Source organism: Contarinia nasturtii, unplaced genomic scaffold (assembly GCF_009176525.2).
Source record: "Contarinia nasturtii isolate CC-2019 unplaced genomic scaffold, AAFC_CNas_1.1 Cnas_scaffold_810, whole genome shotgun sequence".
Classification (NCBI taxonomy): Eukaryota; Metazoa; Arthropoda; class Insecta; order Diptera; family Cecidomyiidae; genus Contarinia; species Contarinia nasturtii.
The window spans coordinates 33,117-135,137 of NW_022198157.1; the positions used below are offsets into that span (position 1 = coordinate 33,117).

Below are 102,021 nucleotides of genomic sequence, written 5' to 3' on the forward strand. Positions count from 1 at the left end.
TTTAGTTTGTGTTTTGCTCTATGTTTTCCATATTGGCTGTGTGTTTCACTCTTTATCTCCGTGTTTCGATTGTTCTTGAATATACATTGCCAAAACTAATATCCCGTAACAAGCATTTGGGTGAAATTCAACAACCAAATCCAGCGCATTTACACCGATGAACTTGCTCCTCCACCTAAAAGCCATATATATTTTGTAGTGTGCAACCATCAAACCCATATCAAATTGTCAACGAATTTTCAATGAGTGTAAAACATATGGAACATAGTATTCGTATCACTCCTAGTTTCACTCAAAATGCCATAAACGATGCAGATCAAATGTGAGCAAATAACAAAATAAGTTTTATGTCATTTAAATTTTGGAACAAATGAAACCCTAAGGGTTCGGAACTTTAAAAAAAAAACATCAAATAAATACAGTTTTGTATGAATTTCGTATATAGCGACAAATATTAGAAATATTCGTGATTATCGTAGTTTTTTGTAATTATACAGCAACGATTTGAAACACACAGACAACCCAAAATAAAATTAATAATCATGTTATCATTGCATAAAAACAATTTTCAGGCTAAAAATTTATATTTCTTTAACAAAAAAAATAATTTAGGTGAAGAACTTCAAAAGTGTGTAATTAATATTCTTATAGTAAAAAATTTTGATTTTACAAATGACGTTCCACTAAATGACATGCACCATTTGCCGCCATTTTGCGTATTTACGATAATCAGGTATAGTGATTTTATTCACGAATATTCACAGAAAGTAAAGTTATTGTTCACTCTACTCACAATGGACCAATATTCGTGAATATGCATGGTTTTTCACGAAAAGAAAATACTTCCGAGCCCCTAGATGAAACCAAAATTTCAACAAACTTCAAATATCACTTCGCTTATTATTATTTTTGCAAAAACTTCAGTTATTTGTCGAAAAAATGTGGAATGTTACTACTTTTTCTCCCCCCTTCCAAACGAACTTATTAAGGATGCAAAAATGTTAAGAATGATTTCGCAAAAATGTTTGTTCTTGTTTCGATTTTTATTATAATAAATTCTTGACATAGAAGAAATTATTTTTATAAATGTTATTCGGATTAATTTGGAATGTGGTAACCGGAGTAAATGAAGGTGCAACGGATATTCTTCGTAAATGATATGCCAAAATTGGGTCAAAATTACTTATGGTGTATTTTTCCCAGACATTGACCGTGAAACTTGTCATTTGAACATTCAAACACAACGACATTTACAACATTCAGTCTGTGAACTCTTTTGGTGACAGTTTTACATCAAAAACAAAAAAAAAAGTGTGCTGTGATTTTCAATTGAGTACATATAGATTTGAGATGTATTTTAAAATACAATTTCGTTTTCAATTTAATAAGTATTATAATTATAAATGAGTTTAAAATCTAAGTTAAACAAGTGAAAAGTATTGAATTTGATGAAAAATGTACGTTCTTCTTGTTCTGCTTACGGCACCGCGTTCATATTGTATTGTACCCGAAGCATACATTTATGGACTTTACTTTTATATTAAACTTTATTCTGTTTAGTTCGCCAAAAGATAGAGTGAGGACGTTAGTATGACAGATTTCATATAAAAAAGCTACTGTATTAGAGATCTTTGTCACACTGAATCGTTTCTGTTCAGACTGATTTATTTCAGTTTAGAATTGACACGATCCGCAGATGGTTTAAATTCTTTCAAGCTGCGCTGATGAGCCGTAAACGGCGAAATCGGTCATTTCTGTTCAGTTGTGATATTTCAAGATTTTGATTTTTTCTAATTGTTTCAAGTGTAAAGTGTGTTTGATTTTCGATTGCATTGTTTACAACAACTTCATCGTTGAAAAGTAACGGCTTATCCGTAGTAAAGAAACATAATGTTTCAAAAAACCTAATTTAATTTTATTTACTGAATGATGATTTCGACAACGATGGCGGAGAAATCGTGGAAGATAGTACTTTAAATGAAGAAAGCGTGAATGATGAAGACGGAATCGATGGAGATGATGTCAATTCAAATGATGCATCTATTCAAAACCCAAATGAACAGGAAAATTTGGATGAAAACAATGCAAGTGCATCGGTAGTCTACCGCAAAAATATTTCTTTTCAACATGACTAAAAAACACAACCGCACAACCTAAGCCGCCCGTTTCTGGTAGATAAATACGTAATGGATACAACTTATATTAACCAGAATCTTTAAAATAAATGCTCTTTTAAAAAAAACGCTAATTTTTTATAAATTTATTTGCGCTTCCAGTAAAATACTCAATAAATGCAGAAATGGAAAACGTATGAATATCATATGTAAAGACGGAAAATGTCTTTTATTGAAATATTTGTAGTGACAATAAATTTTTAAAGAGCAATTGTGGTGTGTTTTGCAAACGCATTTTCTCATCATAATTCTGCTAAATGTTCATTACCACTATCGACCGCATCATAGTTGGCATTGTAATAATCATCTACGGACACGTATCTTGCGCCACCATAGAAATCAATCAAGACAATAAATTCAATCTGCAATTTACAAAAATAGAAATTGTGTTGTTTTCGCCAATTAACCGATGCTGGATGACGATCGGTAAAGTATTCATCGGCATTGGCATATTCATCACTGTTCTCATTTAATCGTTCAACTTTGCCTGTAAGAATGGCACGTGCACATTTCGGTTCTTGTGTATCAAGACCCGAATTTAAACAGGACAAATCTTGATCTTCCGTAAACATAGCGGTGCATTTATTAACTTGATTTATATCTTTGCCCGTTAAATCCAAATCGGTTAACAAAAAATAAATGTGACCCGTTGATTTTCCAGTTACAGCACTATCGGCAATCGATTTAATGTTCACCATTGGGAAGCCTTGAATTGGTGACACCGTTGATATTGTTCCCATTGATGTCCAATTTGATTTATGAACCAAATAACGTACCATTTTTGCATACTCGGTATAAGGTGGCCGATTCGATAAATTCACTTGACCAACGCACTTCCCAATCAACGTGATTGACACAATTAACACGAACAAATTGAAAATACTTTGATTCGGTATCATTATCTATTCTTTGCTTTTGTTGATGATTTACACGGCGTCTTTTATACAAAATGTATATTCTTCTCTTCTGAAAAATTGTTAAAATTTCGTATTGCGTTTTTTAAAAAAAAATTGTTTAAAATTTTTTTAAAATAAAATATTTTAATTTAATAAAAATTGAAGTATTGTATGAACGTCAACAAATGAACTCAAAATGAATGTGTGAAATTAATTTGAACAAAATATAATCTTGAGTGTTTTGTTTATAATATGGCCAAAAGACATTTTCGTACAATTGAGTTTAAGTGCCTTATACAAAGAGTAGTAACCAGCCGGTGTATATTTGTATGAGATTGGAGACTTTTTTTTGCGAATCTCGCTAATGAGCGCCATCTGATTTTAGTGTGAATTAGATGCAAAAACTGAATTTAATTCTGTAGCATTGAAATGAAAAAGTGAAAAAACAACAACAATAGCACGGCCACACAGAGCTGTACATCTATGCGTGCTGATGCATACATACACATATACGCTTTCTTCATTCTTTCATTCCATTGCTATACGTATCTCACTGGTTAACAGATCTATGTAGCCATGTTACTGTTGTTGTTTTTTTTCTCTTTTTCGATTCAATTCATTGTAACTAAATTGAGTTCAACTATGGAATACAAGATGGCACAGATGAGGGGAATTCGCATTTTGTCTCTTCATAGGCTTAGCCGGTTGGTAGTAACACTTTGCGATGTGCTGCAGATGTGCTGCAACCTAGCAATAATATGCGTTATTCCATATAAACACGCTGTTCTCTTATTTCTTAAGAATTTTTATTTGTACTTGTTCTTATGGAGCTGAACCTGTTAATGTTAGATGGCAGCACCTCTACAGTTTCAATTTCATTTACATTGTCTCTGATATACTGTTCGCACTCGTTGACCCTATATATCATTCGATATCCGTCATAGGTGTTGACAATTTTTTTTAAAGGGATATCAAAATTCCGTAGGGGATCCGCAAGAATTTTTCTGTTCCAAAAACCCTAGGAAATCGCAAAAATTTTAAATGTCGTGCAAAATCCCTAGCTAATGGAAAAAATTTCATCTTATCTATCTTTTTTATGATTCTTATTCACGGGCAATCGAAACATGTTTATTATATTTCGTCACTCTTTATTCTCATTACATTTATTTTTTTTCTGTCAAACACAAATTATTACTACTCTATTTTGCGTTGGTGTCATTCTCTTTGGCAATTTTGACATTGACGTGCACAATAATTATCTTTTTATTCCATTTCTTTATTACATTTTATGAATTTATTACATGATGCCAAAGTACATTCTATCTTTTATATCATTGTTACTCTTCTATACGCTTATCGTATTTTGAACATGTTTTTTATATGTCGAGTTCAAAAAAAAACAAGTAGAAGCTCACTTCGCACATTATAATATTGATTATTTGTGTTTTTTTACCCAAATTGGAGGTGAAATTGACCAAAGTTTCAGCCACTTCCATCGTCGAATTAGAATGAAATTCAGGTGATATTTAACTGTGCGCCAAATTAAATTTATTTTTATTGAATAATATTAGAATATTTGCATATAAATCAACATCAGTATTGATGTTAAAATCATATAAAATTTTCTTTTAATTTTGTGTATGCGTATATTTGTAGCAACACTTTGCAGAATCACAATCAAATGTCATAAAATCAAAATGTACACTATTTCTATCTTCAATAGTGTTGTTCTAATGAGCACATTTCGCAAAATAGCTTTTCGTGATTCGAAGAATTTAAGCATAAGAAATGGAATGCTGTATATTCAGAGAATACAGAAAAAGCAAAGAATTCATCGACATCATGGCATATTTTCGATGCAAGAACTTCAAATGAGAACTTTACTTTTACAAAAATATTTATGAAAAGGCATAAGTGAGAAATTAATGCCGCTGAGACGACAAGAGAAGGGATTATATTGCGATTGTGTAATGTAACACATTTGATCAAATACTCGATGCATTGAGATGAACATAACCTAAGAGAGAAAGCTAAGCCCACAATATAGCTATGAATACTGCTTCCATAAACCTAAATTAATGACATTATCATTCTTCGGTGCTAAGTCCCAGTTTCGTTTATGACAAGTGAACCAAGGGGACATTTTTCAACAAAATGAACAATACATGAGATAACGGAAAATAGTTGTTATTTCTTTACTCCATTGCGTTGATTTGTTTCTATGAAAGTACTACATTCTTTGAAAATTGCCATATGCTTGGAATGGATAAACAATGGATTTTTCTCTTGAGACAATTCATATTTCTCATAAAATGTGTTATATATAGGACCATACATGAGAGTGTGCATGCGAGAGAGAGAGAGATAGAGGGAGAGTGAATGAATAAATGACCGAGTGTGTGTCTGTATGGATCAGCTCCAATTTAGAACATGAATACACTAAAAACTTGCAGCACACTTTGTATTATAATGTAAATTTTCAATTTATTTCAAAAGTTTCGAATATTATGCGGAAGTAATTTCGTTGCGCAGAGAAAATTGAAATTGTTTTTGGTATGTGTATCGTTTGATCGACATTTCAAAATATCTTCATCAAAACTTCAAAATGAAGAGCTGTCCAACAATTAATATCGAATTAAAGTATCCAAAGTGTGTGTAGCTTACCATCATTCAACCGAATTCGTTGTATCTTAAGACGTAATTTTAGCCATAAACCTACTAACCTTTTCTCCAAATGCTTTCCACAAAACTTTTCACCAAATGGATATTTAATTGAGGAAGTATTTGCCTAATGGCATCTTAAAGATTTTTGATGAGAGCATATTATTTTTATTCGCAAGCCTGATGTACGGCTTCCAACTTGGTAGTGTCAACTAACAAAAACCTTGTAAGAACAATGTGATTGTTGGCATATTCTGAAATGACACACAGAGAAACAGAGTTAAAAATAGACGAGTTAAAGTGTGATTGTATAGAAAGTGATAAATCGGTAGTCCATTCTCCAAAAAATGACAACTGACTCTGAATTCATTCACATATTCATATCTGTAGCTTATGTTCGCCACACATAAAAATGTTACGGGGGCGGGAAATAACAGATATAATGCAATGCATTCCATTTTCTATACGTGCACGTAATTATGGAAATATGTATGTATGGCACACTGGTGTTGTCTTCCCCAAAATATCTACCAAACGCTTGGATTTATATATCTTGGCGAGATCGTAAAGAATTGTGTCTCTTCATTCGTCGCAGTTAAATTTATTTCGTATTGAACAAAAGACCGAAACTTTTCTGCCGCTATAAAACATTTGAATGGCATACACATTAGGTTTGATGATCGAAAATACTGTTTCATTTCCGCGAATTTATCATTGAGTGCTTTTTCAACTCTAACATTCGTATACACACATACAAAACACAAACCAACAAAAAAAATCTTTTGTGTGCGAAATATTCATCAGTATGAAAGCCGTTGTGCATACGGAACATATTCCATTCGTTTCACATATTTTGCAGCAAACTAAACGAATATGGTTCAACAATAAAATTGCGCACATTTAGCTATTCACCGGTTTTATATACATTTCGATTTTTCATAGCCTATGGAATCGTCTACTTTATTTGTTGGAGTGCGCGCCAAACAATACAATATTATTAAGTCAGATTGTTTTTTATTTTCGAGATTCTCATTCACTCGTTACACATTTTGGGGAGAGAGGTACAAAACGCATGACAACAACCAAGTCGTATGTACTTACACAACGTAATATGTAATAATAAAAATATAATATATTATTTATCACCCCGGTAAAAACGTATAAATCAAATAAAGTACCTGCTCACATGTTACCCAACCATTTTTCGGTGCAAAAGCAACTTCATCCATAGCCAACATCGCATTTTGTAACCCTTGTGCGAATTGGAAGACCAAATGATATAGAAGAGAAACAAAAATATTGTCTTTCATTTTCATGAACTTAATTTGTGCAGCAAAACACTCGTAACAATTTGCCATGGACAGAGTTTGTTTAACCACTTACATTTTTGCCTACATCCCAATTGATACGAATTTTATTCGATCCGATTTTTTACCGGTTATTACCAGCGGTTGTTACTATATCTATAGCTGTACCAAAGATTCAAGCAAATAAAACTTGTGTCGATTTTATGAAGTGCGGTGTAAATGCTTGCGGCTACTTACCTCTACTGTAAATGTTTCAACTAAAAAATAAACCAGTGCTCGACAAATAAAACCACTTTCCAACCTGTGTGAGTCCATCTATGATGCTACGTATGTGTCCTGTAAGTGCTTGGCTCAATGTCTACTGCTTACCACAGTTACACATCATTAATTCATAGTATTTTGACACAATACAAAAATGCCCAAAGTCGAAATGAAGACTTTGCACAAGTTTTGCATTTCGATTTTCAACCAACCGAAGATTATGTACTTTGCATATTTCATGGTTTTCACAAGCCGGCACCATCCAATTAAACAGATATACCATTTGAATAGAGTCGGATTGTTTGCTCTTTAGATACTGCATGATGAATGAATTGTTCCAACCGATTTATTTACCGAATTTGAACCAGATCTATTGGGGCTTTTGCAGATTTTCACAAATTCATGCGTCATACGATCCATTTTAATTACTATGCCATTTCAGCACATTTTACCACTTCGATTGATTGCCGTACAGAGAGTAACTTACCCAAGAATCTACCACATTTTGATTTACTCACCACCATCCGGCCCTCAGGGGATGTTCCACTTCTATAAATTTCTAGTAAGAAAAAAGCTCACACATTTACTTTGAACATGTTTTTTAGTTTATTATACATTAGATATCATAAATACATCATTCAATTAGCCCGATTCTCTAATCAAACAATATTCCATCCATAAATTGGAGTATTTTTCCAATATCTTTCTTTGAACCTATCGTTTATGTCAATTTTTTTTCAATGTTGACAGAATAAAATGGCTAAATTAGTTAAATAATCCATTGTTCAGAGATTTTATTTGTATAAAAAGAAATCCATTTTCCAATTTTGTTTAAAATGTCGCATTCTGTGACGTTTGACAACTAAAATTTAGTTACAATTATGTTACAGTACAATTTTTATTCTTTGCGCTAAGACAAATGACACAATTATGATTTGCTTTGAATTTTGTTGATTATGAACAATCTTTATATATTGAAACTCACAAAACACCTGTATGTATATACCATCACAATTGCATGTGTGTCGTTTTAAATCTATTCAACACATACTCTTGTATGTACCTGTGTACACCGCTATGCAAGAACAAAATATACGCTCTAGCACAGCAAATACGATTTTGAAAGACTGATTACATTTCGATTTGATGCAATTCAATACGATTTCAGAGGATTTTTGGTTTTCGAAAGAACATTGTATTGCATAATAAAATGTAGGAAGTAACCGATTGAATTTGGAAGAGTTCATCTGTCGACGCTTCAAAGCGATTCCCCTTTGTATTTGATTCCTACAAATCATTTCGCCACAAAATCAAAAGCTGAAAAAATGCAGAAGTATCAGGTATCCAGGCAACATACAAAGTCATTACATAATTTTGCCTAATCGTCTTATACGCGTATAATATAATCTTCTTTTATATTTACACTAGGCTTTCGATCAATACATTCCTTTGATCAGGGTGCTTTCTTTAAATGTTTATGTTTTTTCAATTCAACTAGTTGTTCCATACTGAATTCATTTCATTTTTCAATCGTAATTTTGTCTTGACATTAAATTTTGATTACTAGTAGCAGTAAAATGTTATTAGTGTTGTAAATGACAGTCTAATTAAATGATTTGATGTTTCTATTTTAAATAAACACTTTTATCGTCTAGTTATTTGTAATTACTTGGCTTTACTAAGCGGTTTAATGTGATTTTTTTTGTTTCAATTTTTTTAATTTTTTTTATTCGTTTAGTAAATATGGTACACATTCAATCGGAATCAATAATTTTTTTTCAATTACTGACAAAATGTATCGTCGCATTCAATAAACACGTACATAGTATTTGAATTATCTAGAGCCATTTAACGATATTATCCAATTATTTGTGTTCTAAATCTGTTACATTTCATAATACAATTATTGGTTCAGAGGTTTTGTTGATTTTATTAATCAGCTTTTCGGAATTTTTGCGTGTGTTTTTGGTATTACCAACACACCAATACCCAAAAGCGAAAATTTAATCATTGTTTTTTGTCTCTTACACATATAATTTTATGTTATTTTTATATCCTTCTCCAAATTAACACTTTATTTCCTATTTTTTTTGTAGTTTTAAATATTCATTAAATAAATACTTTATTAATTTGGTACAATTTCCCATAAAATATAAAACAATCTTCACATATTTAAGTTTGAATTTAGTCTGGTTTCACTTGATTGGTATGTTAAGTACAGAATACTGATTTTCGTAGAGATAAAGTGCAAATATAGTTCAAATTGTGCGAGATGATCAGTTTACGAGCCATTTCAATGCTTAATGGAAATTTTCACCGATAACGATGCGATGGTAATGTAACACCGTTCTTATATTGTAAAATATTTGTTTTGGTGAATGTATATGTGTTATTTGTAATATTCATTGGCTTTTCGCTTACGCGTTCCCTTAAAAGCCTTGGTCGATTGCACATATAAATGAATCAAAACGAAACAATACCCATTTAATATATAACAACATTCACGTATCATATTTTGGATTTTTTTTTATTTTATTCGATTTACCTCGAATGTAGGATTGGTTGCTATTTTTTTGTTGTATTTATGTTGCCATTCCAGGCAATTTCATTAATTATTTCGAAATCACTTTGATACAATAATAATTAGTAAGTAATTAGCCAGCAGCTGGTTTGCATGCTTGTTACTAATTACGTTGCATTGTAAAAATCATGAACAACTTTGGAATGTCATGAATTTATTGCGTTCAGTCTCTATTTCCGTCGTATTTCTATCGTAATTCCATTAAATTTCATATCGGCTTTGACTTTTTCATAATTTTCATGCATGTGGTAGGTTTTCACCGAGCAAAAACTCAGTCACGTCTGTGTGTTTACACAGAAACGGTTGCAGGAAATATTGATTTTTTTTACTGTTCTTTTGCGTTTGTTTATTTCGAGCATTTTCTGTATTCAGATATGTCATTATTTTGATGCATTTCCGAACTCAATGTAAATAATCACAAAATGCAATCAAGCATCAATTGATGACGATTTGAAAGCCGAAAATCAATTCAGATTTAATTCAATTTTGTATCCATATGCAAAAGGGGGATAAAAAGGCCACCAATTTTTTTGTTTATTTTCTCTTTCCAATCAAACGAGAATAAAAATAAATCACTTTTAATCAAAAAAATATATCAATCGATTTTTCTTAGCTTATAGAGTTACATGACAAAACTTTTTTTTTGTTTTATTTTCAATTTATTTATGCTAAATTAATAAGCTTTAAATCCAAAATCAACGTCGAAATGAAAATGCTGTGAATATGCATGAGAATAAAATATTTGTTACAAAATCAATAATAATAATTGTTCATGTTGAGAAGAAAGAAGATGAATTTCATTTTAAAAAATGGACAATTGGCCGAAGCATCATAGAAAATTGTCTTGCTGTTGATTGTATCCCGCCGATAGAAAACTAAATGATGGTGATGTTCGTACGACTGATTGTCGTGGTTTACAATTCATGCCGCCATCATTTTCCATAACTTTGGTGACGGGATTCATTTGTAGTGTTGATGTCATTTTCGATGAATTTGTTTTGGTAAAATGTTTGCCACCGCTGTAGTTTGTATTTAGAATGGCCGATGCTGGTGTCAATTCATAAATATTTGTGGTTCGATGTGGATTTGATGGTGTTAGTTTATTTGATGCAATGGCCGTTGCTGTTGTTGTTGGTGATGGTGAATTTAATTTTGCATATGATTTGCTTGTTTTTGTCATGACATTATCGTTATGATAAATTCGTAGGTCGGGCTCTTCGATCGGCGTATGACGTACAAATAGCTGCATATCACTTTCATCATCATCGTCATCTAAATGTTCGCTCAGTCTATCGTCGGTGTATGCGAAAGCATAACGATTGCTGCTTCCACCGCTGCTGATGCTGTTGTTGTTATTATTATTTCCACTATGTGTTTGAATTCGATGGTCCAAGATTGCTGTCGATGTACTGCTACCCGTGCTACTGCTGCTACTGTTCTTTAAACTACTTTGTAAAACTAGTGATTGATGTTGGCCATATGGTAGGAGATCGGGTGGAAGACGTGAGTCTGTGTGATGCCGTTGCATGGTTTGGTATTGATGATGGTGCGATTGTTCATTGGCGGACGCAAACATTTGACGACTCGTCGGTGATCCAATGACACCGCTTGACGTTGACACAATCTGATGCAATCGAACATCTACAAGCGTTTTAAAGATGATGGAAGAAAAAAAAAAACAAAACGGAGAAGGTGAGAGCGAGATAGAGAGGAAATTGCACATGATTAAAACCAATTTAAATTTCCACTTTACTTTTGGATTTTGTGAAATTATTTTATTATATGAATCGTTGCGGCGAAACAGTAGCTCTTATTTTTCTCCAAATAATACTGCAACATAAAGTTTTTTATGAATAGTTTATTTGTTGTATTACAACAAATAAACCGTGTGAAAAAAACTTCATGTTGCAGTATTATTTGGAGAAAAATAAGAGCTACTGTTTCGCCGCAACGATTCATATAAGCTTCTGCAGTATAGAGTACATGTTTGTGTTGAATCACATCGAAAGAGAGAGATGAGAGAGAAAGGAAAGAATGGAACTAGTTTAAATTTTCAATCAACGCCACGAATCTGCATAAGAGTGTGCGGTTTGCATATTTAATTTCTGGTGCGCTTCATGATTCGATTAAAATTTAATTTTCTCACAGCAAATATGTGAAGCTGAAATATGCATGCATGTATTTGTGTGTGTTTGCATCTTTGGAAAATCTGCTGTTGTCTCTTTTTTTCCCTTCTTTCGTTCGCGTGTGTTTGGCTTTTGGGGAAAACTGTTTCTGATTACTTTGCCATGTAAACTATTATGCACCACTTGAATCGATGCAATCTATTGAAGGCTTTGGAACTGATTCGCATGTAAAATTAATTTTGAAAATCGGTTTAATAAGTTACATGTAGCGCTTTCACTTTACTTCACATAATGATCGATTTTATTTTTAAATTTTAATTCACTTCTGCTCGATTGTCGGGTTCGCGGTAATTTCCGACCTATAATTGAAAAACATGAAGTTTTAACCACATAAAGCGAAATTCTATATGAATTATTTTAAATGAGTTCAACCATTTCGGAAGCATAATTATTGAGATTTTGGCGTAAATTAACCACGCTTATTTAAAAATTGAAAGCCAAAATCGCTTGAATCCGATCAAAGTAATTTGATATGGGTTTGTGTTATCTTTAAACCCTTTAATCGCAACAAATCAATTAGTTCCGCGCTGTTAAAATTACTTCAAATGCACTGTACACACTGTGTATATAACATTTTCATGCGCGTACACAAACATGTTGCACTAATTAGGCGGCAATAACAATAAACGCTTTATTTCTATATTTTTCTTTCTTCTGGTTATTTTATATTTTAATAAAATTTTCACTGCCGACGATAAAACAGAACAGAGACTGTTCGATGGTTATAAGCCAATAAAATGGTAATTATTAATGTGTAGCGAACTCATGGATTGAAACTCTTCGTAAAGCTCACATACACATACACGCGGCCTACTTTCTAATTGAATTTTCGACGAAATGAAAATATTTTGTTGCTATCAGCGATAGCATAATTCCAACTGTATCAATAAAAGCTTATTATTATTGGTTTGGTAAATGGAGCGCCACCAATTTAACAATGAATGCCAATTTCACTCAAACCGACCCCAAACGAGTTGTGGTATACACAAAAAGTGCCTCAAAGTAATAGTGGTATCCAATCAAAATTGTGTGTTGATTTTCGTTCGTACATGTACAAAACGAATATTAATTTTGTTTTTCTTTTCACCTTACCTGATGTATCCAATTTTTTCTCCGTTTGACTGATGTGTGATTTAGCTGAATTGTGTGTATCGGCTCGTATTGTGTCCGATTTAATGTTTGTATGATTGAATTCAATCGAAGCGGCAAATTTGTCGATTTCAGTGTCGTTGGTAATTTTGATGCCACCGTTTTTATTTGCTATCACATTGGCATCGGTATCATCGTCAATGCCACTAATAACCATTGTATTGCCCACAATACAGCTTCCGTTCCCAATCATAGTGGCATTATTAAACGAATTCAATTTAATCGCTTGAAAATGTTTTTTACCATTGGTCGCATTGAGCGTACCATCGCCACCAATGCTGATACCATTGATGCCATCATCCAAATCATGTTTAATGAGATTTTTGAATTTGCGACAATAGCAACAGGTAACGATCATAATAACCAAAGAGACAATTAATAGACCCACGGCCATTAAACACAACACAAAAAGCATTTGATTCGTTATAAATAGCATTCCGTTACCGTCACGTCCCACCAACAATTGTATATCGATATCAACTTTGCCGCCAACATTATGTGCGGCACACGTATAGACACCTTCATCGGTGCGACGTGCACCGATGATTGTCAATTCGGATGTGATAATTTCACTTGAATCTTGAGCACTCGACGATTCCGATAGGTTTTTTATGAATATACGCTTTGGATAATTGTTTAGCGCATGTTTATTATACGTCCATGTAATGATAGTGTTTGGTGATGCCTGAATTCGACACGTTATCGTTGCATTTTCACTAAACGAACTAATTGTTGCGTCGCCGATTAATGGATACACAATTTTCGGTTGACATGCAAACGCTTCGAGTGGCACATCAGTCCATAGTGTGCCGCGTAAATTTTCCGGATAATAGCAATCGGTTGGTGGTGTATACAATCGTTGGTCAATTGCAAATCTTCGAAATGGATTCAATTCACATGTACAATTCCATGGATTTTGTTTCAATGACAAACCGGTCAATTTTTCCAAATGTTGAAAGCATTCGCGTCGCAATACGGTCAATTGATTTCCATCCAAATAGATTTGCGTTAGAAGTGGTAAATTTGTAAACGCTTTCGTTTCAATATGCATCAAATGATTATCTTTCAATTCGATTTTATGCAAAAATTTTAAATTACGAAATAGACCGTCCTCTAAACGCTTTAATTTATTATTGTTGAGCATGAGGGCTCGCAATTTAACTAAATTATTGAATACACTACGCGGTAACACCTCTAATAGATTATATGATAGATCCAATTCAATTAAAATTTCTAAACCTTTTAAACTGTCTCGATTGATTTGTTTTAGTGTGGCATTTCGGACAAATAGCTTGTGTAAATTTCGTAAATTGGCCATTGCAAATTCGGATGATACGATTTCCGGTATAAAATTATTGGACAGATCGAGCACTTGTAATTCAACACTCAATACGGTTGGCACCCGTGTCATTGCCGTATTCTTACAATCGGCCGTCTTTTTACCCGAATTCCATTTGCATTTGCATACACTACACTCCGTCAGCCAATCGCTGGTCTGAGCATATGACGGCATCGTCATCAATAACACAGCACATACACTTAAAGTTCGTAGAAATATATTCATTTTGGTAACATTTGCATATGAGCTCGTCTTTCAATTTTTTCCAATAACACACAGAGAGATTTGTTTTATCACCCTTTCTTTTTCCTTAACACTTTGTTTTTCTTCGAAAGTTGTTTTTTATGAAACACCTCACATTTTTGTACATTTTCGTCGTACTTTTGTTTTTGTTTTTGCTTATGTAAATTGTGGGTCTGTAGACGATGATAAAATCGATTCGGTAAACCAGGAACAAGCGTCTCTCTTTCGTTGCCGTTGCAGAATATTTACATAGAACCTGAAATTGAAACAAAAGAATAAATTAGTGCCGATGCCGGAGAACAGGTAAATTATATTTTCGAAAACTATTTTATAGTCAAAGTGTGTCATTGAACACATCGAAACAAAACCCAATATCATTAAATAACATCGAAAAACTTTTGCTACATTTCAAAAGGTGATTGGTTGCTTTGTTGAAAATAAAACAAAAACCAGGACGTATCCGAAAAATAATAAATATTTGGCCTTCAAAAACATAACCCAGTAATCCCAAAATAATCATATATACTTTATTACAATAGACTAATTACGGCTGCTTTCAAGTAAATTTCAGTATCTATAAACGAAATAACAAATTATAATCAATTCAAGTGGATATGATTACAAATTTCTATTTATGCCCGTTCAAATTTATTTGATGGCAATCTCTTATTACACCTCATGTTTAATTCACAACAGTTGTAATCAAAATCAAAACTCCCTCTGATTTGAATGTATTCAAGTAAAAACGATCATATTTATCATTTGGGATAACAATGGAAGGTAGGAAACACTTTTGGTATTTAAGTATATTGAACAGTGTAACTAATAATTACTTTGTCGAGTCATTGTCAATCAAAGTACTTTTGTTGCTATCTTGGTCCCTTGAACAATCAAATTAAATAACAATATAATCCATCGAGAGGGAAAAAAACCATCGACATAAATTCATAGAAACGGAATCGATTCAAACGAAATCATCTATATTAATTCTTAATCGATATTATTAAAATCACTCATTTCGAATCTGATTTCCTACTCATGTTGAATATTGTGTTGTATGTTGGATTTAACGTCAACACGTGACGTTTGTCCATCAAATGTGATAACAGCGATTCATCTCAACCTGATATAAATTGTTACCGATGAAGTATAATGTTTGGTTTCAATTTACTTTCTTGAAATTATTCTCGGATGTGTCGCTGTGAGCGGTCACATCTTCAATGATTCAATTGGGTGCTCCATTCATCGCAGCAATCATCATATCTTTCATGTTTCTGTCTCTCCCATGTAAAATGTCCATATAATTAATCACAGCAAACAAATGGCATCACGTTGTGAATGATTACAAGAACCGAACAAAGGAGAAGCAGATTTCATTGACAGTTTGGTCATGTTATTTATTTTGGTTGTTCATCTTCTTTTCTTTGATAAATAATTGCTCTATCTCTCTACATATACTGTCCATTAGGCCGAAATTCGGTCATCAAATGAGATGATATTAAATTATTATATAGGCAACAGAAGGATATACAAATGTTATATGTTTGTATTGTGACAAGTGGCGTACAGAATATCGGGAAAGTTCTTTTTTCTCCATAATTGTGATTAAATTTGGGGCGATAAATGCTCGTGACATTGAATGAACTCATTCGAAAATAAACATCTTGCAAAGCATCAAAATTTGCCATGTAATTTGATGAACCATATAAAATTCATATTGATGGAAGGTTTTATTATGTAATCAAGGTACGTGCCGGTCCCAAGATAAAACATTGAAATGTTATTTCGAATTTATTCATAAAATCAAGTATTTTATCTATCATTTCTTTTCTTCCCATCTCTACAGCTAACAGCTACGCCATTCTAATGATAACACACATCGAATGGATCCCGGATGGATTCGATCCAAATGGAACGGGAGAGAAAAATGCACAGCACTAGAATAAATATAAAATATAAGCTTTTATTCGTTCGATATTCAAGCGTATTCTAAGCATTCTGTGCGAATCTGTGTCAGTAGTGTGCAATTTGCATAGACATGCCCCAAAAAACACCTACCGCTCAATCATGCTGACTTAAAATGATGAGTCCGATATCCAGCTGTGGTTTGAAATTCATGTTTTGTAAATTATTATTATTTTTTTGCTCATTGAAATGCATCATTTTTCAGTGGCTTTCCAGCATTCGAATTGAAAGGTATATGGTGCACTTTTCTTGAGGTAAATAAGCCGAAGTAATTTTTATTCTACTTTTTCTCATAAATCTCATCTGCTGATTTCGAAAGAATGGACAGAGAGAATTCAATCTGAAATATTGCTTGAGGAAATTGCGTCGATGCCAAAATCATTTCTTTTCTTTCTACAGTTACTTTGTGCTACTTGGGCATGGTTCAATATTTTAAGTGGATTTCTTTTGTATGCTGTACAATCAAGCATTTGAAAAAGAGAAATATCTTTTGCTTTTTTTCCGTTCTTTTTCTCACATTTTATCCGCGTGCCTGCTGCGATTTCAAAGAATTTTCCATGCTTTTGGCGTAGAAAGAGATTCAACGCAAATGAAAAGGTTTCATGGGTCATTTTATATTCATTTTTCAAATGATGATGATGATTATTTGGCCATTTTTACTATATCGATTCTATCGTTCTCTAAATGCCCGTAGCCGTTTGCCCACTTTGTATATCGTCGTCCAATCAATTTACCGATTTCTTTTAAAAAACTGACGTTTTTCATGCAAAACCTCTTTCTACCCCGTTTTTTCCTCTACACCAGTTTTTTTATGGCTTTGCTCAACACACCGGAAATCATCACAACAAAAAAACGAACTTATTTAAATGCTATATGGCATACGTGGATCAAGTTCACTGACGTTTGAAACAAACATAAAATGGAAAAACAAATGGTAAATTGCGCCAAAATAATCTCATCGAGAATTGTGAGAATGCAAATGAACATGATGTGGAAGGGCCACGAAAAAAGAAAATTATGCAAAGGGTGATTGTGATGCTTGTGTGTGTGTGTGCGCGCCATTCGCTCTCATTATGCATTCCATTTGAAGCGGTTCGATTTTTTCTAGCTTCAGGGAACGTGAATACAAATTAAACTTCATTCAATCATTCGAACGAATCGGCTAGATTTTTCTTCATGAAAGTAAAATTGAAGTGAACATTTTCTTTGTATGCGCATCGATTTCAATGATAAAGCCAATGCAAATACCCTTGATGCCAAATGAATTAAGATTGGAAAAAGTACAAGCATTCGTTACATACACAAACACACAAAAGTCTTGAATTGAAGTATGATTAAAGCTCTCCATTTCAATACTGCTAATGGATGTAAAGCAAATTAGTTTGATTCGTAGTGAAAATGCCACAAAAGGATTCAATGAAAACAGTAATCGTCTTCAGTCGATTCACAGCTAAAGCGCGTAATTCCCACTTTGATTCTCATTACAAACATCTCATCGGAGATTCTTTTCTATATGCACAGATGGAATCTCCCTTTGTTTCAACGTGTTTTTTTTTTGTTTCTGCGTTTTTCTTCAACGAATGTTTGCCTTTTGCTTGAACATCTATTGTGTACACGGTTCTTTGTGTGTGTGTGTGAAGGAACGTTCGAAGGGTACTTGAGATGGATTTACGAATTCCACGGTTTGGTTTACATTTTCGAACTCTCGAGACCAATGCAAACAAATCGCGGAAAGTTATTCTCGAATGAACACAAACTAGATAGAATGAACGCAAAAAACAAGAAATAAAAAACAAATCGAAAACGAGGGAATGAGTGAGCATCCCCGAACAAAATGAACAATCAGATGATTCATTTGAGTGGCAGAGCACATCGTTCGTTGATTTATTTGATAATGTGCAGATTTATTTCCTGAAACGGCCACAATGTAAATGGTTTGAAATGCCTGCAGCATAAGAGCAAACAAAGTGCATACTAATCAGATGATGGGGAAACATAAGGCTCGATGCTTATCAAAGACCGCAGACCGGCACTTACAATCAACAATGGCGTACAGTGGGAAGGAATAAAGCATAAAAGTAATCCTTTTTGACAGAATGAACAATATGGCCTTTTGTAAGTGTGTTCACCATAATAGCGATTTGTTTTTGTTCTTTCGTTTTTGAGTCGTTTTTTGTTTGATATAGTGAAATAGAACCGTTTTTCAAACTCAATATTATTAAAATTCGCAAGGCGCTTATTTGTTACACAAGAACAATTTCTGGAATTTTTTTAATGCAAAATAGGAGCAAAAAAATGTTGCGATAGTTCAAATTGCGATGAAGACAGTAGAATAACCACGTGCTCTTGCGTGCGTGTTTCAATACACATTGAAATGGGATAGGTTTGCTTTGCTAATGACGCGACGCTTATATATATGTTTGCGTGCCTCAAACACGACACAATAACGATGGCGTTCAAATATAAAAAATTGCAGTGCACAAAAAAATGTATATAATACACGTCAAAAAGGTTAAAAACACTGGTGTGTGTGTATATGGCTCGTTACCCTTCAAAAACAATGAGCAATATTAATCAGACCATACATCATAGAAGCAACGAACATTCAGTTTTCTTGTCCTCTTTTCCTTACATATGTTTATATTAAACTTGAGCCTACTGACTCTTGACTTCTACCCAACACCATCTTGACTTGGCAGCTATTGTTTTGCTTTTCAATCGGTCTTCATTCACATTGATGTATCTTTTAACGTCATTTCAAATATAAAAATTGTAGACAACAAATCTTTTATTAATTACGTGGCATTTTTGAATGTATATTTTAAAAAAAATTCGAAATTTTTTTTTTTCAATCATCTCATTCAACTCCAAAGTATACCACAATTCAAAAAAAGTGTAGCTCTAAGTTGAAAGAAATATTCATGGGTCAGTATTTCTGTATATTCAACTTGCCGCTAGACTTCACTAACACGGAAACTATTTTTAGCCTCCACGTTTTTATAGTCCTAATCAAGTCTACTCTTCGATATTAATATTCGTTGCATGAACTTCGTTGTGATTCTTATCTATTCGACTCATTTGATTCGTTTATAAAAATTCGTTTCACTGCTAAACATTACCGATTACGTACATTTGTTTGTTTTTCCAATAATTTTTGATTAGTATTTATTATATTTTTGTTGATAAACAGACAAACAAACATCAAGATGTAACAAATTTAATATAAATCACAATGGCAGTGTGCGGAAGATGCTCGACATTTTTTTCCTTCTCTACACGTCACAAGAACTGAGAGATAAATGAAATTGACTGGATTTTTTCTAATATATTTCTTCTGACCTTTGTAGCGACGACGAGGTTATTAGATTCGGTGTTTTGCAATACACCGTTTCTTATTTTCGTTTTATTTTGTGCTTTGTTTTGTATCTCCTGGTTTTGTGTCTCTTTCGAGTTTGTATGCAATTTTTTCTGGTTGTATGAAGATCCAAAAAAAAGATGAACAATACGAAAAAGTTAAAACGAAATGCGAAAGCAAAGCTGAGCGGACAAATATTTTATGTATTGTGTATGGTGTAAGCCACACGATAGTCGACAATGCAAAGTGATTTTTATTTTATTGCCACGTTTTTTTTGGTTTCGTTTATTTTCTTCTTCTTCTCATATTTACTTGATTTCACTTCAAAATCGATTTGAATTATGTGAAAACACCGAGGCGAGTGGCTCATTTTTCACTATAGAAACACGATTCTTTTTCCGCAAACCGATTTTTCTTTTTTTTTCTCATTTTCTCCTGGTTTCGAATGGTTTCCACATTAAATACACACACGAGAAACATTTCGAATACAATACATTCGGGAGAGAAAGATTGTGTACAATCTTGTATGCACAAGACCTTAGTGCCAATCAACTTAGCGTAACTTTTTTTTTGCTCCTTTATTCATTTCATTCTCGTTTTATTTCAATTTTCTTTTGTATCGATAATACGATAGAATTTCTTTGGCTCTCATATATTCAATTTCATATCACATTATCATATACTTTTTTGAGAGCATCGAATGAGGAAGCAACAGAAAGGCAACATTTCGGCTGGTTTTTTTTTCAATATTTCTTTTCTCTCGGTTTTGTTCTTCATTTTATTGAAAATATAAACAGAATATTTAAATGCACAAGCACATACATCATATTTTTCTTTGGTGTTTGCATATTTTTTGCATTATTTAGGGCCATCGTTTTCTCGGTTGTGTTTTTGATTTTGCATATGGAATGATCGCATTCATAAAAGATGAAGGTTGTGTATGCCTCTTGTGCTTTTTCCATTGTTCCGCTTTGAGGAAAATTGAGTAAAATCGGTGGTTCATGTAGATATATTTAAGTGTAAAATTCAGGCTCAGAAACGTTTTACGAAAAGTTAATAATTCCAACGACAACAACAAAAGCTAGAAAAACAAGAAAAAGTGGAGAAAAAACGACTTGATTGCGATATCTCAAATACCACCCTTTTTTGACTTCGTGTTATTATAATCGCATGCGGAAGAAATTCATTTCCATCACAATCGCTTCAACTTAATACCGATTAACCGAAACAATCTCGTTTTTTTTTTTTTTTTTCAGATGCATGAGAGTCTTGACTCGACGTATGCAAATCCAAGGGCACTCGAGAAAAATAAATTGACATATACTAATAACATGGACGACTAAGGGTGTTTTCTGTTCAGTGAAATGCGTTTGAAAGCCATTTGCCATGCGTAACGCTTATCAAAATTTCAAAAAATTTGATTTATTGTTTTGGGAACAAATTCTCCTTTTTTTACGTTATGCACACTGGCCGGAAGATTTTTTCGAAGCGGTGAGGCACCTTTTTTTCGTCAACAGGAAATTCATCCCATTCATGACTTATGATATATGCTTCATGCACTGCTGAATTGATTGAATCATATTCAAATGCAAATTTTCGAATGACCAACATAAGTGGAAAGTGAAAGAGCAAAGTGAAAATTTACATATACTGAAATGTTTATTTGGGATACGAAGAACCATTAACCGAGAATAAATCATAAAATTGAGTGCTTACAGCTTTTCTTTTGAATTTGTCACAGATTTTTTTTCATTCCCAAGAAATCGGGTCGAACCATGGCAATTACGTGCTTCATTTCATTCTGAACTGTAATGCTCTTTAACACAAAAAGCCGACTTATCTCATGGAATTTGTTATCATCAATCTAAGTAAATGGTATTCACACAACAAAATCTCTGTATTCAAGCCCAATTGTGCTGGTATTTTTTTAACAAATAATGAAAATGACCCAGTACACATAATCACTTCAAAAGTTCCGCTTTGCGAGAGAGAAAAAAAGTTACAAATAATTTAATTTATTCGTTGTAGGGAAAAAAGATGCGATGCAAGCATCTGTTTCCCTGGTGACTAAGCAGCAATTCGGTTCGTCTATCTGTATTTGAAGTCATTACGCGAAAACTCTTTTATCGCATTAATATTTGAATATCTTTAATAAATCTGGATGTTTTTTTTTTCTCTCTTTCTATCTCTCAACTAAAGACACTTTAGTTGTATTTCGTTTTCGCTGTGCCATCTTCAAGAGTGCGATATGGAAGCAAATTGTGTAGCTCTGATGCAAGTTAGACACACATCGAAAACGAAATGTGTTGTTGTTGTTGTTGATACTGCTGCCATCATTTGTTCATTGGCCATTAAAAGGTTAAACACTTTCGAAGATATCTTGCAAGTATGACGATGAGCGAGATGAAGAAAGCGGCACACGAATGTGTATAAAATATTGAGATTTGTTGGTTGTTAGTAGCACAGATGTTACTTCCAAAAGGCTCATAATTACAATTATTACTTATAGCTCGTCTTTTTTATGCGTCGAGCGCAAAACTTTTAATAGTAAAATCCAATTTCGCGATTTTACTACCGCCACTCACTCATTCGCGATCAAGTCGTATATTGCGTCGTGTTTTTATGTATACGACGGGTGAAATGTTGCTGAACTCGTGTCTTTCTCTCGCCATGACATTTTATTGGCTTAAAAAAATAATTGCATGTTTACTTTCGTTTTCGTGCGAATTGTAGCTAAATTCTGTATTTTTTTTTCTTGTTGTTGTCATGGGGCGAATCACGCTAGTGAATACTAGAAAAACTAGTAAATCTAGTGCAAAGAATGACATCACAAACGAAGCCAACTTCACAATAACGGCCATATAATTTATATGAAAAACTACTGAGAGCCAACTTCACGCACTAGAAGCTTCTAGTTTTCTAGTGAAATCTTATCAAAAACTAGATTCACTAGAATTTCGTGATTGACCCCATGGTTGTTGTTGTTCGGCAGTAAATGCATGAACGCACGTATACCAAAAATAAATCATCATGGTGTCATGATGTGTGATGTGATGTTCGTTATAAATTAAAGCAGTCACTGTTTAACTCTCTTGTCTCGTTTGTTGTTTATTTGTTTGACGCTGATTAGTGCATGTGTGTAAGCGCCGTCTGCTATGCACCTTTTGTGTGCCATACGTATGTATTTCTCAACATTTTTGGTGTAATAACTTTTAATTAAATTACTTCCAGAGCACTTCAAATGAACATTGGCATCCTTTGCCGGTTGATTGGCTGAATGTGTGCCTTTCAACATGACAAACATCACCCGAAAGTAAAGGTAAAAGAGGTAACCACATTTTGGTAATTTTACAATTCACAGCCAGGTTGGAAGTCGACTCTATTTTATTTAAATAAACAGCCAAACAAATCAACCAACGAATAATACGAATAATGTTTGTTGTGTTGTTTGTTTGTTGCAAATATTTGCTTATACTTCACATTTACCAGTCGATGTGAGCACTTTTCAGTGAGGCATAACAACCGCGTCAGTCATTTTCAGTCCAAATAAAGAGAAAAAAGGGAGTAAACCGAATAAAATTCAATAAAAGTAGACGGCACTGTGTATTATAAAATGACGCCGTCACAACAATGCAGCCAAAAAGCGCTGCTTTTTATGCCGCCTATGCCTCCCTTCGTGTTGTTTACGCGGCTAAAAAGTCTTGACAATTTGTGTATGCGTTCACTAAAAATAGCAATCAAATTGAATTTCACAATGACACAGTAGGCGTGGAGGTGGCAAGAGAACAAGAGAGAGAAACGATTTGCAAATACACGAACAATCGAACATATAAATGGTAACTTGACTCGATGTCACACGAACATGTGGAAAATAGTTTGATTTACATTCGTATATGCTTTTATAATAAAATATCTATTTCGATCAGTAAGTAAACATACACGAATAGAATGGATAGAAGAAAAAACTTTTATACCGTCAATTTGGCATTACCACTCTCGAATCGATGTGTGTACAACTTCAACAGTCTTATCTATGACATGAATCGAATGCGGTAAAAGTAATTAGAACGAAATAACTTGTGTACGCGTTTACCGTGAACAACTCCTACTCATTCGTTTTTTGCCGCTGTTGCCACATCACACACACACACACACTCACAGACATTTTAATGCTTTTGTTGTGGTTATATTTGTTTATTTATTCTGTAAAATAGGCAATTTCATTCTATGTGGTCGTGGTGTTTTCATCAGAATTACACAGCAGATTGCCCTCAGTTAGGTTTTCGATTAACAACACTTTCAACTTGAGCCTATCAAGTGTAACAGAAAATCAATTGGATTAATTCAATTGTTTGTTATCTCTCTTGATGATGGTGCTGGCTGTTGTTGGTTTGTCTCTTTTTTCTCAGCCAAGTGTTTTCTCTGTTTAGCTAGACCAATAAGCTTAATGTTGTATTTAAACCAATTAGAGTCAGTACATCGTTTTTCCATCGGCAACATTGTTCACAGAACAAAAAAAAACTCAATCGATTTCTCTCTGTGTATTTTTCTCTCTCTCTTCACAATTTTTACATTAGTTTACGCAATATATCCCCGATAGGCAGTCGACTACTCAATTCAAGTTTTTCCAACTGTTGGGAGCCAAGAGCTAGCCATAAAGCTTCAACGATACGCATATATTTTTCATTTCTCTTCGTCCTTTCACTTTCGCATAACTGTCAAATCGATTGGATTGTTTTCATACACAAATACACGAACCGAGTAAAATGTCTTTCACTTTCATTCGATGTGGCATAAATGTGCCAATCATAGAAGTTTTTCATTGATTGGCAGTTGCTATAAACCGTCAACCTGATAACAATGATTCCGGTCGGCTTTTATAAATTCCTACTTACTCCGAGTAACTCCGTTCACTCATTCCCCTGCACTTAATGCCATATTTCAAACAAACTTCGCTTATGTCATTTCGCCTCGGTTGTAAGCTTCTAACAAGAAAAATGAACATTTAAATTGATACACTTGAGTGTGTGAGTGCTTCGTTTAGATGTTGTGAATTTTCGACTTGTATTCTGTGTACCCATGCATATATGTATATTTAATGAAAGTGTTCGCCTTCATCAAAGTAATTCAAAATTGTTGTCTTTCGGGCTTCTTTTTATCATTTTGAAATTTAAAGCATCGCGTGCGCGTTCATTCTTTTCATTTCGATGTTGTTCAAGTTGGGTTTTTTGTGTGTGTTTGATACTAAGCAAGGATGTTGCCTCGAAATAAACGAGCAATTGTCAGTTTTAATGGCACAAATGTGAATATTGTAAATGAAATGTAGAACAAATACGTCGCACAAACGGCAAAGACGATAAGCAACGACATGAGTTGTGGAACAAGAAAGAAATATTAATGGCGATAAAATTACGGCTGTCTTTTTGTTTCAAGCTCTCTCTAATTGTCTTTTCATCTGATCGTCGCCAGGAATTAGTGATTTTAATGCAGTTGAAATGGAAACGAAATATTATGCCGAATCAAAAACGTAACGGGGCTGAAGGAGGCATGGCATGCTGAAATGTAAGAACGCTTGTAATTGCGAAAGAATTTACGGCATCCCATTTTAAACATTTTAAAGATGAAACACGGCGATGAAAAAGAAAACTAGAAAATCACTTGGCACAAGAAGTGAATGCAATTATAAGCGTTTGAGCCTCAACACAGACACTCATTTGGCATAGTGAATAAGTGACAGAATGTAGATTAAACCACATGACGCTTTTAATTGAAGAGTCATCAAACTGACAACTATGGAAAATAGAAAACTTAACATAACAAAATATGTGACATTCATCCTTTTGGGCTATACACGCACTGTGTCTCGCCCATCCACATGCCATTTGCAATCGTATTTAATTAGGTCAGAATTACAAGCGAATAGACAACAGTTTTTGACAATGGCGTAAAATTTCAAATTAAAATCATGTTCGATCTGTCAGCAATGACAATGTCAAAATGTAGCAAAAACACACGAAATGCGAAATCATGCGAAAAAACGTGATATGAAATGGAGCCAAAAAAGTAGAGAGAGAGAGAGAGAGAGAGAGAGAGAGAGAGAGAGAGAGAAGAAAAGGAATCCGAAAATTGGCTCATATAAAATGGGCACATTTTCCAGTTCAAATGTTACAGATGTCAAAAGCAGAGCTCATTTGATTGCTTGGAATTTTTTTACCGTAGCATCAACGAATTAATGCTATGATAATTTCACTCATTTACATTTACCATTCCACCCGGGCCAAATGATAATAATATTCGGCTTTCGTTTCCGCATTCAACTGACAATGTTTCACGTAGATTGACACCTCTCCTCGTATAGCCACTCTATGAGTTTAGAAGATTATACTTTTAATACCTGACAACAGAGCAATGAAACGGTGTCACGGATTTTGTAAGGTCGTGACAAAATATTCAACCTTTTCATTGTTCTCAGTCGTTCGCGAAGACATGCTGTTCAAACTATGCCCTACCTGATTGGCATACCTATCACTGAACCATGTGTATGTTTGACGTACGTATGTGGATCTGTACTGTCTCCACGTGTGTATGTAACACAGCAGTTTTGCATATTTCGATAAAAAACAGTTTAAGATAATTTAGGTAAAAAAAATCTGATAATACGTAATTTATACACTATGCTGATTTATTTGCAAACGACTGATTACTGATACTTTTTCGTATTTCGGCGACTGCGAAAAAAATGAATTATTTTCGACGAAAATGCTAACTAATTCATTTGGTTGCTTTGTGAGAATGTTAAAATATTTTGAGAGAAACTTTCAGTTCTCCTGTGAGTTTTATTAGCTCACATCGGTGAATATGTTATTCAGTAAATTGCCGCAACATATTTCGAATTGGATATTTTAAGTTTTTTCGATCTAAAAAAAAGTATTTTCGAAAGAGGTCATTTTGTTCTCCGTTGTGATTCGTGCAGTTTTCCTTTTTTCACCCTGAAAAACAATATTGCGCTTTTTTAGTCCACGAGTGACAACTACATAATGACATGGTGAAATTAAAGTTTAAATTTGTTTTATTTTTTGTTCTGTCACACAGTCCCAAACCGACACATTTCAAACCGCATTCCGTGCGCTGTTTTCATTGCTCAGCAACTATGCACGCTTTTTTCAGCTCATTCGGGCATTTGGAATGGTTAAGATGGAATTTACAACTTGAAATATAATAGAAATACCTACATCAATGGCAATAGAAAATGTTCACGTACAAAATTCGTATTTCGTTAGAGATAAGCCTTTGGCAAAATTCTGGATCAAAGTTTTTGATGTTTGTCGTTTTTAGTATGCCAACGCGAAAATGACTTGAGCTTCCATTCAAAGCTTCTGCGAAACATTAACAGTTTCCATTGGTATGCCAAACCACATTTATGGCATTTTGTATCTGGTTCTATAAATTTCCTTTGCATTATTTCGTGATGTGTCAAAGGAAATATAGCATTCAAGAACAGAGGTCAAAGAGCATTTTTGCTTTATTTGTTGCTTTGTGCCATATTTTCATCGCATTCTTTCTTTATATTCATTTGATGGCTAGAGTAATTGAGGTTAATCATTTTAATTGAGCACGAAAGCTCAGGAAATAAATTTCATTTGGAAAAAATACGGACGATTTTAACGATATGTTTATAATTGCTTTGAGTTAAATATATGATTGTATGAATGATTTAACAGTTTTATGACAGCGCGAATGAACGAATTAAATAGATTTTTTATAGTTTGCAGTGAATATCTCACACTGCAATTATGTTCCATAAGAGATTGTGTAAAATGCAAAACTTTAGCACAGCTAGCGCCACTACGAACAAAAGTCTTTTCACTAGTTGGCAGCAATTTAATATCCAACTACACTAAATCCATCGTGGCGCTAGTTGTGTGACCGTTTGGGAATAATTTCGGTACAGAATATTTATATTTTTGTGTTGGTGCATTGGTAAAAATTTTAAAATTGAATAAAACAGAGTGGGATCTTCACACAAATTTGTTTTGTTAATGACGTATACATATCCAGGAAATATTGGGGATTTAATTCACTTTTTCTGATGGGCAAAGTTGGCAGACATCCGGATTTATATGAATACTTAAATCTCAACGAATTCAGTGGAAATTGTGATTAAAAAAATAATGAATGAGCAAAATCCCAAGTGCAAATATCATTAGCAATTTTAAAATAGTTTACATTTATTTTTCCGCTAGGTAATAGTATGATGACCAAGAGTGAAACCAAATGGCGAACCCAATAAAGTGCTCGAACCAATTTCCGTAAAGCAATTAAAAATGTGTATCAAAAGCTTGCAGTTCTCTTTGAAAAAGCGATTAAAAAAAGAGCGAGAGACTGTTGCGTCAATGTGGTTTATGTTTGCCAAAAGAAGATTTAACTTGTTCGAATATTCAAACCGGATTGACTGACATAAATCACAATTTGAATTCAGCACATTGGAAATTTGTGCCAAACGCGTTGGTTTTCCTTTCCTCTGTGAATTGAGTGTGTTTTTCATATTTGTCATGCTATGCGTTTTGTTTTCATGCTTCCATTTTTCGTTAAATTGCCGGCTTGTTATGAATTTAACGACTGAAACAGTTCATTTTGGATTCGTTTCTGTGTTTGCATTTAGTTTTTATACTCATTTGTTTCATTTCTTGTTATTATTATTATTGAAGTTGTTGTTGTTGTTCACTTGCACGAACTTATAATCGTTTTGAGTGGCACGTATAAAAAAAGGAGGAAACAGCAACAGAAAAAAAATCGTATATTTTTTTGTTATTTGAAAAATTCAAATGAACTCGTTATATAGCTGGTTGAAAAGCCAAAGTTTAATACGTTGTGCGGTCTATTTGTGCCTGCAAGCTGAAAATTGTTTGTTAGTTCTATTGTGTGGACTGCTAAATGCGCTTGCCATTATGGAAGGCGAGCCTTCAATTGTTTTATGGTTGCACTCATTGTTTTGGGGCGCACGTTTGTTTTTAATGGACAACTAGAACGACAACGACTACGATGACGACAACTTCTTTATTTGCCATTTATATTTTTCTCTCGTTCCGCCACAATAAGAAAAACAAAAACGTAAAATAAAACGGGCGCTCTCTTTCTCTATCGCACTGCATATCCTTTTAAAAGTGCCGTTTATGGTGGAAAGTTTGAGATATTATGCAGGCGATAAATTCATTTGGATCAAATAAATAATGGGTCGACCAACTTTGACTTCACCTCCAACAATACGGTTATCGACGTTACGGCGCGCGAAATACTAGCAATAAATCCAAAGTGTGAACGCATAAAATGATGTAAATAAAAATGTGCAATATGAAAGCGGGATAAAAAAAGACGTGGCGACCCCGAAATAAAAAACAAACGTGTGAAACGATCGAAAAAGAAGCAAACACACTCAAGGGCTATTCCAAACAGAACATTTGCCTGTTTGAAAGCGCCGCACCGTTTGCAGACAAAAGCGTTCGTTTATGTTGAGAACGGCGTTGCAGTCATGCAGAGTATATTTGCAGTAAACGGTAGCTATAATATGAAAAAATGAAGAAGAAAAAGGTAAAGAATATACGTCTATGTGTGCATTTGCTAAGCATACAAAAGCGCCTTGTAATAATTGAACTTTTAAAATTTATTTCGATTCTTTGGAAAACACCGTTTGTTCGATGTATGTGCGTTGCAAACATTTATATATACATAATGAATGCCAGAGAATGAACGTGAAATTTTTACTTAAGTACATCCATGTATAAAAATGCAGAGGATTTGCTGCACTTAAACAAAAGTTTCTCGAGACTCCCGTGCATTCTACGGCATTTATTATGTATATATATCTTCGTATTTGAACAGTGAAATATTGGCGGGAATATCAAGGTTTTTAACCTGATTTACTCGTTTTTAGATGCATTTACAGCGGATGAGGAATATGTTGAGACACATATAGTTAAAGAAGAGAGAGAGAGAGAGAGAGAGAGAGAGAGAGAGAGAGAGAGAAGGAGAAACGCATCTTCAAACCGAAGAAAATCCACGGTGGATTTATCCACCTGTCAAACTGCTGCTTTATTGAAAAATCTGTTAAACTTTTCCCACACTACCAGTGGATGGTAATGTTGAACGATTTATAACAAATATTAACGTAAAGAGTAAATTAAATCAATGAAGAATGGAGTGAAGTGACTTGTGATGAAGGTGAAGTGTTTCACTATTTTACAGAGTAAATATTTAATTTTTCCACTCATTTGGTTGTAATTTGTTTGCAAAGAACGCTTTTTTCGACGGAAAAGCAGTGGCAGCACTGAGAAAAAGAAGAAGAAAAAAATATATATCAAACTGTAAAGTCATTAGTTTTGAACATCCTTCACTGCCAGGCCTTTACTTTACATTCAGGTATTTTACTCACGAATACATTCTTCCGAAAAACGTTCCGATCGTGCTGATTTTTAATTACAATGTGGTGGCTCAGCACACCATCACCTGCATGAATAATTGTTGTAGTAAACGAAATAGTGTCTATGGCATACATTGTGCATTTAACGTGATTTCGATTGACTTTGTGTGCGTCTGTGTGCGATGGCTTTCAACAATGAATAATTTTACCACAAAGACGAATTATATTGCGGTATCGAAATACCTATTTATTACATCGATGTTTCTTACAACAAAATTTACCGCAATTCTCGATATCAAGAGAATGCAATTAAATTGAAAATTGCTTTACATTTAATCATGACTCTGGAATTTTCGTCGACCGAAACGAAAATTGAACAATCACCTTCAATGCAGTCATTTTCGACACCCTCCGACACCCGAATGCCAACGAATAAAATAACATTCAAATTTATAAAAGCCAAAGCTTTTTACCCTACACGTCTATATATAAATCAACGATAAAGGATTTCCAATGTTCATTTCTCTTACAATCGATTACATTCAATGCGGGCGAATCCAAAAGCATTCTCCAATTTCAAATATATCTGCTGTTAAAAGCGAATCAACTGACGCAATGGGAATCGAGTGAAAATCATGCTGCTGAAATATAATTTATTTTCGTTGCGCAGCCAAAATGCAAACATGTGCGCTCTATACCCAATGACATGCTTTCTCTCTCACTCTCTGTGTCTGTCTGTCTGTTAGTGTGAGTGAATGAGTGACGATGTTGAAAACGAACAGACTAAAATCAATTCGATTTGCTTGCATGTGAAAATGTGCATGTCTGACTGTCGTAAAACCGTACGAAAATTCCATTTTTCATTGTGCAATATGGAATGGATAAACTGAATAGCAACCAACTTCATACCGGGGGTAAACAAAACAAAATCCAACGAATCAGAAACAAACAACAAAAAGATCGCGAAAGAGAGTGAGAAAGCGCGCACAAATCGAACGTACATTTACTAGAAGTATAGACATGAATGCGAGTGAGAAAAAAAGCCGTTGAACTGAAGGAGCAACTTCCATACATAAATAAGTGGCAGCAGGACGACGTAAACATTATTTTTTTTTGTTCGTATGTATATTTTACACACATTGTATTTGTTATTTTTCCCTCTGTGTGCTGTATCGCTATCTTACTCTGCCGCTTGCTTCCTCACTCGTTCGACATCAGCAACATCGGTTACACCGATTACAAAATAACAACAAAACATGCGGTATTTATCCTTTTGACCTTTTTCATCGTCGGCAACAACAACTATTGCCAAAACACACTCAACTACAACAACTGTATAAGCTAAACAAAAAAAATCGTCACATCAATACAAAAACTCATGCGCTAACTCATTCTTGCACGGTCCCTCAATCTCCCCTTTTTCATCGTCATTGCGACTTTTATGGTCTTCTTCATGGAACTCATTGGCATATAGTTGCGAAAAATTCCTCTATATCAAAATCCCACCGAGAAAAAAAGAGAAGTGAAAGTCATATGCACGTAAAATGCCATTCACAAAATTGGAAATAAAAAAACGAATTACAAATGAAAAAAAAAAAACAAGAATAAAAAATGGCAACACCGCACTACATATACACGTCGATTTGACTAGCTTTTAGGCAAAGAAGACAGTTGGTGAACATACATAAAATGTCAGTAGTTACAAGGTTATATATTTTGTCGCGATCCCTCTCTAACTCTCTCTTCAACCCGTCAAACCCGTCAGTGAACCTAACCCACCGCAATGCACTTATTTTCAAATTTCAGAGTCGGTTGTTCGGCAGACGTTTTTGTGAATGTTGCTAGGCCTTTGTTTGGCAAACCATTGGTTTCTTTTTTATTCGGTTCACACATTCATTCCATCACATTCGTTGGATTGCGTTTGCGACAAATTGCAAATCGTAAAAGCCACATTTCGATTGTTAACAACACACTCTGTCAACGAGAAGAGCATACGATTAGAAAATCTCGGCTCGTGCACAGAGCTCGCAAAAAAAAAACGAACGAGCTGCCTAGAAAAAGCTATTGTGTCCAATAGAGATTTGCACAAAACGAGGCGAACATCAACAAATAGACGCATGAAAAGGAAATTGCGATTACGACTCAAACAGCATACTACAAAAATGCGAGACATACATTTTTTTCGTTCGTTTAAAAATTACGTTGTCAAATTGTCCGCAAAGCATACACTACATATTTTCGCTATTATTGCCCGTCGTTGTTCGTTCTTCGTGAAGCATCATTTTTTCTCTCTCCTGTCACTGTTGCCGTTGTTGACGCTGGGGCAAAACGTTTTAAATCCGTTATTGATGCCAGCATCTAAACCATATGTGCAAACACGCACGGAAAATATTGTCTGTTTACTATTGAGAATAAAGCAGTTGCAGTTCAGTTTCGAGGGCAGAAAGAAAAAAACGCGGCAAAAATTGAAATTTACGACACATAGTTAATTCTTTCATTGTAGCAGATTATGTCGGCAAATCCCAATTTGAAACCGTGATGTGAAAAAAGGAACAATGCCACATTGCCGCATTTACAATTTCAATCGATGTTTTTCATCTACGTAATTGAAAATTGTTCACTTTTCCTTTTGCACTTCCCATTTTCTAAATGGTATGCAGCATCCCAAACACAAAGACAGAAAAAACCTGATATTTTGATATATGTGGTTGATTGAATCTGTTTAAAGTAAATGTTTTGTTTCGAATAAATAAATGGATTGCTTTTCGATGCAAACAGAGAGAATGCTTAAAGTAAATTCCTTAAATAGTAATCATTCACTCTTTGCTCTAGATCGAACATTCGAGATTATATCAGCACTTTGTACTAGTTCTTCTAAGTTATGGAACGAAATAATGTTTCTTTTTTTATCCAGATGGAATAGAATTGTAGGTAGTTGAAGGATGCAGCATGGCATTTTCTAACAACAAAAGTTCAGCAAAACTATTCTAAGTTCCAACTATTTTCAAATTCGAAAATGTTTGTAGGTTGTTTATGTGCACAACAATTATCTACATTCTTTTGCCGTAACCGAAATGACCGGTTCAGCATTTTGTCCGTAACGCATTTGATGAAACCAAATCAAATGTTTGATTATTTTAAACTGAAGAGAAATTTTGGAAAGTAAGTGTAAAGTTCGCAACAGTAAGGCAACAAAAATTCGCTGTTTTAATTTCTAAATGTTCGCCATTGTTTGTCTTTACTTTGTTACTTTCCCTGTTTGTTTGAAATTACGAACGCAATTTCATTAATTTCCTGTGTAAAGTGGGTTAGCAAAAAACTATAGTTCAAAAATGTGCTTCAGCTTCATCGATGTTCCAGCACTATATATGGAATTCGGTTGAAAATTTGTGTATCAATTTTGTAGGTTTAACGGCTGAATACATTTCAAAATAACGAATTCCACATACCAACAGTTTCATTAGGCGCCGCACACATGTGCCAAACATGAATCCATCAAACTCTCATAATAATGAAGAGACGCGTATAGTTACTAGTAATGAAGAGACAACACATCAACCATTCACACATTTACTCTCTTCCGGGGTCCCCTTTTATATTCATGAGCACACATTTTTCTAAAAAAAAAAAACATTTTCAAATCAACGAGGAAAAGTAATGCACTGAGTTAACATATTGCGACAAAGGAATAGAGTGCTAGAAAGAGAGGCTTTAAGTGCAGTAAACAATATATTCAGCTTAGTCTTTCGAGTGTTTTCAATGAAAACAAGTTCCTTCGTAGCATGGAATTGTTGCTTCGTATAAAGGCATCCCAGCAAATAGAGTATTGTCGCCAATGCTTCGACTGAAATTCTTGAAAAATATGTGCCATTGTTATTTTATGCAATTTCTGGTGTTGACAAAAAAAAGCTTTCACATACGAGTTTTATACATCTTAAATCTTGAAGCCTTCACTTCACACATATGACGCAGATTTCAGACCCATCGTGAGTGAACATTGAACAGTGAATGGTACACAGCTTCAATCATGTATATACAATGCAACATATTTATGCCATCATATTTTCTATAAGCATTGTATTCTGTCGTTTTCGTTTTTTCAACTTTTCCCTGTGAATTATTTGATCGAATTACATCTACTGTTCTAGCAGCAGAATATTGAGGCACACCGACGATGCGAAAATGCATGTGCAAAGTTTATTTTCTCTTGAAACTAACTCTAACACATCATTTATCGTATTTATGAATTCCATGCCATTATTATTATAATTTTGGGTTTATTTTGTTTAAGTTGTTTCGTTTTCGCTCCTTATAGTTGAAGCTTAAAAACTTATGTAAAATTGCGGAAGTTGCACCATAAGACTTTCAGTATTCGTTCATTCGATTTTTTTTCGTTCTCTCTCGTTTTGTTAAATTATGGGTGAGATTATGTTTTGGATTAATTTCAATAGACGAGCTCAAACTAATAAAAGTGAAAATGTGCGAAATGATTTAAAACTTTGGTTAACTTCGCTAAAATTCAGCGCTGTTTCAAGCTGTTAAAATGTATTGTATGCAATTTCTGGCATGTAGATGCGGAAAAAAGTAGTCGAAAGTAATTTTTAAATTCGTCGATTATGAGCAATGAGCACGACACTCATATTTGGCGTGATGATACAAACATGTGCCGTGCATGAAAACAACACATTTTCCATCGAATAAACTGCATATGAAGCGGCGCATATACCATATCGCATCAATTCGCTGCAGTTTTGCTTTTCCGATCACGTACCTACACACATACACCCACACAGAGAGACCGAGTACGAACGTGGCAAACATGTTTATGATTAATAATGAATGACAGACATGTCTATGGTTATAAAAGTAAAACTGTTCCATATTTATATTTGAAATTGTACATGAATGACAAAAGTCTAAAATATACAATGAATGGAAAGTGTGCTGAATTCTAATGTCGATTTTCTTTAAGTTCGTGATTTGATTTCTTTCACATTGGGATTTGGTTTGGTCGGGATCTAATTAAACACTGATCAAGTTTACTGACCTCGACGACAAAATCGAGACTCAAACTGCGAAACTAGTACGAGCTACATCGATTTAATGCAATTCAAGATTAAATCTCTTTAAGATTCTTGAAGTATGCACTTTGCCTCAATAATTAGATTGCAACGGAGTACTCTAATCCGAAGGTTCGTGCTAGAAAGACGAATGAAAAATCTCCAACCATCGATTCGAACATATGAGGATTACATAAAGAATCAACTAATTTTTTTAGCCCCTTCACCCACATCTTTCAATCAAAATGTTTCTAGTAAACTCGGTTTGTTAGAATTAAAGTTGAACATGGCCGCAAGTTGTTCGATTCAAGATCGAAAAAACTAGCACAAATAAGCAAAATGTTGAGTCTCGTATCAAATCGATAAAAGCATTCGAACGAATGAACAAGAAAAAAAAATCGAAATTGATACAAATGTTGTAATGATGGTGAAACAAAAGCGACATCCATTCTTCGGGAGTGCACTCGAAAAAGTTCTTGCAAAAATTCACATTCATTTTCTAATGCATGAAGCACCAAGGCAAGAGCGGCGACAGAAGCAAAGCAGAAAAAAATGCAAAACTAGAAAATGGACAAAAATAGCGTTTTTATGTGTGAACTGTGTACCGAAATAATGGTTATTCAACACAAAACCATTGGGAAAAAAATATTCTCCTTGATGGAGGCTAAACGTGAAATGGGAAAGTTGTACACGAAAAAAGTCGAGCGTACATTACTGAAAACTATGCATGAACCAGAAACGGTCCTTTCGTTTCTCTCTCTTTCCCAATGCTCATACAAAGACATACCATTGAATTGTGACAATGCAATGCAATGAAATTGCCGTTGAAGCAAATGTTCACAAGTGAAAGCAACGGAGCGGCAAACGAAACATTCCGAAATGGCCAATGTGAATCCAAATATTTGTTCTCATTTTCGTAACATTTTTCTTTCATTCCATATTGGTGAACGAAAATTGATAGTGAAATCGAAATAGATTTCGATATCAAATGAAATAAAGTGCAAGAAAATATACGGGAACCGAGACAAAAACGATGGCTGAATAGCTTTAGTAATAATAATAATTGAACTGCTGTGTTGAATGAAGTGAATGAATTGAGCGAAAAAGAGTGGCATTGTTGTGACCTAATTTAAATTTTTACGCCGGCAAGAAAGTTGGATAGTGTAGTACTAATGCCACCACTGCAATGTTATAGGTCGTATTAAGTGGATTGCATATCCAATTGTATTCAATGGATTCGAATCGATTCAAACATAATGGCAGTTATAGCAATTGCAAATTGTGTGCACATTTATGTTGGCACGGCCACTTGCTCCTCGAGTCATCGATTCAACGCGCTCCCTTTTCGGATACATCACATTATCGGGAGACAGAGAGAGAGAGGAAGAGAAAAAATGGAAGGGAAAAAGTCAGGACGCAACGATTACAAGGGAACATTTGGAAACCGAAGAGAATGGAAGGAACACCAAAAAGATTGTATCCAGAGATAAAATGGTTGCAATATAATTCTTTGCTTGTTCTTTTCACTGCTGTGTGTGTGTGTGAGAGAGAGAGTGTATGTGAATGTTTCAAAGTGCAGCAAAATGTTATGCAATTCAGAACAGAATCAAGTTAGAGCGATAATTTTTAATGGTGCGATGAGGCCATATGTCGATTTGTCGGTAGTTTTGTGTTGCCACTAGCGTTCGCCTCGCCACTTGCAGCCGTCTTTTCTCGTATGATGTAGCATGATGCAAACGGATAAAAAAACACACAATCATTTTTGCTCTATAAATGAAATCGTACCGAACGAATAAAATTACATGAAAATAGACGACCGCCCTCATCCTGCCACATAGAGCAATAAAATTCAACATATAACATGAATGGATAAATTAGCCCCATGAATATTTCACTATTATTATTTTTTGTTCTTTTTCAACCAAAAAGATTCAAGATAAATCATCGCCAAGCTTATATGCATTACACACACACACTACCGCCATACACGACAAAATATGAATAAACGACACGCAGCACACATCTGGACGGCGACTTTAACCATCTGATGCAATCGTCAGCAAAATTGGATTAGTTTGGTATGCATTCAACACACGGTGAACACTTTATAGCGTATGCATGTACATGTGTACATCAACAATAGATAAAATCCATTGCAATTCGATTGTTTTTCAAGTAAAAATTCCATAGACAAATGTCGAAATATTAGTTATAATGAATAGCGAATATTCCCTATAAAATTGCTGGAGGGATGGCAATGCGAACGAAATGAGCTAACGAGAATAGTCAGGTGTAATTGTGAACATTTTATGCATTGCTAATATTCATTTTCATTTTCGAAGTTGCGTTGATGCTTGATGGTTAACCTGGCTAGGTGATTGCCTGCCGTTTGAGTTTACTATATATATATAGTAAACGTACAGGAATGTTCAATTGTTATTCGGCCGCATATTGTATAAATTGTGCAGAAACGAATACAAGGTTTACTCAATGATTGCGGTTGGGTATGTATTTTTCATGGAAATTGCATTCATTATGGAACTCTCTCTAGCCCCATAAATGCCTGTGCTCCGGCCATAGCAATCAACCTTCGGTCGGTCGAAAACCAACTGAGAATTAAACCAACTAGCAATGTGTTCACGTACAAAACTAGGCTAGCGCAATTTCTCATCAAAAACCATTGCTCATCCGCTATTTATGGATAAACACACGGTACATATACATATACATATGCATGCACACATTATATATGTGTATGTGTTGACTTATCCTGGTCCGTTTGCGGTGCACATATACACGAATAAATTTGAATTCACAATGCCTTCGAACGGCCACTGAATTTATTTAATTCATTTTATGAGAGATCGGTATTACTGTTAGGTATTTGTAACCCGTGCATGTCATTCAGAATGCTGTTTACTAAATTGTTTTAGTCCATTTTCTATGCCATCCTTCTCACACCATGAATTGCAATCAATGCTTGACGATGATCATTCATTGTTTCGGCCAGCAACAATGGCACAACATTCTATCTTACAATGTTTTATTAATCTGTTAGATTAGATTTTCGAAGCAATTTCAATTTCATTTTCATTTTGACGTTTATTTATTTAGACGATTTAACACCAAAAACCCGATTTGGTAACCAAAGGCAGTTTGATAGCCGCACAGTCATAGTTAGTTACATATCCGATATTGACACAACCGAATCCTATCATAAATATTGATATTTCAGGCAAAAGCTAAAAACCATTTTGTAATCTCATTTAGTGAATGCATTTGGTATTTTCATAGATTGAAATTGCAATTTCTACACTTGTGGGTATTATGTTTGATTTCCAAGTGAAATGATTTTCAATCGCATCGCATTAATACGAACCAAAAAGTCTCCCACTCGGTGTTTGTTGCCTGATTTGAATCGAGATTAATTTTCATTCGAATTTATCTATAGATGTTTATCGAAACAATTTGATGACGTAATAAAATTGAATCGGCGCCAGGGTGACGACGATGCACAAGGGGGAATTATTTATAACATCACTTTCCCTATGCACAGCCGACACTTTCGGCGGAGACGAATGACTGTGTGACTCATGTGTGTGTGTATATGTGTGTGTTCATCATGATTCACTGCAGATTTTTTCTTTCTTCCGCTTAATTCAACATGCGTCTACTTCGATTTCCTGCTTCCTTCAGTTTCACCCATCCCAATTCTGTTCACTCGTTCGTTCAATATTATGGCTTAAACTCGATTATTTGAATAATTTCCGCTGATGGTCACAAATTAAATGGATGCTTTGATTTACATTGTAAATTTTACAATTCCAATCACACGAGAAATATTTCTCAATCATTGTATCAATGTATACATTTTCGTGTGATTTTAGTGATGAACGATTTACTTATGGAATCCGTTGGATTCTCTTGTATGATTTTACGAATTTATCCCAATGTTATCCAGTTATCAAAAATTAAACGAATCAATTCAAATAAATTTCAACCAAAGTAGTTACCATAATTCGATATTGGAGTCTGATTTAAATTTCAATGCTATACATAAATAAACTGTAAAATGAAGGAGGTGTACGATTTTTTTTTGTATTGTGGGGAGAAATGGGTAAATCGGTGTTCGAACAATTTTCTCTTCGCATTCAATTCACTGGAAGTAATTTCGAATGCACTTCACAAACGCAATATCAATGTGGCGAACACAAACAAATAATCACACATATAGCGTGAATATACTTCGCAGGAAATCATATATGCCGTGCATTTTTCAATATTCTATTTCAACAGAATACAAATATGAATGCCTTTTAAATGGCATCAATACAAATATGTATATTTTATAACATGCAATAGGAGTGTGTGCACCCTGCATGTTTTCACTTTTGCCATCGTCGCTGAGTAAATCTCATTTGTTCGTTTTGTAATGCAGTTGTATCAATACAGACAATCTAAATTCATTTTTCAAGCGTTATTCGCTTGAACTATATCGATTTGAGCTATTATTGAAATATTGCAACAGCATTACGTTCAACGCTATTTATTTAACATTTTATTATTCATATTTATTCATATTTTGATTGTCATGGTGTTATTATTGGATGGAAACTGTTTGTATAAATTTCATTTAAGCGATCACATTTTGCATTTGAATGAATTTTTCGAAGAAATAATTGCAATGTACCGGCGGTCATATAATTTGTCGCATAAATATTTGAAATCGAATTTCAATGGAAAAGAAAATTAGTCAATAACTGCATAAGTATGTAATAGTATGTAATCAGGAGATCCTCCCCTCGAATTTTTCTATCTAATTATAGTTCGTTTTCAATTATTTAGATTATCGATTTTTTTAATGCAAAAATTATAAACAAACACTTAATAGTATTCAGTGGTGTGCCATTTAATAGTATTGTAGTTAAATAACTGCCGTTCATATTGGCCTATAATTTATGCTTTTAATAGGAAGCTAAACACATAAAAACAATCGATTCATCAAATATTTGTACATATTAAGATAATGACACAATGGAATTCTGATTACAATTTCTACAAGTAGAAATAGAGAGAATGGGAGAGAGAGAGGCAACAACCACAAAACCTCTTGATATTCGAATTGATGTTGTTTGTATCATCAGTAAATTAAATCAGACGCAGTAACCAAAATTGGTAATACTCATGCATCGATAGAGATTTGCAATGAAAATTAATAAGCATCCATGTGTGTAAGTACAAATCTTCACATTCGCATTAATTTATTATAGACGAATGTGAAATTCATGCTGCTTCTAAGCTTTGTACGCTTATATGTATGCCAAAAGTCATTCACAATTGCGAATATAAATGGGATTAATAATATATAATGTGATGTTTATTTTCATTTCTGATATATTTACATATATCGCAATCGAGCGGCATTTTTGATTACAGCATGAGCAAAGAGCACATCATCAGAAATTCCAACGAGGTTTCGATGTGCAAACGAATACATATTGCATAAAAAAAATATTTGCATTTTATTGATGATTGTCTTTCCACCTGTGATGGAAGAATTTTTTTTTTGTTGTTTTTGAATATTTTCCACTCGAACATTCCCAGGCAGTCGATTTACTTTGATTGACTTACAAAACCCCAGAAGAATAGATTTCACATACATTTCATTCTTTTCGTTCGATTATTTGGCATCTTTTGTTTTGTTTCAGTGGCAGTTTCACAATATTCTTGTAACAATAAACATATTGATTTCCTATTTTTATGTGAATGTTACGAATGAACGCCTTCATTTCGTTTTCCTGCAAAATATTTCTATTTGTATTTGCTTTTCTTTTGCCAGGCATCACATACATTTCATATCTGCATTAAGTGGGCACATAAAATGTATCTGAAATGTAACAATTTCTGTCCAATCAACTCAAATACGATATGAGCCATTTTCTTATTCCTTTCTCGTTTGCCTTTGTATCAAACGCTTTGTTGCTGCCATGTGATACTGAAGAATTTCACTTGTTATTAAACTTCATCGTTCGATTTGATCTACATATAAATAGTCTTCTCGTCTTATTGCATTCAACTCCCATCCGTTCGATATCTTTACATACTTTGCGGCAAGGATCGATGTAACGTACCGTATTTGCCATCGAAAGTAAAAGTTTTCCGTGTTGAATTTATTCAAAGTTGTTTTTTGTTCGCTTTTCTTCCCATTTTGTCGCTATGTTTGACGTTGTCGATGAGTATAAGCCATGAATTCGGTGAACAAGCACGAAAGATACATTGGCAATTTTCGTGGTTATATCACCATTGTTTCTGTATTTTTAATGTACATAAATACCATGCGAATATATGCTTGTGCGATGTGCTTGACGCGCTCGTGCTCATACACTATTAGCGCAAATATTTATTCGCTTCAATGTTTTTTTTTGTTGCCATGAGCACCAACAGTAAATGCATGAGTGTGGGTTGTTTGCTAAATGAATATATCGTATTTCGGGGAGCTTTGTTTCGTTGTATACAGAGTTTACCTCTCTATCTCTCTCACTCCCAATCTAATATTTTTGTTTCCTTAACTATTCAGTTCATCAAGTTTTCTCTGCGTCACCGTCGAATATCTTCTGCATTTGTATATCACACACGTGTGTGTGTGTTTCTGTGTGTCTTATTTGGCCCATATGAGTTTAGCTTTTAGCAATTTTTGTCTATTTTTTTTAGCATTCAATTTATTTATTGAGTTTGCGTTTGTATACATATAGGCGAAGCGTTGAACTCGTTTTGTGTCCCCAAAGTGAAGTGAATTGAACTCTGTCTTGGCATGTATACAAATAAAACCACACATCGTATTTGCGAGCACACATAAAGTATATAAATACATTTGAATGAAGCCAATAAAATGGAAGACAAAGAACGGAAATAACAATATAGAGCCGCTCACATGCACGAGAAAATAGTAAGCCATTTGCAACACATTCCCGTAATTTTAATCTCCGTCTCACATTGTATGAAAGTGATAAATTCAATTGTACAATTTGCAATCACGTGAAAAAATAAACAAAATTCACATTTGTATTGGAATTGAGACTGATACAATATCACTAACTTTGTTCTCACTCATTCAATATCGGTGAGCACCTAGGCGAGCAACATGAAGTGACGACAACAGCAATGATCACATATGCAAACACAAAATATACACGCACATCCACATTTTGATCACACTGTGATTCACAATTCGAGTGAAATCAAGTGAAAGGCAATCATAATAATGAAAATGGTTTTTTATTTGTTATTTGTGTGCTCTCTCCCCCCTTATATTTATTTTTATGACCGCGCGTCTCCCTCTGTGGTTTTAATTTTATACGATTTTAACCAGCAACATTCCATTGAAAGAGAGCTTCAATGTGAACAAATGACGCTTTATATTTTGTGATATATGCATTGCATAGTATATATATTTTTATGTATGGTGGCGACAACAGTGCCTCTTTTTGCCTGCATTATAATACGAGTCAAATAACGGATTTTTATTATTTTTATAGCTCAATGAAGAGATCGATGTACACTATGTGCCAAAAAAACGCTTTCCAGATTATTACGAGCTCGAAAAAAAACATATATAATTTCTGAAACTGCTCCTCATTCAATATACTTTATTGGTGGCTTCGCTCGTCGTTCGCTATACTTTTTTATGATTCGTTATTAATACGTCGACTATAAAGCCAAATAAACCGAACACACGTAATGTGGCACATTTCATACGGGATCCATTGGGGAGAACGCGTGAGTACGACACCATTAACCACGGAAAATTTCGACCAAAAAAAACATTCCAATACTGAGAAACATTCCAAAACTGCGGTCAATATGAACATATTTTCAGAAAGCCGCACACATGTTGGACCTAGAGAAAGGTTCATAAAAGAATATTCATCAAATTTGAAACATTCGTAAGTGAGAAATTAGATGGTTTTTTCTAATTTGATGAAAATTTTAAAAAGAATCATTTGTATTATGAACAGGCCATGATTGTTGACAATGAAATTACAACTGCTACGGTAATTTTCAAGTGATTCAGGCAGATAGATGCAGTAAAAAACGACCTTGGCATGTTTTTTTTAGTCAACCATACAGCCATTCATATAAATATTGTTGAATCAATGACACAAAATATCACAAAGTATTTGGCATACTTTTTGAACAGCCCATTGTTTGTATCACAAATCTGAAAGCTTAACGTCTGGTATTTTTTCTTCTCTCGAGTCGAATATTTTCCTTTTGAAGTTGAAAGTGGAAATTCATGCGAATAAAATGTTTGACGAGATTTACCTGCCAACGCTGTCTGAATCACTTGAAACATCCTTTGAAAATGATATGGCATTTTTGGTATGTGAAAAAATTCAAACGGTTTAAAACGAATTACCAAAAAAAACACGAAATTTTTTGTTCTATGCGTAAATTTAGGAAAAGGACGTGTGTCTGCGCGCAAAAAATATATAATAGGCGATTTATAAAAAAGCATGATTTGTATACGCTCGAGTTTTGCAGCCGACGTGTTTTTCTCCATTTCTATCATGCATACGCGTTGTAAGCCTATGTACATCAAGAATAGACCATTAATTAAGGTAAAACGTAATGGTACCCACATTTGCATTTACTATGAATGCATCGTACTCTGATGACATTAACCCAGTGCTTACATTTCATTTTTTGTTATCTTCCAAATTTGAAATGTCCGCATGCACACAAATTTAGACTATTCATATCATAAAAGTGATAGTTGCCGCTTGCGTTTTTCGTTCCTTCTATATAGGTGTATAAGTTTGGTCATAATTGACTATTATATAATCGTAATATATATATGAACACATCGACTTTCAGGTGGTAGATATATTTAAGCATTTCGTGTGGTCTATGTGCTAATTCACGATGAAAAAAGTTACAACGGACACAACGTGCACGGTAAACACCACCGGATACATGTTGACATTTCATCCGAATTAATTTTCTCTCGCGTGCTTTGGACGGGCGTAGACGGCGATGCCACCGAAATGAACAATCGTCGAGAATTCTCATACTGCTGTTAGATAATTAAATAACAAACTCGACGAAAAATTGATACCATCAACTTGCCACTAGTATCACGTGCGACGCACACACTAAACCATCATCATCATTTACAATACATTCTGGCTGAGTAAAAAGCTCTTCGAAACTGACCCAATTTTTCTGCAAGCAAACAGAAAACGAATTTGTGGTGACGGGTTTTTCTTTGGTATCGGGTTACAGTCGGCCCGAATGTGTTTTCATCACATTTGTGTATTTTGGTGCAAAGTATGACAAAGACCGTATTGAACCAATTATCATTTTTCATACGAGTGTAGCTGGCAACATTGTGATGGATTACTTTTCATGTCATCTCAAAACATTGAAAGCAAATTTAATAAAAATAACCGACCAAAAAAAAGCAACAAACGAATACGATGGAAAAAGGGGACATTTGGCTTGAATCCCGCGTGGAATCGGCATATTTTCAAAATGGTTTATAATTCGCACGCTAATAATTTATGAGATCGTACACCTTTCTTGCTTCAATATTCGAATGTTAAATGGTTTCGCGACACTATGATTTCACTTCCGAAAATGTGTGAACCCCACACGGGATTTATTTGCGTAATTCATTTAAACAGAGATTCATGGCTCACTTGATAAATTTCAATTAGTATCTGGCTAGAGAATATTAGCCATTAAACAATTGTGACTGTTAAATACAATATACGTCTTTAAAGATATGAAGAAAATCATTTAACGTATAATGGGTAGTTAACAGCAAACATGGAATTGATTGAATTCCATCAGAAATTCATTTTGTAATGAATATTAGTCTGGTGTGTGTGTGTGTCTGTGATTGATTTGATAATATCTGTTGAGATGCGAATTAATTGAATTTGGTCGGCACTTTCGATGTCACATCAGCAGCATTTCAGTCAAGTCGCAACAGTTGACACAATCAATCTGATAATATTAAATACTCCATCTCTCTGATTGCATACACTATTCTCAATTTACATGAAGTGGCAGAAATGTGAAACAATTGTTAAACATAAACAGTGTCAAGAGCGATAAAGTAAGCATTTGACAAGCAAATTGAACAATAAACTCGACTCCTTTGTATCACAAATTCAACAATACAGCAAACTGTCTGGGGTGGTTGGTTGCTGGAGGCCAAGCTTGCCAAATTTATTCTTACTGCAAAATTTAATTAAAAAACAGACAAATTAAATGCTTTATTATACAGACATTGTACAAATAAATGTGAAAACAGAGATTTCGTTTGCAGAAGGACGAAAAGTATTTTTTCTTCAGACAAAAAAAAAAAAAAACAATGGAATTGTGATGTTGAGTCTGTAAGTTGTTTCGTGCCGCCCTATTTGCAATCGTGCTACTATGGAATGGTCATTTTTCACTTGGAAATTAGCTGAATTCCATTCGAACGGACACACCTCGATTCACAGACACACATATTCCGCTGCACCAAATTGGCTCAATTGTGGTTATTCTGTTGCCATTTATCTGGATGCCTGGCAGTAACACACACACATGTAGAGCAAACCAGTTGAAGTTTGAACGAACGCATTTATCATTAGCATTATGGACACGAAAGGCTCAAAAATGAGTTACGATGTTACGAATCACCAACAATTTTATCACACTGCCTCTGCGTAACTTGTGCTCATACGCATCGTTCTCTATCACTTTGCTCATCGTCTGTTGAGAATGATAAACAAATTTACACATTGTTTCTCTTATGCAAGCGCACTCTCACTCTGCTCTTACATGCACACACACACATTCGCTGGTGCCAAATGAAAGCAAAATAACCAGATCGGAAGCATATACCATATTTTAGTTGGAAGATACACCAAAACACATTGGGATATAGTGTAAATAATTCAAATTAATGGATGGAAACTAAATGAAAATGACAATGCAAACTCGAAGCATTTCATATTGCGTATACGGAGAATGTTTCGAGCATATGGAGTTTTGTAATGGTTCCGGTGTTACGGATTTTGCATGTTCTTCATTCGATGTTGGCATTGTATATGTCCTAAAGTGACTAAGTACATGATTACACAAGATGACAAATACGCAAATAATAACATCATCTCTCTAATCGAATAACACACAATGGAAATATTAATAGTTTTATTATAATTGAATGTGTGTGTGCGATGGAATTATGTACACCAATTGCCCAAACTCAAACAGACGTACAAAATTCTATTTACTTGTCTTTATTTTCCATTTCTCAATTGAAACGATTTTCATTTCAATAAATAATATGATATTTTAATGTAATGCGTAATAGATTTGCGCTTCAATGCGGATATACTATGTATGAGCCAAGATGGATGCGATAGTTTGCACGCTTTAATGACTTCAACTGAATGAGTGCAGCAGCAGCACCAGAAAGTTGGATAATTATCATTTTGGCAGCAAAATTCAATTTGAAATATTCGTTTGGGGCACTTGAGCCAAAAATCGAAATACTTCATTGCAAAACATAAATGAACTGCAATATGGCAAGTCCAAGAATTTTGCGCTTGCAACTGCATAATCTATAGCGATTTGATCAGCATTACGAAATTTATTGAACACTTCAACCGGCTAAACCGAATGTGAGTAAATTTATTTGTACATTGTAACTCGGAAATGGTTCATTATGGAACCGCACTCTCGATTTAAAACCCACGTAATCGAACTTCTCATTGTATATGTGTTTTCAACCTTAATGAACAACCATACACACGAACCTTAAACCGCATGTGCGCCTTTTATCGGAAAAGTTTATTTCAATTACTGTTCTACTTGAGCATTGTTTAGCTGAATGTGCACACACACAACTCATTCAACGTGGCCCGCTTCGCTTTCATTAATCATTAAATTTTCGTGTTTCTAATTAATTATGCATATTGATTATCTAGAGATCATTGTTCTTTATTAAGACAGTCTGAACTGATGATGCCAACTGTAAACACGTAGCATCCAATCGTATACACCTCTATCACATCGCTTTCGGTGCGGGTGAACGAAGCAAAAGCAAATAACTGGGGTGCGCAAATCATTTTTCACATAATATGATGCGAATATAAATGAAAGAGCCGGAGAAACAAACTTAACTCTTAATTACATCAATGGGATTGACGATAGTAGTAGCTTTTATATGAAACCCTATAAAACACCGAATCATTAATCTAATTTCGAAACTAATTTGGAAGTAATCGGAGCGACAAATTACAAGACATTATACAGGTTTCGAATGAAAACCGTGCAACGAATGAAAAAAACGAATACTTTTTTTCCTCATGATTAAATCAATTACGATTTTTTTTTCTCATGAAAAAATCACATCAGCAAATTAGATTCATTAAATGAGCGATTTCAATTTTCGGGTTTTAACAAAATGGCAAAAAAGAGAGCATTATCTTTTTCCACCAGGTTTTTTTTCAGTAGCCACAAAATGAATTCAATTCAAAAATGCTGTTGAATTGCTTTGAAATCATCATCAAACACGTGCATTGAAATAAAATGACATAAAGAGAACGATATAGCTTTACCCTCCTCCGTTTGTGTCGATTTAATGAAAAAAATCGATTTTTAGATTAATGGCCGAAATCGGGAACATTTGAGCCGCCACATGGACCAAGCTCTACCACATTCAGCTGTTACCTTATTTCTTTTCAAGTGTGTGGTTGCTACCGCTATCACCTTATCAATATCGGAACGTTCTAGGCACCTTTTCCTTATCGGCAGCGAAATGGCATTTCGTTTCAATATTCTTTTTTTTTCGCCTAGCCTTATCCGTCGTGTAAAATGCTTTTTCGGGAGTAAAATCTTCTTATTTTTATTTTTATATCGTTTGCTATCATTCGATAGATGAAAAAAAAACATCGAAACGAAAAGAAAGAACATATACGATTTTTACTCCCCTCCCGAGAAACGCCAATGATGATAATCATTTTGGCATTTGTTGTCTACGTTTTGTGTTGAATCGTGCCATTGCGGCAACTATTGGTTGGTGCCGTGCTCATTTTCCAGCTGTTCTTTATTTTTCGCACACATTTTGGGTTTTGTGTTTCTCTCCTTTATGCCAGCATTGCGCTTTTAAAGCCTCACAATATTCATATATAAATTAAGAAAATTTATTGGCACAAAAATCGACCGAAAAATGTTCAGGTGCTGGTTTTTTCTTCTTCGTCTTATTCTTTTTATACATCGGGGATTTCTTTTAGACACGCCGCGCACACACAGACATAAAAACGAAAAGCGAAAATAATAGTATTCTATTTATAGCGCAATGGTTTTTGCCGCGCTTTCATTAAGAAATTCAACAGATACTCAATGATCCGCTGTATTCGTTAAGTACAGTTTTGCGATAGCCATAACGAATTCGAAATATCTCGACCCCAATATAAGTAGCAGTGATTTTAAATCGCATGAGCATAAGAAGTAAATAATGATATAATGTGTTTGCAACCTTTTTTCCCTCTCTTCATATCTCTCTATTTCATGGAAATTCATTGTACAATTTTCATCGTTCAATGCGATCCAATAATTAGAAACATTTTGGCTTATTTATATTGCGCCGGGCGAAAAACAGCTACTTACTTTGATTACATGCTAAGCAAATTACGGTTTATAAGCTTGGGGAAAAGAGCAAACGAAAATTTGCTACACCGCGAAATTCGATTAGAGCGTATCGTTTTATTGCGATTTTTTTCATTTATATTCGAAAATATAATTCTTCGCTTGTAATGAATACTCAAACCCCATCATTTTGCCGATGAGACGAATAATGTAATGCGCTTAAAATTAAGTCAATTCCTGACAAATGGTCAACGTTGCTGTTTCTCTGACACGATCTAAATGTCAATTTGGTGTTTAAAAAACCGCATTGCGTCGAATATCATTGAAAATTTATTAACGAAAAGTGAGAGCAATCAAATACGCTTATAAATCAAATTATCCCATACACATGGAAAAAATACGTTCATTAATAATAATAAACAGTTGCCAGAGCTCGATAATATGGTCAATGCAACCAAATTTTACGCACTAAAGTACATTGCCAAAAACCAGAGTCATCGTTTCCGATAACAGCACCAAACACCTTATACATCATTTGACAGGCGCTTTCGATATCAACGTTTTTTTATAAATGGACATGACACGTGTCAAAGCTGAAGGGACCAGTGTATCATCGCCGGATAGAGGGAGAAAGAGAGAAACGTTAAATGTGTACACACGGGATTTTATCAATTCACATCATAAATTCCTCATTATGTGTTTTTATACACATTGTCGCCTTTGTTTCATGTCGTCGTTTTTTTCTCTCGTCATAGTGCTCTCTTACTCTGAGTATTCATGCGATTGGCACAATAATATCAGCCTTGCTTTATCAACCTTTGGCATCGAATTCATTTTATAAACGCATTCGAACTAATGGTATTTTTTATGAGACATCGACACATTCGAAAAATAACACGCTTTTGATTAGACAGCAAATGATAAAGTGGTCGCAATGTCGATATGAGCATCGGAAATATCAGAAGCCATCATTAAAGCAATGGCAAAATGAAAGCATGATTCAAACCCATCAACTATGATTTCGATCCAGTTTCTTGTGTGGCTATGAATTAAATTCATAAATTCAGAACGGTGTGACAAACTATATCAAAAAGCTTTTGGCACCGTATACATCTAGATAAGCGCATATAAATGATCTGAGCGTCTATGTATAAAATATAACGGTTGTCATCATTGGAATCGAATGATTCGTTCGGAAATTGTGCTCATTTTCAAGCGATAGACCAGATGAATCATTATTTGATTGGGGTGAGAAGCGGTTTTTTTTACCGTATTTTCTCTTTCTCTCTGTCTCATTTTTTTGTGCTACTTGCAAAAGACTTTTGCACCAGGAGAGAGATAGGAATAGATAAAAATGGGGGTTGACAGGTCTCATCTGCTGACATCTTTTACGATGCTCATTTTAATGTGATTTCCATCATTCCATTTCTTTGAGTCTTGTTTTTATGCTTTGCTAAAAGCTTTGGGTTACACATAATGAATGCAAACAGAATAAGACGATTTCAATAGGAAAAGACAAATAAATCGATCTTCAATTCTCACCTGAGACTACAGCAATTGATTACATATTTGAACTATTCGGAAAAAATTTGATTTCGTTGCAAAATGTTTTCAAATAAAACTAAATCAATTCAAGCCCAATAACGCCATTGACCGTCCAAGGTTAGGCACAAACATTTTCATTGGTGAATTAGATAGGTCAATAGTAGTTCTCATGGAATTGATGCTTTGCAAATTGGCTGTAACTGCACGAATCACAACCCAAAATCCATGATATTGAAAGGTTCATGTGGAACATTGTCTATTGCACGAACGTGAGAGTGTAGGTAAATGCGAGTAAAATTTTAGTTTTTCGGTCAATTTCCGTTTTAGGCTACAGTTTCGCACTCTATTTCCCATGCTATTCGCATACTGTAAACCGTAGTAAATCATTTAGAATTGATTTTCGCATTTGCAGCGGCTAGTTGTGCTTCGACACTTTCATACAAATGGCCTTTGAGTGACAAGCTTTCCGTCAATTTGCTCCCTGCTCCCCGCTTCCTATTCTCAATGTGGCCACTGTGTATCGTCACATCGATAAGGCGCATAAAGAATTCGATTCCGTTCATAATTCGTGCTGCTTTATGTGTTTGGCCGATTACAATTTCCCGTTCATATTTCTTTTAGTGTAAACAAGAGATTCGCAACGCTTGGAAAAGGAAATGATAGTCGATGGAGGAAGAAAATAGCTGTAACTATTGATTTTCAGTAACAATTCAATGATCTGTCAAGAATTGCTCGGATATTATTATAATTTCTGTAACATTCCATGCAATATAAAAAAAATAAATTGTATATATTTCATTCATGGTTCTGTATTTCAGTCACAATCATATATTTTTTTATGTAGTTTATATGCGTTATGTAAATGGTTGTTGATGTTATCTTACCGCACAATCATTTGTTATTAAGACGTATATGAATGCTTTTTTATTCGACAACACGATAGAAAAGGTTTCGAAAACAATGGTCTGGAAATGCTCAAAAGGGATAAACCTATGTTGCAAACGGTTTAAATTTTCTAGAAGATTTATTGCTAAAATGCCTAGCAAAAATGGGATTATTTCACGTTCCCTAGGTCTAACCGACTCATTTTCATTCGCATATGTGTTAGTTTATCAAAGTCTATGTGGTTCATGCCATTTCGATATTTTTCGCTTCCAATGGGGTCGTATTTACACAAGAACGGTGCCAGCGATGCTTATCGAATTGTTTGTTTGTATCATTGCTGTTCGAGTGGTAGAATCATTACTCTGATTCGGTTCGGGATGCGTCTTCACAAAAGTACCGAATTTGTGCAATGAACCATATAGAATTGCTATAGTTTTTCGGCGCCGAATCAAAATTTATAGCCAAACTGTTATGCTGCACGATATGTGTATACTACAAATAAACATACAACCATATATTATTATTAAAGTGTATCTAGAAGATAATATCTACTATTTGAGATTAAACCGTGAAAAAAAATGCTGACATGTCTACCAGAATGGCTTTGGTATAAGGCGAGCCGCAACGTATAATTGAACAATGAAGTTCGATTAAGATTTCAACAATGCAGATATAATTTGTTTTCTTTGTTCACGAAATGGAGAGATAATGTTTACGACGCATTTGTTCCGATAGAATCTCATTTTCTGAACGGAATTTCTTTGCACTATTAAATTACACTATATGAAAATACTAAGCGTCACAATTTGACGAATAAATTACTTCAAATCAATGATCGACAGATAAAATAAGGCGTATTGATTTTAATAAATTAACTCTTTTACCAACAATATTTTGGTGAACGTGAATTAATTCACTACGTGAACCCCGCCATACTTTTTATATGCCATGACTTTTTATTCACAAATATTTCCATATGATGTTGTGAATCAATTAGGCCATCAATTATCCTTTAATGTTCTATTCTAATTTTTTTAACATTTTAATAATTTCATAAACGGTAATGCCGAGACGCTACGTAGTACAGGTCATTAGTCGAAAAAGTTAAGCGTATAATTTTGATTAATGATTCTTGATGACGACATATAATCTTTGTCACATAAGTTTAGGCACAAGCGTAACTATCATATAATGATATCGAACTAGATGTGAAGATTTCAAGCAATTCATTTCATTTGTTGCCTTTTCCATACAAAACAATGCTCGGTCTCGGTGCTATTAAAGGCACTCGTACCTATTTTTAGTCGACTGTATCAAGAACTATTGTGTGGCATTTAAAATTGGAATTGCTCACAAACGCCTCACAATGGGAATAATAAATCTGGCATCGAAGAGAGACAGAAGAAGAAGAAAAAACAAATCGAAAAATGTTTGCCGTCATCACAGTATTTCGACAAGGATTGATGTGATTCTGGGGGGGGTTAGTCGTGCATTCATTCGGAAATATTTGCAGGATTTCACCAATGGCAACATGTATGTGGACAGAAATTTCAAAGTTGCACAGCAACGTGACGCCAATACAATTGACGTGATGCAATACCCCCAACACAATTCTCTTTTGTTTGTTTTCCTTTTGTGTTAACAAACCAAATGTGTAAGGCATAAAAATGAATCAAATCATTTCTTCCATTGTTCGTTTCTTCTATTTTTATTGGTTTTGGTTTATATTTTTATTCTTCGATTCAAGTTCAATTTTGGAATTTCAACTTGCTCTCTCTCTCTTTTTCTCTATCTCTTCACGGCATTCGAATTGGAAATTATCGTGGCGTACACTAATTTATGTGCTTGATGTCAATTGTTAAATTGAATAATAGAATTGAATGAAAAATGCTTTGGTTGGCAGTGTGTTTTGTTTATTTTAACGATGGTTCAGCACTGGTGAAAATCGCTATTCAAGACATTCCTTTCACCGTCGTTGGATGTTGAATTTTGTTTTCTTTAGCCATTTTTTTGTCTTCAATGTAACAACAAATCAACAAAAAAACGGTGCACAAATTCATTCTTTTCATTCGATGGCGCTTAATTTTTTTTTCTCCATGCAATGGAATGAAAACCCTCTTTTTGACGAGAAAAATTCTTTCTTTCTCGGCCAAATTCTCTCCCCTTGAAAAATCCCATAACATCCCGACTGTTCCCATGTATATTTCTGTCTCTCCAGTATTGTACTGTCAAAGCTGAAATGCCAGCAAAATTTATGAGAAATATTGAGATAAAATGGATTTCAACAAGAAAGTCATATATATTGCAATATGATGACAATAACAGACATTGAAGAATGACGTTTTTAAAAATGCATATTTTGCATCACGAAAAGTATGTGTTAGATCACTATCATTTTTAAGTTGAAATAAAAATGCATTTCGACGGAATTTTCGCAACTAAAAGTTTGTGAAAGCGAAAAATATAGCAATGTTGCTTCGAATGTAGGCATTGCTTTTTAGTATTTCGTGGAATAAATGCCAAACGTGTGACATATTGACGTTCTGCTTTGTGAATTATTAATTTTTGAACGAACACATTCGACATTCTTTGAATGAATTCCTTTTTATGATGAAAAATATCTCTTCTTTTCTTGGATCTTTTCTAATTATATAGATTTATCATTGAATAATAAATATTTTGCTCGAAGAGATATTTTCTTCACTCCAAAGAATCGTAATCAAAGTTTATAATTACAAAATCGATACCGTTGACGCGACGACTTTTTAAAATATTAAAATGAATTGAGTTTGAAATGAATTTGTAATGAGCACGCGATAAACATGTGATTTATCAAGTTGAAAAAGTCCACGGTTTTTTTTTTCTTATAAAAGAAAACATTATATACAAAATAGACAAGGTAATGGCAAAACATGCGATTCCATCAGTGAAACGTCGAATATGTGTCGATGTAATTGGAGTGAATGAAAGCTGTTCTCAGATTGTTTGGCTTATGGTGAACGAATTTGATTGGCCAATTTGCAAAGTTAATCGAAATTGAGTGGTGCAAGTACAATTTCGATTTGGAAACATATTTAGTTCAGGACATATCAACAACAGAAGATATGAGTAGAGAGAGAACGAATATCGTACATAATTACGATTTTCGTGGTGCCACATTCTTTCATAATAAGAAAAAAACGCGCAAAGTTTTTCTTGGCGCACAAAAATAAACAAGAGAATGAGTGTTGTCTCACTGTGTTGATCACTTCGTGAGTAAAATAGCAAACAAATTAGCAAAGAAAGTTGTTGCAAGGATTTTCCATCGGTGCTCATTCATCCGAATTGAAATCGGGTGTTTCTTCGCTGCTGAGCCCCGTCGAGAGAGAGAGAGAGATCAATTCGAGATTGCGCTCATTGTAACATGTTGTTTGGAAATTATTTAATGAACGAACGAACGATATTAAGCCACTTAAAGCAAAAGTGGATTAAAACTTAATGTTTTAATTGCTGAAAATGCTTGTTAATTTCTTAGGAAAGAACATGTTGACAAGAGTGACAACGAAAGAGAGAACAAGATCGGCAGAGAGGAAGAGAATATCATCATTACGAAACACTGATTTCAACAGCTACGCTTCATTTACATTACCAGAAAGTGACTTGATATTTTTTTGAAGAAGAAAAAAATTGAGTGCCTGCACCAAAATTAAGAAGACGAGTTTTCAAAATGACGAAGGAAAAATGTTATACACGAACACAGTGGAGACGTGATTTATGAACACCAATTTTCAACCATCCATTTACATTCTCAAGCATAATCAATGTGCCTCTTACCTTTTTTTCTCTCTCTCTCTAGTTCTTTCATTCACGAAGCTCAATAAATTTTCGCGTATATCTTGATGTGTGCGCATAAAATGCACACCCACCGCAGTGCATACACGCATTTTAATTGCACTCATCTACCGTACAGAATACGTAATGAGTAATGGTTTGAAATTCATTTTGATTTTCTTTTGCAGTTCCTCAAACGCCCGACAACCGCCACAAAGAGATCGAAACTTATGCACAGAACATGAATGGGAACTCAAATAATATTTCTTGAATATTTGCAAGAATTCACGTATCGCATGGAACAAACATCAACAACTCCATTATGACTACCGGTAGTGCTGCTGCTGCTGCCACTTCGACAAAGTCCACGTGAACGTGAATAATCGAGTTTTGTGTTCTACCTCATTTTCTTGGCTGTTGTTCTTTGAATATGATGCATTGAACACAAACATAAACATAAGTATACATACACACACACAAACACATCCCAACTCTAATAAACACTCTTTGATTAATGATCTAGACTTATAATGGCCGCGAGGATTGTGAGAAGAGCTGCACATAAAACAGCAAACGGAGCATGGCTCAAGTAATTAGATACACACGACGAACCAATTTTTTAAATTGTATGTACCTGTTCTGCTTTTGTCAAGAGTTACAGATAGTGAGTGAGTGAATGACAATATGCGACGAATGAAGAGTGCTTTCGGGCGAGGAAAGTTCAGATCAACGAAACAAAACATAAAAGAATCGAGAAGAGGAAAAGTCAAGAATAACTATGTATCCAAGATGTCGAGTATGTGTGCGCACGTGTGTGTGTATATATATGTTCTGTTCATAGACAAAGCATGAAGTGAAATATTCATTTTGTTAGGGACAGAATGCCACGTACACAAAATATACACCCATTTTAGTGCAGCATGATGACGAACATATTGCGAATTCTTTGCTAATAACCCTTCGTTACACTCGAATCAAATGGAAATTTGCATACAAATTACCGTGTGTTATAAAATCAAACTTTCACTACGTCGAAATACACACACCCTGACCCGAATAGAATTGCGTGATCAAAGCCATCGCGTGCATATTCGATATTTTCGATTCAATTCCCCAAAAACAAGAAAGCATCCAAGTAAATTGCCGATGTTAAGTCCTATCAAATGCACTTAATGGATACCATAAACGAACGATAGTTTGTGTTTCTAACTGGTTTTTGATTCGCATCATTGCTCATTCTAAATGTATACGTTTTGCTTTACATTGTATCGTCTATCGAATCAAAGGTGCTTGTCACATATATTCAATATTCCAGGATTGAATGAATTTCATCGGAAATTCATTGCATCGATACAATGGCATTTCAGCAAAGAAACTTTGTTAATTGATGCCGTCAGTATTTAACAACATTCAGCATTGGGACATTCTAATTTTATTACACATCTTTTGTGCAAAGGCATAAACGATATCGAAGAATAAAAGGGAAAAATCTCCCTGTCTTACAGCAATCACAGCGTTGTTGATTATTTTAAGTATATTGAAGCTTTTGAGAACGTTGTTGCTTTGGTTTCAGATTTTCGTCTTCAAATCCAATTTTGTGGGCAGAGCGTGAAACATGAGCGGCTATTGTGTGCTAATTGAACACTGAAGAAATCAGTCCAAAGTAAGCAGGTGTGCTCGACCGTTGCTCAAATATTTTTTAATTAAATAAATTGCTATCCGATTTTATTCATTGATCCAAATGCCGAGCAGCAGTCAACCTTTCAACGCACCACGAACACACACATTTGTGTTAATAAAGTTTCTTTTGTGGGTTGCGCACCAGCTTGCGTTCATGTTCAAAATATGTCCAAAGAGGTTGAAGCATCTTAAATATTTACTCGAGCAATTATTAATGGTAGTTTTTTTTTCTTTCCTTTCTGCTTATTTGACTGAGTGGGTTTGTGCATTCTCGATTTCAAACTAATTAGTTTAGTTATTTAGAGTGGCAATGCATCGCCACAACAATGTCTCAGATTGCATACCATATATGATATGTCTTGAATAGTTTAGCCTCCGGAGAGAATGGTCCGCTCTCATTTCGACGCAATCAATGTGGTTGATAACAAGAACAACAACATTGGAAAGAATTCCAATTATCTCACTAGAACCCCGAACAGATTTCACGTCATGTACAACATATAATAGTGTTTTGAATTTTGTTTCAATAACCATCGCCCTTAATGGTATCGTTTGGCTAAATAGTGGCTGTCATGATACACAGATGAGTTCGGAGACCGGCGACATCCTATGGTGATTTAACAATACAAAATATTCAATCGATTTTATTATCAATTAAAAATTAATTAGAAAACACTTATGAATGCACGCAATATTTGGCGACGCCATTAATAATTATAGACCCAAAAATTTATGATTCGAAATAACAATCATCGTATTTAATAATAATGGCCATTGTTTGAAGTGTCTTTAAGAGTAATTGAAGCGTCAAAATTGGGGATGCGTTAATGCAAAATGCACAACAATATACGCATTTACCGGACTGAAACACTCCATCCAACAATTGAGAGACGACGGCGACGGCCATAGCCACCAACAGTGTATGGAGTGTTATCGCAGAAATAATTCGATTAAATTCTCATTTGCCCATTTTCATCTCGTTGCTATGCAATCAAAGCAACATTAAATTATTACATAACATTCGATTGTGGTGGCACAGTCATTTAGAATCTTGTTAAATTTAAACCATGTTTGAACATGGTTGCATGTATATATTTGTGAGATGGTTTTGTCGATGTAATACGTCGGATGCCTTGTATCCGTTTTTAAAATGAAGTTTTCGCTCGTAATAGCTTGTCGTTCGTGCCATGAACAAGATAAACTAACACTTTCGATTCGATTTAGCTGCATCAATAGATCAAGTTTTGTGAGAGCTTCTTTTTTAATTGCTTGCGAATTTGGATGTAATCAATGACGAACGCTTAACGAACGGCAACTCCGTTGGATTACACGTCAACTTTGATTTAATCTATTGAACATGGGATTTTGTGTTTGCGTTTCAGCTTATTTTTGCACACAATAGATAAGAAGGTACACAACAACGGCAAGTACGGATATTTGCAACGACGAGAATGAGACGGAACATGTTTCGTATTAGAGTCGAGGTAAATGTATTTATGGTCGCAGTGCAGTTAAATTGTTTGAATTTGATTAGAGTCACGGTCTAAATAAACTTGATGTCGAAAACAAGTATCCATTCATCAGTATCAGTCATGGAATTTTACTCTGTTTGCATCGTTCCATTCGATCGGCTCCAACATGGTTGTTGTCGCGATGATGATATTTATTATTGTTGCCTTTTAATCGATACGTCTGAACGTGTGTGTAATATTATTTACCACGTTTACTTCTTGAAATCGCTTCCACTTCACTACTTCGTATTCAAAAGTTTGTTTCGTTAACTCATCTCACCCCATTTCTCCGGCCAGTCATTCCGAAGACAGACGAGAAACTATGCAGCGTAAAGCAATACAACATTTTCTCCAAGTGATAGTAATTCCTCGATAAAATTTATTCGTTCGTGTAAAAATAAGTCATGCATTTCGATTCGGTAGAGATGGTAGTACATAATATGGCGCTTCTATTACTTGCCTCCGCCGCCGCCATCACCAGTTCAATGCGTATGAACGTGATATTCGTTGATATAATTTCGCTGTGTTTTTGTAAAAGTGAAATGGTGAGCGCGTGAGCGACGAATTTTATTAAAACATAAATTCAACATTGAGTGGCACTTGAATAATAACAATACACCATCAATCATTTAAACGACCCTCTTATGTCGCGCATAGCGTTTTTTATACGTTCGGATGAATCATGCAATCGACAAAGTTTGTTGATGAATATTTGCCGTTTCCTATACACCCCACCCATAATGCTCCCCGTCGTCCAGCCCGTTTTGGAAGCGCCGATGTTATCGAAGAAGTTCCCAAACCATTACAGTCATCACTCTAATACATTACATCAGAAAATATGAGCCTTTGCCGTCCATTGGCACCAATCGCGCTTCAAATTTTTTTTCCTCTTCGGGAAATGAAAGAATGTCGCGAGTGAGTCTATACGAAAAAGTATTTGTTAGTTTTTGTGGTTGTGAGCCATTCATTAATCAGATTATTTGATGTAGTAGCTCAGTGCATGACCAATCATTTTAATAGCTCTCAGCGTAAGATCTAATGACACTTCTTTTTCTATTTCTATCTTTTACACTCCCTTCGCTGATGGCACAAATTGTAACATTATCCGATTATAATATTATGCTGTTCTTGTTTGCCGCCCATTGTGCAACACGGATTTATAATACAATATAATCCAGGTTTTAATTAAAATTAGCCCCAATACATTATTATTTGTTTCGATGTAATAATTTCTTATTAGATAACATCGATATTTTTAGCAGTAAATCACAAATGATCGATGCACTAATTAATGGAATTTGTTGATATTTCTGCTGTGCGGAAATTCAAGTGAAAAAACGACAATGACGGTTGAGCAATGTCGCATCGCAATGACATGGTTTCCGTTGGTTTTGTGAATATTGTCCCATTTACACCAGAAAATGTTTGTGTTGCGCTCTTAATAAACGTGGTTTTGTCGCCAACAATATCGCACTTGATGAAAATAAATGAAATACCTCGAGCAACAGTAACAACCACCAACTAATTGCGTTAGTCGAACAGTTACACGCACTAAATTCCAGCTGTGTGCCACCGAAATGAAATCAAACAAAACCAAAACGCGCATACAATGTCTTTGATTATATCCTGGCTGCCACTCCTGATTTTAAGCCGATGGCTGTGCATTGGTGTGGCAATAAGACAGAGATGGAGAGATAAAGGGATGTATGACGAATCGAAACAGGAAAATGAATCGTATAATAGTGTGTATATGCGAAATAGTCGAATGATCCGTTTGTTTGAATACATCGTTCACGGCATTTGCCTATCAATAATGTTTCCTGTTCACGTACGTGGAAAAAACGATTGCGGCATTTTCGTGCCTGTAGGCCAACAGCATCGGAGAAGTAAGTAAACGAAGCGAAAAGCCGCCATGTAACACATTCGGGAAATATGGATAGATGGAACTTCTTGTTACAAAACAACACACGATACAAAACAATAAACAGAAAATTCATGCAAGCAAAAATGAGATTATGTGTGTAACGAATACATGTTTCGATACCGTTTACGAAGGAAACGGAAACAGTAATTGTGATACAAGTGATCGGAACTATAAATGGCTGACTTGATTGAAGTGTGTACATCTTAGTTAAACTCTCGTTGTTGTTGTTGTTTTTTTTTTTTGCTCGATCTCTATCAACCGTCATTTTATATGGAAACTTCGAAATGAATGAATTTATTTATGAGTCACCAGTTAAATGTTTTATAGGCCTAGTTTCAATTAAAAGACACATCGATTGTGTTACAATATTCCGTCCAGCGTTTACAATACCATGGGAGGCCATGTCGACAGGCAGAACGAACGATAAATTTACGATTCAGCGAATATGGCGACGGCGTCCAATGAACGAACACAACGGAGATAAATGTTCAACGGCGAATGCATGACAGCCCAAGTGTTATGTGACAAAGGATTCAAATACTCATTCATGCCATCGACTCAATTTGCCATACGATTTATGTACGGCAAGTTTTCAGTTTATTGCTTTCGTGAAATGGTTTTATTCCTCTCACTCACTCTCACTCTTACTCCCTTCCTCTATCTTTTTTTTTTTTATTTTATTTTTATACTTTATTTTATTTCGTTTCATTTGGAAAATTGTGGTTTTCTCCTGTTATTTCTCATATCGCTTCTCGAACAATAGTGCCCGACGAAATTCCATGACGAACGACGACGACGACGACGAATTTCAAGATATCGCAACTGCCAAACATTGTCATGCTCATGAAAATTGCATTGTGTGCGCTTTGCGAATCGATATAGCATAGTGCGAAACGGTGTCTTCGTAAGATAAATGACTGCATTTATGTTAGAAAATTCCCAAACAACCGCACTCAATATATAACCGATGCGATGTCGAGACAACCAATAATAAAACCAACCACATACATACAAAAATACACTTTGTATCAGAATATTTTATTTGAAATAAAATATCCGGAATATATTCCACATGCTTAACGGCTCTATTGAGTGTGGCGTCTTCGTCGTTTTAATTAATTAACTTCGAACAATCGCAGCAACGCCTGCGGTTAAATAATATATCGTTGTTCTACATTTAAATCGAACAATAAGTTACTGTATAGATTCGGAAACCACTTTAATTTCGATTGATTTAAATGGTTTGCATTTAGAGGATACTCAAAACCGAGTAATAATTCAATGTAAAACTTGAATCAGTGAATAATTTACTATGAAATTATATTTTGAGAACAATGAATAATTATTGACAATGGTTAATAGATTTGAGACGCATTGACGCCATAATTACATGCTCAATATTCTATGAATATTTTATATCAAATTAAATATAGTTTTCTGTCGACTATTCGAATAAACTTTGGAAGTAAGAGCAAGTGTTTAGATCATTTTTCAACAAAAATAGTTCTAGACTCTTATTGGAAGTTACACAATTAAATCTTCACATTTAATTCGTTTCTGCATTTTGAGACTTCATATTTCACAGTAAAATTGTGCAGTTCATTTAAAAAAAAATGTGCAGCAAATCGGAGATAATTTTTTTTTCGCCTGGAAATGAGTGCCGAACAGAAAAAACATCGCTCCAAGATAAATTGTTCCGCCAAGTTCTGAGTCTTAAATTGAAAAGCACGAGAAAAAGTAGCTTCCGTTGAAAAATGATCTTCATTTTACTCATTTTATAGAGGAACTGAAGTCCCTTAATTGCGTTAACATAATCGTCGTGAAAAGAATTTAATTCGTTTTGGTTTGCAAAAGAAAATCTCATTCGGTTGACATTAATGCCGAGCACATTATATTTCCCGGGTTTTTCTTTTCTTTCTTCTCCGTACCGTGATTTCATTTCTCAAGTCCATTTTCTATAGAAAATTAAGTTTCATCCTTCGTGTAGTTTCATCACAAGTATATTATTTATTTTGAAAATGTGAAATTTGACATACGTGCAAGTGGCACTACATTATGGTATATTTGAACATTTATGCTATGCGGTTACCAACACGGCAGATATATCGACATTAATATTTTATGATAAAATGGAACTCTTCGCCGAAGAGAGCTTTGAAAGCCAGGGGATCGAGAGAATGTGAGCAAATGAAATGAATCAAGCAGCGCCGAGTTCAACAGAATGTGCGTGACATATATGTATATACCTTTGTCAAAGTTTTTTTTTGTCGTCGTAATAATATTGAAACACGCACGGACACATTGCACATATTTCTTTAACCGACACAGATTCCACACATCAAATCGGTATTATTGCCATTGAGCCGGAAGCAAACCAAAAACTGAAAACATAAGCATGTGAAGGGAAAATGTCACTTTTCGTATGTGGAACAACAACGATGTCGACGACGACGCTGACGAAAAAAAAAACGAACAAAAAGCATCATAATCATAAAAATAAAAGTCGTACAACTGTCTTCTGGTAAGATGTATTTTCTTTTCTTCTTTTTTATCTTGAAATGTACAATTTTTCTTCTTCTTTCATTCATCATGCTGGAGATTTGAAGGTTTTTCTTTTTCATTTGTAAAATTTTCTGCTTCTGTTCACCGTATTGTCGTTTTTTTTTGCTACGGGCAGTATTTTCACTTTCCACAGAAAATCTATGATATATTTTTTGTGTATATAGAACTTTTTTTTCGCTCCAACATTGATGTGCGTAGAAAATAAAACCTGACCAATTTACACACACACACACACACAAATAAATATAAAAAGAAGAATACGTCTCGCGTAGAAATTCATTTAGATTTATGTTCGTAGGTGTTTATGCTCTTCACCATATTTGGGTGCTGGCATCTAGACCATTTATGCTCTCATTGCTCTTTGAGTGATTATATTAAATTTGAACGTTGTTTCAAGGTTTCAATGTTTAGCTATTATTAGGCTTACAGTGTATGTGAGTGCTTTACGTTAACGGAAGCTCATATATTTCATGTCGAATGTCCACTGAGTACATAAAAAGTGGTTTAACCAATAATGCTTTTGATTACAATTTATTCCACGAAAGGTATCAGCCTACTTTCTCTCTTCATCTCGATACATACATATTTACACACAGCAAACAAAATTCTATTTTTTTATTCACTTCTATAAATGATGCACGAAATTGGAAATTTATTGCTTCCCCATTTGTTTTCGGTTGAATTTTGTCATCCCAGAAATACTCTACAAAAATAACTTTACTTTCCGGGATTTTTTTTTTGTGAAACAAGCATTCCTTTTGTAAACACAAATGCTTAATCGCTAGCGTGAGTAAATACGTGTAATTTAAGTAATATAAAAATATGTTGATCAGAATTGCAAGCACACAAAATCAATATTTACGCTATGGTAAACTCTAGAAAAGTCAACATTTTTTTGCCACTGATATTTTATTGCCGCAAATGTTTGGTTAACATTACATTATGAAATGTATGTTTAGGCCATTCCAGTGCGGCCCATAAAAAATGATTATAAAAAGAATAATAACCACTAAAATGAAATAATAATGAAAAGAAATGTTCTACGGAGTGAAATGTAAATTAGAAAAACAGAATGGATAGAACGAAGTGTGCAACAGCAACAACAAAAACGTATGATTTTTCTATCTATATAACATTTTTTTTTGTTCACGAAGTGTATTTGTGTTTCACTGTGAACATATTTATGAATACCGTATAGTATAATTTCAGAGTGCATTCAAACTGCACCAGAAGCAAGTGTGATTTTTTTTATTTCAACGATGTAATCAAAAAAAAAAAAAAAAAATCCCCAGTGAAACAACCACGAGTTGGGTTAGTTTTGTGGCTCATGGTGCGACATAGAATGAGCATGATGCTGGTGCAATGTGCACACAACATAAAAAACCATGAATTACTATTCTGTAAAACATTACTATCAAACACCAAATTATTCACGTATATTTTTACAGTATGTTCCACTCACGTAATAAATGTAAAAGTAAACAGCTTTCAATTTCTAACGCGTTTCATTTTCAGGTTGAATATAACAAAACTCCGATGATTCTCATGTATATTAACAAGGGAATATCATTAAAATAATGTAACGCTCCGGTTGTAAGTGCTTAATGAACATTCGAAAATCCTTATCAGAAGTTCAGAAGTCAGAACATCAAATTAACTTTTTGAATTTACGATTATTATTATTTACTTTTAATGACAACCATATCCTGTTTGCAAAAAAAAGAAACATCCGTTCTAAAATAGTGAATACACTCTCTCAATCGATTCGCAATCCTTTTCATAATTAAGGGATTTATTCAAATGGCATGTACAGAAAATTACGCTAAATTTATCAAAAAAAATAAAAATCACTTATTGCTTTCCAGGAGCATTCCTGTTATTTCAAAACAGTAATTATGTATAATTGCTTAACAAGAATCTGTGGCTTTTCATTGATTACCCGAACACAGTAATGTGTTTTCCAATCTATACTTTCTGTTTGCGGTAATTTAATAACTAATGAGAGTTGTTCAACGATTTGTGTTGGTTACATTGTGATACAATGATTGCGTTCAAAATGAGTTGAAGTGAGAAACAATGTATTTTCAACATGATTCTCAACATCAAACACTCGACAAGTTAAAAACTTTAATACTTTACAAGTAAAGTAAGTTTACTTTAACGAACCATTTTATTGTTTTTTTTTTGTCCAATTGCATGAAGGACATAAAGCTTTTAAATCAAAATCATCTGTCATCATCATTTTGAATTGAATTATTATTCCGCGTACATTTTAATTAAATCCTCTATAATTGTAAACCGCTAAATATATGCTAAATTGATTTAATGGATTTGTACCCCACAATGAGTCAGTTTTTTTAACAAATACATAGTTGTGGTTTTATATTGTGGTAATTTTTGAATCTAGCAATTCGTATGGTATTTGCTCTTTAATTGCAATCTAAGCTAAACAGTTTGGTTCCTTCCGCATGTATCAACGCCCCAATTGTCGCCATTTTGAGCGATAGTTTGAAGTTCGACCGCTGTCACTTGCCTCATTGTATTTAATTACATTTTATTTGTTGTCATGTGTTTTCCACGGTTCCTTCCGCAATTGCATGTCAACTTCAATTAAATGGATTACTTTTTGAAAGCACATTTTACGACCCTCTAACATAGATTTTATGAAGGCTTGCATTTATCGATTTTTAATTGTTATACCACACCGAACTTGGCATACCGCTAAGAATTGAGGTGATAATGTTTGTTGCTTTCGAATGGGAGCTGGAAGTATAATTTGAAAATTATTATTCACTCAAACTGTATATGAGTATACCCGCCTTCGAAGTTGCTCTATCACTCAAATGAAGTTGATAAGCATTTAGTTTAACCGAAATTATTGTAACACTGTTCCGAGAAATATAAATTGTTGTGTATTATCTTCGTTTGAAATGAAAATGCTATCTAAAATTTGATCTGAAATCATCAACTCGTTCAATCTATAAATCAACATGGAAATTACTTCAATTTCGAAGCATTTATATTTCTGTTTAAAAGTTGATTTCCATTTTCTCTTTGTCAATTATTCCATGTCAGCCCCAGAACATTCCATCGAATAAGTGTTTTCGGTAGTCACGCTTTTGACGCCGATTTTCTCAGCTGTTATTGACTTATGACTATTCGGTATACACCAGTGGCGGATTATCATACAATTTTTGAAGCAAATGCTGCAGGGCCCCGCGATCCAAAGGGAATTTTTTTTCTTTTGAATAGATAGATTTTTTTTTACAATGGGCCCCCAAAAACTAGTTTGCTGCAGGGCCCACCAAAGTCTTAATCCGCCACTGGTATACACATAGATTTATGATAATCAATTTTGTTTTTTTTCTTCGAACTAAATTATTGCCGGTGTGGTTGTTATGGTGTGTATGCACGTAAGTGTCGCTACCCAGTGCGTGTAAAAGACAACGAGAGAAAAACAATCATAATAATAACAATAAATCGATTGATTCGAAACGTGGTGGAATCAAATAATGAAGAAAAATGGTTTAGTGATAAATAGTACGTAATGTATGTGTATCGAAATAGCGTATAATAATGTGTTACCGAGCTGTGGTTGGACGTCATTTTTCCGCATTATGTTCAAAATATAGCCTGTTGGCTATACACATTTCCATGTAACTCAATCACGAAACTCATCACATAAAAATAGCGAAAAAATGGTTCCGTTCATTTTCTCCCATATTTTGAAAAATTTATGTTCAATTGCGTTACGATAAATTCCATCATATAAGATACATTCAGCACGTATTGTGGTGCGACTAAGAGGTCGACCGACAACATTAAATTTGTATGAGTGAAAAAAAGTTCAAATGAGATTGTTGTTGTCCTCTAATTACAGTTATTATTGAAGAAAACGATTGCATGGAAAAATGAACGTATTATATCTCAATCTCCTCCCAAAATGGATGTATATGCCCTAAAAATCATTCAACACGGACCAACGTTCTCTGTTCTTCAATATTGCAAACAAGTCATTAGTAAGTTAGCAGCGCAAATGAAATTGAATCTCCATAAGTTTATGTGTATATTTGAAATAGTAGCCGAACAAGAAATACAATAGAAGAGCTAACTGGTTCTGTTAAACAAAATGATTTCCAACACGATTAAAATTTTATATACATAGTCCAACTATATTGGTTCATTCTGTCCAAAATCACTTTGATTAATGGTTGTATTTCCAGGATCAAAGCTTTCTCTCTACCCATTAAGTTGATGTTTGTTCTTCGTTTCTAATATGTTCGTGCATGTTTTGTACCCTCATTAACTGGCTTTGTTAATGGCCACAATTAGCAAAAGAAACTTGTTTTCACCAACCCACAAATGTACACATTTCACTCTTAATCAGTGACAAGTACGCTTGTTTTTTTTTTCACGTCAAAAACTGCAAGCTTACTAATGTTTGAATACTAATGCGATTGTAATTTGTGAAAATGTTCGCCGCATTTTTTTAACCAAAGAAAATGAAAGATAAAGAGTGTCAATTGTAAATCGCATATAAAAAGAAAATATGATAACCCCAAAAAATGACATCGACAAAATCGAATTCTATTTGGCACGTAATCGAAAGTCTTCTCAAAAGATCAAAATTCCCCATTATAGACAGAATAAATGCCAGCATAAACAAAACAGTGAAAAAGATTCACAATTATATTTTGAGAAAAACAAAAAAATCGCAATAAATCAGACGAAATTCCATAGATTTATGCTACGCGTTAAAAATCACCTAAATTTGATCAAAAACAAGAGGACGCGCAATTTGGCATCGTTCATCAGAGAATGGTTTTTATTGTCTTTGGAGATTTGTTGCTTCAGATATGTTAGCATACATTTTAAGACGGCTTCTGTTGCTGCTTCTGTTTTTTTCTTCTCAGATGAAGAAAAATCTTCCTTTTTAAACGAACACTCGTTCGCATTTTTCTTTTACCTCGATTCAGAGAGTTGTGAGATGTTGCCGTGAGCCATGTTTAAAAGCATTTGTTCCATTGGTTGGGCTTGCTGATTTAGCCGCTTTAAAGCATTTACACGAACAGGTACAAAATACACATACCAGCATTTGCACCCACACACACACACACTCACAACCAGACTATTGTGGCACGTTTTATTAGAAAAATTCAAAGTTCTGATAAGACAGAAAACGACTGCAAAGGAGCCGGCATGATGACGTATCGCGATACGTGTGTTTTTCATTTTCATCGTTTTTGTTGCGGGCGATTTTTTTCTTTTTCTTTTGTTTCTCACTCTTTTCAACCAAAACTCAGCTCTTTTCGCTTCTTTTTTCTGCTTAATCATCATGAAGTTAACAGGCGTATCTGGCAAAAGCCATACTAAATTGAGAAAGAAAGATAGAGAAAAAATAGCAGCCGAAAGCAAAAGTGACACGAAGCCACTGTCATAAATTAAACTAAATCACTTTGAAAATTCGATTCAGTCTGAAATGAAAGAAAAAGAACAAAAAATACGATGCTTGCAACCGTAATTCGAGAGATGAATAATCCGATTTTGTCTCTGGCGTGTCTTTCATAAATTTTGACTTTTATGGTTGCTTTTTTGTTGTCTGCCATTGCAAACAATTCTTATCGATTTTTTGCTCCACTTTATCTCGCTTCAATTGATCCACGAATTATCCCTTCGAATGAAATTCGGTATATTTAGATCGAAATTTTTAATCGAATATCCGTGTCAATCGAAAAAGGGTATACATTGTTTGAATTATTAACACGTTTTTATTTTCACGTTGTGTATTTAACATTGACTCCAAAATCTAATCAATGTTTGAGCATTGGAATGCATGTCTCATCACGAAAAATGCTTGAAGTTGTTTTCGTTGGGTGTATATGTGGCAACGTTATCGTCATTTTAACATCGTTTTTCGAATTTCTGCATAATAAATTATGCAAAAAGCGGAAAAAATCCAATTCAAAATAACATGCAGTCAAGAGTGGCTGGATGTTGCCAAGCAATTGGAAATGAAAGCAAAATCCGAAAAAAAAAAACACATGCAAAGATGAATAAAATAAAGCCAGTATCAACGTTATCGATCTGGTAACAACTACTGCTCAGTGCATAAGCTTGGTTTTTGCGAGAGAGAGAAAAAGAGAGAGAGAGAGAGAGCGGGAAAATGTTCTTGTTCCGTTCGCTTGACTCCTAAATAAAATATTTAACAGGTCACAACAATTGATTGTAATTTGTCTGCTCGTACAAAGTAGTACTGAGATGTGGATGAATTGAGGCCTATTTGTATTTAATGTTTGCTGGCTTCGCGTGAAGTAGCACAGCGTGCGTGTGTGTGTAAGAGAGAGAGAGAGAAAGCCCTGCGCTTCGTGTATGAACGGTGATAAATTGAACATTTAACCACCAATTTCGAAAATGAATTGCAAAAAAAACGAAGCGAGACGCGTATAATAGCTTTCTTTTTATTGATCCACCAAATCTAATTACATGGATGTTTACTCGTTTTTCACGAGCATTTACTGAATACACACATTTATTTTGCGATAAACGCGACAAATACAAGGTTGTCGGTTTTTTTTATGAAATAAATGGGAGTCAAGATGTGGACGGGGGAAATCACTTTGCCAAGAGCTGGAGAAATTCAATAAATTAAATATTCCGTGTAATTTAAAATGTTGTCTACAGAAATCGCAACGATGTGTCTCTTTCTTTAATGTTTCTGAATGCCATTCGCTTTTTTTTTGCTTTTGTTCGTTTATTCAGCGGGATTTTAATTTTGCAGTCCCTTTGAGGGCTGTTTGTTGAAAAATCAGTGCTTGCAGTATAAAAGAAACAAAAAAACTACACAACGAAAAGTTCAAATGAAGCGAATACGATTCAGGAGACAAATAAACAGATTGATGCTGAAAGCTACAAACAACGGCCGCTCTATAGACATTACAAGACATTTTAATTTTAATTAAAATGCATATTCGTTTTGAGCATATTTTTTCCAGGTATACATATGAAATAAAACAGACAAATAAATTCGGTGATACTTTTCGGATCTTTTTGCATAACACTTTTATTAAAGTTATTCGGAGTGTCGAGTGTCAGTTTTGTGCCAGTGATTTTAAGCACCAACTGCAATAGGCATGAAAAATATACGCATCGCACAATGAACTCAAAATAGAAGCTTTTCGCATCGAAAATGATATCGTAATTATGAACTCAACAAGGTATAGAGCAGTAGGACCAAATGTATTTATGAAAGGTTCGCCATATTTCAATGACATGTAATTTCTTATTTTCGGCGTCGCACATTTCATGTCAGATTAAATAAATAAATAGCTGTCATTTGCATAAAGTGTGTAGAAAAAACCTGGTGGCATAATGTTTGAATTCAATATAAATTAAAGCGGTTGAATAACCGGATCATCATACGCTCACAGTTTTTTTTTTTGTATTCTTTATTCTTCGGTAAACACACTTTTCTCATTCAATGTAAATTTTGTTTACATTATACAACATGAATATAGTTTCTAATTAGGAAAATTGCACCTAAATAGGCCACTCACAAATCCCAATGGATTTTTATAGAATGAATTATATGACATATCAGTGGAAAATATTCGAAGGCCTTTTATCAGGCACACACACAAATCATTTGAAATTGCATATCATTAGGATGAAAACCTAAAATTCACAATACAACGCAGTGTAATAAGGGCAATCGTTATGGGTTAGCTGATAAATGACGCATTCACCGCCATACACATTGCATGGGGTCAGTTTCGAATGACCATCGCAATTTCATTTCGTTCTATATAACATTGGATTTTCATTTAATCTGAGCCTTGTTCACTTTTATGAATATTTATATCATGACCGAAAACGTATGGCAACCTTTCATGCCGCGCAATAATTCGAGACGATAGACAGAGAGAGAGAGAAAAGAAAGATAAAAAAAAATCACTGCTTATATGAATTTATTGAAAGTTGGCGTTTGATTTAATGAGACTAGCCATTTAATAGCATTCATCACTGTATTTACCGAACAATTATTGAGAAAATGAGAAAAGTTATGGCATTCATTTGGTCCAAAAGGAAGTATCAAATCGTTGATTTCATGAGAGATGAGCACAAACTTCGGCTTCAATATTGAACATTTAATTCAAAGAAACTTCAATAAATATTACGTGTCTTCCTTTTTAGTAATCCACTTTTCGCTGAACTGACGCAACCCAAATCGGACAATATCTATTTACAAAAATGACTAGATTTCCAACTCGGCTTATATCAGTAGTGTGCGAGGAGGGTAGGGGGGGGTAAACCCCCCTGTGATATTGGTGAAAAAAAAAATTTCGGCCGAAATTATTCGAATTTGCTAGGGTTTTTCACGAAAAAAGTGAAGAGCAAATTAAAAAAAAAACGATTTTATTGTAATTTCCTAGGGTTGAGAAAATTCTTTAAATTTGCTAGGAATTTTCACGAAAAAAGTGAAAAGCAAAAAAAAAAAACGATTTTATTGTCATTTCCTGAGATTTTTCGCGGAGAAAATTCTTTCGATTTGCTAGGGATTTTCGCCAAAAAAGTGAAGAGCAACAAAAAAAAAAGAAAAATGTTGTTCAAATGAGAGAATTTTTAGTTTTTGAAAAATCACCCCCCCTCCTGTAAAATGTAGCTCGCACATCACTGGTTTATATATTCTCTGTGTTTATTGAATCCAACACGATTTGTTGGAAGCATAAATATATCGGTACAAACTTATTCTTCGCACGCATACAAACAATGAGAGTTTTGTTACAATAGTAATTTTTGTCTGTCACTGTGAGAGTCTCCAAGGAATGGATGAAAAACTTTTTCTCGGAATTGTTGTGCATATACTTCATTTCGGTTTTGGACGATTATGTGTGCGCTGAAGACAATAAAATCAAAAGTTTGCTTCACAACTGATGTTTTGATTCGCGCACATTTTCATTCTCTCGTCCTTGATATAGAGCTGTTTTTATGTATTTTACATTGCTTTGGCACAAACGTTTTGCTTATTTTGTTTGATATACTAACGTAGTATTTCATTTAATGCGTACGCCTTTTCATTTCAAGCAACCATAAAAAAAAATTCCACAACCGAACAAAAGCGACCGTTTGCAAAAGCATAAGAATATTCCGGAAAAGTTTGTGTCAATGGGAGTACAAACAAAGATAAAAAAGACACAGACGAAATGAGAACAATGAATGTGCTTGTGCGTGTGTGCGTGCGCAAATCGTGTGACCACATCAAGTGTATATTTGGTCCTGTTTAAACCACATAGTAAATACGTGTGCCGCGCTGAACAAGAACATTTTAGCTATTGTTCCATGCAACAGCAAAATGTTGACAACATCAAATGGAAATTAATCACGAACATCATTCAATGACGTTTTGCACGTTCTGTCAATATCTTTTTTGTGTGTGTGTTTGTGTGCGCACGTTGTTTTTGATTTGTCAAATAATATTTGCGCGCGAGAGTAGCGAAAATTCAAGAACGTCCTTCGTGGTTTTGACGCCATCAACATTTATCTACGTGAGGGAAAAGGCAGATAAACAAACTTACAATGTAGTCCATTCATCACCACGAGACCAAACTCGTTGCTTTTTATTTTGATTACGTATCATACATTTTATGTATCTCAAGAGCTACGTTTGATGCATGTGTGTGTGTTCTGTCAGCGATGATTAAGCACATGCGATACACAAAGGGTCGAAATGTGAGCAGTTGTGAGTTAATGCAAAATTTTGATTCAGGATACAACGGAAGCGTTCTGTGACGTATGCACATTCGCTCAACATTGGATTCATGTTATTTGTGTACTTTACATTACTTTGCCTCGTTTTCATGTACTTTGGCAATTGCTTTGTTCTCAGTTGATACGTTTGCGCTTTTCGACAAGAAATTTCAATCACAAAATTTCACCCACTTAGTTGTTACCCAGCACAAAAGTTAATTACACATTTCGGTGGCTCATTGTGTCTGAATGTGAAATTTCTTTTCTTTTCGCTTTACACGGAAACAAAGACAAACGTTTCAAAGGTGGATGTATTTTTGTTTGAATTACCTGGCGCGAGCTCAACCTTTGCATTATTCAACTAATTTTCACCAAGATACGTGTGGCATGCAAGTACCCATAGCCATACTCTTGCTCTTATAAGCTCGTAACAGATTAAACAAAGGTATCCGACCAGCCAAGTGCTTTCTGCACGAGATCTAATTGGATTAAATGGAGGTAGAAGAAAAACTCTATTTTCAAATGTAACAATTACGACAAACGTATACTTTTTTTGAATTTCATTTACTACTCGGCTTTTTTTGGCGACGGATTATTTCGTAAAATGCCATAAAAACGAAATGCAACAACGAAATTGTTCAGCAGACTGATAGCAAGACACGATAATAAATCACAAAAACCATGGAGCTAATGTGTTTTATGTACAATTCAAAATTTATACACTGCAAATGCATATACGTTGGAGAAGTTTCACATATGAGCTGGTTATTATCTCAACTTCGAGTTGCAAACAAACGGCTTGCCGTACGAACAACTCTTTTTTAACATTCACATTTGGCTCAATTCATTCCATTTTCATTTATATTTTAGGTACTTCGTGAAACACATTCAATATTTCATTAAAAACCAACTACAAATCCATGTCGGCTGCTATGGAATAGCGTTGGATGGTGTTATCTGCAGCAGTTTTTGCATTCATCATATATTTGTTCGCATCGGTGGTGCTACTACAAAAATATACATAAACCAAAGTTGATTCACTCATATTAAAAAAAAAATAAATGGAAAGAATAAGAAGGAAGATTAAAACAGCGAAAAAAGAGTGAGGATGAGACAAATGAAAAATGATGATGAACCAAAATGATGATTGTGATGAAATTAGAAGTAATTAGAATGGATTGTGCCCAAGTAATGAGTGCACGTGGATTACTCTTTAGTATACTTTTGGGTTAATCAACATCAGGTTGGCAACATGTTCTACGGTGCAACAGGGAAAAGACTTCATTAATACGGGCTACGAAAGGTAAAAGAAAAACCGAATTTTCCAACCGAGGATTATAGTAAAAATCAGCTAAAATGGAGGCTAAAGGGATAAAAAGAATTGAAAAAAAACTGAACAAATCCAGTCATTTGTTTTTAATTTGGTTTGTTTTGACTTCGTGATTAATTTGTGGTAAAATTAATCGATCTCTGTATTAATCCAACGAAGTTTCAGCTAATGCGCGTTTAATTTGAGAAATAAGTTAAGAAAATTGGGATTCAATTTCAAAACAAAATGCGAGGTCATGACAAAGACGCATTTGTTGCGATCATCTTTTTGGGGACTTTTTATTTTTTTTTCTTTGGCCCGACATGTATTTTCCCTGAAGAAAACAAAGTATTTTAAAAGCATTTAGCAAGACGAGTGTTGTTTTCTTTAAACTTTGTATTTGCCTTTCTTCTTAAATCGTCTCATTTTGTGACGTCGTGAAATCCAATTAAGAGAATCACAGTCTTTTTGCCTTTGGCTGTTCTCGGCAAAGCGGTTGCCAATTTTTATGTTCTCTCTGAAAAAAAATTTCTTTTTCTTTGTCGCATGCAAGACAAAGCAAAAGAATGTGTGTTCCATGCAAAAATGACACGTAAATCGATTGATTCACCATTGGGAAGATAATTCTCATAAATATGAATGAAAATGCTTATGCAATTCGGCCATGAGCTCGTTGAATAGAGTTTATTCGTGTATTTATTTCAGTGTTTCAAATAGTGATGACTTGATTTAGTATTTGTTCCGAAAATACATATTCACAATACATGAAATATCTTTTATTAGAGAATAAATGGGTCAGCATTGGAAATGAATTTCTCACTGTCGATGTTTAACTCATATTCACTGCATATTGAAAATGTATTATTCATCGAATACTGAATAATAATTTCGCTGTATTGTATGTTAACTCATAAATGAGTAATAAATGCTGAAAGGCATAAAACAATATCGGATTTTCTAGCAAAATTTGTATAAATTCCATTCACATGAAATATGTTCCACGGGCTAAATTCTCTCGCTTGACCGATTGTTTTAATGCGTGGGAAAATTCAAGCATTTTGTCAGTTGAAGTGTGATTGTCTCCAAAGCTCATGCATCTAGTCATTTGAGTTCAGCTTATGGCCGTGTCCACTGATTCAAATTTCACCAGAATATGTATCAATTGTGCAAAATCATGAAATACCTCACTGCAAATATTCATAGTCATACAATCATCGATATACAAAGACCGATAGTTTCGTCTATTTAAATTGAAGGGAATTTGAATAGAAGGGAATTTTCGGCATTACACAGAAATATGTAGCGAACTCTTCGAATTTCTGCACGAATTCCATTGAAGATTCGGTATTTTGTATTTAACCGTTTCGATAGCGTATGAGAATGAGAGCTTATCGGAGATGAGGGCACTTAAAATGAAATTCAAATGTGGGGTTTACTCATTTCGATGCCCTTTAGTCACAAATCACTTGAACATTCGAAATTCACGTTCGAACATTAGATATGTTGACAGTAGCATTAAATTTATATTCAGAAAGGCCCTTGCATATTTGTCAGATTAACATTTCATAAGATTTTCCATATCGATTGCCCGATTGTCGAAGTTTAAAGTGAAATTGTGTGCTTATGCATATTTTAATAGTATAGCAGAAAAAGGACAACATATTTAAAATTTTAAAGCGATTACATCTAATGTCAAGCAGCAAATCTTGATTTTGAATTTAAATTTGATCGTCTCACCAAATGTTTGCACTTTTGACAACCATTTGGTTGCCTTTTACCGCTGTTCATTTTAGCATGCTGAGATAGTCGAAACCACAAAATCCCGAGGTATTGAAATGCTAGTTGCCTTCAAACATTTACATGAGGTTAAGGCCGCACTATTGCTACCATCATCATGGTCATACCAATTACCATCTGATGCATCATTCTATTCATTTTTGATAATTGGTTTTGAATACATCGTATACCCGGTATCGGGGATATCGATTGGGGAGGAAAAAGTCAATCATTTTTTTTGGCTTACATAATAGAAATTCCTCGGGCAATGTGTTGATCAAATATTTGGTTCGACATCCCTTTGAAATGGTATGATTAATGATTTGAATTGAATTTATACACCATCAAGAACCCTTGTAATCCAAACAATACAACATCACATTTCTTAGTGCGTAGACTTAAGTAAACAAATAAACACAAATCCACCCATTCTATCCTTTTCATTTGACTTGCGATCCTTATTGATTGCCAATCTACTTATAGCCCATACGATATTTATAGCGTGTCTTGTCTTTCATTTTTGGACCATTATCAAAATGATTGTCATTAAATACATCGCCAGATGCTATAATATCAAATCCAAAACGCTTTAAACTAATTTCATAGACGACCGAATTTCTCACATTCACGTACATTCTCTGTGTGTGCGAAATATCACGAATGCATTTGCAGACAAATACAAATGCTGAAATGGATGGATAAAATTAAGCTTGGATGTTGCTAGCCGCAAGCTAGACGCTATGCGATAATTATTTCGACTGATGATATGAATAGAAAATTAACCTTAATATTGGAGCATCTGCTCACTGTTCTATTATTCTGCCGATGTGTTTGCCCGAATATAGTGAATTCTTCCATTTCATTGGAGATCGAGAGAGAGTGTATGTGTGTGCTAGTCGGTCTTCGCCGTCGTCATGTTTAATGCGTTCCAAAATACTGGAGATATCAAAGGTCATCAGAATCAAAATGATTACACACTATGACAACATTCTACGCTCAAAATGCAATAACACGCATTTACGGCTCGAAATCCAATTATTTTGTAATTTTCACGGATTAACCGAATGAAAATGAGAATACAAAATCGCAAATAATAGCAGGTATACAAAATGATATTTTCCAGCCGCTCCGCTCTGTTGATGCTGTTTCCAAATTAATTGACAATTTTACCAGCGCATTTTCCGCACCATCATTTTGACAAACTTATAGAGAACATTGATGAAGCGTTTCATTATATTTCATTACGCCCAAATAAAAGAGAAAGCTTTTTGAATAAACCGGAAGTAATCTGATCTCTCATTGATTATTTAAAAATGAATGTGAATAGCAGCAGATCACATCATCCAAATCATCACATTAATTTGCATTTTTGAGTACGATATTTTATACGCTTTTTGCTATTGAATTATTTATTTTGGACCATGCATCAAAAACACTCGTAAAATTACCAAAATAATACACACTGCGTAGGCGTTGTAATCTATTGTTTTGCTTTATATCATCAATTTTATCATAAATCATAATGAAAATATATCGTAGAATGGAATGTAATGAAATTGCATTTTGAACAAACCATTAAAAATTGCATTTCAATAAATTTTTAGCCAGAATTTTGTTGGGCATTCTAGTGCAGTTTTAATATATAATAAAATAATTTTGATATATATCAATAGCAAAGATATATCGCATGTCAAAACCATCGTATGGTCCTTTGATTCATTCAAACCATTGTGTGGCACTTTTTGGTATTGCGATAGTATTCATAATGCAAAAATATTCATAAACCATGGGATTGATCAAATTTAATTAAAATAATGTTCATTTTCATAAATAGAATCAATGTCAAAATAATATAAAATGTTGTAAACATTGTTATGCTCCAATTAAAATGTATGGTAGTCTATACCGTTCGCAAGAGTAGGCGGTCAGTAAATTCACCAACATTGTTCTTTCTATCCAATTACCCTTCCAAATTCATTCATATAAAATTTCATATTTTTCACAAAAGCTGACACCAGATTCGGATTCAGTGGCCTCAAAAACTCCGAAAACATAATTTTCCATTCGAATAAAGTAAATGTAGCAATATTATCATTGTTATATAACGTCATTTAAAAAAACATTCGATATTATTGAACGTGAAGCATTGAAGTATCGTTCAATAAAAAAACTCCTCTCTTATATGAATGTCCATAAATGAAATGGTTTTATTTTTAAAATTGGAATTGAATGTACTATACGATGATATTGATGGCATAATAACTCTTTCTGCATATTTAATCAACGTGAACAAACCAAAAATTAATGTCTTAATTACTTGAAAGGTCAAATTTTACTTAAACATTTGGCTGTGTACTCATAATGTTGCTACATAATTTTTTTTCAAAATTTATTGTTTCACTTAAGTGTAGAGAAAGTGTAGGTAAATGTACAACATTTTGTTTCGAAGTGAACCTGGAATTTTTTTTTCAAAAAGTCGACACCTTTTTCTGGGGGTCCTCATAATTTTGCCCGGGGTAGCGATTTTCCAAATCCAAAATTTTATGTAATGTATTATGGTTTTAAAAAAGTGTACATTAAGTGTAGGTAACGATTTTGTATTCATATACCTATATATGTTCCTATACAGTATATTCCTATACTGAAAGTGTACAGCCTTGAAATTAAGTGTAGGTTAAGTGTACATCAATATTATGTTTTTAAACAATATTTTGTCTTAAACATTTATAATCATCGGTGTACTTATAGGTTTTGAAATCAATGGACGATAACAGATTTTTATAAAAATTTCAATCAATTTTTTCTTTCAAATGGAACCAAAAAAATGAGAGACAAAAAGAATTGCGACTAACTGAAAAAAAGCTCGAACCAAATTCATTTATTCTTTATTATCTTATCGAAAATGAATAAAAGCTAAAATACGAAGCTAACGAGAAAAAATATATAATTCGATCGAAGTAAATTTTCTACAGTTTTTTTTTTGGGGAAGGGCCAATAATCCAAACAATGTGAAATGAAATATTTCTCATCGATTTTAGATGAAAGAAAATCGCCTGCTTTTGTTAGTCCGCTTTTATGTTGACGTTGAGCGTTGTTATCGTTCAAATGTGTCCATGGAATGCACACCATGGATGTGGCGAAAGGGCAACGCCAAAACAAAATCACTATGGATGCCGGAAGTAACATGAATTTCACACACGAAAACAGACAAAGAAAAGACAAACATAGAGTATGTGGCAAACACAAAATAGGGAAGGCAAACACTTGAATTTTTTTTCACTTCAAGCTCGATATAGAAAAAACGATGAATGCTCAGACAACGTTTAAACTATTGAAATTTTCATTAAAAAAACTCAATTGGATAGAGATCCCAACATTCAAACATATCCGATCCGAAGGGGAGTAAAAAAAAATTGTCTCCGTTATAGACATGTTTTTCTTGAATTTATCTTTGGCATTGGATTGAAAGACGTAACTGGATTGAAAGACGTGCTTTTTGTACTGGAAAATTGATTCGGGCTTACTTTTATGTTGGGGTCTGTTTGCAATGCCGTCGATTGGCGATTTATCGTATTGAAAAAGAAGTAAAATGTCAGAAGGAAAAGCGGTTATAACATCTCAATCTTCGTTTAGTTGACGATGTCATATCGGCGCATATTTTAGTATGGAATTTGGAATATGATAGATATGGCGACGAGATCGTGGTACGTGATTGTGACGACGATGATGACAGATCCAAGATATATATCAGAAAGAGGTCGATTGTTTGAACTATGTTGTGCATTTTGTTCGAAGCAAGTTAACAAATCGAGTAATACCTCATGCACATAAAACAGTTTTTTTTTTCATTCAAATACAATACACTTACTCTTTCGCCCTTTTCGCCTGGACACAACAAAAAAAAGTATAGAAAGAAGTGATGAGAAAACAATTTTCAATGTTAAGCTTACATTTAAGTGGAAAAGTGAATGAAAATCAATAACTAATCAAAAGTTTTCTGTTCAAGCACAAGTGCGCCTCGTAAAATGTCGAACATATGTAATACCAAAACACGAAGTACTAAAAATCCAACACAGAAACGCCCGCCGATAGACAGAAAGATAGAAAGGGAGAGTGGCGTAAAGGTGTAGAGATTTGAAGTGAAAGCAACAAGAAAACTTTCCGAAAACTGTTTCGGTTTTATTTAATGTGGGTTGGTATTTGAAGCGAGAAAATGTAGGAAAATGGCAGAAAATTCGATGAATATTCTTTTTCTCTCTCTCTTCTCGGTCACTGAGAAAACAATGGAAACGATGAAATCGTCAAGAAAATTCAGAATCCGGAATTTAGTATCTTGATCGGGTTGGGCTTATTTTTTTTCTCTCTCGAAAACGTGATGTATCAACCGTACATTTCAAACTATGGCCAAATGCCAAAGTAGGGCTTTTTATTTTTTTAATTTGGGATTTCGAAGAAACGTGATTTGTTCATTGGCAAAAGCATTTGAATCACCTTTTGTTTCACAATATCCCACTAGATATTCCCCATTGAAATTGCATTTACAGACTTTTAAATGACAACGGAAAATTTATGACACAGCATTAAAATGAACCATTTATCAAGCTGAATTGTATGACTCTTATCGAATAAACGTAAAACCACCGACTTCAAGCTCAAATCAAATATTTAAAAGACACATTATTGTGGCACCGTCATCTCCTTATTTGAGAACTTCATACTGTATTCGTATAATTCGTGTTTTCCGCTGAAAAGTGTAAAGAAAAAAACTTTTTCAGCTTTTTATCTACCCAGCATCCATTTATGCGTTAAAGTTTATAAGTTTCAAAGTTAAGTAATCAAAAAAGTCATACTGACGTCAAAATTGTAGGGAAAGAATGTAATTTTGGTTTGAGGAAATCGAAGAAAAGAAATACCTTTTTCACATCGACTTCCTGGTAGATTTACATTTAATTTAAGTAATGTTATTGCAGATGCGATGCCACATTGAATTTGAAATGGATCCATGACGAATTGACTGAATACATTAAATCGAAACATAAATCAACACAAAAAAAATTGGAATACATTTTGGTGAATAAAAAACCAGTCCGAAAAAATGTCTATTTTTGTTTAGGTTTTGTTGAAAATGTTCAAAGTTTTGTCCCCCACCCCTCCCACTGGTATTTTTATTGAATAAAAATTTCAATTCAAAAAGACGACCGAAGAGAGTCCAGTCCGAATAAATTAGGGAAAAAATCTGGCAAAGTGTGTAGTACTTACATTGGCACATTGATGATACTGTTACGACAATGGCGACGATGACGACACCCGATGCAGTATCGGTGTAAATCACCAAGAGAACTGGAATGGCTTTTATTTAAAGCTAATGCTATCTTCAAGTTATTTCCGTTTCGCTTACGTCTTTTCCTCGTTCATTGTTGTGCATGCTTTTCGTTTTCTATTGATATACTTTGTAATGGCGTTGATAGTAAGACGAATCGCTTGGTTTTCGAGTAAACAAAGACCTAATTTATTTCACATTCACCTTTTATTTTATTTTTCACTATTTTTTCTTCTTATCAATTGGATGCTTTACTGTGATGTCTTACAAACAGTGTCACCAATGCTTGGTCATGTTTTCTACTAACATTGCACTTCTTTTTCATTAATTTTCGGTTTAATTTCTCTTTTCATTTTCGCTTCGCTTACCATTTTCGTTTCACTTGCAGACGCTGCTTCCTTTTCTTTTACATTTCGTTTTTTTTCACTTTGCCGGATACTTCCTTATATTTTTCACTTCGTCCTGATTATTCTTTTCTTTTAATGCACTTGGTGCGTCGAACTGAAGTATGAGATAAAGTTGACTTAAATTTTTTTATAGTCTACCTGTCGTCTTGCAGATTGCCTTTGCCAACCAGAGACAGCTGTATCGTTTACAAGAAATCTTTGAGCTTCAAAGAAAGTAATCCATTCCATTTATATAACCAGCTGTTTCTGTTTTCTATGCAGTGTGTGTGTTATCTTTCAACAGTTATTTATTATTATTATTTTTTTGTTCACTGGAATCATCAACAAAACAGTTGATTTAATTCTGGTTGTGCTGCATGAGTGTACTATTGTATATTATACGTTGATGTAACTCTCATATTGTCATTGATTGCCAAGTATCGAGTGCGTGCGTGCCTGAATTACATAGATAAACACATTCATTTCATTATAAACAAACAATTCGCATCAAACCAGCGAGATACGAATGCGTTGTTGTTATTCAATTGAATCAGAGCACTTCGAAAATCCAACATTCATTGAACTAGACACGTAGAAAGCACATTGAATTTTCAATTCCTTAGTTTTTACCATCGACCATTGCATCTTTTCGATGTTGAAGTTCTTTTAATGCTTAAGCGAATAAAAGCAACGACTTCTGCTAACATTGTTTACGTTTGCCGTCGTTGTCGTACACTTTTTTTAAAACAAAATCTCTTCGTTTCTCTTTCACTATCTCAATCCGTCTCATTCAATCGTTTTTATGTGAGCACATTGTCGGAGAGTACGTGCTCGCATTTCTTTTACATTTGATTTGTAAGTATTTTTATTTCAAATTGCAGTCTATTTGCTTTTGTGTGCTTTCAGTTCAACTTTAACGTTTTTAAACCAGTTTCACATTACACAAACACCATCGTTGTCGTTCTTGTGTATCCGATTCAATTCACAGAAGTCCCGGCTGGTGCGACACAAAATTGTGTAAATATTTAAAGTACTGTGGCAAATGGCAACGGAAGAAAACAAGAGTAAAAACACATTTGCACATGTCACCGCACACGTATCGAACGACGAAATATGTATGTGGATGTATGTCGTAAAGTGGCACCCAAAAAAATAACTTCTTCCTTTCATTCAACTATCACGAAAATTCACTTGTTCACCCATATAGTCACTACCATTGCAATCGTTTCCATTCGTTTGTACATAGAAGACGCACATAATCAAGATTTCCGGAAGTTTTCGCTTCGGATATTTTCTTTTCTTTCTCGCTTTTCTTTATTTCGATGTTCTTTTTCTTGAATGTGTGTGTCTTGATTTGCTTGATACACAGTCTCTTTTGTGATGTTTATTTTCGATGGTAATCGGTATCTGTTGCACTTGATCTACTATTAGTTTTTGTGATATCCGAAATACTTTGCAGGTGTGTAGGTTTTTCTTTTCCGCTTGTTAGTTTTTCTCTCTTTTTTATCGCCAAGTATTGACAAACACGAGAAAAGTTTGGATTTTTTTGTTTGACGTCCGAACACGCACAATGATACACTTCGTATTAAGCGCAAAAAATTATATCCAAATTTAGAATAGGTTCATTTCATAGGAGTTTTTGTAGAAACGACCGACGTCAATCGTTCGCGCTTTGACCAATTCGAGTTGTCTTTTTTTCGTCGACCCACGGACGATTTTGAATGCTCATAAACAAGGTATCGAAACCACCACTTTTTGTCAATCTTATTTCTGTTTTTTTGCGGTTTTGTTCATCAAGGCTTTTTTTTACACTGTATTGGCTGGTTGAAAGTCCCAAAACTGATAATCAAACATTTTGGAATGATAGCCAAAAGAGTCCCTCGACACACGTCTTTTGGGATTATTGTGATGAGAAAAAACGTCTTTTTTGTTCGTGACTAATACCGAAAATCGATAAAAAAAAACCATTCGATTTTACGGTACACCGAAGGTGGCATATACACTTTTCAACATATTTTCAATTTATTTTCCAATTTTAATTTTGTTGAAATCGTCTTTCGACGACAAATGACACATTTTTTCCACCAAAAATTCATTTCAAATGTCAGAGAATGTTTAATGGTCGGCGAAGCTACTATGCTTTTCACTTATTTGCTTTTCTTCGTCAAATATTTTCGGTTTGGTGTAAACTTGTTAACCATTGAAGAGCATCAAAACAGTGTGTAATGAGACACCATTGTATGTTTCACTGTGAATACTCCCCCCGTTTGTTTAAAATTTTCTTAGTCAATTTTTTGCATCAATCTCTTGGAATTGGGCATGTTCGCTGTCTACTTTTTTCATTCTCGCTGTTTCATGACAATGGTATTCTGTTTTTTCAGGCGGACAATAGAAAATTATACACACAAATTTAACGGTTTTTTCTTTCACACTTTATCAACGCCGAAAACATTTTTTTTCTCTTATCTTTAAGTCGGCGAACATGATTTTGTTTGGCTCACAGTCATTTTATTATGTTCATGTATTTTTTTTCTTCAAGCTTGTTCATGCCGTAGCACTCGACTCGTCGTACACAATGTACAGTTGTTCGTTGTTTGATTTAAATAATTTGCCTTTGTTCGTCTATTTTCCGCTCTGTTATGGACCTTGTTAAATTTTGCGAGAACAACAAGAAAACATAACGCAATTTTTTCTGGACTATTCACAAATGCGACGCCAAACGAACACAGGGTCTTGTTTTGTTTTCTCCGTCTAAATGTCTGCAGATTTATTCAATATTAAAAATTATGTATTTTCACTGTGTGCGATTTTTTTTCGCTTCAGTTTGATGCTGTTGGATTTGCGAACAGAGCAGCAGGCGTCCCATTTTTGCGTTCATTCACTGACAATATTATGTGGAAACAGGCGCTTGTCACACTTGTTTGCTTCGCTTTCTGTTCTGTCAATTTTTTTTCGCTCGGCACTTTTTTCTCTTATTGAACCAACAATGGCAAACGTATTATAGTCATCACAAGAACAAAAAAATAAACAAATATTATGTAAAATACACTTCAAAAACACGAACTGTATAATGCAAAGCTTCTCTCTCTAGACTCAGCTCAGGACTCTCAATGATGCCCCCTTCATTTGTTATTCTCTGCTCGACATGAATTCAATATACTATATATTCACCGCTGTCGTGCTTTGTTTTCAAATGATTTTTGCTCAACTAATTCCGCACCTCCAAAACAAAATAGATAAGGTCGTCGTTATAATAGAGGCCAATGTTCATTTGAAAATCGAAAAACTTGTTCCAAATCCATTTTTATCGGAACACATCGTGCGTCATGAAAATCAATGAACAAATTTAGAAAACGAATGCCCAAAATTACTATTGCAATCAATACAGTTTAATCTCATTAGCAAAATCCATCGAATGCTTTGTCTTTCCACATTTTTGTCTTATCAAGGATTCAGCTATTAGTTTTTTTCTATTGTGATTCCGGCCGAATGAGCAATTTTCTTACCATTGATATTTTGTCAATTGCTTATCGATCGCCTTTATTTGCAAAGTTCATTTTGACGATCAAAATTCGCGGTTCGAGCGACCATAGTCCTTTGGTTGAATGAAAACTAGTATTTAGTATTCAATTTAGTCACTTGGTCACAATTCACTTGAACTCTGGTTGTTTGCGAGTCAAATCACCAGTTTCTGCGATAGACAATGCATAAAAAATGCTCACACTCCGTTTTTTCTCATCGTTTCGTGTATGTTTCACAATTTGGCCAAAAAGTGTGAATTTACTCCAAATTAAACCGATTTTTTACGCACAATTTAAGAGGATAATTTCGAATTTCATTACGCAAACCGTTTTTTTGCGCTGGAAATTAATGAAACCCTCTTATTTTATTGTTTGCACCAAAAACGAAGGAAAATCAACTACAATTGTTCAAACATTTGTATTTTATCCCTTCCGGCGACTGCTGACGGAAAATCGGATCGGTTTTTTTTATTTCATTCAATCTTTTTTTTAATATTCACTTAAAATATTTACTTTTGTTCTAAAAGCCAATTTACATTCAACCGCTGTAATGGGATTCTTTTTTTTCTTTGTCCAATTTTTTTCCGTTCACCATGGACTAAATACTTTAAAACGATTTTCTCCGATGTTTTCACTCGGTTGTTTTATTTCGTTATTTTGATGCTCAATCGTTTGTAACACGCGGATTGAATTTCAACGATATGTTCAAGAATAAAACGAACGAACACACGAATGCGTATAAATGGCTCGTACAGTCGTTATCCGTTCACAACAAAATGTATACACAGACTGAATGCGAATGTTTTCCATCATTATCCTTTATGCGGTTGCAACAATATTTGATTTTATCGAGAGACCGAATATTCAGTGAAGGACGGCGTTGTTTTTAACATCTAACAATACGATGGCACACGCATTTTCGAACATAAAGAGGGGCAACACGTTTCGATGATGCACTTCCGAACAGGAGCCGAACGAAGGGTATGACGAGTGTGAACGAAGTCGTTTTTCGTTAAGCATGCTTCATCCAATTTTCCTCTGCACAACATCGTGTTTTTCGTGAAAGTGGAGAAATGTAAATGTCAGAAAAGCTTCAGTTCAGGGGAAAATTCGGTCGATGTAAGGAAATTCTTGTTGTGTCAGCCACATTCATTATTTCCCCCAATTTCCTTTTCAACACTGTTGCCACATTTCCATCGATACTATGGCATTGACGATGTAAATTCTACAAGTGAAGTATATCGTAGCATAAAGACGTTGTCAGTTAAAATTCAATAAATTGCGATTTGATTACGGAAGAAAAATGAAAATTATAAGTCCGCATTCATACAATTTTTGGTTATATTGAATAACAACTATAATTATGGCATTGAACAAAACATTGTGACACAATATCAAGCGAAAATTTGGCTTATGAACACGCGACCAAAACATTCATAATAATAATTAATGTGAACACTGAACAGACTTTCATAACTAAGCAAAAATTCAAACATCCCATGCGTTCCACGTTCACTACACAAAAAAAAGTATCGCACGGGACGACGGAGTTGATTCATATGGTCGCTAAAAGTAAATCACTTACACATTCAATTAACATAAAATATGAGGATTTCATTGAGCAACAGTTAAATCCATCAAAATCCATATATTTATAGGATTGAAAAGTTTTCAATCCTGCTGATTATTTGGTGCAAGTTTTCGTCGTCGTCATCTGCACTCTGCTATAAAATGTCGTACTCTGTTTTCAATGCATTTCATCCCAACAAGGAGCACATAAATATATGTTAGATTGAAACGAAGTCAAAAAAATCGAATAATATGCGGTTTGATATGACTGCTCCGGCGAACTTGAGATAATGTCAAAAACTTTTGATCGCACATTTATTTGTGCCATTTCACAACAATCGATGGCAACCACACAAATATTTCAACTGAGATTTGAATGTTTTATTTATACATGTATGCTAGGGGTTGAAAACATTTTTTTTCACGAATTAAAATTTAGGATTTACTAGAAAATACTAGGAGCTAGAAACTATCAAGATCGGTCAAAACATTTTATGATAAAATGTATGTCTATAAAATTGTAATGCAAGCAGCTAGGAAAAAACTAGAAGATTTTAGAGAATATTATACGCAAATTTACCTAAAATAGGTAATACTAAAAACCTTGTCTTCCCCTTAGCATGTATGTCAATGAGAAAGTATATAAATGTCTCTGTGTGTGTGCTTGATGGTTGCTCGATTTTGGCCATTTGAAAGGAGTCGAAGTATTCGGCATTTACTAATATTTATTTGCTGATTTTTCAATTTCTGACAATTCGAAAAAAAAAAACTTTTTCAATTGTTTTATTGGCATTCAAATCAATTTGTGTAACTTTGGCCATGTCAAGTTAAAAATTCTTTCAATAAGTCTGTTGCCAAGTTAGCGGAAGTTATCAGGCATTCTTTTTTAATGACGTCGAAGATCTCGGCACATCCCACTGCGACGCAACTTTTCACAACAATCTCTTTCTTTTTCCCCCTTGCCAACTCAGTCGCTCTTTATTTTCACTTTCAGTTTTTGCGCATAATTTATGTTATATAAAAATGATGAATCGAAACTTTTTTGTTTTTGTTATTGACGTTCCGTTGAAATGGTCGAAACAATAACTTTTGTTTGAAATTTCGCGGTCGATGGCCGCAATTTCATTGTATCTCTTGAATATTTGTAATAAAAACGTGCTAATTAAATAAAACAGTTTAAATTGTCTGAATATCATTTATGTTTTTCATTAAATTGAAACATTGGACAAAATAAAATGAATTTTTTTTTCGGTGTACCAAAGGAGAAATCTTCCACAGAGGATTTCTATTTGATAGAAAACATTTCTTCAATAATTGTTCAACTTTTTAACCCGACGCATATTGACGGATATAAATCCTGAAGTCATAAAATAAAAGACATTAAATCAAAAACTTTTTTAATGGGCACAAATTTCTTCAATCTTTTTTTCTGATTGAATCGAAAAATGAGGAATTGGATGTCAAGATATCTCTTCTCGTTTTTGCTCTGTATGACTAACTAAAACTTCACGTGAAAATGCGTTTCATTGAAGAATTATGCTTCAACACGTATTTCATACATCATAAAATAAGTGAAATGAAATTGCAATCGAATATTTAACTCATAAAATACTATCGATTCTCGAATTTAGATTTATTTTTCCTTCGAAAAGGAACAAAAATAATAATAACGAGTTTCAATATATATAATGTATCACATCACGCAATCATAACAAATCAAGGGGAGTGGGCAATTCCAAAAATCGCTAGAAAAAAGATGAAGGAAATAAAAATGAAGATAACCAAGGGTTCAAACGGACATCCGGCTCGGGAATAAATTGCAAAGTGAGTTTTCTTTGAATTTCTTCATGTTTGCGTTTTCATGCGAATCCCTCAAAATTGGCAAGAGTCTGATTTAACTTCATTTCCCTGTTTTTCCCGTGATAAATACGAAAAAAAAAAGAAAACAATATCTAACCCAAGATTTTCATTTGATTCCTGTTGAAACCGTTGTCAATGGCATTCAAGATTCCTTGCACAGAGTTAAATTTTCATTTTTCAATCGCCTTAAAAAGAGATACTCTTTTTCCCAGAAATTTTCATTCAGTTGGTGTAATGAAGGAAAGGACTTGAAATTTACGCAATTGGATTAATGAACTCTATGTTGATGAACTCTATGAAATGAAAAATATGTTGTCTGTTTGTGGTTTGCCGGCCAAATTTATTCAATTGTTTCTTAATGAAATTATGTAGTAAACTCATTCTCAAAACAAAATACAATCATTTGAAAGAAAATTCGAGTACATTCATTACAAAACGCAATGTCTTTTGTGTGATGAATTTGAATCGATTTGCTTATTGTTTGCAAAATTGATAGACTCCATTTGAAATTTCGATAACACTTATCATTAGTGGAATTGAGTTTTGCCACAATGAATAATAATAATAACTCATTTAGAGAAAAAGGTTTTGCGCATTGTCTTCATTGCCGCTCTCTCCTCTCTCTCTCTCTTTCTCTCGTTCAAGAACAATCATCATGTAATGCTCGGTAGCACCGAATCATTATTCGTTTCATGAATAATTCGGAGGATGAGCTATACCATAAGCCACTCAATTGGTGTGCGTTTTCTGGTCTCACCTGTTGTCGACAACATTGTTCATTTCACCGATAATATCCACAAAAATACTCAATAAATTTTATTGAAAGGCTACATGCCATTTTGCTTGAAAATTCTTGAACAATGGGATTCAATTAAATTATTTTCGGTGCATAATGGCCCAAAGTAGCACTGAAGCCGATGCTGAAGTGTTAAGCAATCAATCTTATGATGAAAATACTCAAGTAAAATATTTCACTCTTGAATCAAAGGAGCGAGTACGACGTTTCCCCCTTTGCTGAGCGAAATAAATCCGATATACGGCGCTGATTTAAATGTCACTCTGATACATTTTTTGGCTTGACAATATATAAGCTCTTCATTCAACATGCATAATTTTTGAACGGTCGAGTAAAAAAAAGAAACATATCATAAAATATTCTTCTTACGTTTATCATAAAAATTCTCTATATTTTAAATTTATTTGTTTAAAAATAACATTAATTTCAATTTTTTTTTCATAGATTGAACAAGAATCTAATGTAAAAAGTAATACCAATGCGACACCTACCGTTAAAATAGAAAAGGAAACTTATTTGGAATTGTAACATTTTGGTCCGCCATAACAGCATCTTCGTTTTGCTTCTCTGTGATTGGTCAAGTAAAACGAAGATGCTGTCATGGTGGACAAAAATGCTACAATGGATACCAACTAAGTTTCTTTTTGCATTTTTACGGTAGGTGTCGCATTGTCATTACTATTTACATTGGATTCTTATTTAATCGATGAAACATTTTTTGTTGAAATTATTGTAATTTATAAACAAATTAATTTTTTTATAAAAAAAAAATTTTAATAAATTTTTTAATGAAAAATGTTTGAAAAATATTTTATGACATGTTTTTTTTTCAACGATTCAATAATTATGAATGTGTATGCATTTTAAATGAAGAGCTTATATATTGTCAAGCCAAAAAAGTATTATTGTGAAATGACAGAGTGACATTTACATCAGCGCCGTATATCGAATTAATTTCGCTTGGCATAGGGGGAAATATTTTGACAGATAGTACTCGATCCTTTGATCCCCAACCACTTGATAGTGGAATTATATAAATATAGCATTTAAATTGCTGTAACCCACATTCATTATTACTGTATATACTTATGAAGTGAAATAGATTGCTTTCAAAGAACGGGATTTTCATTGGAATTTCATTCAATGGTGAAATAAGCTTCGAAGCGGATTGATCTAGTTTTTTCAAATTGAATTCCAATGAACGCGTACAATAATCACAATACCATATACGTGCATGACCACCGTAGATCGTTTGAAATCAACAAATTTATTTCAGTCAACATAAGTTGATGAATAATCATTTGAAAAATTTCCTTCCGGAAAATATTGGTTTTAAATGAATTTGCAACTGCTTTATCGAGTGGAAACTTTCCACTACTGCGATATATCATTTCATTTTGGCTTCGTTGCATAAAATCCAGCACAACTACATCGAAGATCGAACTACATTGTAACTTTGGATAATTATTTGTTTCGAAAACCAGATAATTTATGTTGTGATTAAACTTCGAATTAAGTTATAAGTATATTAAATTTCCACTTCAAGTTGAGTGATTTTTAATCGAATCTATTGATATGTACATGAGAATTATCTTGTAATTAGTACTTCTTCTTCTTCTCTCGCCGCATTTGAAATCAAACTTTGAAAATCCACTTCATGGACATCTTTCCAGTCAAAGTAAAAAAAAACCGAAACTTTTTGCCATTTCTTATCGCACTACATAATATTCGCTGGTAAGTGGTTTATTTTGTTTCAAGAAAACAATGTTAACAAATCCCAATGCGGCCGCATGCAAGCGATGAAGTGTGCTAAGCAATCTTGTTGCACATTCTCTCTGTCTCCCCCTCTATCTCGCTGGATCTTTCGTGGGAATTAAGTTTTCTTGTATAATAGTGCCATTTTTTTCTTCTCATGTTCGTAATTTTATTGTCGTTCAGTGAAATTGATTCAGAAAACTACTTAATCAAACTCATAATGAAACCGTCACTATCAGAGTTTTCGCTTCAAGTTTGATGTTGTTTCACTCTTTGATTTTTCAAATAAATTGGCAGCTACAAATTAATTCAATTGAAAAGTTGGCACCAAATTACACTATGTACGACGTACATGTACACTGTACATTCGCTACAAATGCAATGAGTTCCTTTTATGGAATGGCTCATAATGGCAATACAATGCGCTCACGTTCGATGGTATCGAATGTTGAAAATCACGTACAAAATGAAACCAATACTACGCGTTAGATGAAAAGCAAATAATTAAATTGAATTTTTCACAAAAAAAAATTCGAACTAGAAACTTAATATCAACGAATGATTCGGTTCATGTAGTAATTGCGTTCTATTATTGTTCGTCGAATATAGCACTATTCGTGAAATTATTTATCCATGGAAAAAAGTGCACATAAATTTGTGTTATCGCATTTGACTTTTTATGTGCGAAAAAGGTCCGCATCGACGGGTGGATAAAGACAAAACCGGAGTACGTTATCATTAACGGAGTAGAAATCCTCTATGGCAAATAAAAATAGCGAATATTGTTCAGTGTACTCGAGCTGATTGAACTAATTATCCTTAATTCCTGTACGAATATTTTCCAGATGCAGCACGATTTCACGCGAAATCCATATCGATTTTTTGCGATTTAATTATAATCAGCTTTCGGTTCGACAAATTAATATTGAACCAGATTTTAATCTTTAAAAATTATTATTATTGGCAATAATTTCTTCTCTTATACATTTAAACGGAAAAAAGCTTGATTTCAACTCGACTATTTGTGAGCACTCGGAACCTTGGCATAGAACGAACGCTCGTATTACTCAAAATAGCAATCATTATTTGGAAGAATACCGAAAAATAGAAACAGGACGTGCTGTTAAGAAAAGTAATTTGAACATTTTTCAGATCACAACAGATTGTCCATTTCTTTTTATGGCATTATAATAACATGGATAGGGTGCAACTATATAATTCACCTGCAGGCTACATTATCTAACCGAAATGTTTACATTAACTCCTTTATTTTTAATGACAATACCCTTTTTCAGCTTTTCATTTTCTCGACGACGGTTTTTTGTATTGAAATTGTTTCTGGAAATTTCTATGTTAATTTTAAATAATAAAATTACACCTTGAAGGGTCTCGTTGCTAATATCAAGCGTTTCTATCGGAAATGGGACAATCCTTATACAATGGGAATTTATAAAAGTTTACGTTTCCACAATCCATATATAAGTTGATTTATTGAGCAAAATGAAGTTTGTATATCGAGTAATACTCGAATCGCTTGATATTAGCTACAGAATTCTCACATTTTCTCTGGAATCAATGCTTCGTAATCAAACAAATATTTCTAAAGTACTGACCCACCCGAACTTATAGTAAATAGTAAACCGTATGCAAGTCACAACCGGATAGTAGACGTTGTCGACTTGATTCGTGCTGTATTTCAATGCCTCAGGGAAAAGTAAATTCCCTTTTTGGTAACTATGACGTCATTTACGACAGGTATATTCGTGTGCGGTTCTTAACAATTTTCCATGTGGTGTAACTGTGTCATCGATTATTATTATTGCGCTTGCATACGACGCACAGCAAAAAAATGAAATTGATTTTTATTTTTGAGAAAAAGTGAGATTCTATCGATTCATGAGTCTCTTTAATATGTCATGAATGGCATATTGTACTGCTTCTACACGTGCTCTATTTCAGTTCAGATTCATGAAGTTCGTTTTTTAAACATTGATTGGTATGCAATATGATGATACCTATATACTTTATCAAATAAAAGAGTTGTATTCATTCACAGTAATTTCCCTTTTAGAACAAAAAAACAGCATTTATTTGAAAAATATGTGGAATGATTTTTTTGTGTCATCTCTGAATTTGTTTGAACTTTCATCATGTTGCAAAGTATCATATTTTTTGATGCTATATCAAGATATTTCGATATTTTTGAGAGAGTATGCTTTATAAAAAAATGAGCTCTTTGAGCACTTTTAATCTTTTCTTACATTCCACAATAATTCCTTTCATGAAACCTTTTTGACGATTCTCTATTCAACACATACATCTTTGACAATTTATACTTCTTTATTAACGATAGATATATTAGCAATTCTAGCTCTTCGAAATTAATTCGATTCATTTTACTTCCACAAATGATTTTGTTTGAATAAATTCCAATTACAAAGTATTTAACGCACGCAAAATAAAAAACTTGAAAAATGGTTTCAAACTAATAATAAAAGAAACGTTGAAAGAAACTTGCTATTCAACATCAATGTTCCAGGAATCCTTCATTTTGAAAACATCACTCTACCTTTTTTCTCATTCAAGAGAACTAAATTTGGAATTGGGAAAAGTGCATCTTTGTTGTGTGAGTAGCAAAATTGAAAAACATTTCCTGCGGCTGTCAATAAAACGAAACAGGAACTATTTTTAGTCTCATTGAAAGGGGTTGCTAAGAGATTGATGTATAACATTGCAATTTATGTGATGTTCATCTTTTGCTGTTCGCCGAAAACTCGAAACAATGCATTTGGTAAATGAAAATTCGTGAATGCACCAATAGAAAAATAGATAAGAGATTCGTTAATATAAAGCCGTTGAAGGTATTGATCCAAATGCGCCTGAAAGCTGCGAAGGTATAAAGAACGAAGGCAATAAAATCTCATTGCGATTGATATGTTTTGTAATTTTGCACCTATTAATAGATTCTGGTGTGGTTACCACTACTGCATTATTTTTTTAAAGGTATTTTATTTTTGTATCTGAAGTGAAAATCAGATTGAAAATACAAAATCTGTACAAATCGGATTGAATTCATGATTTTGAGTTTGATGTGAAGTGATTTTTCGTGTTTCTGCTCGTGTTTTCTCTTTTCATGTTGGGATTTGTGTAATCCGTTGAATGAGTGTGTACTTCGATTCATCTACTTTATTCGATTGTGTGTGAAGAAATGCGGAAACATCGAGTACTGTTTGATTGCCAGCTGAAAGAACCACTCAAAATAACCAATTTATGTGTTACCGAAGCGATTTTTTTGTCTGTTTGTGTACGACGATAGTCTTGATGTTCTCATTTTTTCTTCAATTTTTTTTCATCATTGGCTTGACTTTTTACGTTACGTTTGTATATGCTACCGCATACTCGAATTTGCTAAATGGGGCGGCCAGGGAATAGATACAGCTTAAAGGTGTTTAATGGTACTCGACGCTTTATTGGTTTTTCTGTTGTACCATGGGCCGCTCATAGTCGCCACAATGTCGATCGCATTTTTCAAGTGTCGAAGTCGTTTACCAAAATTAATGAAGTTGAAATTGATGAAAAATATTTGAAAGCATTCAATGTATTTTGCACCAAGAGTACCACTCCTCACTTATCGTCAATATGGTCTCATTTGATTCCCTACTCAAACACATACTCTTTTTCTTCCGATTTTGGTACAATTTAAAAATTTTTAACATCCACATCCATTTACTTGCATTCAGTACAAGCAAACGACAAACATTCAGATTTTCATTCGATTCAATGAAATCGTTGAATTTTGCATTGCGACAGCATATCCTTGGCTATTGACACGTATTGCATTCATTAGAATGTGAAATCGTGAACAGTTTTGAATTAGTTTCGGGATTAGTTTGTTCAACAGAGATTAAGTGAATTCGCAAATTCCGACGAACAAACGCATAGCAAAAAATAAAATCAACGAAATAATGGCGGTAACAGGAATTTTATTTAAAAATTCAACACTACAAACCTATATTTATTCTCTCTCTCTCTCCCTATCTCGACAGAGCACTTGACACATATTATCGGTAACATATATTTTCGTTTAATTTACATTTTTCATGCACACACGTCGCTTGCAGTTAATTTTCATTTTCAACAGTGAATTATGCTCCATGAATTCCCTATTACATCAATTTAACCAGCATGCATTTCATCTCTATATTCTCGCACTCGACCGAAATTTTTTTTGTCTTGCCAGCGAAGTGGGAAAAAGCGGCGTTTATTTTAAATGGAGCAATTAGCGTTGACATTAAAGAAATGTTTGTTTGTGATCGTAACTATCCATTCGAAAAATATATAATTCTTTTGCGAGTAAACGCACCATGTCATGTCATATATTAAGTGCGCTTAATAATAAAGCTTTTACTTTAAATTCATTTCAATTGCTTTGAAAGTAGTAGTGTATTTTAGCACATATAAATATATATGTGTGTATATATTTCCCTATTGAACCAATGCCATTAATTCAACGAATGCATTAATCTTTGTCATTTATTACGTAACCGGAGAATGTTTGGCTAAAGTGAGAGAAAAAAATGATCAACATCAATCCCTACTCGAACACCGACCAACCTGTGAAAAGATAAAACTTTAAATATTAATGCAGTTTGGAATATATTTTACATCAACACTGAACCATTTTCTGCTCTCAATCATTCCCATTCGAGTGTTTCTGTGCTTGCCTTTCCCATTGAGATTCCGTGCCATTTTTTTTACAATTGATTTTTTCACTCGCATCGGATGTATGTTTGAGGGAAATAGAGAGATTGTGTGTATGCGTGTTGGTGGTGTTGCAATAGCGACAGACAATTATAAATTAAAAATAAGCCCGGTTTTCTGTACATTTATTCATCGATAGCACACCGCTACATTTCATTCCCGAATGCGTATGCATTTTATATGGAGTGTGCGTTCATTTGTCGTAAACAGAATATTCGCGCCAAACACTAATGGCTATTTTACCCGTAAAATATTGGTCCACTTGTTTCACGTAATTGTTAATATTTAAATGCGATAAACTCAACGCAATCACAGCACTGTATTTTAACTGACATGCCATGTATGTTTATGTGTGCAACATTCAAAACTAGCATATTGCCAAATTAACCACGAAATATATAATTGTGCCAGCAGTTTTCTCATAGTCACTGAAGCAACATTTCATAAAATATTCCCTTTTTTCCACACTTATTCAATCAAAAATCGATAATCTCTTGCGCTGTTAAAATACTTTTATTTCATGAAATAATCAAAATAGATTCAATAGGTCAATAGAAAACATTAAAAATAGACATAGGAATTCAAAAAATGAAAACCAAACCAATTTTCTTTCTAAATCAATTCAGCATGTTAATTACAATAAGTTTTAATTTTTTATTGCTTAATTAATTAAAATTCACGAACGAACAAAATATCGTTTTTTATGCAAAGTTCGATTAAATTAACGATTTATTATTTATGAGCAAAATGGATTTTATATTGTACACCTTTTTTATTTTATGAAAAACTATGTATTCTCTATTTTAATTGAGAATAATAAATTTCTATGTATTTGGAAATGTCATCAATATCAATCAGATATGATATGTACAGAATGTAATTCAATAAAAATCTCGTCTCATTTTTTAAGCAACATTTGAATGTAAAAATATCTACAAAACAAATATATGCTGGAATTGTTTCGAATTTTCTTTATGAAATTACAATGTCAACGACATTTATCAATTGAGTCTAAATAATTACATTTCCTTCTTTATTGTTCGACGTTTTCAAAATTAATAAAATAACAAATCGACATCGGAATGCGTTGTCGCAATAAATTTTCATGAAAAAAATCAACACCACTCATGTGTTTTGTTCCTTTCATGTAATATATTTAATAACGTCTATTTTCTGCGTATACGATTCAAGGACACATGAACACTTTTTACAAAATGTGATAGAAACTACTATTTTTGCAAATAAAAAAATACCAAGAACCAACTAACATATATTATATCAATAGAAATAAAATAAAAGGGAAACATTAACACAATTCGAACTGGAAGGTTTTTTGTACATTCAATATTAGTATACAAGTTTTTTCTTACTTTTTGTTTGCTAGCTTATGTGGAAAATGTTTTCGAAATAGTAAAAACAAAATAAATCTTAATGGGGTAAATTAGGAATTCAATTCGAATACCATCGTCCAATGGCATTTGTAGCTGTGCCGTTTTCATTGACTTATCTGTGCGATGGTTTTCTTCGGCTTCCACTGGTTGTTACGTAGTTCGATGACGTCCATGATCATGAATCTAACCAAGAAAAGAGCACAAAAATATAATATGAAAAATGTCATAATAGCAAAGAATAAGCAGGTATTTAGAGGAATTTAGTGTCAAATGAGCCTTTACTCAATATAAATTACCTGATACGAGTGGTAGTTTTGAAATTGCGAATTTTGTTGTCGGCAATACGTTTCAGTTGGTTCATATAGACGGTGAGATCCAAATTTTGTACATTATCGGCAGACCTCTGTTCAAGTTTACCGCCAACCGTTGTCAACAATTTGCAGACACATTCCAACTTCTCATTGGCTTGTGATGTGTTCGATTGATTCGGTGCTGCCTCACGAATCAAGGCATGGATGCACACGTTCATAATGTTTGTTGTCAACATATCCAGCTTATACAATTCACCGATAAAACGTACTGTACTAACCAAACGTCGTCGCAAAGCTGATTCCTCTTCTGTGATTTGAGTTTTGATTTCTTTGATGCCATTTTGATCGTTTTGTTCTTGGCATACCTTCATTTTTGCCATGAGTGGTGCAAGGGCCGCTTCGGTTGTATTTTTATTGGCCACATGCTGTTCAAATTCGACTTGGCATTTGTTAATAAGCGTACGTTTGAAATATGCACGTTCTGTCAACGATGAATCGATTTGTTGTGAACAATGCGATAAATATTGGCTCAATTTAGCGTATCCTTCCGAAAAACTCGGCTCATTAACTGCTTTGTTAAACACTAAATTAATAACACCGACCAACTTTTCCTTTGTGTCGATTTTCAAGCTTTGAAATTGCTCTGACAAAATGCCGAAATTTTGTGCCGTCAATTTATTTAGAATCGAACGTGCTTGTTTGTACAGTTCTTCTGCTTCACCATCATCATTTTTATCATTTTTCTGCAAAAATGATGGTTTCCATGCATTTTCCGCTTCCTTGAGCTTTACATCGCTTTTAATGGACATACGAATATGAACACCGTTGTGCGTACCATTGGTATGACCTCTGTCTATACATGACAAACAAAGAAGAAGAAAATGTACGGCAAGCGGTAATTAGTCATAACCTCAAAATTTGGGTGAACAATAGAGAGAAAAATGTCTGTCATGCTTACCTCGAATTGAATGCCGTTGGCGTTCGCCGTTAAAGCTGCTACCGTTGCTCATGAAGCTACCATTGTGATGCCGTACTATTGGCCGATGATTGAAACTGATCATGTTGGTAAATTTCGATTTCGGCGCACCGGGCTCGCCACGGGTGATTAATGCAAGCAAATTGCTGTTATTTAAATTCGGTGCTTGGCTTCGATCGTGACGCATCTCAATCAAATCAGTCACTGAGTATACATGTTTCTCGGTATCGATTATTTTTGGTTCTTCATTTTTGGAGCCGTTCAACAATGCGAGTGTACTGCTTACTTGCGGTGCTAATGGACTCATTTTGTCGCGACAAGTTTTTTTTTATTCGCTGAGTATCAATCAAAACAATGCCAAATTAAATCGAATATATTGAAAACAAAAATGCTTGACGATGAAATGTTTAATTAGTCGACGTGAAATGCAGACAAAAAACAACAATTATTCAACAAATGATGTGTGCACAGAAAAGAATGCTAACTGTTTGCTTCGATTGCCTATTTAAGACTGGGCGATGCTGATAGAATAGGAATACCTAATGATTTACGACTTTTTGCAAATGAAAAGTGCTATGTTCCAAATTCGTTTGTATGCACACCAATACATAGCCGTTCAAAGAATTACTGTTACAGATATTAATGATTTCGACGCATCCATTTTGCTGTTTGGTATGTGAGCGAATTGCTTAATTTGCATACTGTCACTCTTCCATTCACACTTCTAAATGCTACACATGCACACACATTTGCCGATTTTTCACTCATATCTATGCATTTGATGTTTGATGGCTTAATTTTTTGGCCATATTATCGCATTAGTTTCGCTCACCTGATCATAGGGGCGGTAAATGTACTGCTTTTGTTTGAAATGAATTCAGCATTTTTTCCATTTTTATATATGCCGAATATTTCATATTAATTCGTCGCTGGTCTTTTAAAGTCACTGGAATTTCTAATCTCGAGCATGAATGAATATTGAGACATAAAATGCTCAAAAAATTCCACTTTGGCCAACTTCCGTTGTGCCATACTCTTGAATTGCTTTCGCCATTTGGAATTTATGCATGTCTCCTTTTTGAATTTCAGCAATGTTGTATTACCATGATGCAGACCAAAGTAAAGTTTTTTTTCTCTCAAACACAAAATCAAATAAATTGTTGGTCCTCAAAAAAATGGTTGTATAAAAGTTGTTCTATCCTTAAAAATACGTTTCGTGGAATTTTCTTTGAAAATTACATAGGGTATTCCATCCTGAACCCTGTTTGAAAATAATCCTCATTCCGTACAGAATACTCTGTTTTCTATGACAATGGCCTCATTTCAAATGTCGCTTCGGAAATCTTTTGACTCTGTTCGATAAAGTGAAAAACATATGCACATCGTTGGAGATTTATTAAAAAAATGAAGAGAATTTCCATTCAGTTTCTTTTTTGCAATTACTTTTATTTGTTATTTTTCTCAAATTTTCTACCAAAAAAAATATAATTATTAAAATTATTTTCAATATTTCTATTGGTTTTGAACTAAATTCTCAACAAATATGAACTATCCCGACCGATGTTGTATTGCGTTCATTGATTGGTTTTGGTACCTGTTTTTGGCATCCAGTTCTTTTTGCGTAGTTCAATGAGATCAATAATCATGAACCTAGTCAAGAAAAGAGAAAGAACGCACAAATATATCAATTTTATCAAGAAATGGAATTTGCCTACCTGATCCGGTTGCTGGCCTTGAAATGTTCGGCTTTGTTGTCAGCAATCCGCTTCAACTGAATTATGTATTTGGAAAGATCTAAATATTGGGCCGTCGTGCCATTCGACTGTTGTATTGATTTTTGTTCAAGTTTACCGCCAACTGTTGTCAATAATTTGCAAAGACATTCCAATTTCTCATTTGCTTGTGATGGATTCGAATTAATCCGCGTCCCTTCACGAATCAATTTTCTAATGCACACGTTCATAGTGTTCGTTCTTAACATATCCAATTTATAGAGTTCACCGATAAAATGGACTGTACTAACCAAACGCCGTCTGAAAGCTGATTCTTCTTCCACTATATGGACGTTGATATCTTTGATGCCATTTTGATCGTTTTGTTCTTGGCATGCCTTCATTTTTTCCATGAGTGGTACAAGAGCCGCTTTGGTTGTATTTTTATTGGCCACATGCTGTTCAAATTCGACTTGGCATTTGTTGATGAGTATGCGTTTAAAATATGCACGTTCGCCGGCCCATAAATCAATTTTCTTCGAACAATGCGATAAATATTGGCATAATTTGGCGTAGCCTTCCATAAATTTGGGCTCATTAACTGCCTTGTTAAATATCAAATTAATCACTTCGATCAATTTCTCTTTCGTATCGATAACCAAGCGTTGGAATTTCTCTGCCAAAATGTCAAAATTTTGTGATGTCAAACGATTTAAAATCAAACGTACTTGTTTATATAATTCAACCGCATTTCCATCGGTTTCATGTTTTTGAAAGAATGACGGTTTCCATACATTTTCGGCTTGGTTCCGTTTTGCATTGTGCTGTATTGACCGATACATTCGAAACCTATTCAGCGTACCATTTGTATGACAGAGGTCTAGATATGAAAGAAAAATGTATTATACCGTAATTAGGCGAATCATAACCTAAAAAAATGAATAGAAAGTGAAAAAAATATCTGAATGACATACCTCCAAATGTTTGCATTTGATGTTCGTAATTAATATCACCATCGTTGTTCATGTGTCCACCAATGGTTTGCTTTGCCTTCGGCCGATGATATGGTTTCAACGTATGTGGTCTATTATTGCCATTCATTTGATTTGACGAGAGGTTAGCTAATTGATTATTCGGTACACCGATATCGGTCACAACAGTTGGTGCTTTGTTACGATTGTAATGAAAATATTTGCTCATTTTCATTTAGTTCAATCGAATTGAGTATCGTTTAATCCAATAATCCAAAGAATTAATAACAAAAACATTCAACGACACAACAAAAATGTGAAAAATATATAATATTCAAAGTAAAACAAGTCGAAAATATTTTGGAGATGAATCACTTAAATTTTCCAACAAAAACAGAACAAATTATATTTCGAAAGTGTTGTATGCAAATAGTAAACGTCGAATGTCATTATAATACTCGAATTCTTCTGAAATTTATGAAATTTCTAGAAAATCAATGGTAACGGTGTATATGTGTGCATCATATATCGCAACCGCTTAATGATCTTAAAAGTTTTTGGTGTTATCGCATGCTAGACATAACAATTCCGATCAAACAACTAGGCAACAATAAATCTGGAAACGTGTAATGTTCACTCTTTTTCCATCAAGGATTACAAATGGAAAGCATTCTTAGGAGAAAGTTTCTTCAATACAATTTAAAGTGG

The 102,021-nt window shown here is 34.0% G+C and overlaps 4 protein-coding genes across 4 annotated transcripts; all 4 read right to left on the minus strand.

Moving 5' to 3' along the window:
* Positions 1-2,317: 2,317 nt before the first annotated feature.
* On the minus strand, positions 2,318-3,152 carry LOC116342134 (protein CREG1-like). Its single transcript, XM_031769633.1, has one exon. The coding sequence runs from the start codon at positions 3,071-3,073 to the stop codon at positions 2,417-2,419; it is 657 nt and encodes a 218-aa protein (XP_031625493.1). The 5' UTR covers positions 3,074-3,152; the 3' UTR covers positions 2,318-2,416.
* Positions 3,153-10,612: 7,460 nt separating this feature from the next.
* On the minus strand, positions 10,613-85,983 carry LOC116342137. The gene is made up of 3 exons (XM_031769638.1): positions 81,244-85,983; positions 13,159-15,053; positions 10,613-11,521 (listed from the first exon to the last, which is right to left on the minus strand). Exons 2-3 carry the CDS (start codon positions 14,777-14,779, stop codon positions 10,710-10,712), a joined length of 2,433 nt encoding a protein of 810 aa, XP_031625498.1. The 5' UTR covers positions 14,780-15,053; positions 81,244-85,983; the 3' UTR covers positions 10,613-10,709.
* Positions 85,984-96,661: 10,678 nt separating this feature from the next.
* LOC116342172 (eukaryotic translation initiation factor 4 gamma 3-like) lies at positions 96,662-99,228 on the minus strand. The gene is made up of 3 exons (XM_031769672.1): positions 98,613-99,228; positions 97,640-98,507; positions 96,662-97,526 (listed from the first exon to the last, which is right to left on the minus strand). Exons 1-3 carry the CDS (start codon positions 98,935-98,937, stop codon positions 97,448-97,450), a joined length of 1,272 nt encoding a protein of 423 aa, XP_031625532.1. The 5' UTR covers positions 98,938-99,228; the 3' UTR covers positions 96,662-97,447.
* Positions 99,229-100,154: 926 nt separating this feature from the next.
* LOC116341967 (eukaryotic translation initiation factor 4 gamma 3-like) lies at positions 100,155-101,610 on the minus strand. The gene is made up of 3 exons (XM_031769411.1): positions 101,317-101,610; positions 100,346-101,222; positions 100,155-100,280 (listed from the first exon to the last, which is right to left on the minus strand). The coding sequence occupies exons 1-3, from the start codon at positions 101,546-101,548 to the stop codon at positions 100,205-100,207; spliced, it is 1,185 nt and encodes a 394-aa protein (XP_031625271.1). The 5' UTR covers positions 101,549-101,610; the 3' UTR covers positions 100,155-100,204.
* Between the last annotated feature and the right edge of the window lie 411 nt (positions 101,611-102,021).

Excerpts from the sequence above, each read along its gene's own strand:
- LOC116341967 (XM_031769411.1), bottom strand. The coding sequence starts at position 101,548 with ATGAAAATGAGCAAATATTTTCATTACAATCGTAACAAAGCACCAACT. Across the intron at positions 101,223-101,316 it reads TCAAATGCAAACATTTGGAG|ACCTCTGTCATACAAATGGT; the intron begins GTATGTCATTCA and ends TTTCATATCTAG. Across the intron at positions 100,281-100,345 it reads AAGGCCAGCAACCGGATCAG|GTTCATGATTATTGATCTCA; the intron begins GTAGGCAAATTC and ends TTTCTTGACTAG.
- LOC116342172 (XM_031769672.1), bottom strand. The coding sequence starts at position 98,937 with ATGAGTCCATTAGCACCGCAAGTAAGCAGTACACTCGCATTGTTGAAC. Across the intron at positions 98,508-98,612 it reads CCAACGGCATTCAATTCGAG|ACAGAGGTCATACCAATGGT; the intron begins GTAAGCATGACA and ends TGTCATGTATAG. Across the intron at positions 97,527-97,639 it reads AAAACTACCACTCGTATCAG|ATTCATGATCATGGACGTCA; the intron begins GTAATTTATATT and ends TTTCTTGGTTAG.
- LOC116342134 (XM_031769633.1), bottom strand. The coding sequence starts at position 3,073 with ATGATACCGAATCAAAGTATTTTCAATTTGTTCGTGTTAATTGTGTCA.
- LOC116342137 (XM_031769638.1), bottom strand. The coding sequence starts at position 14,779 with ATGAATATATTTCTACGAACTTTAAGTGTATGTGCTGTGTTATTGATG. Across the intron at positions 11,522-13,158 it reads GAAAAAATTGGATACATCAG|ATGTTCGATTGCATCAGATT; the intron begins GTAAGGTGAAAA and ends AAACGCTTGTAG.